This window comes from Pelecanus crispus, chromosome 4 (assembly GCF_030463565.1).
Source record: "Pelecanus crispus isolate bPelCri1 chromosome 4, bPelCri1.pri, whole genome shotgun sequence".
NCBI classification, from domain to species: Eukaryota; Metazoa; Chordata; class Aves; order Pelecaniformes; family Pelecanidae; genus Pelecanus; species Pelecanus crispus.
The window spans coordinates 58,339,183-58,483,361 of NC_134646.1; the positions used below are offsets into that span (position 1 = coordinate 58,339,183).

Sequence of the window (144,179 nt, forward strand, 5' to 3'; positions counted from 1 at the left end):
TATCAACATTCTTCTCCTACTAAATCCAAAACACAGCACTATGCCTGCTGTTAGGAAGAAAATTAACTCTATCCCAGCCGAAACCAGGACACAATGTCCTTATTGAGGCAGGAAAGTCTGGTTTTTTTTTTTTTAATCACAGTTTTTGCTTACTCTGTGTGTATCTGTGTGTGTGCATGACTCCTACAGCAAATCAAAATGCATAAGATTAAGAGGGTGATATGTCTCAGAGAGGCTATTTGAATTATTTTAAGATTATTAAGCAGCTGTTCACAGTGCATAGGCACTGGTGAAGCTATTCATGTGCATGGTTGTAAAATGATGTTCATCATCATAAAAAATGGATAACTTCTTGTTTTCTGCTTTCATTGCTTATGGCTAGCTTAAAATTGATATAAACACTCTGAAATAGTTCCTTGTTATTATGTCACTTTGACATAACAGAACTATTAAATGTAACTTATGAATTGAGTGACTTGCCCAATGGATTTCATTGTTCACAAAATTCATACTTTTTAACTCCCCCCCCCCCTTTGTTTTTTAAGTGTTCTCTAAGTTGCTCTCTATTCAGCCTAGAGTTTGAATGTTTTTTGCCTTCTTCAAAGGCCAATGCTTAGTGTTAAGACTGGCAGCTTTACATGCCATGTAAGTATCCTTTCAAAACCAGATGCCTGTTATGGAAAGACAATGCTAGGAAGATACAGATGTATGGGGGCTCTAAGGGAGTTATAACCATTAGCCCCAGGAACATGCATTCACTGTTACCTGATGCAATTTTAGCCGGGCAGTAGCGCAAAACAACTTGCCTCTCTCTCGCATGCTATGGCTTTGCAACACACTTATGCCACAGAATGAAGTACTTCCTTACACACCTTAAACTGAGGTGTTTTTCTATGTGGTAATACTTCCTCTCATTGCTGTTTTACCCTAGAAAAATAAAAGTAAGGTGACATACAAAGATTGAATACAGCAATTTTAGACAGCCAAATAATCTACTACTGAACTTTAATATGAAGGTTTTTTCTTCTGTTACAGCTATTTATGCTGATAGAGTTGCCTTGGTAGAATATCATCCTTTTATACATGAATGTCAGATCTGTCTCAGTAATTTCAAAGTTAGTATGTCTACCAGACAGGAACCATTAAGCACTCTAGAAGTCTGAGAGCAAACTAAGAGAAATGTTCATTATATCCTTTCTGATTATAAGGATTAACTGTATGCATCCTTTCCTTTATCTCCTACAGTAATACTGCCTTGATGTGTGTTGTATGGATTAGCAAAACAGCAGAGTCTCAGAGGAACTGTGCTTTGCTGGTAAGTTTTAGGTGAAACATGTACTGTGGTCTTTGCTGTTGGTATCCTTCTTCTCATTTGTATTGAGGTGAAATGAAGCACCCAAGTGGTCTCTGACTGCCTGATGCTGGAAGAGGCCACTCCTGCTTTGTGCCAGGTGACACCACTGCTTTGGGGAAGTTTTTTCTTTTTTTTGATCTGCCTCTGGGAAAGATGGGGAAAACCCAAGGTGCAAAACTGCATGCAGCTTCCTTGTAGACACTAGTCCAAAGCAGTCCAAAGAGCTATGAGCACATCTGTGGTGAAACACACCACCCTGAGACACTCCTAAACTCTTAAAGAGTCAGGGAATGGGAAGTTACACTGGATAACAATCTATTCTACTTAAAGGAAATCTAGTTATTTATATTGCATAAATAATGGAAAGCAAATGATAAATGCAATATATTATATAGTAACTGTTAATCATATAGATGGCTGATGAGATTGTTTAAAGGAATAATCAAATATCAATGGTTACTTTGGTTAAAAAAATGCAAAGATTCTCTGAGATATCTGAGGAATAAAAGAGCTTCAGCCAGAGGCATAGCTATTATTAAAAGTTGATCATAAATAATAATGCACAGAGGCAATCCTATTTGGAAGCAGGGTGATAGCTCCATCATGTAAGGTATGGTAGGTAGATTACCAGCTGTAGCAAAGGGAGCTGTGAGGCATTATCTACTAAAATCAAGCATTTTCAAATCTACAGGTTCTGACAGTATATACTTAGACCTTTTAAAGGGATTCAGTAAGCTTTTTTTTTTTTTTTAAATTTTTATTTTGTGGTTACATTCTTCAGCCACAAACCCATGAGGATGTTAAAACAATATAGTTGGGTAATATTAAAAAAAACCTCCACCAACCAACCAACAAAACCCCCCTAACCCAACATTCAGTGAAGCCTGTGAGCTGACCAAGAAGAAAGGAAAACATGCAATTGCTGAGAATATTATCCCAATCTCCACCAATGGGCCTCCAAGCCAGAAAGCAGTCCCTTCTTCTCCGCATCTATCTCCATCAAAATCCAGGAGACACAGGCTGAAGTTAGAAACCTCCAGTTTCAAAGAGGCAAGCTCCCTCATATGAGGATAATTCAGTGTTTCAAGAGTAGCACTGGAGGTACAATACTGCTCCACTTTCTGAAACCTTAAAAAAGAGGCAAAGTACTTCCTAAAAGCATTTTGTTCATACTGGCCTAGATAATGACAGCATTTTTTTACTTTGAAATCTGTGGGTTTATGAACTCTATTTCTCTCTCTCTCTGTGTCTCTAATTTTTTTTCTTTTTTTTTTTTTTTTGAGGATCCACAGGTAAAATGTGTTTTGCACTCAGCATGTTTTTAACATTTGCAGCTACATAACAAAACAGTAAGCAGAACTGAATCTCCTGCTTCTGCTGAATCTCCAATGACAGCTCATTGCTTAGGAGGGTCTGGAGGAATTTGCACATTTCATTTATTTATTTGTTCATCTGAACCTTCAAAATTTGGTGAGATGATAGGGTGAGTTAGGGAGGTTATATTCATGTTGTTAAATAATACTGAAAATCCACTGCTTGGTGTCCTTATATGCTCAGGGTCGCAGCAACCATCAGAAGCATCTGGGAAGCTGACTTCCCTAGGTTTGGCTGGCAGGAGCTTTGTCTTGAATCTGAAGGTAGAGGGGCTTTTGTAGATGACTTTTGGATGTCTTGTTACTTCCTTGCCTTAGGCATTGGTCTCTCTCTTCTGTTGCCTGTGAAAAATCTGTTTGTTTATTAATCTGAGAAGTGAAAAATTTCTGCATAAGTCAAGTGACAGGACTCAGTATAGGTGCGTCTGCAGGAAATTATGATGATCCATGACAGTGGTTACCCAAGTTTTGCACACATGCATCACTGTGAAGCTTTAGATTTACTTGTACTCTACCATGAAAGACATAAAGAAATGAAGAATTTGTGCATTTCATTCTTTAGTAAGCTGTAGATCAGCAGTGATCTGAAGGGCAGACTCTAGATGTAGATAACGTAGTGGCTTCCTCTTTGTTTAAACTCCATGAATGTGGTTTGAAATCGGAGTTTTCTTTCTGTCTTTTGTTTAGTCACTTGCATTTTTATTAGTTGGCTGCTTTCTACTCCTATTTCAGTCGTCTTTGTTACCCTCCTTGCCATTGTGACAGACTTCTGCGTAGATAACTGGACCAAAATTGCTATTGATAAGAAAATTTGCTGCTCAAGGATGTTCTTCAAATACTCCTGTTAATATTCTTAGAGAGCAAAGAAAAGTGACTTCCTGAAACAAATTCATTTAATATCTTGACATTTTGTAGAAAAAAAAGTACTGAACTATCTTTGATCCGAAGGGCTCAGTTTTTAACTTAGCTGTAGTGTGAAGGAAGGTATTGAGAAATATTTATTGCCTGAGACACAAGAAAATATAGGAAAAGCGGTGATCCAGTGCAAAGGCAGAGAATATGAATCATGGTGGCTCCCCCCATCCCCCCCAATCTAGTATGAAATAAGAGAAACCAGGCAGTCTTATTATTAGAGTCTTTGGATAAACAACTTCAGAGTGCCAGGATTCCAGGTAGTTCTTTAAAAATTACTATGGCTTGAAGAATGTGTGGAAACATTCTATGAGTATTTATGTATCTCATTTGACACAGGGTAGAAAGCTATCTTAGAATGACCTCACATCAGTTACTGTTTATTGAGACATTGTTCCAGTTAAGAAAGGTGCATATAAAAATTGGGCTTGTTGTTATAACAAAATAATGTCCTTTCTCATTACTTTCACTGTTCACTGAAGTATGTTAGTTATGAATTTTTTTCTGTTGAAGGTGGTATTTGACATGCTAAATTATGGAACTGATCTTTAGATGGTGTGATTAAATGTTTTGTAAAAATAATCTGCCGACTGTATACAAGCTACTTTGCCTTCTGTGTTTGGTTTGGATATATTTTAATTTAGGTACAGCTAAGGGTAAATGCTTGACTATATAAACTCTAATTGACTGATGCATGTATTTATATTCCTGGATTGCTGATCAAGGGCAGTTAATTACTAAAACCAAAGTCCTGTCTAATTTGAGTCTGAGAGTCTAAAATGTATTGTGACAGCAAGCCCTGCCCTCTGCTGTGCCTCAGTGTGTGGCTGGAGCTGTCAGGTTTACATCTGGTGTGCAGGGGGTTGGAGACCCTCAATGAATATATGTACTCTAACCAGAAAAGAAACAAAATTTTCAGCCATTTTGGAAGAAACCTAACAAAGGAGGGAAGCTAGGACTTGCCTGAAGAATTCTTTTTTTTTTTTTTTTTTTTTTTTTAATTTGTCTGTGAAATATAAAACATACTTGGTGCTTCAGCGGCTTGGGTAGTAAATATCCTTTTTTTTTTTTTTTTTTTCCCCTTTAATACAAGATAAAGACATCTTTTATGACACCAATACTACTGCCTGTGAGGCTGATGGGAAGTGTACCATCGTGGTATCATAGTACAAGAACTGTTTTGGTAATGTTTGATTCAGGAACCTGTATGATTATAGTCCTGATACAATGTTGTTAGTGGTAGGAACTTGGTTTGGGGCTCTGTCATGGTTTAGCCCCATCCAGCAACTAAGCACCACGCAGCCGCTCACTCACTCCCCCTGTCCTGGTGGGATGGGGGAGAGAATTGTAGGATTAAGAGTGAGAAAACCTCTGGGTTCAGATAAGAACAGTTTAATAATTGAAATAAAGTAAAATAATAATAATAATAACAACAATATAATAATAACAGTAATAATAATATACAAAGTAAGTGATGCACAATGCAGTTGCTCACCACCCACTGACCGATACCCAGACAGTTCCTGAGCAGCAATCACTGCCCCCTGGCCAACCCCCCCGCAGCTTATATACTGAGCATGACATCATATGGTATGGAAGAAAATTAACTCTATCTTAGCCAAAACCAGGACAGGCTCATAGATGAGTGGAGCCCATTCTGCAAAGTGGTTTTCTTCATGAGGAGACCTCATCTTTGGCAAAATGGTTGCTCCTGTGAAATTCTGCTGAACTCAGGGGGAAAACCAGAGCTTTGCTGTACTGAGCTCCATCAGGAGGTTGCCTTGTACTCTTCACCAGCACATTTAATTTTAAAGAAAATGTCTATTATAAATGTTTATTCATATTCTCTACTTTTAAGCACCAAAAAGGGAATCCAGAGGAAAAATACGCTAAACTGACATTAAGTGTCTAATTAAACTTGGGAAATGCAGGGGTAAGACTCAACCAAACAATTCTCATTTTTGTGCTGGAGTATTGTACCTCATATAGTGCAAGATTTCCTTCCTGATAGACCGTAACAGCTGCAATAGCAAACCTTTAATGAGGTAAGGACTGGTTTAGCCTTGACTGTAAATGATTCTTACTTTATGCTCCCCTGCATCAGCTATATCTTGAGATGCATCTTTTCATGTAAAAGAGGTTTAGAGAGTAGACTGAAAAAAGACAAACTATAAAACGTACATATTAACAGGGCCTTAAATTTCAGCCTCAACTGTTTTCCTAGTATTACAGTTGATGGAAAATTACACTTGAGCACTGTTACTGCAAAAGTGCTTTTTGACTAAACAGAATTTTTGCATGAAAATAGGTGCTTTCCCCAGGAGGAGAGACTGACCTACAAAGGCAAGCTAAAGAGTAAGGCACACAACTGTTGTGCTACAGCAGTGTTTCCAAACTTTGACCAAAATATTTGGATTTTTATATCCTCTTAATCCATGTGTATAATCCAACATTTTGGTTAAGGCCATCACCTACAAACTAAATTAATAGATTCATGGGAAAACTTAAGATTGAAATACAAGAATGCATATATATCATCAGAAACTAGGAAGAAATTAATTTCATCAGAAGCGACTGCTGTGCACTGTACTTTGTGCATTGCTCAGAGAGGCTGTTGGAGGGCAGATCAGATTTGATAGTGAAAGGCTGGAAATGTGCCAAGTGATGAAGCTATCCATCATGAGGATAGAGTTCTGGGTATGTGTATTGGTCTGACTTAATAAATGGTGCCAGACTATGAAACTTGCTCCTGCAGGAGCTGTGATTTGTCGCAGACTTCATTTTGCTTCGGTACAAATGTATGGGGAAATTGGCTCAAACTTTCCTGATAACTCAGGGCTTGTTCATCTTGTTAGATGAGTAAGAAAAGTTAGCATCTCCCTGGTGTTGAATGGGCTTTGACCCAGCAAATCAGCTTTGATCCAAAGGCCATTTGAACATTGAGATGGGGCTATGCTTAAGCTCACAGTCTGTTATTTTTGTCTTATCTGCTTTCCCATCAGAGATGTTTCTGGGAAGGGTTTTTACTCTTCTTGAAGACAGCCCTATCCTCTGGCCTTCTTTTGTACAAAAGCCAGCAAAAATTTTCTGGGTGTGTCCACAAATGGCAGGAGTTTGTCCCTCAGTAAGAGTTGTAGTAACAGCTTTAAAGATATCACAATCAGGAGCTGATGTTATGCTTAATGACAGTCAGGAATCATGGAGCAGCACTGTTGATGTTGTAAAGGTAAGTGATATTGGCCATTTACTATAATGGTCCACTTTTGCAATAATAATCTTAATAAGCAATATTTAATGTTTACTGAATTAAAGAAAATATTTCAATTTTTTTCAGAAAAATATTTTTTTAGTGAGTGGTGTCTGTTCACTATACATAACAACTTAAAACTCAAAAGTCACAGACTACAGAGTAGTTCTAGCGGAAATAAGTGATATTTATGCTGACGTGGACCTCTGAGAGGTAGATTAATCTAGATTATTTCATGGCGTCCCTTCTACTCCTTCATGTTCACAGTTCCTAGATGCTGACAACAAGAGAGCTTTCAGTCAGTTGAACATGAAGCTGAATAAAAAAATATATGTTTTTTTGCAATGGATAATTAACCTCTATCATGCATTGCCCCAAGATATCATTGCAGACAGATGGTAAACAAGAGTCCAAAAAGTCTTAAACTTTTATATGCCTCTTCACAATATTTACAGTTGCATTAGAAGTCAGAATTGTAGAAGGAATATAAACATTCATACTTCCACTTGTTTACAAGATGGGAATTGGTTAGCTTCAAATTTTTCTTTTTTTAGAAAACCACGTCGTTCTATGAGACAAATGCTCAAGGTTTGTGTGCCAAATTCTGCGCTCCTTAATTGAGTCATGGCTTTTGCCTGACAAAGGCCTATGGAATTCAGCCCAGTTACGTGGTTTGGGGTTTTTTTTTTTGTTTTTTTCATGCAGTGCCATGTACAGTAAATTAGGATGCAGTAGCAGGACAATGTAAGTCCTAAAAAATTCATCTGTTTTCATGGGTAGGAAATTATATCTCTTGCCTGTCATTAACCAGCAAACAGCCACTCACGTTCAGTGTTCTAACCACCACTGAACAGTTCAACGCATCTTTAAACAGCCGTTTTAGCATGTTGGGTTTAAAAGACTCTGTGTTGCTGATGGAGCAATTGCACAGCTGGCTGGCTGTACTTTGAGCATTAATGTAGTTGGAGCACAGCTGTGGTGAAGCAAATCATGCAAAAATACTGACTTTTAAGGTTAGTCTTGTTTGTGATAGAATGAAGAACATGTTACCATAAGTTTACGAAGACAGAGATTTGTATTGCTGAGATAGTAAAACAGTACTAGAGTTCACGGAATATCCACAGAAATTTTCTGTGATGAATGCTTTCAGACAATCTGTTCTGAATGTTGCTGATTTACAGTACTGAAATGAGCAAATTTAGGTGTCTTGTACGTACACTATCCATAGCGCTTCAGAGTACTGCATATGCTGAGTACCAAATTCCACCAAAGACATCAGTGTATTGCTTCTCAGTGAGATGCTTCGCATTAAGGTTAAAGCACACTGCTGAGAGAAGGATTATTGTTGTGAGGAAACAGTGGGGACAAATTGGATGGGGGAAGAATAGATTTTTAGCCCAGGGCTTATCATAAAGGGCGGGGGGGGGGGGAAGTCAACTGTTTCTTAATGTACTATTTTGTAATAGAATATATAATTTTCCTCAGGCTTAAATAATTTTATATTTTCCAAAGTATGTAATAGTTTTGATGATTTTAATGTGTTCCCAGTGTTTTAGCTAACTACATTGGTATAATCTTTTTAAATCCCTCAGGGCTATTCCATCAACTTAGTGACTACCCCATGAATCAGTCAGGGAATGTGTGAAAATATACCCAGATTTTGGAACAGAGAGAAGCTCCCACTGTAATTTCAGAAACATCCTTCAGATCTGGGTAACTGTTCTTGGGTCTAAACAAAGTCCTTTTGCTTTTTGCATTCTCATATCATATTTAGATTTTTTTTTTTTTATTGTGTTGTAGATGACCTAAAAGGAATAGAAACACAAGGAAGTCTGTTACAAGGATGACATATGCCTCATCGTGCTGAGGATGGCATGCCACTGAAATATGGTTAGAAAACAGAAAAGTGCCCCGGAGGGCTCTAAACAGGTAACAAAATAAATATTTTTAAAGTGGAGAAAAAGCAAAAGTTTGTGTTTCACTTTTAAGGTTCTGTAGGAGTACTTCAGCTGTAAAAAAAAAAAAAAAAAAGGCTCAGCTTCTGTGGTTATTAGCCCAGAGAGAGCTGTCAATCAGCTTGACTCCCTAGAACTACTCACTGCAGACCCAGTTACAGTAGTTGCAGTGTTGTTGCCTATACTTTGGGGACACAAAAGGGTTTTGGCTTAAAATTAATTTAGAGACTTTCACATTTTTTTTTTTCAGAAACATTCCCTTCTGATTTGGGGTTGGTTGAGAAGAAAGAGGAAAACACTGTGTGCATACAAATCTGGGGTGCAAAGGCCTCCGCAAAACTGTGCCCAGTAAATTCATCTGTAGCTTTCTGTCTGGGGCATCGTCTCTCGTAACTGTACCAATATGAAATGAAATTATCTTTCACAAATAGAGCAACTGTTTACCATGAGAGGTGTAGTGAGAACAGAATAAGCCAGACAGCAGAGGAGAAAGGCAAGTCTCAGGTGGGTCAGGAAAGAGGTTCAAAGTAAGGAGAAAACAAAGAGTACCTCCAGGGCTGGAATACATTTTAGCTATTCAATTAAACATTTGGCTTCCTGCGGCTTGATTTCTCACCAATAACACAAAACCCCATGCTCTTGTTGAAGACTGGAGACTCAGCAAGAGCTTCTTTTCCTTAGCACCCATCCTTCTACCTGTGGCTCCTGAGCCAGCAGGCTTGGAAATGGTCCCTCTTACCATGGGGGTGCCAAACACGTGGCTCGGGATCCTGCTTTCCTGCTTTTTCTGCTTGAAGAGAAATACAAGTAAGAGACAGGAGACTTGTTTTACTAACTGGCAGTGCAGAAGGAATGAAGGAGTGGTCATTTATTATTAGCTATTGTAATTATAAAAATTAACTATAACGGTCATCAAAACTCTGGTCTTCTGGCTAGAAGAGAAGAAAGCCCTCCTTGGTCTTTCATAAGAGAACTCCTGTGTGAGATATTGATAGATTTGGTGCATTTGTCCATACCTCCATGCCCTAAAAAGCACTGTGCTATGTTCAGTAGTATTTATAAAGCACGGGAATCCTGGGATGAATGTAGCCAGATAAATATTAAAGGTATATCTGAAAGAGCCAAGTATTTCCATTTGAAATTAATGGCATTCAGTGCTTTGCAGTCCTTTGAAAACATGACTGAGATGAATATCAGCATCATTAGGGTGCGAGGCACCTTTGACAAGTGTGGCAAGGAACCACCCTAAACATAACAAAGGTTTTCTAAGCTCACGTGGCGAACATAGAATCATAGAATCGTTTAGGTTGGAAAAGACCTTTAAGATCATCCAGTCCAACCATTAACCTACACTACCACGTCTACTCTAAGCCAATCAAGGGTAGACTAGACTAAACCATTCTATGTCCCGAAGTGCCACATCTACCTGTTTTTTGAACACTTCCAGGGATGGTGAATCCACCACCTCTCTGGGCAGCCTGTTCCAATTCTTGACCACCCTTTCCGTAAAGAAATTTTTCCTAATTTCCAACCTAAACCTCCCCTGGCGCATATCAAAAGGTGGGATGACATTAACAGTACAGCACATCTCTGCTGAGAGATGGCAACGAAAGTGGAGCCAGTGCCTGTATTTATATTCAAATATAAATATTTTCCCTTTATATGTCTGTCTTACTAGTACTTACTAAAAAAGATGTATATATTTAATGAACTTTGTTTTGTTTCTGTTGTTCATCTGTAGCCAAATAAGTCTTTTTGTAGATGTATGCAGATTAAATAATAAAATTCACAGCATTGAACAGTACCTGATGCCAGATAGTTTCATTGTTGGAGTTGTATGGGTATATTTGTACTGATAATTCAGTGCTATTAGCTCTACTTGCATAAAGAATCATTAGCACTAAGAAGTAATAATTAAAGTACTCAATGCCTGAATTAGTTTTATTAGGAGAGGAGTAGGAAAATGTATCACCACTGTAGACGCTGAGAAGTTAATACTTGTAGTAGTGCAACTCTGCACATCTTGCTGGAAAGAGAGGGAAAATTTGTCCCTAGAGACAGAAAATCCCTACTAAATCCATTCTTTAAATTTGCCAATGACTATGCAAAGTAAATGAAGTTAAATCAGTAAGAATTTTCCTGCTATTCAGATGAAATATGGGTCATAACAAAATAAGTGCTTGACACATGGCTGGCTGAAAAATGTCCATTACAGAATTTAATAATTTTTCCAGCAATATGAGAATCTCTTTACAAACAAATGCTTAAGATCCTTAGTTAATTATATACACTTGAGTTTTATAATATAAACCCAGCTAAAATGGGTTGGACTGGATGATCTCAAAGGTCTTTTCCAACCTAAATGATTCTATGATTTTATGATTAAAATCATATGCCTTTTTCTAGTTTGAAATTCATCAATGTATCTAAGTGGGCATCTATTTTAAACTAAGGCAACTTGTGCTTTAATACTTTCAGAAACCTTATTAGTTGACTATGTCAAACTATTGAAAGAATTGGCAGAATAAGTGGAGGTAATGATCCCTGTAAATGACCTTGAATTTTGAAGCCATAAATAGACTATAAATGCCATTTTCAAAATATGGCATGAGTTTTATTCTCATTATACAGCATGCATGTAACTCCCAGAAGTGGTTCAAGCAGAGAATGATACATTCCCAGCCTATACCAGCCTTACCATGAGAACAGGATGGGATACAAATTATAGTTTCTTCAGCTATAATGCCTTAATTAGGTATAAGTGATGAACTGATTTATATGTGGAAAACTTAAAATGCTGACTTGTTCCAGTTATCACTTGAACTGCCAGCACTTCATATTTTCACATTTAATGTTTTCATATAAACTAGTAACATTTTCAGTAATCCCTACTGACTTTTTAATTGCTATATGGAAGAAAAATAAAAATGTTACATCAGAAAGAACTGATAAAGCGCTACTGTTCAGTTTGGGTTTGAAACTTTCCATCTAGGAAAATTGTTTGAAAATTTGTTTAACAACCACGTACTTGGACTTTGTTCTGGTAACAAACAGTACTTGGCAGGAAAATGCTGCCATTACCCTAGCAATGTGTGGTGCACAAAGGTTGTCCCTTCTTGGCTGCTTTTTGAACCCCTCAGAAAAGCCATAAGTAGTAATGTTTCCTTTTGGTTTGGATGCTAGGTCTATGCAATCTCAGGCTAGTGAATATTTCCATGCCCTTTTTTTGGCTTATCCTAAAATATTAGATGAAATAGAGGCACTGAATTAGTTGCAATGACTGCACGAAACCCGAGGGACCTCAACAGAAGGCTACAAGGAAGGCTGCATGCAAGTATCACATGAACAAAACAAGAGGAAGGGGAATTTCACTTGTTTTCTTTCACAGACGGCAAATGTGGAAAGGCGGCCTGCTCATGAGATATTTCAAGTGCAGCCTAGAGTGGTAATTTCATGGAAACCAACAAAAAAATGCTGGGTTTTGGTGTCTCAATTCCTCAAAAATTACCAAAAGTTGTGGGAAGCACGGTATTGCAATTTTAAGTACTTGATTTTCTACAGGAATGCGCTAACATTCCTCAGCAATTTATTTCTTATATCCTTTCTTGACTTCAACACTGATGAAATAATTGTTTCCTTTAAATACACTAGCACAATTAATGATTTCCTAGGTAGGTACAAATAAAGACTCATTGACAATTGTAAGTATGAATTGCCTCAAATCTTAATATAATTGTAATTTCAATGTGCATTTCAGGGTCCCATAACTTGTTTCCTTACCAATACTCCAGTCTGAACATAGCTGCAGCAGTCTGCTCTTACGCAGCAGGCTTTGATTATAACTGATTCCATCTTCACAGTCTCCCTCCTATATTAATGTGTCAATTCAAGTACTCTCTACTCTTGTCCTACATTTGATTAAAAAAGAAAAGAAAAAAAAGAACCATCTGGGCTACATAATTTTAGAATAGGCTCCATTAGTAATGACGACCTTGGTTGACCTTATTTTTTGGTTTAGAAATGTGCATGCCACATAGTTGAGTGAGCTAAAGACCTATTTTCTAAGACACTATAGAAAGGAGAATGTAATGTTAGTGAAAAGAGAGTAAGTGTAATCTGAAATCAGTGTGTAACATGCAGTCACAGAAGAGGGCAGGGAGAACAGGAAGCATGTGTAATCCAGCAAGTGTGCCTAGTAATGTGCAACATTCAAAAATTTCTCTGCAAGTTGTATGGATAGATTATCTTCACCTACCCACATTTCCCCTCACCTTGCAATATGTTGCCCATAGGAAGCGACGTGTAGCTCAGTGTAATGATGACACTTTACAGGGGAGAATTCAGATATGTAAAGTGTGAGCCAAACCTGTACAACCGTGCTGCTCCAACATCGGAAAAGTTGCATTGGGACATACAGTCTGTTTTGTCTTATAATTCTTGAATTAGACCCCTGAAATCCTGAGCTCCGCATTCCAGGATGCTAACAATCATAATAGGTATTTTGTATTCAAATGCAAATGATTGTTTTCCTGGCCCTCAGAAAATAAATGCTATCCCCATATGTGAAAGTGGGAGGCACATCTTCAGAAGCTGTGAAAAAGATTTTCTCTGAGGATTATTATAGAGGAACAGTTGAGGGTTTTGTTTTTGTTTTCCTCTTCGAAAGGGTCTAATCAGACTTACAGAGCTTAGAAATAACGGCAAACACAAAATCCAAAACAAATGTCAGGTCCCAACTTCCCTAAACAAGCAGCTTCTGTTATTCATTGCTATGCTTTGTGGACTCTTCTGGCAGCAGGCTATGGCTACCAAAACACACTTCTCTACTGATGTGTAGGAGACCTTCATGCGCTGAAGAAGTTCTGCCTTCTTCCTTTTTGAGTAACTTTAACCTTAGCAAGAAATTAGTTCATTAATAAATGGAGTGATTTAATTATGAACTGAAAATGGCAAAGATTGAGATTCCTTGCAAAATTTCTTTGTCATATGTGCACACACAAATTAGAAAGAAGGTAAGGTCATACAGAAATTATTTCAGGAGAGAGCAAGGGAGCAAGTGAGGAAACACTTGAAGTAGCAGAGCGTGGGGGGAGTTGCCTGTGCATGGCATTGGGATTCCAGTGCAAGGCAGTGGAAGTGGCTCTGCAGCCAGAAGGAGTAGCAGTCCCTGTCACCTGGTTAAAAATGGGAGAAAACACATCTAGCTAAACTGATTTGTGAGTTGGCAGAAAAGAGGAAGGGGGGGGGGGAAAGATAGTCATAAGACTTATACACTTCTGCTTCTAGAAGAATAGTAGTATAGTATGGAAAAATGTCTCTCTAAACATATAAAAACACTTTGAGCAGGAAGTACCATGATTCTTATAAAAGTTATATTTTATCAAGCATGTTTTTAACTGTTCTTTTATATTGAAAGTACAATAGAAAATCAGTGGCTGTAGAGACTGCAGCAGATGAAATGTCTCTGGATTTAATTTCAGAGTTTTATCTCATCCTATGAAATCACCTGACAAAAATTAATTCACATTTACTTGAACAAAAGTAGTACCACATTTTTGAAAACAAAGGGCTGAAAGACTACCAGATGTATTAAAAATAACAGTATGTCAAACAAGGTAGGAGATGTTTAATGAGCTGTCTTAAGGACTAATAATTTAGCAGCTAAAGTAACATATTTCTTATGGAAAAGGTAAAGTATATCCATGCATTTCAAACAGGCAAAGTAAATGGTAGAGAAAACATTGATTTAGAGTCAAAAGACTGGATGTACAGGTAAAACAATATGAGAACGCCTATGTGGAAAGTTGTCTGTTAAAATGGGTGAAATAATTCTGTAATTACTGTAGACATAATAAAATATAACCTACCCCTCTCAAGACTGTCTTTAAAAAGGAATAAAGTGCACGGGGGAATATTGCATGAAAGAAAGCCTGTCCTGAAACAGGCTTCCCTATATGCAGTTTTGGCCTTAGGAACTGTGTTATTTATTATGTTAACTCCACAGGATTTAGTGAGCTTTCTCCTAGAAGTGGAATGTTTTGGAAAAACATCTTTAGGGGAAACTGTGAAGTTTTCCTCCTCTGAACCATCTCGCCCAAAGATTTCTTCATGGAATCTGTCCTTACGTGGTTACAGATGAATCAGACTTTACTGGAAATCGAATTACCAGATATATAATTGGCTTACAGGTGAAGAAGAGCAACAGAAATAGGAGGAGTGACATATGGAAAAAGATAAAATGGCGTTAAAAAATGCATAGCTTGGCTTCAGAAATGACTTTGGCTGTGATGGGCTTTGATGATAGTTTGCAGCTATTGAGAAAGTGTGAAATAAAAAGGAGGAAAAGAAATTGTGCGATCTTAGAGTATTTTTGTTTACACCAAGATTGAATTCAGCCATATGTTTTCTGTAGAGGTGGCTGTACATTCCTTTCAGCCTATATCCTCTAGATTTTTAACCAAACAGCTTGCACTCTGTGAATAAAGAGGATATACAGACCTAATATTTCACTAGCTCTTTGCCATCCGTATCTCTGTGCAGATCACATCTTTATAGGACAGGAAAGATCGTTATCTTCGTTTCACAGATAGGAAGGCTTCTGATGTGACTGCAGGAGCACGTACGTACCCCAGTGCAGGCTCATGCATCACCTGCAGAGCCCAGTGGAAAGCCATGCCAAGGCTCTCTGAACCATGGTCTGCTCGAAGGAGCAGTCTTGCCTAAAGTAGCTGATAAAAATTTACTCCAGAAATGTGTGGTAGGGCAGGGAATTAAACCTGCTTGGCTTTTCATGTCCCATGCTAATGATATTATTTCATCCTTCCTTCCTTCTCCTCTTTGGACATGTGGTTGTATTTGGGCCTTGGTATGACAGGAAATACTGCCATGGTGTGAAAGGAATCCTACCCTGTGAAGAGAAATATCGCTCAATTAAGCATTTGTAAAACAGAAATGGGTAAACAGTCAGAGTAATCCTGTTCCTATGATTCCTCATTTTCTCCAGTAGGAACACACATTTTCCAGCACCTGGAAATCAGTCCATTTCACTGTGAAAGTTGCATTGCAACTACACGAGGCTGTAGTCAAAATTGAATTACTTTCAGATAATGTCTGCAGTGTGGCCAAGGTCTTCCTGCACCTTTACCTTCAGGCTTCCTCTCCTGCTGTTTTTTCCACTCAATAATTCTAGTAATTTTTTTGGTATGTGCAACTGGCTGTTGTTTTCTTTTCAGTGGTGCCAGGTGGTCATCTTTCCTTTGTGGTAGCTTTATTCTAAGCAGTTGGCTTCCTGATAGCTGGATGTCCTTTCCCATTAACTGGCTGTTGCTTCTTAATGATTGAGCTGCTGCTTCTTGTTTACCATTTTCTTTTCACAGCTCTCAGCTTGTTGCTTCAGTTGACATGTCAGTAGACTCCCTGACAACATCAAGTATCTCCTTCTGTTACCTCTCTTCTTCCTGCTGCTTCTGCTTTTTGCTATGCCTGGCATTCTTGTTCCTGTTCATCGAGGCTATTGTTTGGAATAAAAATCAGCATTTCCTTGCTGATTTTATTTCTGAGTTTTTACTGATCTATTACTTTATTTCCCATTGTATTGTTGGCCTCAAGTTCTAGGATTTTACTCAAGACAGTTGGGCTATTTTGAATTTGTGTACTGCATATTCATTGTATGTACTAAGGCAACAGATAACTCTGGACAGGCCACAGTGGTTAAGTTCTGCATGTTTCATTTGTGCAAATGCTTTGGACATCTTCAGAGTTTCTGTTCCTGACGAGCTCTCTGTGAATCATATTGGTTAGTGGTGTTAACAAAGACTTAAATTTGAGACTGGACTTTATCACCTATTTCAGAAATGCAATATAGGTAACATAATTAAGCTTCTTGTTAAGGAACGAAGATCTGTTTTTAATTGAAAGATATAGGTTAATTAGCATGGAATGTGGATCAGACACTGAAGAGCAAGACTTTTGTTTTCAAACTCTGATCTTCAGAAGTCAACGTGTGCTTTTCTATTTGCTATACCAATGAATGCATGGATGGGGTGTTTTTCAAAACCAGACTTTAAAGTAGCCTGCTAGCAGTGTTGAACCATTTAGAAAAAAACTGAGCCCAGAGTATTTACCTCAGTGTAGAGCATTAGTTATGCATTATTGGACTTCTCTAAATTTTGTATCTGTGTCACGTTCCATTTTTGTCAAAAAGGGCTCAGACTGAGAACTCTGCCTACCCTGTCTTTGTGAGAAAGGTGTCACAAAACTATGACTGCTTCATACTTGCTTATAATTATTTCTGTTTAAAGAGGCACATAATGAACATTCTTAGGCCACTAAACAGTTTTTGTCTTTACATGCTTTGATCATGTTTGTAAGAAGAAATAATTTACAAAGAGTAGCACAAGAGAAAATGCTCTGGGATATAGTGAATTTTTTTTTTTAATTTGAATTTAATTAATATTGTATGTGTACTTCATTGTATTGCCACTATTTATAGTAATAATATGCCAGCAATGGCTTATACCAAATGATTACAAAACTCAGGTTTACAAAGTGATCTGCAGTAGCAGGTTTATATGGAAGATAGCACAGTCTCCATTGCCCATTGCTTTCCTGATCACCACGTATGTGACTAAAAGGTTTAAGAGCATAAATCATGTGACATGCAACACCCATAACCAGTGCAGCTGGTGGGACCTGCACGACAAAGCCGTCTCTAAAAGGCTGAGCCTCAGTTTTGAATCAGCCACTAAGCCAGAAGGAGTCTTGTGACTTATGCTAGAAGCCAGAATGTTTTTTATCTTGAGTCGGTGGGTACCAGCCCACGACTTGGGCATTAGATGGTTGTGTCCCTCTCACCTTTTTGTGTCTCTTCTTATGCTTCAGACTGCTTGGCTCTTCCCATCCTATGAAAAATAAAATCTCAGCTACTGTTTTGTGCTGTTCCAGAGCTTTACCAGGATGCAGGAGCTGTCAGAGCTGTCTGCACTCATTTGTGTGGGAGGTGTGTGAGGGGACTTATGCATTAACTGTGCTGAAATAATTACTGTATTTGACTTGACTAATAATCAAGTGGTATTTGTTGCCAAAAATAAAAAAAATTCTGGACATGGGATAGAGGAGTATTTTACTCATTAAACTCTGTACTCAATAATTCCACAAAGATGAAAATATAAAATGCTTTGATGAAAAGAAGCAATTACTTCTAAAAGGTGTAGGAAGTACTATTAATGAAATAGGCACTGTTTGTTATGATTTTTCATTCAAAGTTTAAACTCAGAATACTGAATTCTTCAGGGAATAAAATGTTAAGTAATTCTGCGGTCTTAATTTTTTTTTTAGATGCTGCAGTTTCCCTGTGTTGCCATGGTAACATACTTTCTGTATAATTGCCAGGCTGCCTTACAGTGATGCAAATAAGTAAAGAAGTTGTCATAGAGCATGACCCAGGCTTATATTTGAGTGGAGATTTATTACCCACAGAGCAGCAAAAACACCAAAGATATCTGTCACCTGTAGGATAAGGAATTACACGTCGCTGAAGTGCTGCAGAAACAAATGGCAGCAAATGTGAAGCGCTGGGCCTAGATGTTATGCAGGAGGACTAGAAGCCCTCCCCCAGACCTGCTCCTGCTGAGCTTATTTTTACTCATGCTTCACATGAGTGGAGAATCAGAACTTGTAAAGCTAACATCAGCCCTAAGCATGTTATTTAGGAATTTCATTTGTCTTGCAGGTACAGGATGTCTGGAGGAAAGAGATTTGCAAAGAAAGAGTCATAGCTCTGACACTCACCAGCAAAATCTGGCCCCTTCTCCAAGAGGAATTAGTGCTGGGATCCAAAGAACCCCTTCAAAAAAAAAAAAAAGCAAAAAGAAGGGGGGTTAAAAGGGGAAAAAAAGGAAGAGACACATTAAAGTTTTCCTTAGTTTCTCTTTGACAAAGGCAGCTCTTACCTCTTGCACACTTCTTCAGGATATTTTTGATGTAACCACAAATCCCAGTGGTTTCTGGGAATACCCACTTGCAGGAACCCATCTCTTGGCCATGCTTTCTCCCCTCAGTCCTCACGGTACTTTGATGTGTTGCCTCATAAGGAAGAAAGCACCTGTGGTAATTTCTTAGTGACGAGCCCTCAGTATTTGTGATGAGCAACCTGAGAGTGTTCATCACCACATAGAATCATAGAATGCTTTGGGTTGGAAGGGACCTTGAGAGATCATCGAGCCCAACCCCCCTGCAGTGAGCAGGGATTGAACCTGTGAACTTGGCGTTATTAGCACCATGCTCTAACCAACTGAGCTAACCCGGCTGGTCAACCACATTCACTTTAGGCTGAAAATGAGATAAGTTTCTTGAAATATAAATTTTAAAATGTAAAAGTCAGAAAAGGGGAAAAACAAACACCCAAACCAACGTTTCTCCCCCTGCCCCGCCAATGCAGTTCTGCATCAGTCTTGGCACTGCAAGAATTTCCTGGTTGCTCCAAATTACCTAGTGGGGAGACACACCAACTAGCTCAGCTGTAGTATATACCACTTGCTGTGAGGTCTTCCTCTCTTATAGGTCCTCTTTGTTCCTTTGTTAAGGATGGATTCTGCTAAAGCTCCATTTGACTGCCTCAACATCTCAGGTAGGATGGGTCTGGGGGATTACCCCATTCTTCTACATACAACTGTGGTGTGGTGGGGTTTTTTTGTTGTTTTTTAGTAGCTCTTTCTATAAGACTTTTTTGGTCTTCGTTAAAACCATAGTGTCCCTGGAGTGAGTTTCTCTCTTGGCTCTCAGTAAACTTTCCTTCTTGGTTTTCTTAAATATAGCTGTGAAGTTACTTCTTCCCTTGTGAGGCTACTTTGACACTTGTAGTAAGCAGCATGGTTTCTCATCCCCTTGCTACCAGGGGTTAGGCTTCTTTTCCCCTTCCCTCCAAATTCGCCTCTAAGTAATTAGCATTGAAGTAACCTCACACAGATATTTCCACTGTGTTCCTTAATAAGTCTTTCTGGCTTCTGGCTCTTTCTGCAAATTATTTTAAGGCTATAACAGCACTTTTTCTTCCTAGATTAGGAGGAGGATTCATTGCCCATGCACAAAGGAGGGCTTATGACTTCCAGCTTACCATTAGCTGCTTTCTCAGAGACCATATGTGAGAAAATAGTAAAAATAAAAAAATCTGACATTCAGAGTCTTGTTTTTCTAAAGTTACTCTCTCCTGCTTTCTGTCTGTCTGGGAAAGATCTTGTCATTGCAATATGTAGCATTGCAAATTGTGAGTTAGTATGGACAAATCATGACTGTTTTCTCTGTATGAGAGGCATTGTAGAATAAAATAACAAAAGCACAAACTAGGGGAGCTTCTATGCATAAAACTACAGAATAGATTCAAAGTACTTACAGCCCACAGCCTCACAGAACCATAATAACTTTTTTTTTTTTTTTTTAAAGAGGAAAAAAGTGTGGCAAGGGAGTGGCCATACTTCAATTCATGATTTGATTTCACAAGTCACTTTTTGTCTTCACAGTATGGTTGGTCTTTGTTCTGCCCTTCTTGCAGGAATGGACTATCAGCTGGAATAGCAGATTACATAAACCAATGTCTGAGCATATCTGATAGAGAATATTACCCAAGAAAAAATGTTATCCATCACTCTTGTGCAGGAACATTGAAATCATCACTCGTAAACATCCTGAGCATGCAAGCTGAAGTCCATAGACTTATGCCACTGACACTCATGGCAGGATAATTTATTTTTTAATATTCAGGACACTCAGCTGTATCAAAATCAGATTCTTCCTTTTCACTTGTCCTAGAACTCTCATGCTTAAAAAAATATTACTAATTGTCACTGAATAAAAATTACTATGTCCATATTAATTCTTTACTAAGCTTGCTTTAAAATTCTAGTTATTTTAGATGTAAGAATTAGAAGAAAAAAATTGTCTTTGTAGGTTCTGTACATGCCACCATTCAATCAGGAAAATCACTGCAATTCAGAATGGTTCTCATTATAACATTTTACACATCCCATTAGAAAGAACATGTAAGTTGTTTGAAGGAGGAATGATTTTGTTTTTGTCTTTATAATGGCATGTTGGTCTATTACTCCTACCCAATGATAGTAATAAAAATAATAGTCTATAATAGAAATGTCCAATAAAATGCTTTTAAATGGGAGCACATAAAATTATTGTGTGAAGGCAATAACCTTGGTAAGGTAGATGAATGCTTGCTTATATGAGTCTGTTGGGAAAAAAGGAGAGTAGTTTGAATATATATGATACAGAAATTTTAAATTACAAGCTAAGTTCCCTTTCTCTCCTTTCTGATTATATTCTGTTTTGTCCTTTTTCACATTCTCTCTATTTTGTTTTCCATCCTCTGTTGCTCAAATGAACCACTGATACTTAAAAGCCCAAGGGAAAATATGAGACATTTTCAACTCATGCCAACTCTTGTCTCATCCTCAAAACATAAGCAAACAAATAGTTTTCTCTCCTACTATTTCTGAAAATAAAATAATTTGTTACTTATTTTTTTACTTTGTGAAATCAACCTAAATTTCTGTTGGCTATATAATTGAAAATCATGAAGGAAAACTATGGATTTCCAGCCTGACAATGACACCGGTATTTTTTTAGATATCTTTCCATGGGACTTCAGTGTATGAGATCAACCCTGTTAGACAACAGAACACATACAAAATAAGTGTGCATGCTTATCTCCCATGTCAGTCTGGTTCTGCCACTCTTGATGATGTGAATGCAGAACAGAGATCCAGAACCTCAGGAGTTCTTGCCCTATAGTTCCTATCAAAGTGCTATTTAGTCTTGGGCATATTACAATGACAGCTTGTTTCCACACTTGTAACCCCTTCTGTAAACTCAGAGGGAGACTATTTCTTACCAAGTCGTCTCCCTGGGGTGTCATAAGGATTAACTGCTTAAGTGCAGTTCCTGGAACACATGAAGTTCCCTATAAGTATCCATTATTAAATGTTATATCTCCTCAAGTACTTATTCACATCAGTTTTTCTTACTTAAGTAGTCCCAGTGACATCTGTTTCTATTAATTATTTTTACTATTTGCCACTCTTCTTAAATACAAGCTAAATGGCTTTGGCTGTGGGAAAGCAAATTCACGAGACAGCTGCTTTCTTCTGTATTTAAAGTATACATAGCACAGTCTTTCTCCATTACTTTATTCACTTATGTTTATCTTTGTCAATGATTTTTTTACCCCAGTGGTTTTCTGACTTTTATTTTCTTTATTAGGGGAAGTACTTAAAAATATTTGAAGTAAAAAAAAAAAAAAAAAAAAAGCACAATCCAATAGCAGAGGAATAAAGTGGAAGAGAATCAAGAATTGTCATCCATCCTTGCAACTTGCAGAGGTCTCACGATTTCCATTAACAGTCTGAAGAATGAGAAAAGAGGAGAAGGCAATGAAGATTTCAGAAAGCTGTGACTTGAGCTGGCATGAAAAAATAGGTATGTTTTTAAAACCAATTCCATTAACTTCTAATTAGCTAGGCATCCAGTTAAAAAATTGCTCAGAAGGCTGTTCTTAAAACTCACATTCCTTATCTGCCATTTATATGCTCCTTCCATTCACTGAAGCTGCCTCCTCTCTCATGTAGTCTTACATAGGCAGACATAAAAGTTCTCTCTCCTGGAGTCCCTCTATTTCCTGCATTTTCCTGATTTCATATTAGCATCCCTAGTGTATTTACAAAGGTGTCTAAACATAATTAATAAAGTTGACAAAAGCAAGTCAACTCATCCTCTTCTCTCCACCACCTTTCCACTAAACAAATGTAATGACTCCCTTCATTAAGTAAATAGAATTTAAACTACTCATTCAGTTTAATCTGCAAGAACAAATAGGTCGAGAGACTTAATGTGATGACCTAAATGAAATCCTCACCAACAGGGAAGTTGCTTCATTCTTTCTGCTGATATGGTTGCATTCCTGTTGTAGGGGTTTTCTTTGTTTCATTTTCCTTAAAAATTTATTTTGTAGCATTAGCAATGTCAGGGTAACTCCAAATTTAGAAGTCTTGTCCCTCTCCTTATTTAAAATAAATAAATACATAAATAAGTATTATCCTGAAACTGGTTAATTACTTAGGACGTTCATGGTTAGGCCAAGATAACTCTGGTTCCTGCTGGGTTTGAAACTTTCCAACCAAAGTGCACTCAATATCTTCCTTGTCTTAAAAAGTGCTTAGCAGTATTAGAAACTAATTTAGGCTGAATTCACCATTTTGCCTAAGCATGTTCCTTAGCTGGGGGACACAAGCAGTTCTACTGACTCCATGTTCTTATTTGTAGGCTTAAATTTGACTACCTTGCTGAATCAGAACAAATGACAAAGACAGTAAATGGGGAAAAAAAGTTCATTTGCTCTAAATGAAAGAATATACAACACATATTTTGATTTCAGAAAAAAAAATGCAGTCCTCTCCCACTCTGCTGAAAAAACCCAACGTATTACACTTGCCAAGTACCAAAGTGATATTAAGGACTTATAAGTTTGAAATTTAAAATCTACCTTTGATCTATCTTAGTTCAAAGCCTTGGAGCTGTAATAAATTGTTGAATGCTCTTATCTGGCCTCTGATATGTCCTTGGCAAGGACATATATACCAGGGAAATTAAAATCTTGGACTTTTTGTAGAAGAACTCTTATCCTGGGATTCTGTAAATAAGAATCTCGTCTAGGAATTTAAACTAGTCTATACTCATGTATCACATGTTCATGTATACATGTATACATGTATACACATGTTCATGTGCCAGATCTGACAAAATGCTGCGCATATGAAATGCCTAGAAACTAACTGAAGTTATGGGTGTTTGGTACACTAGGGATCACATACCACATTGTTCTGGACAAGCAATGACACATAACTATGCAGCCAATGCCCAAGGTTCAATATTATAAAGCAGAAGCAGAGCCTCCCCACACAATAAAATCACACAAAATAAGCACATTATTTCAGCAGTTTTCCAGACACTCCACCTGCTGCATAATACTAGTCTTTACCTGCATTCCCTCCCTTTTTTCCATTCAAGAGTACCCTGTATTGTAGCAAGGGCAGTCATCATCTGGCTCGCAGCAGTAAAGAATGAAAAGCAGATGGAAGCCAGCAAGTTACCAAGGCCAGCAAGCATTGGCCTGGGTGAAAATAGGCATGCTGTCTCATTTACTACATGCAAAGATGGCTGTGCCAAGAAAGCACTAATTACAGATGTACAAGATGGAAAAATCTGTGTCCTTTGTGCCTTTTGGAAATCTTATGCTTTGCCTTGATCTGACCAATCTCCTCCCAGACCTACAGTCTTAATGACTCACACAAGATCCTGAAATTAATCTTCCAAATTCATCTATAAGTCTTCCATGAAATCTTTAAAATTGCCTTATATGTACAATTTTATTGCTTTTAGTCACCTTGTTTAAGTGCGGATGTGGCAGGCCAGAGGTCAATCAAAAGAGCATGTAATTCACAGTTTTTCAACAAAAAAGCTACAGGTTTAGTGGAAACTCTGGGATCTCTGGTGAAATTAGGTTTTCCAATAGGAACCTCTATGGATTACAAACTTCTTCATATATATTAGCAGAGGTGAAAGATGTTTGATAGAGATTTTAGCATCATGAATTAAAATTGCTACATTATTCTTGAGTTTACAGTTTAAGCCTGTGCCCTTATGTGAATTTATTAAAGAGTATTCCATTGATTTTGAAGGGCACTGTAATAGAGTGATCTGTTCTCTGTACATCTAATGGCATCTGGGACCAGCCAAACTGTTCAAGACCTGCCATTTCTAAGAAAACAAATTCTGGGAAGGATCACCAGTCTAGACTGGGATGGTGGAAGAAAGGGAATATGGGTTTCTTAATGGTGTGATTATCTGTCCTTGAAAAGGCATGTTTTTACAACAGAAGGTAGTTTAAGAACAGGAGAAAACTTGTGATGACTTTCCCTTTAACCTACTTCATGTATAAGGCACAGCAAAGTTGGGGTCATAGATGTGAATTACCCAGATTCTGCCTAATGGACTCTTTTTTTTTAAAGTTTTATATGTTTTGCTATTAGAAACTTCTTTTCCTCTCAGTCTTTATGACTTACTCATCTCAGTCGTTCACTAACTGATCACAATGATTGTATGTCACCCTTCAGGCACCAAGCCACTCTGGAAATGTGGGTTTCCTGGTTTCTTCTCAAGAGAAGAACAATATATTGAAAAGGCCAAATAGAGAAGATGAGGTAATGGCTCTTAACAGTATATTCCTTAGGATATCAGTAGGAGAGAAATTATGATTGTGAAACTTGGGGTTGGCATCCCAAATAACTTCATCCTTACAAAGTATTAACTCAGTCTCTGAACATTTCCCTCTGAGGCAGTAATGACTTGCATTAGGAGTCTGAGATACTTCCATCAACAGCCTGATAGCCTTAACAAGCCTAGTGAACTGAATTGTTGGCATCAACATGGAAGTGCAGACAGATTACGTGTGATTGCCCATTAGGCTAAAAATTCCTAAAAGCAAGCAAAAAACCCCTGGTGGCTGATGCTTTTGAATAAAGAATAAAGACAGACTGTGGACTGTGGTGGTTAGGCTATGGTCCAACTATTTACTAAGTCTACAAAAAGTGATGTCATGGTACGTTTGGGGCACACAATCCCTTCTGGAAAATGGATATTTTTGCTCTCGGGTACACTGGAAGGATTTGGCTGTGGCTTTTCTTGTGGCAATAGATAAAATGAGACCTTGCTATTAATGTTTTTTTTCCTGGCTATTGTGCAAGAATGTGTTTGCTGTATCTTGATATACAGCTTTCCTCAGTCTTGGACTCCATTCACAAATGCATTCCCTGGGCCCAATAAATTAAACATAGGATAAAGAGCCAACAATTCACACATTCAGATTATGAATGAATCCTCTTTCTGCAAGGTATGGAGTGCTTTCCTCAAGCTGCCGTAAGTATGTGAGGCAGTGGAAATGTAGGATCTTCCTAGGCGAGATTCTGTCCTGATACCAGGCTCTTATTTATCCTTCTCAAGAGAAAGTTCACTGTGGCTATCAATCAGTTAATGAGAAACAAATTCTCCAGATAAAAAGTAAAAAATATGACTTGGTAGTTATGTTCCTTTTTACACAACAGTTTGTGAACACATAATTAAACACTTATTCGACTGTGGGCTTGATTTATGGCAGACCAACTCAGGGATATATAATCAAGTTCCAGTCTTGCCTGTTTAATTGATTGATGGGAAAGTAAGTTGCTGTAATTTAATAAAACTGAAAGCATCAAAGGTTTTCAGGGTGGTGTTATTTGTCTTGGGAGATTGATCATAAAATATGCAATACGACCCTCAGGCCTGCAGTCTTATATATTGTGAGGATTCAAACTGCTTTATTTTTTTTTCCCCCAAGATTCCCATCATTTTCTCCCTTTCCCCAGAAAAAAAAAATATGGCTGCTAATGTCATCTACCTGCTCTGTCTCTGAATCTTTTACTATTACTCTTTCTTGGAATCTCCATATCCACTGATCTCCATATCACCATCCATAGAAACTTTTTAATGGAAAAAACAGTAAGGAGAAAAATCATTACTGTTCTTCATTTCCTAAGACATTTGTAAATGTTTTTTTGTGCAAACATTTTATTATTTGTGTATGTAAGTAAGACTATGACTAATGAAGAAGCCATTCAGTCAAAAGCATCCTCAGAGCAGAAACAGAATATCCTCTGGTGACACAAAACTCACTGTGTTTTTTAAGTGAACATAGCACAATATCATTAGGGCTTTATTGCAAAATGTTGCTGTATATTGTTCAGTTATAGAGAAGCAATATAAATATTGAATCTCGAGAGAAATAGCTGAAGGACATGCTCTATTTATTCTTGCTCTTAGAGAAAGGTACAGAGAAACACATTTACCACTGTCATTGCCTTCTGAAAGGGATTTGGTGCTGAGGTATTATTTTTACTTTGCAAATTTCCTCCTTAGAACAAATTTTATTGTTAAAACCCCATGGTGATAGAGGAAAGCCCTCATGCTGACAGCTTTTTCAAATCAGAATGGCTGAGTGTGCCTCATATATATTGCAGGGTATCCTCACCGCCAAGATATGCTAGTGCTTAATGGAAAATTAGCAGCAGCAGCATCTATGGTGGGAGGTGGTAGAAGTGGGAAGGCATGACTAAGGAAATGCAACAACCCAATTTCCAGATGAACTTAAAAGCCTTTTTAGGGAAAGATCCAAACAAGGGTGACAATAAAATCTCCACCATGACGGTAGCAAGGATTAGCATTGCCTAGCAGCTATTTGTTTTGGTATCATAGAGATACAGGAATTATAGCTGTGTGGCAAACCATGCACAGAGAGCAATTAGTGCTAAACCATAAAAATAACATAAATCCAAGAAAGGTGGTTGGAATCCAATCTTACTTTAGAAAGCATTCTTCTTCTAACTAGCTAAATTGAATCAGCTATTAATAATGCAGTGACCTTCTGAGAGATTCAGCCCATAGATGTGATTTACTCTCGATATGCCCAGAAAGCAATGTTCTAAAAGGATAAGCAAAAGTTTCAGACTACAGGTTACTTTGCTACTTATGTACTTATGGATCCTTTACTGGAAGGGGAGAGCAGGTATATTCTGGGATCTTACTTTGATATAAGATTCAAGGTTAGCCTGGATATACATCAGATCCTGGGAAATAGAAAGTGCTCCAGTTTCAAATTGACTCACATGTGTAAGTCTGTTAATCGTATTTTGAGGTCTTAAGGAATTAATACTGCTCCCCCTAACAGGAAAAAAACCAAATTTATCTCTTCCTGCTTGTATCATGATGTCTGTAATAGTAGACATTGTTAGGTCCAACAAAACTGTTGAATAAAAATCATCTTTGCTGGGAGCATGGCTGGAAATACAGCTGGGCCTGTCAGATAGCTGCCAGCTGATACAAAGGTCAGTCCTGCTCCTCTTTCTGCCTCCCAGTTAAGCACTTTCCTTGGTTTTGGACCATCTCATCTCACTTTCTAAGGCTATGTCTTTGTCCTTAGTCATGTGGACACATGCCTGTCTGGCTTTTATTTAGCAATATAGGTGTAGCTTGTGTGATTTAAAGAAAAATCTCCAGGAAAAATTGCTCTTCTTATCCCACAGCAGTAATTTAATCCCAGCCCTTTTAAGCAATAACCACTCTTTGTACTCCCTCTGATGAGTCAACTGCTTAGTTCAGTGTGCAGGACTATGGTGAAGTAGGTCCTGCCCCTGCAGGCATGAGGTCTCACTTTGTCCATCCATGAAGAAGCAGGATTCTTGGGTGAGGACCCAAGTCACAGCCAAGCCCAATTTATGTATGCAGAGAAAGACTGTTGCTCAGCAATTAGTTAATACTCCAGATCTTGGCATTCAAATTACATTTACTATCAAGTCTGTGAATCTGGCTGAAGTTTGGGATCACATCATGGAGTGTGTTTCCATGCTTATTTTTATTCAGTCAAATCAGCTACTGAAGGAAAAAGGAATTTGAGTCATTGCTGAATAAACCCCCAGGTCACGTTCTGGCATTCCTGCATACCTCTGTGCTGGTCCAGCAATCCTACTACAGTTAGATTAGTAATGAGGACATGACCCCAGGAAAACTAAATACATCTGGGTCCTCATGAGTCTTTGGAAGGGCAGTTCTCTGAGATAAAGTTACCACTAAATAGTGAAAGTGCTAAAAACTTTGAAACAGTATTAAAGTTAGTATATTGTTTCTTGTTCCTTTTGTAAATCTCCTGGATAGGATTGCATGAAGAAGCTGACTTTGGTTTAATTGAGACATAGCAGAAGGCAGTGTTCCTCTGATGTTACCTTAATTACAGCAGAAGGAAAAATAGCAGTAGCAGAAAGTACTTGAGTAGTAATTTCAGCAGGTGCATCGGCAGTAATAAGAAATCTCATTCTTGCTTATCATTGTCAACAGGGGGGAAATTGTTCCTTCAGCCCTTTGCAGTGAATCACCAGATTATCACAAATCAGTCCCTAAGTGCTATTTCAATAGCATGAATTTGGGAGACCAGCAATTTTCTGGTGTACTCTCTAACTGTTCATTTTAAAATGGCCCTTTCCAGTGGATGATACGGGAAATTAACTTCCTACGTCCTCCTGGTGCCACCATAGACACATTATTTGTGAGCAACAATATCTCCCTGGTGTACACAGTGCAGTGATATTCAACCACTACATGTCACTATGAAGAGTATAATGCTAGCCATGCTAATTTCTGGGGGAACAAGAAACTTGAGATGAATGTAAAGGTCAGAAATGTTTATTAATTGTCCCATTAAAAGGATATTAATTCAGAATGGATAATAATTGTAGCTGATTGATAGATATATGATAGGACAGTATTTCTATAAAAGTAATTTCTTTATTCATTTTCTTTAAGATGGCAAAGCACATATCCCTGATGAGAGGGAGCTTAGACTGGTCACCAGAGCTGAGCATTAAATAATGAGGGCATGTTCCAGGCTGGTACAGGCTTTATCAGCAACTAGGCACAACAAAGGTACAGGCTCAAAATATCTTAGGTGGTTCTTCAGATTCTTTTAAGAGCTGAAATTAAAATTGCAAAGGATTGAAGTAATTGTTTTTTAAGCTCTAAAAACATGATAAATGTTCTCGTGTGAGGAAAAGAAAAGCTTTGCTATCCTTAAGAGTATCCTTGCAAAGCATACAGGGTGGAAACTACTTCAGCCATACACTTACACCTCTGCATAACACTGCCTATGTCAGAGCTGTCTGAAATACTTTGAAGAAACAGTATTATCAGTTAGAGAGCCTTTTTTTTTTTTTTTTAAACAACTACAGCATCTAGTAGGATCTCTGAGCACTGGGATCCACTGAAATGAAATGTTTTATCAGAAGTTTCTTTCTTTTTGAAATAAAGCGGTTTCAAGGCAAAAAAAAATATATATATAGCTATTGTCAATAATTCAACATTCCTATGTTCCCATCTCTTATCTGGTGTTGAAGCTAAAACCATGTTTTACAGAAAAGGTAGTGCCTTTGAGTAGGACAAGAACAGTGAGCAAGCTATTGATGTATTTCATAGAGCAGTTGATATTGCTGAAAAAGTCAAACTCTTGCTCATTCAAATGAATTCCCTTTCCTCCCCTGTCCTGGTACCCAAACATTTAAGTGACTTAGCTGTAGTTATTGTGAAATAGCAATCAACAATGTTAAAATAAGATTATTGGAAATGTTCTTTTAAATCTCTTGAATAACAGCAGGCAAAATAACCCAGGCTATGCTTTTTATAACACAGCATAGCGTTAAAATTGGTTTACATGTAACTCAGATTTCTCTAACCTGTGTAACTAGTGTGATCTCTGCACAAAAAGCAGTGATTTATTTGTTCACTGGTGCCTGTGGGATGGAAGTATATATTACATACCAGGGCTGAAATGTGCAGTCTGTATCACAAGCGCTGACTGGCAAAGATACCCATGAGATGGTATAGCTGTCATTTCTCTTGAAATCAAAGAGAGAAAAGATTACTGTTGGGATGGCTGAATTTACTAAATGACTTTTCAGTCTACTTAAATAAATTAATACTAAAGTGACCTTTAAATAGTGAGAAACGCCCCGAATGAACACAATTTACTAATGTAGCTGGCTTCAAATAAAAACTGACATATTTGTGTCCCTGGCTTGATGAAATTTAAGAGTTGCTTAAACTCGAGTTGTCTGTTCAAGCCTTTATTTGGATTGGAATACTTATTAAAAAAAGTTCTTATTTCTTTTTCCTTGCCTTAAAAATTCTATATCACAAATGCACCATAAAAAACCTAGAGGTTAATGGCAGAACTATATATATAAATTCAGAGCAAGAGGAACACAGCAATTGCTTAATTTGTCTCTTCCCACACTTATTTTAAAGACTGATTATTTAATGCACTAGTTCAACCTTATTAGGCATATTAAACCCTTACATAAAATCATATGCACAGCATCTTAATGTATTAAAATAACAAGGGACTAAGTCTGTTTGAAATGGCTAGGGAGACATTTGCTTTATATTCTAAAATGAGTTTTTATGAAACTCCTACATGGGAATGAGAAGTTGGGTTAACAGCTCTTTTAAGTACTCTAGTGAACTAGTTTTAAAAACTAGTGCTTACTTTGCAATCATCTCTTCATAGCACAGCATGCATTTTCATGCAACACTTTCCTGTGTCATGCCATATAAACCATTGGATTTTGCACTATTTCTCCAAAAAATGTTTTCTGTGACTTGGGTATTAGACACCTTTGGCAATAGGAAGAGAATACTATTTCCCTGCAGCACAAGACATTCAAGCAGAAAGGCCTTTATTTTATGGTGTATATTAATTTGAGGCAATGCATTGATTAAAAATATTTACATCAATGGGGAATGGAGTCTGTCACCTATAGGCAGAAGCTTGGAGGTTAAATTCAAGTAAGCATTTACAGATTTTGATGTTTCTACTTTGCTAGCTACTTACACACTTTCTGCTCTGCCAAAAATGGAATAGGTGCTGAGCTTTTACGTGCAATTGGAGCAACTGTCCTTGAATATCCACAAAAAAACACCCACCACTCTTCATCCAGATTACACAATTCTGAAGCATATGGGGAAAAAGAAACAGTAACAACTTTTCTCACAATCTTTTTTTAAAGCAATTTCTTCATGAATGTGGGTGAGAATTACAGAGAATAATTTTCTTTTTCCTCCAGAACACATAGCTTCTGGAAATAACCATACAAAGTTTCTGCAGGCTGACTTTCCAACTTGTCTTGATCGCAGTACTCAAGAACCTTCTCATGATCTCCATCCCTGTTTGGTCATTCCTTTTGTTTTTACATAACAACATGGGGTCCCATAGTTGAGATGGGATTCATTCTGTTGTTTTATGGTGATAGGCAAGTTTCCCTAGTGTCACACAGAAATAGGACAGTGTCTGGGGTGCCATCATGGGAGAGGTGGGTCAGAATGTCTTTGGCAGATAAATAGCTGCCTAGAGTGTAAGAACTGTGTGCCTTGGTATTTTCTAAAAATAGATCTGCTTGATTTTTAACATAGTTGTAATCTCAGGAGAAGATGTAAGTGTGTAACTACCAGGTGGCTGTTCTGGACCTTGTTTGAGTTCTCTCTTTCTGCATGCCCTATGTATTGAGGTATCTAACATGGGGTCTAGATTATGCTTAAGTTCTAGTTTGGATGGAGCCTCAACTGCCTGTCTTGTCACAGTGTGCCTAGGACCTGGTGACTGCACACACCAACAACAGGAATAATGAGGGACAGGCTGGACCATGAACAGGTCCATTTTCCTCCCGGGTGCCATATCTGAGGTGACAACTGCACATACAGAGGGGGAATTTGGTCTCCAGAATACTACTCCTTTGGCCCTAAAGAACGTGCATTGAGTTAAATTGATTTCTTGAGATTGTCAATATGTTTTTCCTTTCCTGATAGGAGTAAGGAGACTGTAGCTGACTGAAGGAAGAATTTCTAATAGGTATATGCTTTTAAAATGAATCATCATTGGCAAAGCTCTGATGATGAAATACACAATTCTGTTCAATATATGCAAGCCAACTCTCACCAATTTAACGTTGTTTAAATGGGAATTATATCCTTCTGCCTCCAGGCAGACCTGTAAAATCTAATGGCACAATTAGAGCTACAGGACACATTCACTGGTTGGTTGCAATCAAGATAAGGCTTGGACACTATGGTGGTTTTTAATTTGTAAAGTCTATGGATTCCTCCCCTAAGGGTCTGAGAAATCGAACCATGAAAAGTATTTTGTTAGTAGGTTTAAATTCACTATATATCTCCACTGGGAGGTTTTTAGAGGTCTGCAAATTGAAAAAGGTTGAAACCAAACTGTATTAGGTCATTATATAAAAGGAGGGACAGAAGGATGATAAAAATATGTATTTCAAAGCTTTATTTGGAAATCTGAGCCCTTTATTGGAGACATAAAAGCGTACAAGTTAGAAAGATGATCATTGTGTTTTCATAGGTATCAGAAGAACTAGTGGTCCAGTCTGCACTTGTTAAATGAAACAGATAATGCTTAGAGAGGGCCAGTGTCTTGCCTGGTGGGTAGGGATGGTAGAGGAAGGGAAAGGAAGGCTGGCTACTGGCTGGCTACTGGTGTCAGCCTACCTACAAGCAACCTGAATACTGCTGAGATTTAATTGTATTGTCATTGCTGTATAATTAATTCATTTAAGCTCTGGAGAAGTGCCTTTGTCATTTTAAATCTAAATAAATCCCTTCATCCATTAGAGGGAAAAAGCAGTATTTGGGGGGGGGTGTGTGTGTGCATTTATTGAAAACTTGGGCACTTAACCAATCTCCAGGTGGACAGCTTTCATGCTGCAGTTTAGTATCAAAAGCAAAACTCTAACTGGCAGCAGGACTGCCCTGGAGGTGCCTTTTCTGCATATCCAAGGCAGCTTCTGCTGGGCAGAGCATGACTCAGCCTTCAGCGGTCCCTCTCCTGGCCGAGTGTGTGAACAACTATTCCTTGAGCTGCAGGAGACACCTCATTTATTGTATCCTGATACTTAATTGCTTTTTGCTGCAGAAAGGCATATATTCTAGCTCCAAGCTTTATGAACGCCCTCCTACATTTATCATTGCATTTTCTGCTTTAAAATAAGGGTACAGTGTTTTGTAAAATCGGAGAACAACATTTTGCAGAAAGTTTTCTGTATTTCTGGTACTTAATTCTGGATAAAGAACTGGAAGTCAGTTGATAGGGGTTGCAAGCTGCTCTGTTAACTGCATCCCATATAAATAACAGCCCAAAGTCATTGCAAACTGTTTTGCTTTCTGTGTTTAGTTTTACCTTTTAATCTTATTTTAACTAATCAAGGTTGAAAAGAAGGCTCTAGATATAATATTGGGGAATACTTCTCCTTGTAAGAAAGGAAGAGAAGGGGGATTCCTGACCATTGAAAATGGCTTTGCCAGATGATCACATTGTAGGAAATCTGTAAATGTTAAATCCAGCTTTAATATAGCAAAACAACAATATCCAGCCCAGCTAGTAAAGAAGCTTTTTCAATGGAGTAAATACTTCTGTCCTTCTCCCACCTCTGTAAAACTGTAAAAACTGTAAAAACCCTGTAAAACTGTAAAAATTTCTGCTAAAACGCATTTGTGTTCTACATTTTCTTGTTTCAATGACATACAACTCTATGTCCAGGTATCTCTGAACCTCTGGTTTCTACTTTTAGCCTTAGATATCAAAGTTCCTAATTGAATTAGTGAGATAATTTTCTGTCCTTATTATGGTCTTCCATTAACCTTTCTCATTTCTCTGAGATTTATTATCTGTTCTTTGCTTGCCAGTGGCTGCAATATACTTGCCATTTGCTCTTGAAAGATCTGGGTATGGTAAGAGGGGTATGGATTCTAATCACATTAATTCTTAAATGACTTTGCTAACCTTTTTCATTAATTTTTTTACTTTCTTGATCCCTTTTGGGATGGAGATGAACAAGCATATCTGCTTAATCAAAATCAGGTCTAATCAATCACAGTTTTGTAGTGTGTGTATATATATAAATATATACATGAAAATCATGGCTCACTGATGGAGAAAGAATGAATTTGAGGGAGTAGCATTTTTGCGTTGTTACAAAACAAATTACAGTGATGTTGTAGGACCAGTAATTCTTACTATACAGTAAAATTATAGTAAGATGCTGTGTTATTAAAAATATTGTTTTAAAAATACTTTGTCACTTTCATAAAAATACTCTCCCATTCAGTAGAAAATCTCCACGCTTGACCTTCACCCATGCATATATTTTCATGAAACTTGAGAAACCCCACTTATATCTGATTTATGTAAGCACTTATTTTACCCTTCTGAGGCATTCAGAATGTATATTTTTAGAAAATATACAACTGTGATGAATCCATATTCAGCATTAAGGGGAAAATCCTAAGCTTATGAAACAAGGGAATGAGCTGTACCCTGTTCCCTATGTCTTTTGGAAGAAGATAGAGTTTGTCTCAACCAGCTAACAAATCTTAAAACAAAACAAAACACTCTATGTTTAAAAGCTCTAGAGTACATATGATAAACATTTAGCCTAATAAAAATGCTTACCCAACATATTTTAATATTATATCTTTTCCCTAACAGTAACCAGCTGACAGAGTGAGGTTGCTTGGAAAAGGGCAGGCTTCATGTGTATGTATGAGATGGAATCAATATACATTGCTAAAATATAATTGTCTGCCAAGACAGCTCTGTCCAAGAACTGCACAGGTGGTATTTAAATACCTGTGCTATATAAATTATCATTGTTGGCAGATTGACATTCATCAAAAGTGTCTGTATGTTAACTTATGATAAAATGCGCTCCTCAGTTTTCTTTTGTGTTTATTATAATGTTATACCTATCATTAGTTAGCATTTGTCTGTCTTCTATCACTAAGCAATAATGCTGAAACATAAAGGATGTATAGAGAGTAAACACTTTACTCTGTTGCTGCCTAAAGCTTTCCCAGTCAATGCTCTCTTTCAGCAGACCATATTGTTGAAGATGATGAAAAAGGGGTATCCAGTCAATACTTTCAAAGTTTAAATGGAGAATGAGAAACATGTCCTAAAATAGCAAACACCCAGGAAAGGGACATCTCGGTTCAAGCTGCTGCTTCACTCCCTTTTGCTGTTGTGTTCGTCCCTCTCACAGTCTCCTGTTGCAGCTGTTCCGTTTTGCTAGGAACCTTCTTATTTCTTGGCTACATCTACTCAGGACCTGTGGACACCCACTCCTTTTGTCCTTCAGTGACAATATTTCCTTTTCACTTTGGTGTTTTCTAGAGATAGTTTATCACAGCTTTGTTTCTCTCTTTGCCCCTCTTTTTTCAACTTCATTATAGTAGGCACAAAATGACAAGTTTTGACTTTTTTCTGCAGTAAAAGTAGGCCCACCATTTCAGCAGCACTTTTGGACACTCATTCCAAGTTTTAATTCCTCCTTCTCAAGCACCAGTTTAAAAACTCATTATTCCTGACAGAGTCAACCAAGCATATTATACAGAGGTACTAAAGCTTTATTTCTCCTGCAAAAAACTTCCTGGTGTGTCCTAGGATCACATTTGCTTTATGGTGCCACTTTACATCAGTGGTTCGGAGCCATCTTTCTTTTCTGTTTCTGATTAATGAACACTGAATTTAGCAACACTATAAAGGAGCTACTTACAGACATGGGACATGCTGTACACTGAAGACCCTACCACAGTGGAGCAGCCAGCAGGCACACCACCTAAGGGGAAAGTGGCATGCCTGGACCCCTGCATATGCTCCTTTGACAACCTCACTGCATCCATGGTCCTATTCATAGTGCAGTAGTAGTGGTCGCTATCTGCTGAGTAGACTTAGAGGATCTTAGGGAATCTTGCCTTTCTACGAATACAATGAGAACTCTTCCTTTCTCTTTCCTATCACTTTGTACACAGATTTATTCTTATTCCTCTTGCTTTTGATGTTTCATGCCTTCTGAAAAGAATATAGTCATTCACAAGGTCTTAACTACTCAAGGCCATAAATGCTGCATTTTAAACTGTTACCCCTGGAGTCTTTGAACTACCTCCAATTCAACATTAATTTTCCTGGGTTACTCGCCTTAAGTTAATTAGTTCTCTGTACTGTCTGCCCACATCTTTGATTTGTTTTAGAGGTTTCCTTACTTGCACAGAAAAAGATTTCTTCTTTCTGCATGTGAGTGAAGTGAAATAATGGTCTTCAGTGTTCTGCAAGATTATTAATTCAGGAAGTTGAAAATCATATTGTCATTCCCTATGGGGAAACCTATTATTATATCACCATTAAGTACTGATTAAATATACATTGTCCTTGTATAAATATATTATGCTAATAGTCCTTCCATGATCTTATAATACTTCAGGATTATTCCAAAACCAATATATGTAGAAAATCCCATTTTTCTGAATTGATAATGTAGTAATTTTCCTCTACATAGTCCATCAGATAACAGGTATAGGAGAGAGATTGTGGAGCACAGGCCTAACTTTGGATTCACAGTATGTTTCATAAAATCTGTATCAACATCATAAAGTTTTTAGAAGGACTCATCTTGATACAGCCAGTATAGAGTAATCTGCAGACATACCTGAATTCCTAGCACTAAAACCATGGCAAGCTGAAGCTACCTCCCATCATGTGTTCACCCTGCCATCTGAAAAGTGCCAGTTTTATTGAGCAACTTTTGTAACTCATACTGCCAAATTCTACACTGTTAACAGAATCTGAGCTACTTCAAAACTTCCTCACATTTCTCTGTACCTCCCAAATAACTGCAGTATAGGGATGCTCTCACTCAAGCATAAAACTTCATTCAAATATGGAAAAGGTATTTGGGTGGAATAATGTGATAGTCCCTGCTATTCTTCTGTGAAAGCTATCCAGAGCACTCACCTTCAAATTAGTCTCTGAAGTGGTAAGAGTCTTGGAAAGAATTGGGGGTTCTGTGGAAGTCAAGAGCATTGATTTCAATGTGACTGGGATTTTCACATTACAGCTTGGTTTGCTGGATGACTGGAATGCAGTGATACATAAGAATTTGAGGAGATGTAGTAACAATGTGCAATTGGATGCATGTGATTAAGATTAATATTTAAAAAAGAGCAAGAAGTGTTGTACATTTATGAGAGTGTTGAAATACAAAACATATAAAGCCATGAAAATTGCAAGTGAGCAGAGATTATTTAAATAATGTGTGGGAACAGTATCCAGGATGAACTTACATTTACTCTTTCATTTTCAGTCAAATAAAAGCATATTGTGTCATTTGAGGAGAGTTACATGGCTTTACAATTACTGTTCATGCCTTTTGAGACATATGTTTTCAGCACTGTTGGTGTATTAGTGAAGTACAAAATTTTTCATTGCAAGAATATTTTTTCAGTTTCTTTTAAGTGGTGGAACATCAAAGACTCATTTTTCCACTTAAAATAACATACACAAAATGAAATTAAAAGTATTGGATAACATTTAACTTTGAAATATTCATTTTCCCAAAGTATTTATGACGTAACAGAGGAAAAACTTGAAGCCTGTGATTTCTTTCTTAAGGCTGGTAGAAAATGCAGGAAGATGAGAAAAAAGTCACCCTGAATAACGAAGGCAGTTGGGTAAGAGAGACATATTTAAAGAAAAAATTCTTTATGGTCTCTTTGGATAGCTTGATCCATTTGAGCTTTGTTTGGAGGGGGTGGTGTTTGAGTTTTTTTTAAGCAGGATAAGAATGAATTTGAGGAAACACTGTGTTTATACCTGAATTAAAGATAGACCCGCTGCTGTGCAGAAAAAATGAATTTAATATCCCACATTTCCTAAATGTGCTCATGAGGGCCTGGATTAAGTGACACAAAACCAGGGAAGCAAGCTGTTCTCTGCAATCCAAACTACTCCAGTGAAAATATGTCAAAGCTACAAGTGTGCCAAATTGGACTGCAGGTACATGTCTAACAGAGTCATATAAACAGTGCACAAAGACTACTTTGCATATTTTCTACAATTTTTTTACATGTAAGCTGTTGGTGGTTTTTGGCAGACTGGTCTCTTAGTTGAATACTTATTATAATGTAGTCTTTAGACTCAGAGCAATAGAAAGGTCCTTATGCAAACAGAGCCCCCTGCTAGTCCTTTAAAATTTCAAAAATTAAATAAGACTCCATTCAGCTACTATTTTTTCCTTGAAGAGGAGCTGTGATCAGGAATCATAACAGCCATCTACGCTTCTCTGTGGAAGTAATCCTGCTGGGCAAATACATAAAACAAAACCCCCACAAATAGTCAAGAATATGTGGTTCCTGTTAAACCATTGCCTGTAATAAATGGGAAGAAAATGAGAGGAGTGGGGATTCTGTGAAGAGTGTGGAGTTGGAAGTTGGAGTTACATGACTTGCCAAATGAGATAAAATACTTTTTTTTCCTCTGTGTCTCTCCAGTCTCTTGCATCCCAGATCACTGCCCCTCTCCCTCTGGTGTTTGTGAGAACAGATTCAGGCTCTTAGGGAGAGCCGGGACTGGGGAGGATCTTGCTCTGGCTAATGGGCATTCGTGACTTGTGGTTGTGCTCATGCCTGCTTTTTGATACAGTGGCAATTCGGGGTTAGCTAAAAGTGTCCTTCATGAGATGCAGTGCTGCATTCCCCAGGAAGTGGGGGAAGGAGCTTCTGGAGCCATCCTTGTGGCCCCACAGCATCCCTCAGGGCTTCCCAGCCAAAAAAGGGGACTTGCAATGCACCAGATCAAGCCTTTGAAGCCAGACCGTGCAGTGAGAAAACTGCATGGCGGGCCACCAGGGAAGAGGGGAGAGCCTGTCGCCATGTTCCCAAAATGTGGCATGCAAATTTATCCACTGATGCCAGGGACTGGCCAGGCCAAAGTGAGGACTTGTCCAAGTTCTTAGTTAGATAGTAGGGACCATCAGCAAAAGCTCAGAACACAAAGCCAGGTACCACAGAACCAATTAGAAAGGACATAACAAGTTCTCTCTTCTCAAATAATCTTGGTGTTGTTTAATAAACTCTTGCCCTGGGCACCCCTTTTCGTGTGGCAGATTTGAATAGCACTGTCCAGAGCTTTTGGGTAACACAGCGTTTATTTTGTAGACAGCAGCATAATATTTTGCTAGCAGCCACTCAGTTGCTCTCTCGTGTCAAGCAGTTGCTACCCAGATGCTCGCAAGTACAATACTGTGTTGACACAAACTATCTGCCATGTGCAACTATTTATACATTCTCACTACGTTAGTGAGATATGAGGGCAGCTCTGTTTTTCCTTAAAAATCCCTTTGCACTTACAGGCAGTTTTGACTCAGTGTTGTCGAAATGAATATTAAAATGCAGCCTAGCTTTCTCCCCCTTTAGAGCATGGACAGATACTGCAGACTCACCTGTGAAAGAAAGCATGCTTTGGATTCCCTTAGTGAGTGACCTCTATTTCACTGGTGATTCATTGCTTGAAAGGAGAGGAAGGCAAAACAGGCTTGTTTACACCAAGTGTCATCCATTTATCTGGTTAGTTATTTATTTTAGCCCAGGGCATTCTCAAAGCAATGGAATGCGGCTCGACTGACAACTGCCAACATCTGATGCTTTTTCTCGGGCCCTGGGCTGTGCTTGGCACCTGCATGTATGGAAGCGAGTAGAGATGAAATAAAGAACCTTCATTCATGTAAAGATGTCTTGCATTGAAGCATGGATAGTGAGGGAAGGATTCGTACTGCCAGCTTAGGTGTGTGCTAGGAGCATTCTGGATTTGTGCATCCTTGGGTAGTTCAGCCTCCTCCAGCAGGGCTGGCTGAGAATCCATCTAACCAGCTCCTCAGGTGCTGGGGTAGATCTCATCTGCCCAGCTAGGGAGCTTCCTGAGCTCTCTATCTGTTGGTGTAGCAAGGGGGAATTTGGGAATCTGCAATACCTGGAGCAGGTACTGAAATCTAGCAGTTTGTTTATGCAAATGTCTTTACTATCATTTAATTTTCATCCTGCATAATATGTCATCTGCAGCGTGCATAAAAGCTAAATTCCTCTTTTAAATGTATAAAAATACTATAATGGCAATTACTTAACCCAGATATGTTTATAAATAGCTCAGTGTTTTTGCAAAATGGGAGCAAACTGTCACAGGCTACAGCTACATCCATAAACAATTATGTGGCTTATGTTTTTTTCTAACAAACATGGGACATAGCACAACACTCTTGCTCCTAAATCTTACTATCTAGGCTCCATAGACAAAGAAGCTACATTTGTGTCGACTCTGTAGGGAGCAATGTGATTTTTTTGTTGTTCTTGTTGAATCTAGGCAAGACATTTCATGTTAGAACTGTCTTTGGATTATTTGTTGTTAGTGATAGAAGAACACCTTCGCGTGTGTTTTAGCTAACATTAGTCACAGACAGGAAGAGACTCTTTGAAGTCCCGGGAGGCAGAATCATTTTTAAAATGCAGACTTTTTGCCACCCAAGATAAGGTAATCTTGGATCAGCAACAAAAGCTTTCCTGACTAGGAGCAGTTATTGGACAGCCTGCTAAATGAATTCTGGCCATTCTTTTAAGCAGCACTGAAATTAGGGCAAATGCTGAAATTTTTTATCAGGACTTCAGAAAAGCATCCATTTTTTAAAATATTCAAAATTTCAATGCCTTCTTAGTAGGAATAAAAAAAAACCCAATGTGATTTTTTCTGCTCAAAAACTGTCACTGCCAGAAATGCCTATTCCAGCACTTTTCAGGAATTCTGAAGGTCTGTATTGTGCTTTTTGTTCTAGAGTGACTTGTACTTGTTCACAAAAGACAGTACCTTTTAAAGCAGTTTGTCTAGAAAACTCATCCCCTTTGTTTGTCATGCTACATTCCATTTAACTTTCTGCTTGTTTTTACTACTCTTTCAAGCTACTGACTCTCCAAAAGCAGAAAGTAACTAATTAACTAAATATTTTAGACATATCCCTGCTCAGTTGAGTCATCTGCCTACAGACTTCATTATGATGGGGGAAAAAGACGTGCAGAAGCACATCCTTTCACAATTTGTCTGAGGCTTTGAGGCTTAGGCAAGTCCATTGGTCATTGATAAGTTTGTGTGCATTGAACATCATTTAGGATGGCCAATATTAGCTAGTGGAAAGGGGAGGTGAGTCCTTTGCAGAAGCAAAGACAGCCATTGGCAAATGATTCCTGGTATTTCCAGATTGCAGTCACCACATGGCAATTTCATGGGCAACACAAGGTGGCAGAAGTCTGGTGTCTCTCCTTTCTTTGTATTCCTGGAAAAAAAGTTGATCATAACTGGCCTTATGTCTGTAAAATTTTCTCTGAATATCAACCTCATTGTAGCAATAGAAGAGCATTTGTCTTTGAACTTCAAAATATATTCAAACAAAATGAACCTCAAAGTAGTTCCATATTGTCATGTTGATTTTTAGAAATGCTGAATATTTCTATCCCTCTAATAAGCAACCTCTACTTGCCCCTAGCTGGACACCTGGAACATGAAACATCACAAATCTGTGTTGCTTTACATGAAAAACATCTTCAGAGTCCAAGGAATACTTGAGTGAACAGCTGAAAGATAAAATATACTGTATTTGTACAAGTAACACAAATGTAAAGACATTTATGAAATTATTTAACATATATTTGCATTTTCTGCATTCTGTCTTGTCTACCCAGAGCAAACATCTCATTTTGCTGTAAACTTACTTTCAACCTGCTGTGATATGTGAGTATAGATATGAAAAGAAAACAGGAATTTGCAGCTGAAGAAAACTATCACTCTTTATAAAAGCTGATCTCCACTTCCTCTCACTCAAACCAAGAGTTATGAGCCAGTTCTATTTATCTGAGCTTTCCTGTCCTAGCCAGTCCATGGGTTGTGTTGCCCTCTGCTGCTTGCCTTACATTTGTCCCATCAAGGAAGACATACTCTAGTAGGATGATGCAAGTCTCACTACTCCTGATAGACAGCAAAGTCTCTCCACTCATTCCTTCTGTAGATCTTGGTGTATTTGGAGAAGACAAAATCCTGATGTGGGTTTTAAGTTAAAATTTGGGGGAAGTATAACCCTGGGAAAGAAAAAAACACTCATCAATACATAGTATGGAAAAGCTAATTTCAGTTTCCTGTTCTGCTGAACTTCCCAGTGCACTTCAGAAAGTGACTTAAAGCTGATTACACACAGTTGAAATAAAGTTGGCACTGGCCATTTACTTCTGCTCTTCAGTCAGGAAGTCTGTATGATAGATCTTTTGAATGAGCACAACTCTTCCTAATCCTGTAGTGTCACAGTTAGATGGAAAACCCTAAAGATTAAAAGTTACTCAGGCACTTAGAACAGTGGGTACCACATCAGGCCGTAGTATTTTTCTTGCTTCCTTGTTTATTATACTAGCATCTGCTGTTGAACAGTGCATTTCAAAATAACTTCACCTCTGACAGATTTGAGGTGCTATCTTGCAGGAAGTCAGTGACTAGAAGGGTTTTGGAGACCCGAGTCGCCTTTTCTTACAGAAATCTTACTTCCATCATCAGTTCAACAGGGCATGACATGGAGCTGCTCCTGAAAGGAGCCAGCTAGACATTTCTTTTTGCTTAGATTAGCATTCATGTAGCTGCATGATAAACCAGTCTAGGGACTAACTTGGCCAAAACCTGATTCCTCCTTCAACTTTTTATTTTGTCATTATTCACATGAATAAAATAAAATAAAAAATACATGTTTAAAATTACCTAGGCACTGTATCTTCGTTATGTATCTCAGACACTTGCATTTATACACAAATGGTTAACTGTTTAATTCTTATAAATCTAAATTTTAAAAGGATAAATAAAATAGTCTTTCCAATAATGAATACCATATTGATTGAGAAATGTGGTTTATGCCTTTTTAGAGATTAAAGCATTTATAAAAAGCATACTTTATAGTAAAAAAAAAAGTCCACTGCTATATCACGTATAAAAATTTCTGAAATATCACTTCAATTTTCACATATATACATCACTTTACTGAACCCCAATGATTATTGGTTTTATTCTTACAGCTAAGAGTGTTGCTGGCCTAGATATAAAGATGAGGATTAACTCTCAAGCAGCACGAAGTCTGTAATGGTTACCTCAATCTGCCAAAATTTTTGTCTGGAACTAGTATACTGCAGAATGTACCCCGGATCAGCATACTGTGTTAAATTATGTTTGGCATTACTTGATAATGTCCATGATAGAAAATGTTTACTGCTATCTACCTAATGGCTACAAATTGGAGGTACTGTTTTTGACGAATTTACTCTGCCTGAAGGATGGAGCAACTTTGTCATCTAAATTATTCTTTTAAGAAAAATGGTAAAAGAACCATTGGGTTTAGTATTTTGCAATATGGAGAATGACTTGCCTGGGCTTAAACTCTTCTGTGATTCTGTTACCGCTAAACTGGAAGAAGGGCTTACGAAATGTCACATACCTGCCCTGCTATTCAATTTGTCCTCACAGAGGAAGTCTTTCCAATCTCACAAAGGTATTGTGAAACACCATTTGTAAGTGTGTACAGAGCTTTGAGATCTTTGGCAAGGGGGAATAATAGGATTGTAAGGTCCTTTTTTTAAAGATATTTTAAAATATCAAAATAAGGACTGAATTCTAGTTATATATTTCAGCAAATATAGCAGAAAAGAAATAAAACCTTTTAAGTAAAATCATTTGTTTATACTTTGAAAATATCAATTTGTAGACCTGCTGCCTTCCAGGGGACTTTTTCAAGTCCTATTCAAACCAGTGGCATGACTCCCTACCTCCTAGGGCACTTGCATCAGGACTCAGGATGTACACAAACCAGGTGATGTGTTGGACGCTGCACATGACTCAGAGCTAACTGAAATTCAATAATGAGTGACAGCATTCAATACCGCTCTGCAAATAATAGCACAGAAAGGAAGAGAGAGTTCCCTGTTGACCACGCACCTGAGGGGGCTCAAGTGTGCGGTTTCTAACCAACAAGAGCTAACACACCCAGCGTTTGCAAGCCGTGTGTGCGTGTAACCCAACAAAACAATAAAACCCCAGCAATACCACACTTTTCTCCTCAAATGCCTTCCAGCTCAGCAGCAGCGTGGGTTATAAGGGTGTGGGACTATCACAAAGAACCTTCTCTCTGGTAGCAATTATATTGCCTCTGATCTCTCACACACTGCCTCAGTAATCTGTCCCTGTACTCAGCTTCCCTGTGATTTGGGATGCCCCTCAGGGCTCTCCAACTTCTCTGAGAATGGGAATGAGGAGTTATTTTCAAGTTTCTGCTACTTTTAAGGTATGTGGTTTATCTGAAGTGTGACTTCAATGCATGAAGCTATGGTAAATCTCAGAGAACATCACAGGTAATAATCGTGATTAGAGCTTAAAACCCAGCACATTTTTCTGGGGGAAGGCTTTGAGCACAAGCTCATTATAAATACATACCTACCCCATGTGGCTTTTGAAGAATGACAATGTGCTATCACAGCAACAAGAAGCCACTGTGGCTGCTTTCCTTAACGAATGTGGTTTTCTACGTTTTGAAGGCAACTCACGTACAAAGATTAGATTCTAGTTTTGGTATTACAGTTACTTGAAGTGTCTTTTGGGAAGGAATGCCACGAATACCCGTGGAAAAAAAATATTCTGGTTCTATTATGTAATGAATTTCACATAAGAATAAATCACGAAGGCTCTTTGTCTTTAATGATTTTTTTTCTGCTTATTGATATCTGTGAAGTCACCCTTTCTTAGGACAAGTAGTTAAAACTAGCTGTCTTTACTGTGAGGGCTGGTCCTGCCTTTGGTATCAGTTGTTAATTTGTAATATGTGGGGACTTAGAGGCAGATCCAAAGAAGACTTTAGATTGACCATAGATGTTTAAGTGATCAGACAATAAAGAATTGTGAGCAGAGCACTTTTTCACATCTGGACAGGGGAAGACGAGGGCCTTGTACCTTAGACATGGCCAGGGTTAGATGGCTGCTGAATGAGTGTTCTTCAGATTTCAGTCTTTGCACTCATGTCCTTATCTTTGTAATTTCCCACAGTTTGGGCAGTCATTTTACTGGTTATTTAAAAACAAAGAAATCCAGCTTGTTCCCTCTCTCCTCCCAGTCTTACTGGAAGTTATGAAATCTCTCAAAGTAGGAAGTAACAGATTGTCTTGAACAGTGCAAGCACTTTTCTGCCTTTTTTTGTCTCTCATGCTCTGCTGTGGAATCATTAAGCCACTAGAGGAGAAGGAAAACAAGGGGACCTCCAGTTGCAAGCAACAACGCTTAGGAAGTGGGAAACAAAGGAAAAACAGCAGAAAGGAAAGTCAGCAAAAGAATGCCCCAGTTTCTGTAGTTGATTCTGTAGTTAACTGAATAAAATAATTTCTTTCTTTTTTTTTTCCCCTTCTTTTTTTTGCCCTCATGTCTGTGCGTGCAACTTCACATGTTCATTCTGGAACCTGTAATGATTCAGAAGCAAACTTCAGCAAAACAACTTCAGACAAAATGCATTAAGCAGGTAGGCCAGTGATGTTAAGAGGATAATTGAGAGCTGTGTTTTCTGCAATTAACAGATTGAAAGGAAAGGAGATGGATGGAGATTGGTTTTTTTTTTTAAAAAAAAAAAGGCTGCAATGTTATGGCCGGTGTTATTTTATTATTTCTGAGTTAACAATGCAAAAGGAGGGTACATTAAATATAAACCATTATCTTTAATTGTCAAGCCTGTCCTGATCTACTTGCGCTGGAACACCTAGAATCAATGGGAATGAATCCTAGCAGCGGTCCAGTTACTCCCAAAGCAGGACCGGCTATAAGAAAGGAGGGCAACGTGCTTTAAAAGACAATATAACAGAAAGTAATGCGATCTGAGCAAAAAAAAAAAAAAACCGCAAGGCTTGTTTTCTTGGCCGCCTGCATCCTGAGCTCACTTTAAATGACAGCCTTTTCTTCTCCCTGCATTTCAATTAGGCTGTGCCAATGGGCAAGTGGGGAAAGGAATAGTAATGAGCCAGCCTCAGAGGGCGGGGGTGTTGGGGGGGGGGGGGGTCGGGGGCGATTATTCCCGGACCCAAAAGGGGCGCGGGGAGGTTGGTTGGGTTTCGCCCCTACGGAACGCGTACTTCACGGCAGGTGATCAAAAGGTTGAGAAGGGCCGCGGAAAATGTGCTTAAGCCTTCCGGGGGATGGTTTTTCCCTCGCTTTATCGGTAGCGCACAGGCGAAGCTACCGCGCCTCCGCGCAGGCTGGAAGGCCGCGGAAGCCCCCCGCGGGGGGCTTCCGCGGCCTTCCAGCCTGCGCGGAGGCGGTGGGCCGCGAAGTCACCCCCGCCGAACAGCGGCTCCCGTCGTCGCACCTCGGGGCCCACCCCACCCCTCCCACGCCCCGCGGGGCAGCCCCGCGTCCGCGGAGCCTCCGCCCCCCCCCCCCCCCCCGCTCCATCCTGGCCGCTCACTCCGCCGCCTCCTGCCCCGCTCCGCCGCCGGCGCCCACCCTTCCTCCCCTCCCTCCTTCCCTCCCTCCCTCCCGCCGTCCCCGCCCCGGCTGCCCGCCCGCTGCTCCCAGGTAGGGTCCCCGGGGGGTGTCCCCCCACCCCCTCCCCGGCTGCGGGCAGCGCCTGCCCGCGGCGGGGCTCTGCCGCCGTCCCCAAATTGTCGCCCTGCGGGGGCTCCCCCCCCGCCGGTGCTGTGCCCAGCAGCTGTCGGACGCGTTGGGCGGCTGGGGGCGGCTCGCCCGCGGTCCCCGCACCGAGCCCCTGCGAATGGCATGACTCCCCCCCCCGCCCCCCCCGGCTGCGGTGTGCCGTAGTGAGGCGAGGGATGGTTAAACCCCGGTCTTTTCCTACGTACGGTTTTTATTTTTTGTTCCCTTTCGTCTTGGGGCTTTCACCTTACGGAGAAGGAAAGCATCTGATGCGTCTGCTCGCATGCCACTTCTGATCATACGGTGCCTCTTTGCACAGAGCAGGATCGCTGGGAAAGATGGAGATACAATAAGTTGCTAGTAGTGAAAAGTGCTGCAGAAATCCGGTGGTTTTCCTTTCTCCACTGAAGTGGCATATTTTTCCTCGGGTTAAGTTGAAAGCACTGCTTGGCGGAGACTGACCGTAGCTGAGAGTGGGTCTGTGATTTTTCTTGCACGGTTAGGTTTTGCAAAGAGCGGCGATGAAGAGGAAGCTGGCACTCTCCGAGATGCAGTTGGTTCTTCTTGTTTTATTGGTGTGGCTACCAACAAGGTGAGAGGATGTTTAATTTTGTTGTTCGGTACAAACATGTATGTTACAATCTGCTGAGGCTAAGCTGGTGTGAGAGGTTATAAAAGTATAGTATGTAGTAATGTAATTAAAAAACCCCATCTTTCTTAGCTCTTTGAATACAGTATTACATAGTTTCCAGAGCAAATGCAGTAGAAGGTAGTCTAGGAACCATATAAGCCTAATCTCTTGTCCTTAGACAGTTTATGAATGGATGCTTTATTTCACCACTAAAAAAATAATTCCTTTAAATGCCTTATTGTATCTTAAAGATTTATTGGAGTTACTGTATCACTGTGATTCTGTACCATACAGAACAGTTAAGATGGAGAAATAGATTACCGTGAAGTCAAATAGCAAATCACAGTCTCTAAAATGATGCTTGCATATTTTTTAATACGGGCATGCCTTTTTTCTTTTTGGTCTTTATGGTCAACATAACAGCATTCAAAATGATACTTGAGCTTTAAACCTCTAGGTGGAGATAGCATACAACTTCACAATCACGTATAATAAAACAATAGCCTCATTTATTAATCAACTTTTCTTATGTTGTTTAAAGTTCTCCATTTCTAAAGTGACACCATAAGAGAAAGCAATTTTAATCACGTAATAATTTTGTGTTGCCCACAGTCCCTAAACATGCAACTAATTGTAGTTTGCAACTTTGGTTTACTTGCTTTGGTTCTGACTGCAGTAGGTCTTGTCTTAATATCCTAAGGGTCGTAAGCTAAATAATGCCAGTTTCCTGAGTCAAAAAGCCTGCATTTATTTTTGTCTATTTCCTAGTGAACAAAACATTTCCTGAAACTATGTTTCCTGTTTCACTTTATGCCTAACTATGGTGCAATATTAGTTGAGTCACAGTGGGCCAGATCCTGCAAACCCTACTCAAGTGAGTAATCTCACTGACGTCAAAGAGACTACATGCATAATTAAGGAGTTTATGCCTGAGTAAAGTTTGCGGGATTCAACCCTAATTTGATATAGTTGTATGATCTAATTTTTTAGTGGTATCTTGAGTTCAAAAAAGTGTTGTATCTCAAAAAGAACCTTAAAAAATGGCAGAGACTTGCAGAACAGAAATACATTTTAAAAACAAAAAATGAGCTATCCAGTAATTAAAATCAAGAGAAAACTCACACATTAGTAAAATCACACATGACATTTTGGTATGTTCTTTATAAGTTATCTGATTTTGGTCGATCCTATGGTTTATGTGATGGAAAGCACAGACTGCAATGATTTACATTTAAATACTTCCTCCATGCTGTTGAATTGGGGACCAACATAAAGCCCTGTCTTTAATCATTTGTAGCTTGCTTCAGAGCAAATGTCATCCAAACCTACTTTTGGTTTGGAGGAGGAAGAAAACATGCTTGTTTTTATGGCATTCAGAATGCCTTGATCACTAGTTCATTTAGAGATGATAAATAAACATTTCAGGGTAAAAATTTAGATGGCTGAAACAGGTATAAATGATAATGTGTGTAGCATATGATGCTTTACTTCCTTGATACTAATATTCCGGTATTAAGTAGGTAAGACTGATGAGCTCATGCATTGCACATGCATGGTGCTTAAAATTGTTGGCACACTAACATTTGCATGTGTAAAGCTTTCTGCACGGGAGTGTTTCCCTAGTACACAAGACCCTTGGTCTGGGTGTCCACGTCCGGGAGGAGTGTTCAGCACCACAGCTGGCTGGGCAGCGGATTCATGTTCCAGCCCCTAGTGTTTTCCAGAGAGATATGACCCATGGAGGCTGTAACATCTCTTTCTTTATTGAGGGAGTTTGAAACAATCGATGATCTATAGATTCTTCTTGACACTTCATTTATGATTTTTTTTCTATCCAACTTTTATACGCTTTGTCTGCATCCAGTGGAACATCAGATAGTGCTTTTTATAACAAAATAACATTTTAGAAACATGAACGCTATCCACATCTATCCTGCAGCTTGACAGTCAGCATCGTTGTTCCCACCCACCAAATACTGACATCAGAGGACTCCCTGAGCATGATCACTGGAGTTTTCCCTCATGTTAGTTCTTCTGGTCGTGTACGTTACATGACCATTGGGTGGAAGCATATCCACAGGATTTATCCAGAGATAGAGTATACTTAGGTGAGGACAGATAGGATAGAGCTGGAAGGAGAGAGTTTTGCATGTGGGAACCCGGGTTATCAGTCTGGGAGTGACATGCCACCGAGGCATGGGAAGCTCTTTTAGGCTTTTGCACCTGCACAGCCAAAAGTGTTAGTGGAGCTTGAAGTAGCACTCATGGCGATGCAATGTTGACTAGAGGTAGAGGCTACTGGAAAATGACTTCCTGGAAATTTTAAATATTATATTGTTGACTCTTATGTTTCTGAACATGTTATGTATAAATTGTGTATTCATATACTCTTAACTACACCCTTCCTCTTAGAGGGCAGCAAGTTAAATATTCAAGGACAGCCTGCAAAAACTGCATGTTGAGTGTACATTAAAACATATCTAGCACTTTCTAAAATGTAAAATGTCCCTTTAGATCAGTGCTGGCTGACTCCCTGGAAGACGAAGCTAAGAATAACATCACCATCTTTACAAGAATTCTAGACAGACTTCTGGATGGTTATGATAATCGTCTCAGACCTGGATTAGGAGGTAATAAAAACAATTAAAGACTGATTTTAAAAAAATCAGATTTAATGTTCAGATTTTATGCAGTGATATTCTTCCTTTAGGGTTTTTTTTTTTTTTTTCCTAACAACTGGTATGTGTCTTGGTAAATTATTTATAACTATATTCACCCAGCTGAATCATTTGAAGTTTGAGGAAGATAACATCTATGAATGGAAAGGAGGCACTTTCACACATTTATCTTAAGTAAAAAGAAAAAAAAAATCTGGTGATTTAACATAGTAAAACGGAATGAGAACAAAAATAACATCTAAAGCTGTTATTCCAGTCAGGGAATTTTGGTTGAGCAAGGAATGCAGGCTTGATTCCCTGCAATGCGATGAGTGTATATTTTCAGAAATCTGCACAAGTGTTTTGTGTGGTATGTGTAAAATCCACATTTTAGATTCATTCCTTGTCCCAGTAAATTCAATGGGAATGTTGTATTTTTGACTTCCTTGGAATTAGGGTTTCACTGGTAATTAGCATTTTGTTTCTGGGTACCTTGCATGTCTTTGGGCATTTGAAAAAAAAAAAGAAAAAAGGGAATATTGGAGGACAGAGGTCACTGCACTCTTGTGCCATGACTGTCAGTTATTTTTCAAATAAGTTTGCATTTTCATTTTAAAGCTGTGTGCCAGCTCATGTCAGTATATAAGCAAGAAATTTAAATAATTTGGTTGGTGTTGGAAGTATTACTGTGCAAAAAGATCTCCATGGTATGGGGAGGGGCAGAATATCTTGGTTTTGATAATATTTTAACTACTATTATTGTTTATCTGCTATTTATACTATCTAACATAAATATTTATGTATAGAATATAACACTGTTACTATGGTTATTACTTGGAACAGTTTTGGTAACCGTTATTTTCAACCTGGAGACTGTTTCAGCTTGCTAAAATTAATTCTAGTGCAAAATCCCTGGGAGCCATTCCTGTTCCTGTTGATTTCAGTAAGATCAGGCCTAAAGCTAGAGATCTGCTCTAACTTCCATGGAAATTACTCTAACAGCTCTGTTTGATCAAATTAGGAATTAGTTAAAGCTTACAGTTTTTAGCCAACACTCTTCCATCCTGACCTGTGGCTCTGCTGCTGTTCTGGTTCTGGAGAATCTTGGCTTGCATCTGACACAGCATAAAGTGGGAGCTGGCGCTGGCTGGAAACAGCTTTCTCATTATACATTAATCTTAACCTAGGATATCTTTTCATTTCTATTTCTGGCCTCTGTACAGTAGAAACTTGTGAAATGTTTTATATCTAAGTGCTTTTTAATTTAGATGATCCATAAAATAAGACATACAGCACTGCTGATGTGAGAGTTTGTATAGTGATGTTTTACATGGAGATTTGATTTCTTTGCAAAATGCCCAAATTTAAGAATTTAGACATAGTATAAACATACAATGCCTTGCAGGTGACTTGCAGAAACATTTCATATCACAAAGCTTGTGTTTAATTGGCAGGGCTTTTAAAATCATGTTTTTTTATTAGAAAAATAATGAAAAATTATTTTCTTGTTTACAAAAAGGAATGTGCCATTTAATGAGAGCAGTCTGCAGTTCCTTTGCATATCATGTATTCTTTTTAATATTAAAATTTATATTGTTGAAAACATGAATTGTAAAAATTATTTTTCTAATGGATTTTTATTTTAGATTTTCCATTAAATCTATTTCAAAATACCTCCCTCTTTTTGTTTGCCAAGCCTCCTAGGTAATTAAAATATACTTTGGGAGCATAAAAATTAAAGAATTAACATCTGTTTGATATTGGCATACATGGCAATCAACCCATGCAGAACATGTGTGAAATGAAACTGTCTCATGCATATTAAACTGTGATGGTTCATGATACATTAATCTTAATCTACAAGAATACTTCAGTTGTGGATGGACAGATTCTTATAGTTTAAAAGGACACTTGTAAAAGCCGGTTGTGACAATCCATGACATGAAATATACAAAACAATGCTTTTGCACATAATGCTTAGTAATTATGAAGTTTCATATTTCAGGATTTTTTTAGCACTTTATTCCTTTTTCTCTGTTAACCTGTGCTCTGAAAATAAAAATGGAAATCATTCATATTTTTTTAAGACGCTGTGTGCCTAGTGAGTCTTGATAGTTTCTACAAGTGTTTTTGCATAGACTACTGCATTTTGACCATGCCACATGTCATTAATTTAATATATTTAGTCTCAGTTCTGTTCCACTTGCATCTATATGAATCTGAAATAATTCAATTGAAACCAGTAGAGCATTTACTTTGGCATGGCAGCTTGCATTATCCTGCTACACTACTATGACTGAGATCACAATCTGGCCTAACATGTGCTACAACAGAAATAGTCCAGGGCCTGAGATGGATTCTTTTAAAGTCTTCTGAAAGCAAGAGTTGTTCACCAGCCCACTTTCACCTGTTGTGAAATACATTTTCAGAGATGTCTTACAGAAAAAAAATCAGCTTATTGTAAAGAATTATTAATCTCAAAAATGTTTTTAATAATGAAAAACCTTATCTTACCACTGGCATTTTAATTATTCACCAACAAAATGGAAACGTATAGGCTCCTTCAAAGGCTGTATATGAATTCAACTAAGTAATTGTGTGTTTGGGAATTTATTCTTGAATTTAGGCATAGATTTAGAATTAATTTTACTGGGAGGCTTGGTGTGAGTACTTACAGTATGTAACTTGATGCTTTACTGATACATCGATACACTTCAGAGCTGTTTTCTATGGTGATGCAGCTCTGTCATATAAACAGGTTTTGGCTGTTGGCTATTGGCTGTCCTAGCAGCTGGGATCCTTGAATGATGCATGAACACTATAGTGATGAAATAGCCTGCAAAATGGGTGTGGGCAGGGAAATATAGACACTGCACTGTCCCCTGAAGCCAGAGACATCTCACATGACTTAGATAAGACCCCGGCCTACTGTGTTGATATGGATAGGCATGAGGGCATTCAAGGGGAGATAAATTTTTCTCTGTACTCACTGTACACTAATCACAGGGTTGCAGCTGGAACACTCTTGACTGCACTTTCAGTTCTGAGATGAACTATTTTACCCAAACATTCCATGCCATTTCTGTTTAGACATCAAAAGAAATTACAAGTTTGGTTTCAAAACAAATTCCCTATCTCATTAGCACTAATTTGTGTGAAATACAGCCACGCAAATGACAAGTCATGAAGAGTTTGATTGTTTATGATTTTCTTCAAAATCATGAAGGTATTTTCTTCTATTTATTTGCCGTAATGTTTGCAAGGCACTTATGGTAGCACTTTTCCATAAATCCTTTGATTTTTATTAGCATATAGAAAAAGAAATCCACAAAACAATGGACACTAAAACTAAGCAAGGGACCAAAAGAGAATTTAGATCTTCAAATGAGACAACTGAATGTTGAAGTTGAGATACAGCTGCATTCAAATCTGGAAGTGATTGAAGTATCTGTCTGCTCTGTCTGCTTTCCTCTGCCCCATGGACAGACATGATTAAAGGAAAAAGGGACATAGATTAAGGCAATCCTGTCTTTTAATATGTTGATGTTCTTGTGTATTAGGTGTATCAGCAAATCATACATATTTTTTAAAATGGTAGCTTCTTTTTAAAGATTAAAATGAGGAAGGGAGGGAGAAGGAATGGAGATGGTGCTAGAATTTTGATATCATGTTGGATACTAAAGTAATCTTGCCATCTCCATAAGCTATTCAGCCTGCTTTGCTTTCTCACATTTGAAATTGGTCATTTCCAGCAGCTACAGAACTTCTGTCTGTTCTACTCTCCAAAATTTAGGAAATATAATTGAATACAAGACTTAGAAAATATAAAATTTAATTCTTGAATAGAACCACAAAGGGAATTTACAAGGGCAGAGGACTGGAATCCATAGCCTGAAGGCCAGATTTTCAACTGCCATATTGACATTGAAAAGAGCTATGCAAATTTATACTATTTGAGGATCTTTCTACAAACTGTGGTCAGCCTCACCAGCTTCAGGAATGGCATTCTCATTGTAACCGAAGAGGTGAATGTTGGTTATTAAAAAAAACGAGGAAGACCAGACAGTATGTAGGTGAAAACTAAAAGCCACTGTGGTTCCATTTTGAAGGATCCATCTCTGCTGCAAGGTGACTTTCAGATGTTCTGATTGCTTTAAACAAGAATCCCCACCACATTTCACTTAGAGACATACCAAAACCTTTTTTTCCACAACATTTTGTAAATAAATTGAGCAGGAAAACTGAAGAGAACCGAGATGGATTATTGCTGATTATTGCTATCAGAGAGATGGTGAGCAGTAAGCACTTGTGGGTATGATCATTCATCTTTGCAGCACTGGATATATTATTGCATAAAATTGGTGTAGTAGCATAGAGTATCAGACTCGGTGATTAAAAGTTGTATGATGTGCTCATCAATATGAGCTAACAGCGAAAACCAACATTTTTTTCACAGAAAACTCTTCCCCGCGCCCCCCCCCAGATCAGGAGAAATATATACATATATATATATATATATATATATGTATGTGTGTGTGTGTATGTGTTTATCAAAGAGTTGTGTCTTCAGTTTCCAGGAAACAAGGCCATGATCATATGCTCATAATCTGGAATATATTAAATTTGGGGCAGTATGTTTATATATGTCTGTGATTCAGAGTTTTTAATCAGCTTTAGAAGAGTTTGTAGCTGTAGCAATCCCGTAGCTGGGCATTCAGAACTTAGTGGTGTTTGTCAGCCTCGTCATGCTTAGTACACGTTCAGAGTATCCTAAAAGAAGGTCCTTTGATGATTTTTGCTGCAGAACACTACAGAAAAGCTTTCACTACTGTTTTTAAAGGGGAAAGAGCAGTTCTCCTGCACAGTTCTGGTTCCTTAGCTCTTAATTGCTCCAGTTTAGTCTTTTGGAAATGGTAATGTCTCTCTGCCAGTGCTAGTGCAGAGCAATTCAGAGCAGCACTTACATTTTCTGAAAGTCCACTATCAATGTAGTTATGCCAGGATACAAAGGTGTAAACTACTGTATGCTCTTTCTTGGGCATACCTGGAAGGGTCACATGGAGTCTGGCCATAATAGTGCTTTCAGAGGACTCACCGAGAAACTCAGATTAATTATGTTATAGTTGTGGATAATGTATATTGACAAAAAACATTCCTTGTAAAAAATGGAAAAGCAATAGAGAACAGGATATTAAAATATCATTTAATTAGTCATCCAGGGCATGCAGGTGGTGTTAAAATCCAAGAACAGGACTAACTCAGTAGCTATAAGCATTCTAGGGAATGAATCATTAAGAAAGTGAAAGGATAAAAAACCCTCAGAAACTGTGATGCTGAAGAACAAACCAGCAAAAATAATGTAGGATAGGATAGTGGCTGAGGAGCTCAACAAAGCTTATTTATTTATTTATTTATTTATTGAAAGTCTGTGGATAAATCAACAATGAAGATATCAAAATAAAATTAATGTTACAACTGTGTAGAGTATTGCAATCGGAGAAAGTGTTGCACTGTGCAAAGTGGCAAAATGCTATGCTTCACAAGAGTTAACAAAAATCTAGGTACGTTACAGTAAGGTTTATATGCCTATAAAGGAGCTTGTCTGGGAGGATCTCCCAGTTCACTGAAACTTGTATATTCAGTACTTTCCTTTTTTTTTTTTTTGTCCCTGGCAAAGCATCAGCATTTGCTTCTAATACTGGCAATACTGCTGATGACACCAAGGCTGAATTAAGGCTTTGCTTACTTTTATCTCAGCTACAAGGAAGACATGAAAGCAGATACTGCAGATTTCTGTGGAGCTCATTGGAGTCATTGTAAATCAGACTGATGGGATGGTTTAATTTTTCAGCCAGATTTGATGGGCTAAGCCAAACATCACCTTTTTTCAGCGATATTTTTATTCTGGGTTATTTAGAAACTGGTTGAAAAGCAGTGGCCTTGCTGATATCCAAGGTATTCTACTGTTGACTGCTTCCCACTAAGGCGTCTTGTCATGTTACATAAATCTTGCAATGAGTTTGCTATCCAAATATGAAGCTGCTTCTCACTCAGGCTGAGTAGTTTTAATAGTCGAGTACCAAAGGATTGCAATATTATAGTTCCAAAATTTTTATTACCCTTGTGAAATGATACAATTTGTGTAATGCCACCTGAATTGGAAATATAATTATTATTTAAATAATCTAACTGAAACATTTTCAGAAATATTTAAGCACATTAGAAATTCATGCAGGATATCTTTGGGGGGTTTTAATGGATTTCATCGATTTTTAGTAGTGGATTTTAAGCAAGCAAAAAGTGAATTTAAAATGTAGCAATCAATGTATATGTTGCTTACAATGAAAAAAGTGTTAGTCATTCTGTAGCAACAAAGACCCATTTTGTAATACAAAATTAATAGTATTCTGGGTTACACTAAAGGGTGTACTTATAAACAATATCAGGGAAGTCCTTGAATGTTTACTGCTGTAACGTAGCCATGGAGTACTCAGTTTCATAAATTCTTTGTATAGGAGACACATAGAAAGTTACATTTAAAATCTTTTCTTTAAAAAGGCATACCAAAAAAAAAGAGTGCTAACTAAAGAATGTAAGAAGGAAGCTATCAAGATTTCTTATTCAATTGTATAATCACCTAAAGGTATTAAGAAAGTTTTGGTGAAGAACTATTAAACCAGCAGTTAATAAAAGCATTGACGCTCTTTGAATTTTTGATTTTAGATTTTAGGACACAGACAATGTTTGGAATACGCTGTTCTTCACAGAGCTGGAACAATGGACCTTAGGAGTATGTTTGATTTAAGGAAAAATGGTAGTTACATCATACTGTGATATGAGTAGACATCACTGTTTTGGTGATGTTGATTTCTGCTAATGTGACAACAACTAATATTTAAGCAAATAGTGATGCGTAACTTTCTTTCAAGACAATTCATTGGCAAGTTTTCATATTTTATTTTCAATGGAAACTAAAAACTTGAGATTAAATGGACATGCAGAACTCCTTCAGCTTCTTTGTGTAGAAAAGTTTGGGGTTTTTAACCTTAGTTCTTGCAGCCTCTAATGGCAAATATATATTTAAGTATATTTCCTGTATTTTAGCACCCCATAAATAAAAACTGCCATGAGACACACCTCTTACTATGTATTTATATTCTGAATAGCACAACAGGTTTCTACTCCATTCAAGGCCTGATTGTGGTGAAAACAGTGTAACAATACTATCCTTATTTATGAGACATAATCTAAAATGATACAAAAATGAAGAAATATTACTTTTTTTTGTCCTCCTTAGCTTTATTAGGCAAGCTCATAACTATTAGACCAATGATGGTGATTTTCAACACAGTCGCAGAGGTAATGGTTGCTCAGAGAAGTGGTGGAGTCTCCATCTTTGTGGAGACACGCAAAATTTGATGGAATGTGACCTGGGCAACTTGATCTGTCTTCAGAACTGGCTCTGCTTTGGACATTCCAAAGGTGCTTTTTAAAATGAATTATTCTAAGATTCTGTGACTTACAACCAGCAAGACATTGAAATAATGGCTGAAGTTTTCCATCCTAATTGGCAACTGTGAAAAAATTAAATTTAGAATGTCAGTTCTGGAAGATACAGCTGAATAAAAATACCTGTGTAGACGAGAGGTTTAGACTGTCTGTGGACAGCAGAATGCACAGTGTGGTACAACTCTTGAGCTTATTATTCATAAACAGTCCACTGTGAAGAACAGAAGATTTGGGGTAAACGGGAAAGGTCTGGAAAAATGCAGATTTGCCTTGTATTTTCTGACATTCAGCAGAAGCTGGGACTTGACTAATAGACTAAAAGTGATCCTAGCCACATTTTTCCCACTATCACCATAACCTGGAGTCCTGAAAAGCATTAAATATGGGAAAAGACAGTATTTTAAAGGAGAGGCACTGTATTTCATTGAATCATTCCCAGTTTACTTTGTCATCATTAGATGGGTAGCATACAGGGAACTGAAAAGCTATACAACACTGTGTATCTTAGAGCTCAACACCTTCTCAGGAAGCACCCAGGAACCTCTAAACCCTGCCCCTCTGAAGTATCCTGATGGAGGTTTTCCTTTTTTTGTTCTTCTGTTTTCATAGTTGCCTTTTCCCTTTCTAAATACCTATCTATTTAACACATTCTTTCAGAAAATGCCCAGCTCTCTTCTTTGACCAAAATTCCATGAATTTATGTCACTCCATCTAAATATAGCTTTCCCCAAATCCAGGCCAGACATGCCAAGTAGATACATCTGTCTGATTTTGTCTTTTTTTTTTTTTTTTTTTTTTTTTTTTTTTTTGTGGTATGAAACTCAGACTTGCCTTGCCCTCCTCCCAGGGACAGTCGCTTACATCCAGCTGCCTGAAAAATTCTATATCTAATGAAACTGGATTGGGGTTGTTGAAATGATGCGAAGGCAGATTCCTGGGTTGGTAGAAAGCAAAGATCCCTTACCCACAGACTGTATGGCCTTCCTTTTGTGCCAGTACAATTTTGTTGGTGGTGTTCAGTGGTCTGAGATAGATCTCTTGCTTCTGGCAGTATTCCTGACTAGATATTCCTGCTTCTGTTTTCTTGGAGTGCCACCATTTCATGAACATTTTTAACAATAACCTTTTCAATGCACAATCTAGTGCATACGATTTTTAGAACTAGTAATATGTAGAGAGAGAGGTATTTAATCAACAAGGATCATGCAGAAGGACATTGTAATTGCCTGTACATTAAAACTGCATCTGCTTTGTTTTTTACAGTATTTTGGTCTGTATTAATTGTTGGTATTAGTAGCTCTGATTAATGGCTACTATTAGTATCTCACAGTAGCTTCTAAAGACTCCAAGAAACAGATATGAAATAGAACATAACACTGTTTTTCAACAACCTAGCATTAGGATAATACAAGCCAAGGTGAAAAACTACTATGAGCCAAGGAACAGGGCAGGAGGGCAGGACAAAAGAGATGGAGAGTAAAGGAGGGAGGTAAAATGGTGATACTAAATATGGGCCACTTTTAAACAACTAGCAGATTAAGACAGATGAATGATAGTTTTTTTGAATATCCCTTGGAAACTTGAAAGTAGAATAACATAAGCAGCTTTATCATTATGGTATATGCATGTATTTAAATTTCTGGCATTAATGTTTTTCAATGAGTCATCTGTCTCAAAAAGCAGCTATAAAGGATATATCGGATAAAGTTTTGTGTTGCTGTACAATTCACCAGCCTGCTAAATTAAAACATCAGCAGAAGATTTTGAATTCATATTGTCAAAATTCTAATAAATTTTAATGACAAGAATCAAAGCACTTTAATATGCCAAGATTAATCTTTAAACACATTTTTATGTCTTTTTTTTCAGGTTAATGCTTGAATTAAATTAATCACAAGCTAAAGGAACTTTTGTTTACCACTGTCATCCTAATAATAGTTTGCTTTATAACGCAGAGTATGTCAGCGCTAGTTTTCTGAAATTGTCTGTACATCAGGAAGACATGATTTTGCTAACCTTCTGGAAGCGGTGTTGCTATTTGGGAACCATTTGCATGATTACTTTGTAGCACATGCCTCTTGATTTACATTCCATAATTCCTTGCCATATGTTGAGGGCTATTTAATAATTAGAGCAGTTAACTCTGTGAAAGCAGTGTAAATCAATTTCGCTCTTACCTGGGATTATTGTGCACATCAGAGGACATGAAACATTTTAGCAAAGTTGTGTAGCTGCAATCAGAGATTGGATTTAGTTGCATCCAAATTGCATCCAAATTACATTTCTTTTTTATGTCCTTGCATATATATTGGGTCTTGCACGTGCATTTTTTTGTTGAACCAGTAGAGATCATGCATCCTAATCTGCAGTTTGTTTGGGAAAAACATGGATGCCCCATGTTCCATCTGCTTAATCTGTGTTTTTTACAAGCTGAAGTTAAGTATGTTGTAATCTTGTAGTGTTATGATTAACGGAGCTGATCGCAATCCAAATTCAGTGCCTTGAACCACTGACCTTCACTATGTTCTGACACATATAGTTCAATAAGAATCAGTTAAAAACTGATATACGCTGTAAAACCCACATATCCATTATATGTACATTGTGGCTTTTCTCACAGCAGTGACATTGAAAATGTATCCGAGAACTCAGACTACTTTGCAAAAGGGGTGACTTTTATATCTGAGTAAATACAAAAGGGACATGAGGGTGAAGTAACTGGGAGGTATGATCCAGCACCAGTAATGGAACAGATTCATGTCTCCAGGCCCCAGTACAGTGCTCTGGTTTACAGGTCACATAATTTCTAACACAGATTTGACCTGAGTGGAGTGATTTATACAGAAGATATGTTCCACCTGGAAAGATGACTTCTAAATAAGCTGTTTTTTGAAATGCCTATTTTTTCTTTCTTGAAGTGTTTATAGACTGCTCGCATTTGTGATCTTTCATGCGAATGTAGTTTCCTGGAGTTACCTATCTGCCTGCAACACCTTCTTCTTCTATTTTAATTTAAAAAAAATGCATCCTCTTGATCCCTTAAATACCTGAATGTCAGAAAAGCAATGTATCTTCTGACTAAGAGGTTGCCCTGTTGTTAGGAGTTCTTTTTTTCTTTGTTGGTCTCCATTTCTTGGTGCTGATTCTCTGATCCAAGAGAGGTAGTTGTCTTTCAACACATTCCCCATTTTTTCTTTCTTGTATCCATTCTCACTTGTCCTAAGATAATAGGTTCTTCAGACCACTTCTATCAGGAGATTGGGAGTTATTAGAGCCATCCTTTTCCATTCCCTCAAGTGTGTGAGCCTTTCAGCACACCACCAGAGAGCAGAAAGGGAATGGAGGGAGAAGGAGAGTCTGTGTTTCTCTTTAAGAATTTGGAGGTGGATTGAAGGGACAGTTCCTGCCCTGAATACACCAGCCTAATGTTCTAGATATTTCCTTCTGACTGGCAGTCTAAAGGCTACTGTAGATGCCTTTTTATTCTCATTATTTGAAGTAATTAATGCTTTTCACAATATATAGGCTCACTGAATGAAGAATGAAGTCCCTCTGTATGAGAAGCGGCTGAGGAGTTGTAGTGTGGAGTATATAAATGAGGAAAGCCAGAAGTTTGAGCCTTAGATTCAGTGCTGTGTTGATAAAACCTCTCTGCCGTCCTGAGGGCGTGCCATGGCATTTCATGGACTGCCCTTATCAGTGTGCATACTGTTAATTGAGTACCAGACAATGAACTTCTTTCTACTAGATCTTTATATGTGAACTTCGTACTGCATTGCCTCATGCAGTTTCTGAACAAAAGGGAAGATATTTTCCCCTGGAAAAATAAATAAATAAATAAACATGAGAAGGGAGAAATATAAATGCCTGTTGTCTGAGATAAGGGAATGGTCACATCCTTAATAATCCCTTTCCATCTGCTGGGTGCTAAAAGCTGTCAGAGAATTCTTTATTATTTTTGCCAGGTATTTTGTCTTTAGTTGACCATAAAAAAATGAACAGATAATCTTGTTTGCTACTGCATAATATGCTATTTTTAAAATAACCAATTGTTTTAAAATAATATTCTGTGGTAGATGCTGTCTGCATTATCACAAAGCCATAGTATCTGCTTAGAAGAGTATGCACTTTAAGAAACTGGATTCTAATTAAACTCATATGAGGCATTGTTTCAAAGAAAAAAAACCCTGTTTTGTATTTTCTGACTGTTAAAAAACCCCAAACTGTTAATTTAGTTTTAAAACCAGATTTTTGTCCCAAATATATAGCTTTTCCACATATAGAAGCCTGATGGGTTCTGAAAGTCCCATGGACAGCCAGAGGGGAATTCTCTTGTCACAGGCAACCATAAAAGGCAAATTTGAGGCTGCTTAATCTAAGCTCTGGGAGTATCCTGGGAGTATGTTTTAGAGGAGATTCTGGGAAACGCTGCTATCTGTAAAGTGGCTTGGAGACATTCAAGTGACTCAGCTGTGGGACTTCGGAGTACTACAGTACACTTCTTATAGGCACATTACACAGCCTTAATCTAAGACCTTTTATTATTATTATTAACCAGATAACAGAAGAGTAACTGACAACTCTGTAACATGTTAAAATGGGATTTGAAAAAAGATTGCCCTGTTACTGTCCATATTACTGTTTTTTTCTCATTTGGGGGATACTTGTTCGATTTAAGTATTAATATGATTCTCTGTTGGGTCAAGCGATGAACTTGTCATTTGTCAGGACTCCTGTTTAGCGAGAGGCTTATTATCCATGACCATCCCATGGGTTGTCCTGCCAAACAAAAAAAAATTTAAGAATAAAAAAAGGCAGCTTAGCAGACAGTCTGATTTGCGCTGTGTCTCAAAACCCATACTTCTATTCCTCCTTCCTCTGCATTTCAGCAACAGTGGGGATCAGGGAAGTGTAAAGAAAAAGTGTGCCTACCTGTTCTTTTGCACCCTGGGTATTTAAGGTGTTAACATACACACAACCTCCAGCTGACTTTAGTAAGTCCATGCTAGCTTTTTTGAGAATATTAGTCTGGATAAACATTAATTTCCTGTACTTCATAGTTATTTCACCTGGCTTAAAATAGCAACTGCTGGCTTGTTGATAGAAGGATTAGAATGCTGTCTGGTTTTTTTGACAGTGTGTCACAATCTTCTAAAATGCTATTACAGAATTTTGTACAGTGTTACCTCTTAAAAATATATCTGAAGCTCCTGCTGCAAAAAATGCATTAAGAATGCCCACTAATACATAGCTCTATTAAATAAAGGCACTACCTTTTTCTACCATTGGTTCCTGTCATGCTTGAATGCAAAGTACAAGGCTAGCAGAAGATAAGAGAACTGTAGCTCCATTTTTAATGACTGTACGATCCAGGACTGTAGTAACCAGGCACTATACATGGAGAGTAAAATTAATCTGTCTGAAAGGATCGTCTTCTTCAATGCTTTCTTAAGTCTGTTGATCTCTAGAGGAGTTCTGTCAGCCTTTGGGACTTCAGAACACATGAATTTCACACTTTGCTCTGGTAACAGCAAGCCTTGGGAAGATGCTGACCTCTGGTGACAACGAGTGTTTGCCACAGAACAAGCAAGACTGTTCTTCCCAGAGCTTCATTCTGGTTTCTGTCAGCTCCAGGGTGCCAACTCTTTTTGCCATGCCTGACCACAGATACAGGCATTCTCCAAAGGCTTCCTCTGAAATAGGCCATCACCAGGGGAAGCCTTTTTCACTGACTTCAGTGGGTTCTGGCATGCTACCCAAATCTTCATTAAATAATTAACAAGGGTAATAAGCACTGTGACAGTGTGTTTTAGCTTAGAAAAAGTAGTGTGTAGCCAAAGGGTGAAATACTGTATGTATTATGTATGCATTATCGCAGTTTCTTGGTAACTGGAGTGTGAGTTCTGCAGCCATTTCACATGTCCTTGATGTGGAAGGACTTTGACTTCTGATGTTCTTCCAGGGAATTATGAGAATTTGGGGTTTTTTTAATGTTTGGAATGTGGGAAGGTACTGAAGAAGAGCAGCCTCTCGTAACTTGTACTTTCCCTGGCAAGTTGACATGTTACCAGCATAAGCCAAAATGGCTCGTGAAATCTAACCTGGCGAAAATCTAGGCTGAGTGATCTTGGTTAGAAAAGCACCTGGACCTGTGTAAGAGGAGATGAACAAGCAAATAAGCTAGCAATTAAAATCAAGTGAGTCAGGAGCTACTGTGCAATAAAGGCATATCTTAAGAAGCCCAGACTTGGCCACTTCATGGCTGTAAGAAGAAACCTGAAGCTGCTGCTTTTTTAAAATGATACTCCTGTTATGGGGAGATGTGTTTTGGAGTACAGGAGGGGCTGGCAGGGTGAGTGTATCAAATGGGATGATTTATAAATGCTGTGACTTGGAATAAAGCACAGAGATTAAACCTGAAATTAGCCTAGAAGGATAATGCAGCAGAATTTGACAGGGTGTTCCATGACTCTAAGTGCCGAGGTCATAAAATTCAAACATTTAAAAAAAAAAAAAAGAGAGAAAGACTTCTGAATATCAGTTTCTAAAATCTGAAATAATTTGGGGCATTGTTCTGCCTTACCTGCATGTTATGGTTTCCTTTCTAATAGCACAAGCGTCTAAGCAGAGTAGATGGAAATATGGTTGCATGGGAGTAATAATTTTGCCATCCCTACTTGTGTAATGAGACCAATTCAGGTTGGTCCAAATAATTACTGGTCCACTTTATTAAAGTCTGCTCCTTCCCATTTCCCGACTTGTTTGAGTGCTCTTGTTCTCTTTGTCTTCCTCTGTCTCATTCTTTAGACAGTGTGGGGGCAGTCTGGTTCATTTGAGCTTTATCATGCTCATCCAGTTGATCTAAACAATGCAGTAGTCCCATTTGTTACTCGGCCTGGTTATTATATACAATCTCTTTGCATCCTGATGGAAGCTGTAGTGTCTAAAGGGATAAGGTTTAGTGCTGATGTTTTATTTTTCATTTGAATGCCAAGTAGTTTTGGTTTGCTGCCAAATATGTTGTGTGTTAGCTAAGTTAATTTTACTTCAACCTTCTAAGTAACCCATCTCAGTAAGATCATGTTTCTTCCTGCCATACTCAACTACGTTTTCACTTTTGGTGTTTCTATTGAACATTTTGTGCAATTCCAACTAAAAATTACTCACATTTGTTGTTTATTTTAGAGCTGAATACTTTTTAATTCTTTTTCCTTTTCTTCTTGGTGTGTGAGGATGTAATGAAAAGGGAACAATTGAGATTTGGTGGATTCCATGGTAGTCTGGCTTTATGGGAACAGATTTCACCTCCCCCATGTGTTTAGATTGCCCTGCCCAATGTTTTCATTCACTCCTTCTTGTTCCTATTTTCAACATTTTTTTCCTGCCTTTGTTAATTGTACCATAGTCAAGACTGCTATTTATAATTACTCAGTTGTCTCAAATGTTTATACAACCAAAGCATCCATATTGTATTAATATCTTTACAATGAACCTGTAAATTGGAGGAATACTCTGTTTAAAAGGTAGGGAAAAAATTCCAGAAAGATGTCTAGATAGTTAATTGCTGTCTTAATCACTTGGAAGTTGATACATCTGAGATTGTCAAAATGTTGCTTAAGGTGCCAGAAGTCTATGAAGTCCAACAGTAATGACTGAGAGTATCTACATTTCTTCTTTTCCCCATGCAAAGAACCAATTAAGTTATGCACTTCTGGGTTGCTTCAAACTCTCTTCCATGTTTAAGTATTGGCAGGATTCAAGCTAGACACTGGCTTATTTGTTGGCCTGATGTGATATAGGCTGCACCAGTCAGTACAGTAGCCTTCTCATCAGGGATGAAGTATGTTCTAGCTTAAACACCTTATTTATTCTCTACCAGATTTGGAAAAGAGATCTAAAGCCATGTCTCCCACTTTCCAACTCTGTTAACTGACACAGGGTGTTTGATCATTCTGGGAGAGTGGTTTCTTCCTCTGGAGATGTTTTACTTTATATAAAATATCTACATATGTGTCAGAACATGAACTGAGACCTATGTTTTGTACTGCTGGACTGTAGAGCCATTCACGATCTTTGGCCAATCAGCCCCATACAGATTGAGACCTTAGGTTTTTCAATGCCTACATCTCCTGGACCCCATGTATAGTGGAATTCATTGCTTCAAACAGCGAGGTCTCCTTTGTGGAACATGGGGAAAACTAGCCATGTTGGCACACCTCAGAAATGGTGTAGGCATAGCCTTAACTGTCTACAAAAGTGCTTCATAAAGTCAATAAACTGAGTGGGGATCTGTCAAGCTAACCAATTAAAAAATGCTGAAGAGAGGCCTGCAGCTGAAGCCTTTTCTTACCAACAGAGGTGAAACATCCAAGTTTGGGTGGGAAAACATTACCAGCCTCCGCTTCATCTGTTCACAGTGGTGTGCCCCCTCTAGAGCTCATGCCGTTCCTCTTTACCTGAAAAGAGCCATGAGACTAGCTGACAGCCTGGGACGATGGAAACTTGTGTGTGTGAGAGAGTACCTCTTTGTCAAGTGCATGCCCTGACTTAAAGCGGAAAGATGAACTCAAGTTACTGTGTGTCAGGGTCTGTCTTGACCACAAAGGTGAATTTTCTAAGATAGGGCATGCTTCCTCAGTCTTTGAAGGGAGTTGTTCTGCTTTGTGTAAATAATTAGATATTGAGCAGAGACTTCAATTTATGTCTGCTACGTCCCATGAGTACTGCTAGGCTGTGGAATCAGCCTCTTGCTTGTTTTCCTGCTTTCTCTCTCAAAGTGTGTCTGGCCCAGTAAATTTGTAATTATTTATAGTTTGAGGAACTCGTTGGGACTTGGTTGAGAGCCAGTTCTTTAAGCTGCTTGGCAGCGTCAGGATATTTTTGCCTTGAGGTGGAAATATAAGCAGCCAGGGAATTTGAGGTACTGACAATGTTAGGCAGGAATTTGGGACTAAAGGGGATTCAGACAAATATAAGTGCAAAATTTAGTCATTATGTTCTGGACCACAGAGACATTCAGATTAACTTTTGTTGATTTAAGTGGAAACTTGGAGCTTAAATAACTTTGTGGAGCTTGCCCAATATACTTAAAGAGATAACTGGGCACCAAAATCAGTCGTTAGCCCTACCCTTGAGTGACTTTCTCAAACTTGCAGAGGAAGCCTATAATGAAGTTAAAACTGCACTTCAAATGTCACTTGTATCCAAGGCTCTTCATTCATAGGACCCTTTGGAAATGTGTTTAATTTTGTTACCTGAAGCAATAAGGTTTGCAAATTGAAAATCTCCTGGTAGTGAGAGAGAAAGAAGAAAACATAGTAACGATGATGTTTGTGTATGTGATCTGCACTCTTCTCTTCTTTTTGAGTGAGAGTTAAACCCTGAATCTGTCATATGCATGTGAAAATTATCTTAGTAACATGTAAATGTATCACTCGGCAGAGAGAGAACTTTTTAATTTTCCATTTGCTAGCTGGAAACAGTGCTCTTACAGTTTGCACCAGTGTCTTTTACATACAGGACAAATCTGAGTGATTACCGAACTGGAGATATATCACATTGGAGTTGCAGATATGCCTACATTTCATTCTGTGCACATTTTGTGAGTAATCTACACCTAAAAAAGACATTAGATCTGCTAAAAACGTATCTGAAAATGTTTTCCAAGTCATATTTTTTGCTACAGAAGAGAAGGATGTTGACAGTTAAGCTAAACATATTTTTCCAGGTTAATGTGTGGGTTTTTTAATGGTCAAAAAGTCTCACTCATCTCTAAAAATACACCCACTTTTAAGGGAAGTTTTGTATTTGAATAAATTATCCCTCAGGTTTATATTTTCTTGCTATTTTAGACCAGCTATATTCAATTTCAGAATAATAAATACTACTTTTCTGAAATAAAAAATCCAACTGAAGAATGAGCTTATACGTAGGACCAGGTATTCATTTAGTCTAAATGACATAATGATATTTATTTCAAGAGTATGGTATTGCTTTACAGGGTTGCCCAGCTTCATGAGTTCTGTGTAGGCTTTTGGAGGGTCTCTGATAGTCCTTACATGGAGCTATTTAGTATATGATGTAATGTCTGTTAATAGATATCGGTTCTTCAGAGGGAAATCAGTTGGGGTCTGTTAGCCTAGTGGCTTTCAATTTCTGCATCTTTCTCCATAATATTTTTTCCAGAATATATTCCTGTTTCAGTCAGCTCCAAGAGAAATCAAGTACAGTGCCTGATTCATTAGTCAAGAGAGCAACTGTTAACAGTAACTTTTACTAGGTCTTACTGGTAAGCTTGGTCTACATATGCTTTGTTAAAGGTGGAGATTTCAAAGAGACATTTACTTATGGCTCATATTAAGAAATTGTCTTGCCGATAGATCAAGGATAGAGTGAGGCTATTGGAAGTGAAGCGCTGAAGTCAAGGAGGGAAGTGAATTTGTTGGCTTCAATTTACAAATTGGAAGTGTATTTATGTAGGCACATGTGGCTTTGAAACTGTTGTAATTTAACAGTGGGTAATGAATGAAGATGATGAGTAGTTGGATAGATAAAACTGTCACATAAAGCACCAAAACCAAATATAAAGGAGAACTGGCAGAACAGTGTTTTGAAACATCTGCATTCCTATGGATTTTGCTGCTCTTACGGCTCCATGTTGCATGACCTCTTCTGACCCCCATTCCCTGCCAGCCACAGAGTGTCTTGAGCTGTCAACAGACACACTAAGGAGCTTGTCAGATAAGGGCAGCATGTTGAGTTGGAACAGTGTTTGATGGATTAAGACCCTGGCTGTTTCACCTGTGCAATTTCAGACTTATATTATGAATGACAATTTCAAAGCCTTTGGGCAACATTGCCAAGCATGCCCTTGGAGACCATATTACAATGTCAGAACAATGTCAATTCCAGTTAAATAATTTTTTATAGCAAAATAATTAAACTAACATCAAGCTTTTGACAGCACTTCCACAAAAACTCAGAAATCCTCAGTTAAGGCTCCCACAGCACTGCAACTTGACTTCCTTTTTTTTATTTTTTGTTGACATAATTAAAGAGCAGTATTTTATTTTCACATTTTTTTTTTGCATGCTGTAGCAGCCCTTCAGTTACAGCCCTGCAGTGTTCTCCTGGGCAGTATTTACTCTACATTTAAAATAATGTTTGTAAGAAATTGTTTCATGCTATGCATTAGAACTGTGTATGTGTATTTTAAAAGCTCTGTCCCACCAAGAATACTTTTGATGGTTTTGGATTACCTCAAACAGATTGCCTTTTATTTTAGCTGCCCAAACCCTGGATTTACAGTTTTATTGACTGAAAATTCAAATAATAACAAAAAAAAGTCCAACCTAATCTACTAGCCTGTTTTCTTGTCAAGATAGCCTTGACACATTGATGGATGCTATAGCCAGCTTCATGCAAACGAACATCTGGAACATTGTTATTGGTCCACTCTGAAGACTTCACAATGATCACACTCCTTTCTTCTCTTCTTTTAAACATACCTAGAATGAACCATGCATGCTTTGTCCCTACTCTCTGCTAAGAAATCATTATACATTATTTTGGTGAGAGGGGAGAAAGAAGGAGCAAAACACAGATCATTCTCAAATTTGAGAAATATTCAGAAAATTTATTTCAAGAAAGATAATCCTGCCTCAGAGTTCTACAGGAAAAGGAGAGCTCTCAGGTGTGGCCAACCTTGTATGTCTAGCTACCCCATGTTGCAGACACTGGAACCCTGTGTACCTCTTCAGAGATGCAGGCAGCTGAGAAGGGACATTTGAAAGAAAGCAGAGAAGTTTTGAAAACTGTCTGGCAGGCGGAAGTCCAAAGAAACTCATTCAAAATTGAATTGCCTCTGTGGAAATTTCCAGTTTTGACAAGTTGGTAAATGCTGATGAGGAATCTTTTCATCTGACTTTTCTGCCCATCTCCATTACTCAACCTGTGACTGATTTAGACTTCAGCCACTGCAAATTCTCTGCCAAGCAGCCTACTTCAGCTGAGCCAGCACTTCTTCTGAGGAACAAGTCAGCAGGACTTCAGACCATCAGAAAGGGTATCCCAGCAGCAGGAGAGTTAGCATAATGGAATGGACAAAGGCACTGATACCAACTCTAATTAAGCTCTGAACACCTCTTCTAATTTTTGATGAGTCAATGATGTTAACATTTTCTGGTGTGGATACTTAATGTTGGACAGCTGAAGCCAGATTTGGTAAACACATGTACTTGACATTACTTACACTTCATTTACTCCTTCTGCCTCGGCTTCCCAAGTATGGAAAAATGAAGATAATAAAATTATTATCTTCAGAGAGAGGTTATTATAATTAATGTTTATAAAATCCTAAAACTAATTAAAGCCCACAGTAAACCTTCCGGCTAAGGATAGATAAGGAACTATAAATCTTCTGCAATTTGGTACTTTTATTGCTTTTTCTTACTTTTTGATTTTTTTTTTTCAGTATTGACATCATGACAGTTCAAGTACAGAAAGGGAATCAGAAGAAACCAGTGCTTGAGAACCATGTGAATCATGATCTTAATAGTTATTGCCTTTACTATTTCCATAGGATGTGTTTTTCTTACTCTCTTTATTCTTAACTGTCTTGAATCTTTTTTTGTCAGTTTACCTTTGGATTCCATCTTCTGATGGCCGAAGCTAAGTTAGATAAGTCTTCTCTTTTAACATTTATGACCAAGGCAAGTTAGAAATGATACTATAATAGCATTTGCTGAATTTCAGAGCACTTCATGTGATGATGGCACCTACCTGCTATATTCTTTGCCTGAGATTTTTTTTCCCCTAAAAGAAACATCAGAAATAGAAACTATATCCTTACCCTTTCCTGTTCCTGTTTCTTTGTTTAACCTTCAAAGGCAGTGATTCAGAATAACTTAAGATCTCAAAAGTATAAATGAGTCAGCTACCCCTCCTCCCAACAGAGGTTCTTTGAAAACTAGGCTGTTTTTCAAAAGCACTAGGCCTCCATTGATTTAAGCACTTTTGAAAATCAGGCCTTTTAGTTATGTGCTTACATGCCAATTGAAGAAAAAGATTCTATAATTCTAGTGGAAAAAACTTGTCCTTAATTTTTCTCAGAAAAATAGACTAGATTTCTACACCAACACGTTGCATTGAACATTTTTTAGCCGAGTACATTCCATTGGCTTTCCCACAAGCTCTGATGATCCAGAACTATTTGAATCTCCAGTGTGCTAAGTGTGATGACTTGTGCTGTTCTTGACAGAACATGAGTTATAAAAAGCCTGTAACTGTGGTGCCTTCTGGATGAATTCTGATTAGAGAGTCTGTCTGAAACTGTGCTTTGGGCCTCTGAATTGTTTTCAGTAAGTTACTAGCAGGACAAAGTGGTATGTTTTAATACAGACTTTATTTGACAGCATGTATTCTTTCAAAGCAATGCAATATTTGTGGTAAAAAAGGAAGATTCATTTTTTCGTTTCATAGACACTGATTCTGAAATCCTGTGTTCAAATTTGTAATTCAGAGGAATCTTTACTGTAACACCATGTAAAGTAACAAAGAAGAAACAGACACAAGGCCCAGGCTGCTGACACTAACAGATGGTAACAGGAATAATTCAAGATTTATTACATTTCAGCTTCTTTTGTCTTTAAGGACCATTTCCTTGTATGTAGTGTATGAATGGAAACTTACAAAATATGCAGAATTTTGAGGGAAAATAAGAGGCAGAAATTAAAATCTGCCAGTTCCTCTTTTGTGTACTTTCCTCTTCTCTTTTTCCCTGTCTTTCTTTCTTCTGTTTTCTTATCCTTCCTTTTCTCTCAGTCTTCTCATCTCTTGTAACTTTTCAGCTCCCCTTGTCCCTTTCACACCCTGTTTCAAGACTTGCTACCTACTCCCTTCACTCTCTGCTGCAGCGTGGCTCTTGCATGAGGAGAAGCAGCCTGGTGGAGTGCCTGCCGTCAGGATGAACCCTCACTTTGGGAGAGAGCAACTGGTTGCGTTGAAGCTCACTTGTCGCCGTTGCCTGGGGCTATGCTGGTTTAAGGCTGTTTTGGCAAAAGAGAAATAAAGGTGCATGATTAATTTGCATCCATTCCCATTCCTGAGGCTATCAGGGATGAATTTGCCCCAGGACTTTTTATATACATTGAAGTGCTTATCTTAATTATGACAACCTGAAATGAAGGTCTTACAGTGGCGGATCTGTGGATAGCAAGCCTCTCCTTCCCATCCATCGCCCCTTCACTCCCCAAGTCTTGATCCTTTGCTCCAGAGATCTGAAGTGATTTGAAGGGAGTAGTGCACACCAACAAGGGGAATCTGCAGGCTGTTGTAATAGCATTCAATGATACGCTGCGGTCAATTTGTTTGTTCTCAGCTCTGTCTTCTCTGCTCATTTCTGATGGGAGGATGTATCCAGAAGTATGTAGAAATAATATGATAGAGTATGGGACTTTTTTTTTTTATTAAAACTTAAAATACAAGGCAAGCCTGAAGATGCCATGTCCTGTAGCTTACTATATGCAAATTATGAAGTCATTCCCCTGTGTCAAGTAACATGTCAGATGCAAACAACTGATAGCAATGGGGTGATGTTACAAGAGGACCATGCTTCCAACCATTTTGAGGGGGGGACGACGTGTGTGTACAGGTTAAGATTTGCCAAGTGACTTTTTTGCCTATAGTAGTGTTCCTTCAGATTATACCAGTATAATGGAAATTGTTCTCTGCTGTTGGGATAATTGTTTTTCAGTCAGTTTTTTCTAACACCAATGTTTTTCATGGAATTGTAATTAAGATTTTGTGTTGTCATTATAGTAACAGGCCAAATTTCACGGTACAGGCCAAATTTCAGTTAGTCCCTGCAGCACTGTTTTACCCCCTGAAGAGTAGGTCTCTTGTCACTTTTCCATTTCATTTCTGCCTGTGCCAGGTAACCATTTGGAGAGTATAATCTTTTTTTCTGGAGAGTGTCCCACAGGCAACATGCAGTCACTAGTCGTCTGAACGGTACCTGTGTTTTCCATATGATATTTCATCCAGACCCATACTTTATCCTTGTTGCATGCTAAAAACAGCGCAGACTCAGCACCTCTTGTTGTCCACTGACTTGAACTTAGTTTGTAAGATGTTTGGAGCAGAAATCAACTCAGCCTGTGTACGGATGCTGCATATGGGATTACAGAAGTCTCTATCGCACAAATAAACATCTCTCAGGACGTGCGGGGAAGTGTGCTTTTGAACTGACACATAGTAAAAGTCAGCCTTTATTTATCTGCTTAAAAAGGAGAGATGATCCTGGAAAGAAAATTCTTTTGGGTAGGAAAGGCTTTACAAAGTCCTGTGTTCTAATAAGCACGTCTCGTGTTCAGCTGGAGATGGAAATTCAAGTTTCCTTAAAGATGAGAGTGCAGGAATGTGCCTCCTCCACGCTCCGGAAGTTTTCTGAAAGTGCTGTATCACCACATACCTGCTTTGGGTGCAGCTACATCCCTTTGAAAATACGCTGCTCCCCATGCAGGTGCTCACAGAACAGTCCTGCCTTTGCCTGGGGGCTGGTAGAGCATCTGCCGTCATGGGTGAGCACTGCTGATTGCTCCCAGTAGAGGGCAGTGATTATACCGTTGGCCTCTACAATTAAAAGTAAAATTTGCCTATGCCAGCTATTTGTCAAAAGGCAGCTTTTAGGAATACAGAAACTATTAACTAGCCGTATTAAATGATTATTAAATATGGAAATCATAACATAACAGCAGGATCACTCATATTACAGGCAGATGTATTGTTTTTTAGGAATGGGAAATTCTGGGGTGAGTCAAATTGCAGCTAGTTGTATTCAAATATTTCTTTTGCAGCCAGCAATTGGCTTTAAGGCAGACAACTCCTCGTGTTGACTGTCTTGAATGCAGACAGTAGTTGGCAACTGCTGTACAAAATTTCCTGTAAGTGTGTGTTATCCCTCTTAGTGAGTATCATTCTATTTTGAGCCTAATTGAAAACTGAAGATAGAAAACTCAGCAATTATTTTTCCCTGCAGTACAATATTTAATATTCTGATTTCATGGCTGTCTGACTACAATGATTAGGAAGAACATTTTCTTATAGTATTTACAGTACCACAACAATGTATCAGGAACATTGTGTATCAAGGGAAGGAACTATTATGTTAAAATATGTGCCACTTAAAAACATACCCAATTAAAAAGTAGGATGCTGTTCAGTGTTACATTTGGTGTAGTCAATAATTGCTTTGTAAGCTTTTTCTTGCTTTTGGCTTTGAAAAAGCTATTCAGGTTGAAGAAAACAGCCTTGATCTAGAAAGGCTTTAATAGGAATGATGTGCAACAACGGAGATAACACCTCTGCAACAAAGGCCTTTTGTGTTTGGAACTGTACTACCATGTTAAGTCCAAGACTGTGGTTATTTTTGCTGGTGGAGAAATGGGAAATATGTGTGTAGTTGCTGATGGTTGTATAATCCTTTAACAGAAACAAACTGCTCAGTGGGACAAACTCTCATCTGATAACCTCTGTATTAAGTGGGGTAGAGACCCCCAGTATTTACAACAGGACACTGGTTAGGAGAAGTAAATAGGGACAGAAACTTGTTCAAAATGTCCTGTAATTTTGTATAGAGGATTTGAAGATGTACTATAAATTTAAAATGTTTGCTTGTTTTTTTCTTTTTATACCAGATAGCATTACTGAAGTCTTCACTAACATCTATGTGACCAGTTTTGGACCTGTTTCAGATACTGATATGGTAAGTTTCTGAATCTTTTGCCTATATGGTAGATAGTGTAAGATATATACTATTAATTTCCTTTAAACTTGTATTCTGCTTTTACTTATTGTGGACAAATTGGGAATAATTTCACTGAAGTCAGGAAGTGCCAAATCCCAGTAGTTCTAAAAATGGAAATTGGTTTGTAGATCTTACATGATAAGTACACTTGTATTAGCTGTTTAGTTTGGAATCTGTGAATCTTCTGATTGTCCCCACTGACTGTACTTTGGTTCATATTCTGGAGCAGTCTTGAGATGGGTGAACTGGATTCCTCTTGGATGAAACTAGAGTGAAAGGTGCATTGTAGGAGCACACTTAATGTTGGCAACAATCCGAGGGACCTGACTGGAGTCAGTCTACGCTAAACTTCTTGAAAGCTGTAGCTTGGAATTTGGGTCGTCAGCACCATAGTGTTGTTCTACAGGTCTGTGCATAATTTGCACTGTTTAGTAACCATTTAAAGGAAGTCAGTGACATTAAAAAGAAAGAAACTGTCAGCATATTGCTCTGGATTACAGTTTTTCATGAAACAGCAGTGGAAAAAACTCTGAGGCAAGGGGTCCTTTGTAGGCTCACTGCAAATCATACACAGATTAGGCAGAATGTGTCATACCAGGGAGAAAGATCTTCATGGATATAACATCTCTAAAAGGAAAGAAGGGAAGGACAACCTGAAAGTTACTTTAACTGCTCTTGCCGTTCCTGCAAGAAATTATTTCCTGCATGAAATTATTTTTGGAAGTGTTTTGAACATTCATGGTTATATATGAGATATAAAATACTACCTATGTCTATCTATAGGTATTAAAAAATGAATATTTTTAAAAACAGGCAATATTTACTTTTTCTATGAAAAATTTCAGGTTATGCATCATACAAAACAGGAAGCATCTTGATGTTACAAGCTAGATTGCAATGAAACTAAATATTTTATGGTATGCTGTACATTCTAGAAGTTAGTTGCTCACTGACTAACAGGTAGTCATAGCTTTGGAGAATATAGTATCTTTTTTTCCTGTTTGCTTTTTGTGTGTGATAGTTTCAGTTTCCAAGCTTTGTTTCGATTGTGATGAATACATTACTGAGGCTGCACATGAAAAGTCGTTTCATAGGAAAAATAGACATTTATTTTCTTTTTGTCACTGTATATGTTACTGATTCTCTTGAGGTGTTTTTTCCCAATGATTTTAAGTTTCTGCAATGATTCTTATTTTATTACTAATTATAACAAACAAGTATCCACAGCTATATACAAAGGTGATGTGAACATCGTGATCTTGTTAGTCTAGTACCTCATGACTTCACAGTGTTTACACTTACAGTATTCCTGTGAAATGGGGAGATGACATTAACCCAGCTTTAAAGATGTGGTACCGAGGCACAAGCAGACTTAGCCAAGGCTGTGCAAGTCATCTGTGCTTAAATGGGAATTTAATGAAAAGCTCCCTGGGCCTAATCCCTAGCTCCTGAAACACTTTTGACATCAGTGTGTAAATGTGTGGAGACCTCTGTGTGTCCATTTGCACAGACAGGTATGATGGCACAGTAAGGGGTCAGGGCATTTGATGCTACAGCTCTAAGCTCTGTGCAGAGGTGTTAATCAAAACAGAGTGCAGTGCATCAGAACGGCAGCCGTTACTGTAATGGGCAGGTCTATTTACAGATAGGTAGATACATAAGTAAGAGCAGTTTAATACTTACTACTACCAGTTTCAGGGTTAATTTACCTTGTTCCGTTGATAATTACAAAATCATTTTGAAACGTGTGAGCAGTCAATTAGAAAATTTCAACATGTGAGTTTTGAAATAATAGCTTCCAAACTATCACATAGTCTGTCGAACATGAAGGTGACATTAGAGTTTTTGCCATGAGTACTCTTTCATTTAGGTATTGCATTACTGAATTGATAATGTAAACTACTATACAGAGGGTTTGCTGATATTTTCTTCTGTAAATGTTGGAAGCTCTGGAATATTCTCATTTTATAAGCTTCCTCCTTAAAAGGCTTCATTGGAAGAATAAGTTTGACTCTTGCTCATGTCCTGCTAAGTCTCCAGAGGATCCGAAACTGAATCTCAGATCCTTTCAGGAAGGTTGGGTCCCAGCGCCTGATGTCCTCTGCTTTCACAGTGTGAGTGATGAGGTCCTCAGTCACATCAAGGTTTTTAGGCTGGACACTGCTGTTGGCCAGAACTCTTATAGTCATTGATGCCAGTAGGATTCCTTCCTCTGGGATTTTTCATAGCAACAAAAGTCAGCAGATGTAAGACTGCACCCCTTTGCATTACCTATTTGCCAGTTTTGGGGTTTTTTTTCCCCCTTGGTTAGCATCTTGTGAAGAATAACAGTGCTCAGGAGAAAAACCTGTTGAAAACAGGAAGAGGACTCAGTGCCATGGGAGATGATTAATATGTGTTTAATAGTGTGGAAGAGGAAGGTGGCACACTGAAAATTATGGGTGGATCAGAGGTAAGGACACAGTTGTTGCATAGCAGTGTTGATTCACAAAGTTGATAAAATGTCATTCTAACATTTGTTGTTGTTGAATTGATAGCAATTTGTGAGGTTTCTGTTTTCCTCACTAAGTATAGTAGTTCCCGCTAATGATAATTTAGTATCATGTGCAATCTGTGACTCAATATGATTGCTAGAATATGGGTTTTTATTCATATTCCCTGTATTTTTCTGGTATCACAATTCTGCAAAAAAATAATTAAGTCCAGGGGAATTTGATCTTTGACTGATTTTAGGCTAGCTGAAGTTGTCATTGATAAATTTAGGAGGTAAAATCTGAGGCTGAGATTTTTCCTCAAATGTGTAAAGAGTCAAAAACTTGTGATCCTTGTTGTGGATTAACATTTTGACTGAGTTAAAAAGAAGTTACTTTCTGTTCTGCCCAAAATAGTCAGCTACCAAATGTGTTGACTCTTGGCCAGAACTCTGTTGCAAACTGCACTTCAAGTAAACTGCTGTGACTAAAATATTGGTGTATCTATATTAGCTGTGTCATAAAAATACTATTGTATGTCAACCACAGTATTTAATGTCAAAGGAAATGCCAATATACAACAGGAATCTTCAGCTTCATTTTGCAAACTAATGAGAATCAAAGATGGCAAACCAAAACATGGGATTAAACAGATTTTACTTTCACTGTTCTGTCATTGAGCTGTTATTTCTCTGAAATGTTTAAGTTCAGTATTATTAAGTTCAGCCTTATAGAATTCCAACCAGATCAGTGATACAAATTTATTTTGACATTAGCCTGAGAGGAGAAAAGCTGCATTGTTTAGAAAAACAAACAAACCATAAATTGAACAGAACAATTGAAAACCAAAGCATATGTGAATTTTCTAAAGAGTTATAAGGCTAAATTATGATTAAAGAGGCTAGTTAAAGCATTTTTAATTAAATTAAAATATTTAATATTTGAAAATTCTGATATGAAGGATACTTTTCATTGGATTATGTTTTGTAGGATAACAAAATGGAAATAATTTAATTTAAACATTGAAACTGATTATTTCTCTCTTTTTTCAATTATTTGAATTCAGGTAGATTGATGTATCTTTATAAATATATATGCTGCTAACTGTGATTTTAGTACTGCAAGCAAGGTACTTTTACAGCTTTTTCTGACTTATTTTCTTTCCAGGCTCTCCTGACACTTTGGCTTCTAAAATTTCCCAGATAGCCATAAGTGTTGATGATGAAAAAAAAAAACCCAAAACCAAAAAAACCCTCAAACATATTTACTCCTCAAGCAATAGTTATTGTATGTAAGACAGAGCATATAGGTGCTGAGAGTCTTTATATGCGGTCTGCTCTGAAGAAATCTTTGCCAAGATTTTGCCAAATTTTGCCTCAGAGCAGGTCTTTCTAATTGCCACTGGGAACAGTCTTTTCTGCTTTCCTACAACACACAGTTAGTAGGTGGCAGGACCTGAATCGGTTTTGCTTGAACATAAAAACTAAAAAGTTTTGTGAAAGTTCTGTGTTTCAATTTTCAACCTTAGCTTTTCATTGTCTCTGGGGAGTTTTGTTTACTGTGGTTACATCTTTGTTTTTCCCTATTTGCTTGTACACAACAATTTTTCCTAGTTTCTTGATGATAGACCTCTATTTTTTCACTCTAGAGTCAAGAAACATGAACATTTCTTGGTAGAGATGGTCATACACAGCTAGTTCATTGCTACACACACTTCCATCTTGTCAGTTTTCAATTAAACTTTCCATAAGCATTTCTGATTTTTCAAATATATCCAGAACAGAAATTTTCAATGGATGCTGAAGGTCAAATCGAGAAATGACCAAAAGGATTGTTACAGCACCTCTCATTAGAACTGAGGATGGTTCTTTAGAGAGAGTGGCTGAACTGGGAACTGTGTTTCTTTTTTTGTGACCGTTTATTCACATTTCCTCATTCCATTTTTTAATTTCAGATTTTGTCTTTCCCTATGGAACCTATTTTCTAGCTGTTTCAAAGTCCAATAAAAAATAATCTGAGGGCTGGATCACCTCTCCTATGAGGCCAGGCTGAGAGAGTTGGGGTTGTTCAGTCTGGAGAAGAGGAGGCTGCAAGGAGACCTTATTGCAGCCTTTCAGTACTTAAAAGGGGCCTGTAGGAAGGATGGGGGCAATCTTTTTAGCAAGGCCTGTTGTGACAGGACAAGGAATAATGGATTTAAACTAAAGAAGAATAGATTTAGGCTGGATATAAGGAAGAAATTTTTTACAATGGAGGTGGTGAAGCACTGGAACAGGTTGCCCAGAGAGGCAGCAGAGGCCCCATCCCTAGAAACATTCCAGGTCAGGTTGGGTGGGGCTGTGAGCAACCTGATCTGGTTAAAGCTGTCCCTGCTCACTGCAGGGGGGTTGGGCTAGATGACCTCTAAAGGTCCCTCCCAACCCAAAGCATTCTATGATTCTATGATTCTAATTATTAGCTATGATCCCTTAAATGGAGAGAAGATTTACAGGGGTTGTATGATATGTGAATCAGGATAGAAGAAGGGAACGCACCAAGATGATTTCTTTTTCACAAAGATTAAAAAAAATGGCTGCAATTATTTTACTGTAGCTTTTATTTTAACTCAGTAACAGAAGACTAAAGAGCAAAAGGCAAACAGAAATTATAAATATACTTGGCTTTCTTGGGTGTTAGGGAGCATCTAGGTTGTCTTTTTATCATTGATATATTTCTGAAAAGTCAATAAATTAGTTGCTCTATTCCCTTTTATTATAGGCTCAGGTCATTGCCTTTGCAAGTTAAATCCATAGGCTGAAATTTGGAGGAGGATATCTCACATGATCTCTTGCAGAATTTCTGTCCTTTTATTCTGTTGGGAAGTCTTGTTCCCCTGTACAGCATCCTGCCAAGTGGATCAATATTGGAGATTGATTTGTCGGGGGCTGTGTCCAAGCCCTTCACTGACATTAGCTCTCAGTGTACCTCTTGTTTGGATTCCTGTCCCTGGCACCAGGCATCCATTGTGTTTCAGGGTTGCTCTTTCTCCATGTCTGAATAAAAAAGGGTAATGAGAAGAGTTTGCATTTTCAGTGACAGTGTGAATAATATTCTGTAGTCTCTTTTCTAAGTAATTCCTATTTGTATTTTTCACATTCCTGTCTTATCCTACCTCAGTGCTTATTTTAGACTCAGAGTTCATTCTACATCAGGTCTATGGAAAGAAAGAGACAGAAAATAATTCAGAGAAGGTCCTTTTCATAAATGGTAAGAATAAGAAGACTTTCTCTTCCTTAGACACTATCATTCAAACTGGTTAAACACATTTTTTTCACATTTTTTTCAAATACTTCATGTTTAGATTAAATGCTTAGACAATGACTGGAGTTGGCAGATGAAGCAGAAATAAAAGGCTTTAAATGAGTTCTTCAAACAGAGGAAAATCATGCTACAATTCCCTAGAAATATACCACATATTCTTTATAGTATTAAAGGTCATACATATCTGGGAGACATTACTTAAGTATTTAAAAATGAATACATGTTCCTTTGAAATGCAGTGATGGGATAGTGTTTAAGTTTTTAACAGGGCTGTTAAGAGTTTTGATTAAAAATAACCAACAGTGCAGTTTGAAATCACAACCCTCCTTCATAAGGGAGTTTATTCAGAATATTTTCAAGAATTCTATTCACTGGTGTATAAGATCCACATCTCCCAAAGACCTGAAAGGAATTTCTGGCCGTCTGCTATTTCCCTCTATGTTCTGTGTTTTGTACACATCAGAAGGTAAGTTTTGGAAAAGAAAAAATGGACTCAGTTCATACATCTGTGCAATAAGGTTTAATGTTAGATACACAGCTGGTGAAGTACTTTTACAGAGCCTGAGTAGTCAGTGTTTGTGATTGGAGCGTTGCGGGGTTTGGGGGGCGAGGAGAATTGCATCCTGAACTCTTTCAGTCCTGATATTGTTAGACAATTATATTTTTTTAGAGAAGAGATAAGTAGAAAGTGAGATGGAGATGGTAGAAACATTGTTTGTCCGATCTGGTAGATAGGCCTAGGTAAAGCCAAGCCATACAACGGTGTACTTCAAGAACTATGGGGTTTTGCAGACTGTTCTAGTGTGTTAGTCCTTGTGTATGCCATTTGCACCATACATAAATCTATCCCACAGAGAATGAAATGGCCAAGACAACAAACTAATGATTTGATCCTCCCACTGCAAAGCTAATTTCAGCATTCACTCAAAAGCTAGATCCAAATGCTTAGTGAGGAAGTTTGGTAAATTAATTTGCAGAAGTTCCATCACAAACTCGCGCTCATCAAACCCCCAAATAGCAGATTATAGCAAGAATGCATATACCGGGCAGATTATTTTGCTTTGAATAATTGCTTTTTTTTTTTTTTTTTTTTTTTTTTGAGTTGCCTGTCTGAAAGCCCTTCTTGGATTTCCTGGAAGTGGTTTTGATACTTAGGTGCATACTAACCACATTAGTATTCAACAGTACTAGTTGCATATTAATATTGTTAATGTTTTCAAGGTAAACTGAAAGAAAAGTTACACATTGCCTTAAGGTAGATATGACACCAAGAATGAGCTTTTTAAGAACTAAAATTAAGAAAATATACTAATCTAAAAATAAATATTAATATGAAGCCCCTATATTAGCTAGGTGAGATATAGGTCCATAAATCTTATGTGATTATCTTGTCAATGTATCAACCACAGTATTTCTGACTGTCTTTAAGGAATCAATAAAAAGCTTTATGTGCCATTTTCCCTTTCCTTGTTTTTAATTTTTTGTATTTGTCTTTTAAAAGTTTTATATTTTACAGTACTTAAAATTTGCTTTCATGGTTATGTATGTGTGTTAATGGCTTTAACAGTGGTCAAGAAAAAGCCAAACTTTCTTTACAGAATTGACTGAGAAAAATCTTTACAAGTAGGGAATGAGGAACTCTGGCCTGAACTATTCACTAAACAAAATGCTGTGTTCCAGAGGGTGATTAATAAAATGTTCAGTCTGCTCCATAACAATACTGCTTGCTAATGGACACTTGCAATTTTTGAGATGTTTGGAACACTTCCATCTTTACTCCAGATGCAAAGACTGCCAAAATCTGCCAACTGTTAGCTGAGAGGATGAAAGTACATTTTTTGTTGTTTGAACTTGTCCCATACAAATCTGGCCTTAGCAAAAAAGAAGACTTCCATGCAGTGAGGAGGGTTTGCTTATACTCAGGTCAGTTAAAGCTTCTCCCAGAGATACTAATGTCTTTTTTTTTACTGTGCATACTGTTATGCACAACTGCATATTAAAAGAAGAATGAAATTCCTTCACCAGTTTATTCTTCTGACTATTGAACTGGCAGAGGCTCAAGTGCTTCTTAACACTGTAGTAAGAATTTCATCATCTGTAGCTAAAATTTAATGTAAACTGGTGTAATAGGAATTTGAAAGATTATGTTTAATTATACTGTGTTAGAGTCCAGCTGTGAAAGCACCATTTCAGATACAAATCAGTAGGAAGCATTTGCTTGTCTAGAAATGATCACAGGAGTCCTTTGCAGTCCTGGAAGTATACTCTTGTGATTTTATGGAGATACTGCACTATATACTGGAGAGTGGTTTGGTAATGTCCAGAGACAGCATGGATTTTTTCATATAGGAGAATATCTGCAGACTGTATGACATGAGTATCAGGTATTAATTTGAGTCTTTTTTCCTAGAGTCTAGATTTGTGTTTCTAACAGAATGTTAGCCTTGCTTGGAAAGTAAACATTACACAACATTTACCAAAATGGTACATATATGGAATAAGAAATAGTTACAAAATCTTTATGTAGCATTGTTTGATAAATGCTGTCTTTTTATCACATTGATTATATTAAAAATACTTTAATAGTTTCCTGTTTTTTCATTTGTTTTGTATGGTAATCATCATAAGGATATTAATGACCATGAGTAGAATAGACTTGGCTCAGGAGGGAACATGGGATCCATGAATATAGCACTGGGGTGGCAAAAGGCATGGATTGTATTTTACTTTTCATAATCACTCTGTAAATGGAATGGGACAAATTAATTTAATCTCTGTGCCTTGGTTTCCCTTCATACAAAATTGAGATACCAATACTTCCTTTGAAAAATTCCCTGAGGTCTATAGAAAGATAAGTTATTTAAGAACTAAGTAAGATTTTATTGCTGTTGTGGTAAATGGAAGGAGAAGGTGTTCATGATCGTTCACACCAAACGTTGGTTTATTCCCTGTTTCCATCTTCTAAATGGTATGTTCTGCAAATAAAGATTTCCAGCATGGATTGGATGCAGAGATTAGAGTTACCTGTGGCTCAGTCAGAGATTTATCAGTGGGATCTTTCAAGGCTGCAGCTCAGATTCTCTCCTGCTTATTCTGCTTCCTAAGCAGTTGCCATGCATCAGATCTGGGTTTTTTTGAAATGTTGCTGTTTTGATTTAGTGGTATTTCATGTCTGCTTGTTTTCTATTTTATATCTCTTGTAATTCTTTTTGTATATGTTGGAAGACTGAAAAAGCAGGACCTTTGAAATTCTTTATTGATGGAAACATTACAAAAACTTAAGATTTATATTCAAATCATTTATGTGCAGGGATATTTGTCAAAGGAACCTGTAGGACTTATCACTCACTTTGGTTGAGTTTCAGTGGGATTTCAAAGTCTTACTCCCTCAGGCTCATCGTTCCACTTCTTTATACCTCAAACATCTATCTTATCATACATAGCAAAGATTTATTGGCAAAGCCACTCAGACAGAAACCACAAGGAGGTTTTTAGGGCAATTGTTTCCCTTGAATTACCTGATATTTATAGCCAGATTTCATATATTCCCCATGCTTCAAGCACAATGCTCCTGCTGCTCCTGATCCGCCATGATCTTCTGTGTTCTGTGACTTTCCTTGGCCTGGAACTGAACTGATAGATAACTTGGAATTTGTAAATGGGATTTTAATTCATGCATATTTAGGAAATAAACCAACATATAAATCAGCAAATAAAACAGGACAATTGAATGTGATCTATCATAGAGCAATGGGCAAATTACTTGTCATGAGGCAGTGTCTCTGGCAGTGATGAGAGACAGGGAAAGAACAGGTATAATGTCAAAGAAATACAAGTTTTAGAAGTGTATAATTTTGTATTTCACAGATATATTTACAAAATATTATTAGAGATAATAGCAACTGGCATTAAAGAAACACAAGCAAATTAATTTTCAGTGTACTGTAGCGTTAATTTTATTTAATATTTGTTTGAGTAGCTATAATTTTAATTACAAAAATGACAAAATTGTATTGTGGTAATGTAAGACCTCTTGATATAGCTAAAAATTGTGCTTGTGTTTTTTGTCAGGTTAGTTTATAAGTATCCCATTACATCATTCCAAACAGATCTCCCCAAGCACCTGTCACAGTTCCTAATGACAACTGCTTTCTCTCTTGCCCCTGCCATGCTCCTTCAGGTAACAGAATTCTCTTTCCTTTATTCCACATGCTCGTCTTAGCCTCTGGCCCTGACTCGGAAAAGGTCCTCACAGCTCCTTGGCTCACAGACCAAAGGAACTTAAAAGGGCTGTGGCTTCTCACTGTCTACTCAGCACTCCTTTTGTACCACTGCATGACTGATTGAGAAAAAACTTAAGCCTTGTTAATCAGCATGTAAGGGAGCCAGCAGAAAGTGATGAGGACTGATAAGTTCCTTGAAATTACTTTTATATTGAAATCACTTGAATACTTTATATTAGTTGAATTTTATCAGGACTTGTCCATTCAAAGATAATTTACTTGAAAATGGCTTATGTAAACTGTAACATTTGCAGAGTAATGGCAATAGTACAGACTGTTGTAACATACTAATATTTTGAAATCATGGGTTCGTTTTGCACCTCTCCAACAAAACTGAAATTGCACCAAGGTAGCATCTGCTAATACACTGAATATAGTTTGCTTCCAACAAAGTTTTTAAGCTCTTCCATTTCCAATTTATATGCTGTGCTGACAGTAGCAAACCACTAAATCCATTTACAGATCCAATTTGAAGTTAGTTGATGAATTTCCATTGCCATTGTTAATCAGTATCTTTTTTGTTTGTTTCTTTAGAACAGCAACAAAACCTAGCAGATGGGATACCCCACGCTGGGTGACACAGGCATCTAGTCTAGGTCATCAGTCTGTTTTCACTTGCATCCTTTTCTCCAGACTGTACTTCCTGCCCAAGATTAAGCATCAAATTTCAGCATACAGTGTGTGTCACCTGTTAATCATCAGCTTTTGTTCCCTACCTATGTACTTTTGTTAATAAAATCCATACCACCGCAGAGCCTTACTTTCCCCTGTGGAAAAAATCTTCCTTATATCAGTCTGTCTGGAAATATTGTACCCTTTATGGGTAGCCTTGTTTCCTTCCTTCCGGTCTCAGCCATTCTCTGTGCTCTTGAAATTTTGGGTTACTCTCCTTCAGGTGCGTTTGCTGCAGGAGCTATTTAATATCCTTCTGTGTATTTTTTTTCTTACTTCTTAATGTAAAATAGTGGTGTTTATTGAGATTACTCTTGTCACACATACTATGTGTATCAGGTGCAGAAATCTATATATTGGAAGGGGTTGATATACAAACAATAGCTAGCAATCATGAAGGAGAATGTCATACCATTAATAAATTGACTTCCTCTTTATTATTCTCAGTATTATACAATTTTGTGTGGTGGTTATTCTCCCTTGACAGTTTTACCAAGGGAATATTTGCAACCAGAGCTTTTCTGTTTTGGCCCTCAAAAAGCAGATTAATGTTTCATTGTGTCAAAAAAAGCATATCTTTATTCCATTACAGGAATACACAATAGATGTTTTCTTCCGTCAGAGGTGGAAGGATGAGAGATTAAAGTTTAAGGGCCCAATGAACATTCTTCGATTGAACAACTTAATGGCCAGCAAAATCTGGACCCCAGATACATTTTTTCACAATGGGAAGAAGTCAGTGGCTCATAACATGACAATGCCAAACAAGCTTCTACGAATCCAAGATGATGGGACTCTCTTGTACACCATGAGGTAAGTCTTTTCATCCATTCTCTACTCAAGATATTTCTCGATGTGATTTTTCCAGATAATAATTAACTAAGGTTCCAGGAGGACTCTCCTTTGTTTAATTTCTGTCCCAGCAGAAAGAAAGCTAGGAAAACATATGTTTTATTTCCAGTTCTGTTACAAGTCTGTTGGCTGATTATGAGTTAGATCAGTTTTCCTACATGTTCCTCAGTTTTCATACCTCTATAATGTATTAAAAGATAGGGACCACCTGCATAAAGTGCTTTGAGACCTTCAGATGGGAATCACTGTGTAAGAATTGTTAAGAATACTCAAAGTTTACCAGTTCCATCTTAGAAAGATTAAAATAGTATATGACTTTTACCTGTTACTGCACCCATTGTACTGACCATGTGAGCCCTTAAACAAATTTATTAAGATCAGTGGCAATAAAAAATAAAGAGGAAGAAGAAAGGCTTAATAAGGCCTCCAATTCTTTCCAGCAAGAACTACAGGGAAAATATATCTTACTCATTACTGTTTCTTTATATGCAATTACAATATTTTACTTTGAGTTTTAATTTTTGCATGCTATGCATGATTAGCAGCTAAGATAAACATTAAGCTCGTAAAATGTATTAAATTTCTTAGAAAATAATCGATGAAAAATTATAAATATCATGTATGTGTAAGCATAAGCGGTGTTTTTATAAGACTGATTTCTTCTTTGATTAATCTTTTTGAAAAAATGTTACCTATATGAGTTTTTTGGAAGTTTTTTATCCAAAATTCCAAACCCCCCTGACTTAGGTTCATTCTTTTTCTTTGAGAATATTTAATAAATTAAATTTGTTGTGAGTGTAGTCTTAAAATCCCCAGCCTAAGTAAGATGTAAAACGTGAGCTGTAAAACAAACGTGTACTGTGCAATTTTTCCATGCAGCTGTACAAGCATCCCTTAAGCCTGATTTACTATACAACACCCTAACCCTTATAGGATTGAGTATTGATGGGTAGACTGCTGATGATGTTGAATGATGTGGTGCTTGGAGAGGTTCAGAAAAGTTTGCTGGAAATAAATCAAGACCCCCATTTAAAGTATTTTAGCGTGGGCTCAAATCAATATTTGAACTTATATCTCTATAAACTGACTGAAATTCTCTCCCTCCAGAAGGTATTACATGCATATGCTATAAATAATAAGAAATACTGTTTGAAACCATTTTGAAGAATTTTTTTTTTTTAAAACATAAGATGGGTCATGTCAGCTAGAGTTAACTAAGCATTTTCATGGCTTGTAAGTATGAGATTAATGTGTAAACTGCTTTCATTGTCTAGATTTTAAACAGCCATTTTTTTCTGTGTCTATTTAAAATGATAGTGTGTTTTATATCAGAGCTCATGCAGTTCTTTCCTTTGCCTTCAGCTGTTTGCTGACTTGTCTCTCTCTCTGCCCCTTGACTTCAGAAGAACTTTCCTGGGGAGTGGGGGAATAGAAATATGGAATATTTTTGGGTGGAAGGGTGGGAGAACATAGTAGGGAATATGATGACTATGAACCAGTGGGAGTACAGGAAGATGTAGCTGATGTTTGAGGCTCAGTGAAGAGGAATGAAGACATCCAGAAAATGATCTCTACCCAGAGGACATTTACAGGGTAGGAAGGAGAAACAGAGCTGCTTTTTTTTTTTTTTTTTTTTTTTTTTTAAATAATTAAAAATAATGGGAAAGAAAAGTCTGTCAAAAACTTTCTTCAAACTTTTAAAAATTATTTTTATCGTATTATTCCCAATATTTGATACTGGGATATTCTTGGGATTTTTTCACAAAATGAGCAAAAGTGAATGCATTGTTAACATACTGTCATTATAATCACAAATAACATGGAGAATGAGTTGCAGCAATCTTTTCGAAGAATACAAATGGGTTTTTTTCTACATCTTCCATTCAAACTCTAAAAAAAAATAAATTCAGAAAACTATGGAGCACAGTCCTTTGGCAAATTAACTGTAGTTTATGTGCTTTTGTAATGAGCCTTTGAGAGCCATATAATCACACATGTACCTCAGAATATTATGAGAAGAAAATGACTGTTCTTAACAACCTGCAGTTACATAATTTATATTTTCATTTAAATGGCCTTTTCTCATAGCTTTGAGGTCAGCTTTTTCAGGTTTTTGATGTGATAAGTCAATGTCTTCCAAAGGAACACATAAAAGGGAAGAAGCAAGAGCTGATTTAAATTTTAATTAGTTTAATATAACAGTTCAGTTTCATCTCCTAAATCAGCATGAACTCTGTTCATTTCTGTGGAATTGATTTTCTTGTCCTGCTAACTGACTTAAATGCATAACGGTCTTTTGTCTTTTAGGCTTACAGTCCAAGCTGAATGTCCAATGCACTTGGAGGACTTCCCTATGGATGCTCACTCATGCCCCCTGAAATTTGGCAGCTGTAAGTATGTAATGAGAAGTTAGTGAATACCTAACATTGCTCAGCATCACTTTTTTTTCAGTAAGTTGTTACATTAGACGTTTAAAACACAAGATGGTACTTTTAAAAAGATTTGTAACCTGACACATCAAAATTTCTTTTCTCTACTCAGTGTTGTGTCTTCTAATGTATTTTAAAGCTTTCTTGACTCCAGTTGACAATAAACACTATGCACCTAATTGAGTACTGCACTGATCTACTTTTAGTCCAGCATGCAAACCATACCGATGAATGCAGACCTGGGTGCACGTAGCCTGTGCAGTATTAATGAAGAGTAGATTAAAGACGTCAGAGAATGTTTGTTTTCATTTATTGAAACATTTTTTTTCTCCTTATTGTTAATGATATTTGTCTTTACACTATTAGTCAATGAAGGCAACAACAAATGGCTTTTTGTGCTAAAAAAATTCACTCATTAGTGCATTTGCATGTTATAGACAGATGGACTTTGATCTCACCAGTAGTATTTTAACAACAGCATAACTTCATTTACCTACATTACAACCTTTATTCTCCTTCATGAATTAGGATCACATTATATATATTTCCTGGATTTCATACACTAAAAAGTTTTCTTGTTTTCTTTTTTTCTTTGGCTGCAGTCTACGTTCTCTGCTGGGCCCAGGAAAGGAAATGTTTTTTTGAGGAAACTGGTTAATATCTTTAAATTCTGGCTGGTTTTACATTAATTGCAGCCACCACACATTACAAAACAGGTGATATGCTGCCACTAAGGACATCATTAACCAGATGAACATTGTCAGAGCACCGTGCACACTCTCCATAACCCTAACATATCCCTTTTCCTTGGAGTTTGGGACAAATTAAACCAAGCTTGTGTTTCTGATGATGTTTCCCCACTAGAGAGAAATCTTAGCCATGGAGATAAAAGATCGTTAGAATTAATATTTGTATCATGGAGCCTCTTTTGCCCCCTAAATATTGTATTTATAATACATAATGCAGCTTAACTAACTAGTATCAGAGATGTTATCCAAAATCGGCTACTGACTAATATTATTTACATATATGTGCGCAGCAAGGTATGTTTGATTTATAACTTGTGGGAGGAAAGAAGACTCATATGTAGCCTCAAAACAACTCAAAAAACCCTGTAATAATCAAACTGATACTCAGGCCAAGAGGCTACTTTATAGCACATCTTCATTCACATTCCTAAGCTGGAAACCCTTCTGACTAGGTATACTAGAGTTTGTGTGAACAGTTTCTTTTTTTTTTTTTTTTGTCTAGGTTGTTTGGTTGTGATTTTTTGCTTACTAATTTGTTCTTTGTTCTCTGCCCATGGTTTCTGGTTTTCTAGTAAACAGGAGAATTCAAACTGTGAGGAATGTGATTTTAGAAAAGCGGTCTTTCATTTCTCCCATAGTCACCTGTGCTCCAGCCTGTTGGCGCGTCCAGGGGACTCTTATTTCTGTTCATTTTGAATGGCTTCGCACTCATTTTATTCCTTTACCTAGAACTCATTTCTAGACTACTGTGCATTTTTCAGCTTTTATTCTGGGATAGAATTTGAATGATGAATAGTGGTGAAAATAAAAAGGAATCCTGAGGATTTTGGTTTAGCTGAGGCAAGTCTGCCAGTGGTATATATTTGTCACAGATCTGTATATGCTGCTAATCTTACATTGCTAGGGGGATCGTCGTCCTGTATGAATGTCCCAGGGTTTTTTTTATACATAAGGGAAAAGCCAAACTAAGTGTATTGGAGAAGTTGTAGCGTAACAGATTGCCTTTCTTTATCCTTATCAAAAAGTCTAGCCAACAGTGGCGAGGATGGGGACAAACCAGCAATCGGCAATACTGCTGGTTTGCATTAAAGCAGAGGTCTTGTGGGAAGCTGGAAAGATACAAGGGAAGTGTTAAAAATCTCTGCATGCTACCCACCTGCTAGATTTTGTTAGTCATGCAATTTATGGCTAGTTGCATGAAGAAGCTTCTTTCTGGGACTCCAGAGAATTCTCAAGTGAAAATGTTTGCAGCCCAACAGAAATGTTGCTTTTCTTTTTCGCTTCACTACAGTTATGGTAAAACTTAAAATGTACTTGTCTCGGTCAATCAAAATGAACACACAATTTCTTCCATCAGTGGTTTACCCTTTTCCTTTCATACTCCATTTGTTAGGAGGGTATTAGACTGAAAAACTTGTAGGACATACTCATTTTTTTTTTCTTACTCACTGGAGAGGCATTAATGTTGTTTAAAATACAGTGCTGATTTGCTTTCATTCCAGTTTATTTTGACAGACCTTAGGCTAAATGTATGTTTAATCATGAACGCACTGAGAGAGCAGCCTGCTTAATGTCAGCGTGTCCACAAAAAGATGCCAAGGAGTAAAATTTAAGAGGGTATGCAGGGCAAAGCACAGAGCCACTACAAGTTTGTTAAGGGTATTGTCACTGAACCTGGCTTCCCATATTTAGGTATGAATTTCAGCTAATAATAAAATGTTTGTGATACACTCCCGAAGTGGAGACTGGGGACAATGGGAAGTCAGAACTATATAGGAACGAATTTTCAAAAATGTTGCGTGTCCTAAATCTTGTAAATTGTTGTTCTTTTCGTCTGGCTTACCACAACTTTTAGGATACGTATAGTATCTAATCTCTGACAAGTTTTTTAACAGTGTAGAAGAGATGTTGTTTGTAATTTAATAGCAATAAATTGTGGTTAATAAGATCACAAATGAGTGCCCCATTCCCATGCTGCAATAGGCATTTACCCTACAGTAAAGCTATTTTAAATGGCCAAACATATTCTTTACGATGTCATTTTAAGTTTTTGGGTTTTTTGTTTGTTTGTTTTTTTTTTTTTTTTTTTAAATAAGTAGCTCTTCTAATTCTATGAGTTTTGATGGAAGCTGTCTAATTTAAGTTGATGACAAAATATTTTATCTTATTTCCCACAGATGCATACACAACTTCAGAAGTGACATACATTTGGACTTATAATGCTTCAGATTCAGTGCAGGTGGCACCAGATGGCTCAAGATTGAATCAGTATGATCTTTTAGGCCAAACAATTGGAAAAGAGACAGTTAAATCAAGTACAGGTTAGTAAAAGATATTTTGAAGAAAAATGGCACTCACTCGGCTAAGAAGAACATAAGCATTGCTGGTGGTGTTAGAAGGCTACTGAAAAAGACTTGCAAAATGTGAGATATTAGGCATAGTCTATTAATGTATGGTACAAGTAACACATAGCAGCACTTTACAGATTCTTTCAAGTTAGTAAGTAACTGCTGATAGCAGAGATGAACTTGTCCCCAGTGACTGTTTTTTAATGCTGTCTGGAGCTCAGTCTGGAATCCTAATGTTTGTAACCCAAGACTGGGATAATTGTTTAATTTCATATGGTAAATGACATTTTTTTTTTCTACTAAATGGTGAAGCATGCAGGTTTCAATCATTTTTTCCTTCCATTGTGTTTTTGGCATTAAACACTGGATTATTCTACCAGACTCTAGACTGTGTTCCTACATGTGCCAGGCTGTGATGGACCCCCATGATTGCCTTCTGACTGTAGATTAAGTTCTCAGGGTGCCTTTGTGTGAACCCAGGAAACTGCCTATGTGCAGAAGCCTTCAAGTTCTTGTCGGGGCATACAAGAGTTCTTTTAAGTTCCTGAACACTGATCTTTCCTGGAGCTCAGTGGGAATAAGATGTAGTTGCACTCAAAAACTGTCTTATATTCTGTAGGATGCTTTCTACTACAAAATGCATTCTGTGCAATTTAACCCTAGCACATTTGGTTCACATAAACGTATCAACCTTTCTTTTACCAAATAAATAGACCTTCTTAAGATTATAACCTTTTGTTTCATTGTATTTTGTTTGTTTGTGGCACCTAGGTGAATATACAGTAATGACGGCTCATTTTCACTTGAAGAGAAAAATTGGTTATTTTGTCATTCAGACTTACCTCCCCTGTATCATGACTGTCATTCTCTCTCAAGTGTCATTCTGGCTGAACAGAGAATCTGTACCTGCCAGGACAGTCTTTGGTGAGTATGCTGGGTAGCATTAGCTTTGTTTGCAACAGCTGAAGCTGTTAGGAAGCATTTCTGAAGTCTGCTTGGTAAATGCCTTTTTCATTCAAGTTAGTGTGTTTGTAGAATGTGATACTATTCCTAGTCCAAACAGCTTTCAACTGCAGCTTAGAGATACCCTGAGAATCCCAAAGTTTTTGGAAATTAGCACATATGAGAAAACTGCCTATATATCCTTGACTCTTTTAAGAGGAAAACGTTTTCACAGAATGGAAAAAGATGGTAATGTTTCTATTTAAAAAGTAAATTCAGATTATTTTCAGAACTGTCTTTCTTACCTTGATATTATCCAGATATGTTGGTACTTGGTAGGTAAGCACATTTCTAAACATATTTGTAAATTAAGCAAATTAAATTTGAATTTGTTGAATTATTTGAATGTGTTAATCTTTGCAAGCTGCAGTTCTTTTAAAAGAAACCCTATTCTGGGGGCCTGGGCAAAACTTTCTCACTAATTCAAATTAGAGTGCACTATAAGGCAGCAAACAGCTTCAGCAGCACAAAATAATGGTGTTTCTCTTACAATAAGGTTTTGCTCTCTTCTTTATTAAAGCAAAGTAACAACTGTCTTCTTTGCATAACAAAGTTCTTTTAATTTGTTTGCTTTTAAAAAAAAAGAGACTAGCACAACAAAAAGAAAATAATGTCTCTGTGGAATCAGCTATCAGAAATGCTGCATAAATTCATATGATTAGTCATCAGTAAACACCATGCCCTCTGCAAAAAATAGGCCAAACTCAAATGCATATTAAGTATGATGCACAACAAAGCACTTACTGTCTCTCCTGGTAGAGAAAATGCCACAGAAAGCATTGTGAAAATTGCAGGTTTGAGTATGAGCCTTACTGAAGTCAGATGAAATGGGTCAGTGCTTTTAGTGGGACCAGAATTCTACCATGTTTTCCCAGGCGGTTATCAGGCAGATTTGTTTTTCTTTCTTCAGAATCTTCTGTGAATCTGTCCATTTCTGCTTATCAAAATGCACATTCCTGTTTTCCAGCCTTGCAAGTACACTGTCAAATCCTTCTATATCTCTGTCTTTGCCCTTTTCTGTACCCCCTCTTATACATTTAGGACAGCGTAACTTGTTTGTCCAAAAGAAATCTCACATCTTCTCTTCCTAAAATGCACTTTCTGTTTCTGTGTTATTGGTAACAAGACACTACCTCAGTAACAAGGCACTAGGATAATTTTTCTGGAATGATTTGTCCCTTCCTGCATACCTCTTTCTTGTTCTTGATTTATTTTTTGTTTAATTTATGGATAAATAAGAACAGAACCACACAACCCTGTGACATAAAATCTAAAATTTGTTTACTAAGCATAATGCATATATTGAGGACATAGCAATTTCTATGCTAGTATTTTATTTCTGCCACACAGACATGCACCTCACACACCAGTCAGGGCTCCGTCATTCCAGGCCAGCTTAGACTGGCACCCTGGAATCAGGGGAGCAAGACACTTCCAGGCTCTGCCTGATGGAGCAGCTTAGCCCCCTGTCCTGGTTTCAGCTGGGATAAAGTTAATTTTCTTCTCAGTAGCTGGTGTAGTGCTGTGGTTTGGATTTAGGATGAGAAGAATGCCGACAACACACTGATGTTGTAGTTGTTGCTGAGTACTGCTTATGCTAGTCAAGGACTTTGCAGCTTCCCATGCTCTGCCAGGTGCACAAGAAACTGGGAAGGGGGCACAGCCAGAATAGTTGATCCAAACTGCCCAAAGGGCTATTCCATACCATATGATGTCATGCTCAGTATATAAACTGGGGGGGACTGTCTGGGTATCAGTCAGCAGGTGGTGAGCAATTGCATTGTGCATCACTTGTTTTGTATATTCTTTTATAATTTTTTTTTCTTCTTCCTCTGCTTCCTTCCTATTAAACTGCCTTTATCTCAACCCATGTGGGTTTTTTTGGGTTTTGTTTTTTTTTTTTTTTTCTTTTTTTTTTTCTGATTCTCTCCCCTACCCCTCTGGCCGGGGGGAGGGTGAGTGAGCCGCTGTGTAGAGCTTAGTTGCCGACTGGGGTTAAACCACGACACCCCCGCATGCAGCATTTGCACCTCAGGCTTAGCCTTCTGCATTGGGTTGGATGTCCCCTGAGGAGCTATTTCTTAACATTCGTTTACACTCTAGATGAGGTTGTCAGCATAAGCTGCCAATGGCCTCTCTCATCACAAGCCCCAGGCGAATCTCCCAGTCTTTCTCCATACCTACTGGCAGCAGCTGTCACTGGGATTTCTGATACCCTCTGGTCTCCTGCCTAAATGTGTTATAAAAACATGAAGTTAGCCACGGTTTCATAACAAAGTTCATCTATTGCTTCTTACTGTTTCCTGGTTCATACCGAATTATTCTTGACAGAGCTGGGCAGGTACGCTCAAGGTCTCATTTGGGTGGTACTTTCAGTAGACTCCACGCAGTGACACATGAAGCCCATACTACAGCAAAGGTAATAAAACTAGCTATTTCCAGCAGGGAATATAAAAATTGCAGGAGATTTTATTTTACATTTTTATTGATCATACTTAAGTTTTGGTTTTTATATGGAGTAGTCACTTGCTAGATACCCATCTTTGCACTGTATAATAAATATATTGGTATTAAAATATGATTAAGTAGAAAGGATTAGTTTTGATAAAGTGTTTTTCAGAATTAATGAGAAATTTATTTCAAGTGGCTTCTTGAGAGCTACCAAGTCCTGGAAAGTTCCTTTCAAAGAAACATAACTCCCAGTTATTCAAAGTACCACTTAGCATTTATTATTTCATGTTTGAAATAAGTTACTTTTCTTTCCCCTTTCTATTCTCTTGCAATGTAGTTTCAAGTTCTAGGTTAACATTAAGGACTTGGTATAATGAGGCTTCTTTTATAGTTGAGCTCTTTAATCCCTTTCCTTTATGGCATCTATTTAATATTGTTGACCTAAGTTATCCCACATGAATTATAGTCTAATGTTATATTGTTTCAACTTTCCTTTAAATTATTGGAAGAAGAAAGTTTATCATCATTAATTAAATAAGTCTTGAATGTGTTTTCTCTAGCAGATAAATTTGAAAAGCATTTGATTGCATTTTTAACGAAAGGGAATAAGCCTAGTTCATAATGCCTTCATTTAGTGCAAGATTACAATCTGTTTCATTTAGTAATGTGTTTATTGTTACGCATTTAGTGTCAACAATATTAGCAAAACTAATCTTGTGCAGCTTATTGAATTCTCGCTTCCTTTTTAATGGGTCATAACATTTAGAAACATCACGTATATTTGAATAGCAGCATTAGATGCAGGTGACAGAAAAATCAGAAATTAGTTTTCTTAGTGCTATAGTTATCTATGTGTTTTAATTCACACAGAGTAGGAATGAGAATGTTAAAAGGAATGTAGTTAGATATATATTCTTTGATACCCAAAGCAGGCAGGAACAAAAATTAATAGTCGTATTATTTTTTAGTACATTGTCCAAGATGCAGAATTTTAAATTCACATAGCTATGTTCCTCTGTCAGGACTCTGTTCTCTGTGATCATTTTATTCTTATGCTGCATTCCCATCCCTGAGTTTTGCTTGGTGTTGGTTTATTTGTTCTGAACCTATATTAATTTATGCATATTTTTAAGCAAAAAGCCATTTAGACCTGAAATATACAGACTTTTAAATTGTGCAGCTACAGAAAGGGGAACCTAAGAAAAGTTCAGGTTTGTTCTCTGGTTATTTTTGCATGGGAATTGAATAATGTAGACCCTTCCTTTTGAACAATTCTGTATATACTAAGTACCTTTTCCCATTTTGTTGAAAAAAATCTCAACTGTCTTTATTTACTTCTTTCATGCTGCAGGTTATCTTTTGTGCCTTTAGACATATCCCACCACTCACAACTTTCAGTCTATAACTTCTTAATTGCGAATAACTGCCTACTGTAGACATAACACTCTAGGAGTGTCAGTGGGCAAGCATACCTGGAAAACTGTAGCCCTTAGTTAGAGACTGAGCTGGCTGCAAATGAACTATGTCTTCTCGGCTCAGTGGTGTGCCAAGACACTAGCTCATGTTCCAATAGTGGCATAATGACATGTAACTTTTACTGGAGCTGGGGTAAATAGCACTTGCCGTTCAGCTTTGGGAATTAGCTTGGCTGTCAATTGGTGGGGAACTCTGTTCTGTTGCTCGGTGTTGGTACAGTGTAGCAACATGAGCACCGACTTCATGATATGTATATGTAGCTTAACCAACTGACCAAAGGCAACTTTTCTGGAAATAGATTATATTATGGTCCTTGGCCTACCATGCTATTTAAAAAGGCTTCTGGCCTTTTGTGTTTTTCTTTTACTAAAAAGGGTAGGACAGAGCACTTTAGCTATTTTCTACAGTCTTTCTCTCAACGGTTGTTCAGACTTACGTCCCAGTGTCTAAGCAGAATCAATGTACACTCCTTTTGTATTGTATTCTCAAGTAATACACATACATTGCGCAAGTGAAAAAGAAACAGTATGGTGGGTAGCTAAATGTTATGGTATACTTTAAAATTGCACTATGTCCAGAATTTCTAAGCTTTTGTTTAGATCTCCAACCGTTTACTCTTGGAGTGATAAAATGAAGTAACAATCTGTATCTCTGTAAAAGGGACAACAGTCTTTTCTTTCTGCTATGTTATTTGTATTTGTAAATCTATTCAGGTTTTGGGCCAGGTTGAGTGATCTAATTACCTAAAAACATTTGCAATTACTCTTAAGAAAAAAAGAAAGAGTGAAATAGAGCAATGGAATTAGCTTCCTAATAAAGAAAAAAGTAATTTATCAATCCTTTTGTGATATGTTCTTCAACCATTATGTGTATCTTTGCAGAGTGCTGTGATGAAAAGATAAAATTGTGGGAGGAGTAGCATGACATTGTAAGAAATGGAGCACATTTTAAGCATTTTGTGCAAATTATTTGCAAAGCTGAAGTACCTCTTTTGTTACAGAAATGTCCTTTGGTAACTCATTATTTAGGCTTTTACTTTCATTTTGAAAGCAGATGTCCACATTCTAACATGAAAAGGCTAGAACATTATTTAGTTGATTTAAATCTGTCCAAATTAGAAAAATCAGTTGATACACAAGAGGTGATATTAGAGTCCAAAACAAATTGTCCCCGTCAAGGCGTAGCCTGACTTTTGCACACAAATGTAGACATAAAGTAGTCATCACAACAGATTTTAACTTTAATGTTTATGCACTAGCTCATCCAATTTCCACTGTACGTTTTTAGTTAGGCATGTCTAGTTTTTCAGTTTACCTCTTCCCCTGTTGCATGGCAGTGCCCTATACCACTGAGTGACAGAAATTGTTTGCCCAAAGGTGGCTGTCTAACTTTAAACATAACTTGAACGGTATCCATCTGTCCTGGAATCCAAAATATGACAGAGCTGGTATTTTCTACATATATAAGTTTAGTGCCAGTGAAAAGTGTTGAACTGACAGCCCTGGAGATGGATATCCTCTCTCCAGTGAGCAGATGCCATTTCAAAAGCAGCACAATAAAAAAAAAAAATCCTAGGCAATCAAATAGCTCCAGTCTTGGCCTGAATGGATAAACCTGTAGTCATAGAAGATATTTAGCTTTCATAGGCATGCACTACTGAGAACAAAAGTGTAATGAAGTTGGGGTATATTTACTGTCAAGTATAAAATGCTTGGTCCTCTTTGGAGATGATAAATGTCAACAGTTTATTTTTTGGATCCTTTTTAAGGACAAACTGATGACTGCTTGTGGTCATGATATAAGATGATACCTGTACATGTCCTTCTGGCACCCGTTCAGTGCCACATCTGCTGGGTGCTGGGCTATAGAAGATAGTTCTTTACCTGTATATAAACTGTGGTCTTTCTACATCATATTGAGATATCATGCAGTCTTTACGTAGCCTGTTAAATTACTTCGGCTGTTCAAAGTAATATATGATTTAAGGGAGAAGATTGTTTTCCTCTAATTTTTTGACTACCTCATTATAGGGGGACCATCTACTCACTGTTTTTGATACAAATTTTAGTTCACTAGTGTTATGAATTAGATAAGACATGAGGAATGTTTTTGATCTGGTCAGTGTATGGGTTTTCTGGCATTTTAAGTTAAATGTGTTTTGTTTTACAAGTTGACCGTATGACTCCACATTAATAATTTTTCAGTCCTTTAGCAGTGACAAGGAGGCAGATTATTTCCATTCGGTCCTTTTTTGTAAAGACAACTTGATAATACTGATTTTTCAAATTAACTATAGTATGCAAAATGATCTGTGTTTTGACTGAAGAAGAATAGCAAGTATAAAAATATTAGAGATTCCTAAACTGACAGGTGTCACAGATTAAATTTGCTGTCCAATTTTTTCCCATTGAGTTCAGGTTACATGACTGTGGTAGCTCGAACATCATTGAATTTATAGATTGAAGGAATAAATGAAAGTGTGTTGGCAATTGTCTGACAGTGTGCTGTTTGATTAGCATGTGGGTCACAAAGTGGCGTGGCTTGCTGAACTTTGTGAAGAAATTGTCAACTGGTAGCAAGATACAAGATGTAAATTCATGATGTTTTAATTGAGACTAGAAAAGGTCAGCAGTTAATCTTAAATTAGATTTCTGAAGAAGCCAATGGGGCTTCCAGAAGATTAGTTTAAAGGTAGGACTTAAACAGAACAGTGCCTTAGCAACTGTATATGTTTACATGTGGATAAGGTCACCTTATCTCTGAGAAACAATCACTTTACTGATACTTCTGTGTAATTAAAATGATTTATCTGCAGCTCAGGACCAGTGTCAAAATTTGCATGTGATAATTTTAAATGTAAGATAGACTGCCTTCTCCCTGAGGTGCTGAAAATAATTAAGCCATATGTTGTGTAAGTGTTAGGAAAAAATAAGTTCATTACAAAATATATTGTCTACATATTTTCATGCAGTATAGTATGATACCTGCTTCCTTTTCATTCTATAGGCTAGTAGATCCCAACAGTGTCATGGCTGAGTCCAGGCCAAATCTACTTCTTTACTTCACAGAGGCTGAAAAATAGCAATTAGAGAATTATGTTTGCTAAGGTGTCTGGATACTGTGTGACTCAGCAGGATGTTTCTGTGCCTTGTTTTCCCTGCTGCACGGGCCTTTGGAAGCGCATCAAGGGAGAGTAGCGCTGAGGCTGAGTCCACTTAGCTTTGCTCTGTCATCCTTTGTAGCACCCTCAGAGATGGAGATTCTTTACAGGAAAGATGGAAATTGCAAAGCCTGAAGAGGTCTGAGTAGGTGTGATTGCTGCCTCTCTTCCCCCTCACACAGTGGTTAAAAATGCTCCTCTTGTAGCAGAAGGAAAAATAGAGCTAGGTCGATCCTGCAGAAGCCAGGTGACAGATTGCTGACAGTGGAGGATCTGACTTAGAGAGAGCAGCTTTACTTTCTCTTGGGAATCGTCTTACAACAATGTTATGAGTGTATAGTTGTTGAAGCTATGATGTTCTGTTACTAGTATTTCTGCCATGGCATCTCCTTTGCCTGTCTTAACGGAGTGTACGTTTGCTGATCTGTGCTAAGTATATCACTTTGCATTGCTTTTCATTCTGGAGACATATTTAATGATGTGCCACAAAGGGAATAGTTTGGTTTGTCTAAGTGTGATTCAGCCTGAGGTGGGAGAACTGATTTACTTAAGGAATGGAGACTGCGTTTGTGGCTGTGGGTTTCTTGCTTGCTAAAACTGATTCAGAAGAATGTTCTTCCTTTCCTCCCATGTATTTTTTTGAGTATAATTCCTGGCTTCCTACTGGGTCTTCATTACGAACAAAGTACTGTAAAGTGCTTTTCATATCTGCCACAGTGAAAGAACAATCTTCCTGGATCATCAAGTCTTGTTTTCTGACACATAATACAGTTATAATAATCTGGCATTTCAAATCAATATGCTGTTCTAGAAAAAAGCCATGTTACCTGAATGAAAACTTAACCTGTTTATGTCTTCAACTATACAACTACATGGTTAGTGAGACAGCTACTGGCAAAAAAATCACCATTATTTCTAATAACAAAGGTCAATTTTTGTGGTACTGTCGGTAAAGATGGGTGCCAGACCTGCAGCTACTGCAGTGAAGCCAGTCACCAAACCTTAACATATTAATCATTATTACTGTAATGCTGCAAAATATTATGATTCCATTAAGGAACTGTTAATTTTGTCCATTGCCTGTCCTGATAGCAAAAAAAAAAAAACCCAAAACCCAAAAAACTCTCTATCTCCTGTAAGTAAAATCTTCAGCTGATTAAAGAAGGGAAGTTTAGATAACAAAATTGAACTAAAATACTTCATAAATGAAACTCCAGATGCAGCCTTTAATATGGTTCTGGCAGTTTGTCACCAACTTGAATAAGCAAATTTTCCATTGTGTTTCACAAACATACCATAATAATTTTTGGTTTGTATTTTTGTTAACATTCAAAATCCAGGTAAAATTGTTGATGTTCTGTTTTTTTGTCCCCTTGCAGGAGTAACAACTGTGTTGACAATGACAACACTAAGCATCAGTGCTCGAAATTCACTCCCCAAAGTAGCATATGCAACAGCTATGGATTGGTTTATTGCTGTTTGTTATGCGTTTGTATTCTCTGCATTAATTGAATTTGCAACTGTAAATTATTTCACAAAACGAGGATGGGCCTGGGATGGAAAAAGTGTAGTGAATGATAAGGTAAGTCCTAACGAAAGAGCCCTATTTCCAGTCAATTGCACTAAAACAGCTGTAATATGTTGTTCTGGTAAAATTTGCTATATAAAAAAACCCCAACATGATGCTTTAAATCAAAAGACTGTAGGTGTGTTTTCTGTCCTGAACAAAAATGTATCTGCCCTGATGTAGCTGACCTCACCTGGTGTCAGTAATCCAGATTTAGTTATCCAGCACATTGTTTTTTTTATGTTGGGAACTGTCTGACTTGTTTCTTGACTCCTCAGATGCAACAGTTTATCTGGTTATTCAGAAAATTTAATCCAGATTATATTGGTTGACCACTTTTTTATTATTTAGTCCAATTCAGTTGGAAATAAGAAAAAGATTACAGAAAGATATAATGTATATTAATTTTCCTGGTAACTAAGGATCAGAAAAACAACTGAATGCCCATATATGTAAAAACTATTAATAACAAAATCTAGAAGTTTTGAACATTTTCAGTATTCTGAAACATATCCCTAATGATATGTAGACATTAATTTTTAAACTAATTTAACTAGCAGTTGTACAAAATTCTGAGTACTTCTTCACCTATGATGTATCAATGCTCTGAGTGCACAGAAACACAGTCATGCCTTAATTTTCTGGTATTGGTAGTAGTGTAGGTGTGATAGCATGAAGAAATTTTAACCTGATAGAACTTCTTATTTTGTGAACAGAATGAACTGGTGATACACCTAGATTTGTGTCAAGCTTTACAGTTTATAATTTTAATAACACAGAACAAATTTTAAAGCTGACTTGTTTTGACTGACTTATGTTATATAATTTTGTCCTATCACAGTCCCTGATTCTATCAATGGAAAAAGATTTCTTCTGACAAAGAATACTCTGATTTTTGTGGTTCCCCTTAAAATAGGGTAGAATATTATTTGCTTCCTAGATGATAATAGTAGATGTGAAGCAAATTTTAATTAACTGATGGTTTCTCAGCATAAAGCTCAATGCATAAAGAAGCAAAATGTTCAGTTAATGGTAAAGGAGAATTAGAGGAAATGAGAACACTGTTTATAATTCCCTGTGGCTTCTGGAAGGGCTTGAACTATTCATAGCTTCAGGATCTGTTTCCTCATGCTAGAAGTAGATACTGAATCACTACAAGTTTATCAGCATGTCATGAGTGAAGCTTTTCAGACTGGGACATTGCCCTGGCATTGTAATAATGTAGGGAACCCTTATAAAGTCTCTGATCATCCTTTGGCTGTTCCTTTAAATTAATACAACAGTGTTGTCTCATGATCGTAGGAGTGTCAGGTGTTTAACAGCTAGGTAGTATTCCTTCCCTAGGAATGACAAAATTAGCCATTCCATTTTAAGATTTATATACCATTCACATGTCCAGTTCTCTATTTTCTTTAAACTGACTTAACAAAAAGCTAAACTTTTAACATATTCATAGTTTCTCATACAAAAACATGGTTCATCTTTATTATGCATGTCTCATTAATGGTATTACAGATACCTTTTAAAAACACACTAAGTGTGTCTGAAAGGAAGGAATTATAGATCAATAAGAGTGTTCCTCTCATATTTTGATTTGGTAATTTGCTCTTATTTTTGCCAAGTGCATCTGTGCACCTAAAGCCAGGCTTACTCTTCACCAGATAAAGAGAAATACGTTTTCTCAGTGACAGTCATCTGTGTTCACATTATATGGAAATTCCCATATAAGTGCTGTCAACATGGCATTTTCACAGGAAAGCAGGTGCAGGGACAAGCTACATATTTGATCAGCCCTTTTTCACACTCTAGTCAATAAGGAACAATGCTGAATTCCCACCCGATCCTAGATTTTCTTTTTATGTGACACCATCTCCTGAGACAAGGTATTTGGGGCACAACATCTAACCATGAAGATCTTATCAAGATTTGTAGATAGCTGATAAATATAAAATTGGACCTAATTTAAAACTAAAATTGGAAATTAGGTAGATGTGTCCCTTAAAGTAATAAATTGCAATGCACATCGACGAGAAATGTCACAAGTATTCCCTCACTTGTGCCACTTCCATCAGATTAAAAATCAAACCAAACCAATATGACAACTGATGATTTCTTATATGAGCCAGAAGTTAACTATTTCTTCATCTGTTTAGTTCTGTATTTTGTGGAAGAGATGGACTGAATCTAATATCTATTTGCCTGCTTCTAAATCATATATAGAGAGCCTTGCTTCCTGAGACACTGAAATCTTTCCATCCTTTCCTGTAGGTTATTAGAAGCTCCTTAGTTTGGGATTGCTGCAAAACAGCGGATCAATTTATAGCATTACAGTCTTATTGCAGAGCTAGTCTGTGTACCTATATATATGTCTAAAAACTCAAACCTAAACTCATTATCTATACATCCCCGTACCTATCTATAGACGTAGTCTCTCCATTGGAGTGCCACTGGCTGAACTGTAGCCATTTGAAAACATACACAATCCCATAAAAACACATAATTGCCGAGGTTGGAAGGGACCTCTGGAGATGGTCGAATTTAACTCTCCTACTCCAGGCAGGGTCAGCTAGGGACAGTTGCTCAGGGTCATGTCCAGACTGTTTTTTAATATCTCCAAGGATGGAGACTCCATAACCTTTCTGGGCAACCTGTTCCAGTGCTCAGTCACTCTCACAGTAAAACATGTTTTTTTGTATGTTTAAGTGGAAAATTCTGTGTGTGAATTTGTGCCCATTGCCTCTTGTCCTTCCACTGGATACCACTGAGAAGAGCCTGGTCTGGTCTTCTTTATTCTCTCCCACCAGATATTTATATACATTTATAAGATTCCCCCCTGAGCCTTCTTTTCTCCAGGCTGAACAGTCCCAGCTCTCTCAGCCTTTCATATTTCAGATGCTTCAGGCCTTACATCACCTTTGTGGTCCTTCACTGACTCGCTCCATTATGTCCATGTTTCTCTTGAACTAGGGAGCCCAGAACTGGATCCAGCATTCCAGACGTGTCTCACCAGGGCTGAGTTGAGGGGAACGATCACCTTCCTTGGCCTGCTGGCAGTGGTCTTTGTAGTGCAGCCCAGGAGGCTGTTGGCCTTTGCTGCTGTGAGGGCACATTGCTAGCTTGTGTTGAACTTGGTGTCCAGCAGGACCCCCTGGGCTTTTTCTGCAGAGCTGCTTTCCAGCCCATTAGCCCCAGCCTGGTACTGGTGCATGGGGTTATACCTCCCCAGGTGCAGGACTTAAATTTCCCTTTACTGGACTTCATTAAATTCTTGTCATTCCATCCCACTTTTCTTACCTTCTGTTATTTTTTAATTTCTAATTCCCGTTTTCATCACTGTTATGCATTTTTTTAAACAATAATTTCTGAAAAACAGAAATAGTTCTTGAGCTAGTTCTCAGCTCACTTCTGCCACTACCAGACTGGAGTCCTTCTTTCCCTTAATTGCAATCTCTTTCTGACCTCTGTGTGTGTGTGTCTATGTATTTATACATGTAAACACCACATATTTCTCCAGAATCTCTTAAAAATGTAGACCATTACTGAAATTCCTTTATTTATTCGTGGTATGTTATGAGATGTTCAAATAATAGTGATGCTAGATTTATGTGGGAAAGATGGCCTAATTTTCATTCTGTTACAATGCCGGGTAATCTTTTTTTTTCCAGTCTACCCATTCACTCCTTCTAGTTCCCTTAACAGAGAACATTTAAAAGATCTTGCAATTCTGTTGTAAGGAGCTGGATACAATGCAGCTAGAGAAAGACCAACTGTTTTCCAGTTGTCCTTACAATCACAGGAACAGACCCTTCCTCATATAACTTCAGTAGGGCATTTGATAGTGCCCTATTTGATATAGACATAGAGTCCATGTTTTCAGAGCATTCTTATGTTGCCTGTACCTTCTTTTTGGAGAGACTGGATGGGTCTTTCTTTATGTTTGAATTTATCAGCATGGTATTCCCGGTATTTATTTTAACATACTCACACATACTAATTTGTTTCTTTTACATTTGAAATGTTGTTTTATTAAGTCTATTCCGGCAAATGCACATTAAATATTTAACTTCATGCTGTCTTCCAATAGAAAAAAGAAAAAGCATCTGTCATTAAGAAAAACAATGCCTATGCAGTGGCTGTTGCCAACTATGCTCCAAATATTACCAAGGACTCAGTGCTACCAACCATCTCCAAGAGTGCTACAACTGCAGAACCCAACAAGGCAAAGCCAGAAGCGAAGCCACAGGAAGCAAAGAAGACATTCAACAGTGTTAGCAAAATTGACAGAATGTCTAGAATAGTGTTTCCAGTCTTATTTGGTACTTTTAATTTAGTGTATTGGGCTACATATTTAAACAGGGAGCCTGTCTTACTTGGCTTTGCGCCATCAACCTAAAAGCTGAATTGCACTGAGGACTTAAAGCATCATTCTAATCAGATAGGTTGTTCGCTATGTACAGTACGACTAATAACTGCTAATCTGTGAACCATTGTGTACAGAGTGTATATAAATGTCTTATCTGTGTATCTCCAAAGGAGGGACACAGTGTTAATTCATGGGTCTGTAAACAGATAGCACCCATGGCAAATATAGCCAGCTCTTTAAAAGTTATACCCAGGGGAGTTCTGTTAAAATAGGATTCAAATATACATAATTATATTCTCTCCATACAATGAAATGAAGATATGATCCTACATAATTATTTAGGAACAGTATTTTTTTAATTTAAAGTTAAAATATTTTTCTATAAAGTAACTAATTCTTTAATGAATGAAACTGTCATTTAAAAAAGTGATTTTTTTAAAAAGGTGTAATTGTTTCATACAATAGCAGTACCCATGTACATAATAGAGTACAGAGGTCGTACAGTTCTGCTGATCAAAAACATTCTGGATACTACGTAGGCTGAAGAGGTAGTAAAGACTACTATATGGCAAAAGCCACAAGTTTCTTACTTCTGTCCTGTTTGAAGTTGTTAATAAACTCTTCTAATCGATTTCAGGGAAAAGCAAGTGTTAATCAAATTTCCAATATCAACCAACTTCCTCTAGTGAAACTCTTATTCTTTTCACTCTTTTATTTATATGATGTTGCTAAGCCAGGTTGTCTGGTTCAGCAAAGTTGGATTTTTTTGCTTTTTGATTTTGTTCTTAATTGGATTATTGTCAGGTTCATAAAAGCACTCAGAAATTTTTCAGGGTTAAGTATATCAGTAATATAATACACTCTTTTTCCTTGCTTAATGTTATCCTAAAACCTGCCATTAAAATATTTACCTGTGTTTGTCCCAGAAAGCATTGTTTTCAAGGGAAACAAGAACCATGATTTAAGTTCAGGAAATTATCCATATAATAAAATTTACTGCTGCTTTTGTAAATGGCAACTTTACATTTCGCTGACATAACTTTACAACAACTTTGTATACTAGAAATGGTTTTGCTAAGATTTGAATGTTATTTTTTTAATAAAGAGTCACGCATCATCAGTAGGCATCAACTGTATTTCATGTACACAAATATAACAAAATTGGAGCTGCCATTTGCAATTTTATATGAACATTTAATACTGATCAGTAAAATTGTTTTTCATCTGAGCCTTTTCAAAGATTCTTTATGCCCCTAAAGGCCTAGTAAATCATGACATAAGTAATAATTGTGTACTCTATTTAGACTTTAGTATACTTGGCCAATCAAAAATATTTTGATTCACACATACATTAGCAGTTATTAGTTGACCTTTAAAAAAGATACACCTTTATGATGATGTCTTCGAGTAGAGACATATGTAGTCGTATAGTGTCATTTATTGCAGTTTTGTACAGTACTTGAGTATAGTGCATAAAATAGATATGTTCAGAGTTTAACAAAGTTGTACAAATATTTCTAAAATCAAATAAAAGAGTATCTTAAGACATGGAAATGTGCTAAAAACAACAAAGAGAAACACTGCTTTCATTTGCTGTTTTATTTTCCTGCTTTTTCTTTGCTTTTAATGTGATTCTGTTTTGTACTTTGTGTGACAGTATAGATGCCAAGGTCACAAATGCATATTATGAATAGAATTAATAGTTAAGGCAGAGTTGACATCAGTAAAATAAAGACATTTTGTAAGTTATAAATGAAAGGGAGAAGCATGGACAAGGTGTGTATCCCTTGAAGTCCCTCTAATTAAGCTGTCAGATTAAACCTTTCTCATCAACAGTAGTTAAAAAATGAGCACTTTACTCAGAACATTAAAATAAAAGTATCCTTATTTTCATATATATTTATATATAAATGTAGATCTTCCATGTAACATGGAGATGTGTGCAATAGTGTGATTATGAGCATAAGGCTGGAAGGCAAGCAATAAAAAAAGGTTTTTTCATGGTATAATTATACATTTTTAAAATGTTTCATTTGTAAATTATAAATTATCCCTTTAATGTCACATTGTCTAGGTATGAATAAATATATAAATATGTACATATGTACAAATAATTGTAAATACTAGAACTGTAGAAAAATCCCTTCACTTTTAACTCTGTTTTTGGAAAAGGGCTCTGACTGTATAGTTTAATGGAGGCCCATGCTAAACTGCTGTTCAACTTGAGTAGCTCGATTATGTTTTCTGTAGCTGAGGTCTCCTTCCTGTGACCTAGTGGGAGTTCTTACCTTCTGTTCAGATCAGCAAGATCTAGGGACTCTCCAGTCCTCACTGGACTAGGATATGAGAAACAGAGGTTTGTGTTTCACCCTTGGCCACATCCAGGTTCTCCAAACCCTTCACAATGTTTAAATAATGTTGTGTATTGCTCCTGCACGACACTGTATAGTCAGAACTCTCCCCACTACAAACATGAGTGTGCTCAGAGGCATGTTGGATTACCTGACAGGGAAGGATTTTCTATCCTTATCCAAGAACGGGACCCCTTAAATGTTTTTAACAGTACAAGTCTTCAACAAGACATCTTCTCTGGAAGATAACATCTGTGTAATGCAGAGCTGCATGCAAAAAGCCTATCTTCAGTTTGCACGAGAAGCCTGATGCTGTCTCCTGTTAGTCAGCTCTGCTGCTACTGCTTTTATTGGGTACAATAATTTTTCCTTCACTGACCATTTAAATCTCTCTGCTTGTTATGCTTAGGGTCAGTCAGATGAAAAAACCCGAGGTATTTATCACATACTAAAGATACATTTATCACACACTAATATAGAAAAATAGGCATACTATATAAATTCATTCAGTGAAAGATAATACATTTTAAATATCCACATGCAGTTGTTGTGGGCATCAGCAAGGCTTTTGAGTGCGTGCACTCCAGAAAAGTTTCACTTTTACATTTAGTTCAGTTGGTCCATGTTAAAGCAAACTCCTTCTGTGGGAGGAAGGAGCCTGCTTTATTGTTTCACCACTGAAACATTTATAGTGAGTAAACTGACTACACATAAGTTGCAAATTTGTAAGACTAACAACTGGATAAGTGAATTTGAATGTAAAGATTTAAGTGAACGTAAGCATGGTGCAAGGAACACCGGAATGCAAGAGTTAGGCCTTCTTTCCATTTAGCAGTGTAGAATCTGTGTCTGGGATTTTTAAGCTGGTTTCACAAATTCATGTGCAAAATACCTAAAAATTTAATTTAATTTGAGTAAAACTTGCTGGTCTTAAGTACTTAAAGTGGGGAGAGAGAGCATGAGTGAGCAAACGCAAGTCACTTCGCTATCAAAGACTTGCACATGGAATCTACCAGTGAAATTTTTGGTTGACATGTTAATCTAATTTATTTTTCCCATTATTCTTGTGTCAGGGTGTCATATTTTATGTGACTTAAGAAATTAATACAATAAATACAATGATATAACACTGTGTTAAACTTGGATTGGAATTACTATAATTCTGGTCAAGGTGTATGAAGTAGGTTTCCAATGTAGTACTGGGGCCTGTACTTCTGGATGCATGTGGTCAGTAATTTAACAGTAATTTATAAATCAGCATGAAGAATATAGAGATCAGCAAGGTTTATCAGCCAGGGCTATCTGCTGGAGACTTCTTAACAGATTGCTTTTAAAAGAGTGGCTTCCAAACTTCTCAGTTATGTTGTAGCCAATGAAATCACCTTCCATATCTGGGTTAATTCAACTTGTAACTGCTGCATTGTTGAGCATCTTTAAAAAAATTATTATGCTAGATGTTGTGAGATATGAGCTTTAGCTTGGATGACTATTCATACCACTGAACATTATGCTAAATTAAGGAGCTAGTCTGCCTGTATAGTCACAGGAGAGAGCATGAAAGAGCTTCACTAGACATCAAACAGGAGCCTTACTGAATCACCTTCCCTTCCCAGTGATTATAGGTAACATATGGGGTGATGACACTTTTCAAAAGTGGGGTGACCATAAACTGTCTGCCTGAAAGCAACCAGAAGCAGCTAGGAGGAGGTAGGGATGTATGGGGAAGGAAAGGGGGAAAGAGAAGAAGCAAATGGCTTTGTTACTGTGTCATTGGATTGTGAGATGATTGAGGAAGAAGCCATTGAGGGAGGTAAGGTGTATTTTTGTTTCAGCTTCAGTTCTGAGCCTTCATTACCATATGTGAGTTGTGGGAAAGTAACTTTTAGAGCATAGGAAATTGAAATACTTCTTGTGTAATTCTGCTGAACTTGAGGGACATGAGTTGTGCCTTTGAAACTGAGAGGCTTCTGCTGACTGCTTTGTGAAAACCATGCAATGTTGTGTGCTTTCTGCCATATGGGACATCTAGGGCAGCGGGGGAAAAGAAGCTTCAGGTATTAAGTAGAATTAAGCAGGTTTTGTTTTCTTAAGAGGTGCAACTTTCACTTAAGCACAGATAGTCAGCATCCATCCTCCATACCTTTCATTCCTATTCTGGAAACTTAGTGGTGCACAAGTTTTTGCCTTGGCCTTTCACAAAATAGATGAAGTCTATGCTTCTGAACGTTTCTATTCCTATCAAATTTGCATGAAAGATGATTTCAGTATGGATATGAAGCCATCATCAGCCTATGCCTGATTATGTGTAGTCACATAATGCTAAAATTTAGAAAGCAATGCAATGGGTTTTAAAGCAGAGGAAGAAAACATTTTAAAAACGAGCCCAGAAAATTAAATAGCTTCATTTAAAAAACACAGAGCATGATAAATGTACAAATGTCTAAACACATCTAAATAGAATCTCTGAGTGTGGTATAATTTGATGTCATATATAAAGTTTTTGTCTTAAAGGCTTTGAAATGTTAAAGTAATTAAGTGAATTTATATGAAAGTCAGCTCACGCTTCAGCCTCCGGTATAGGGAGTTTTAGGATTTGTTCCACCTCTTCCCAGCGACAGTGTACCTTCTGCTAGAATGCTGTCAGTTTGCAATATAATTTGAAGTTATATCCCTTTAACATTACCGTCTCTTTATTTTTTTTTTTAGTCAAGAAGACCTCCTCCACCTTATTTTTGCAGATAACCCAAACTCCCTAGCAACCAAAACTTTTAATTCTATTCTGAATCCAATCATTAATTCCACCCATCTGAGAATCAGTGAGGGACTTCATCACTTTAGACCTTTAGTAGTAGAAGCTAAAGGCTCACAAGTTTGTTTCAATGAATGGCAGATGTTAATCACAGAAAAAGTTTGTTTTCCTCTACTTTAAACCATTAAATTTTCTAGATTCAGATCTCTCTAGGTGAATCCTTGAACTCACGTTTTAGAGTCTGTGATTATCTCTTACTGGAAGAGGCTAAACTTTGAGGGCTTGACGTCTCTGGCTGAGATCAGGGCAAAATTTGCACTGAATTTAAAACTTATTAGCATCCTCAGGATATTTGTCTATGTCACTGAAGTCAGTAAGGATTTTTTACAGAAGGGGAGTACACCTGAGAGTACACCTGGGGTCTCCTTTGGGTAGAGGTGCTTAGTTCTTTAATCCATGAAAACAAGCCTTTAAAAGAACAGCCAACCATACTGAAATACAGGATTTGATGTCTGTTTCATTCCTGGTATATGTTAATGCCTTTTAAGAATATTGTGAAAGTGCTGTGAGTTAGGAATAGGTGATAACACTCACAAAAAGGAATTTGGAGGATGTTTTAAAATATGCAAGATGATGTATACTCTTCCTCTAGTGTTGGTGTCTACATAAATATATATGAATATATTTTTATTGTTGGATGATTTAAAAGTTATATTTTGCTTTCAAATTTTAATTTCTTACATAATGTTGTGAATACTTCACTCGATCAGGTGGCCTAGAGCGTCTTTATGCATTCAAGGTTTTTAATGATTGCACTGAGTGCTTTCATTCATCTGATATTCAAAGAGGTGAGCTTCAACAGGTTGAAGTGTCATATTTGTTTTCCAGTACTTCATCCATCTATCTATGCTGTTGAGGATGGATGGATATAGAGAATGGAACAAGATATTGCTTTGATCAACTGCTTTTGATATTCTTTATTAGATGTTCATTTTGGCTGAATTTATCAGTTTATAGGCTACTGTAGCTTAGCATTAGCACGGAATGCAATGTAGTACTTTACATCTATTAGAATACATATGTACAATATGCACCGTATCTATAAACTGTTAAAAAATCAGTTCTTAAACAGCACCCCTTCACCCTCTCCCCTCCGAATAGTCACTTTATTAGGAACCATTTGAAGGCACTTTAATTTTAATGGAAGTGATTACACTAAATCATTATACTTGATTTAAAAAAAATAGTAAAAATAACGTGGAGTCTGATTCAGACATTGTTGGCAATTTCTCAGCTGAGTTGGAGTCAGAGAGCATTTATGCATTGTATGACAAATCTAATTTAGTGAGTCACTTAGGTGTGAAAATGTATAGGAGTTTGAAAACAGATGCTTCCAGTACATTAACAAGAAATAAGGAAACAGGAAGAATGGAACCAATAATTTTAAAGAGAATTAAACACCAATCAAATATGCACAGTAAGAAACTGCATGATAAATGTAAGTATACTTAACCTTGAACATCAACGTCATATAAAATCTTCTGGGTGACAGTTCACTTATTTAGTAGGTTTCATAGTTATAAATAATTAAAGAGGATGATAATATTCTGTAATTTGTGACCTTGTTTTAACTGGAAAAAGTTGTTACTTTTCTAAAATGTAAAAGAAATAACTGGATTTATGTTTGAATGTGTCACTGCTTGCTGTTGAAGAATATTTATTAACCACATGCAAAATATTGCTTAACATTATCTTTTTGTACTTCTTATTAAAGTTAATTTAAATATAGCACATTTTGTATTTTTTGTTTTTAATGCTTTGGCAGCACAAATGTTTAATTCCCCTCATGGCTTTTCTCTCAGGATTTGTGTGTGGGTTTTCTGTTTGTTTGGTTTTGTTTGCTTGTTTTTAAGCAACCCCTTACAGCCTCTATGAAGGTGCTTTTTTATTAAGGATAGAATTTCCCAAAGGAAGCAAAAAATATATTGGAAAGCTTACCTTGGTGAGAGTTTAACAGGGTTTTCTGTTTATATAATGATAATGTCCTCATATATTCATATTGCGCATGGCAATGTTTCATGTTTTCAGAAGATTATAAAACATATTGCTGCAGAGTATACACTAAGCACCAGTTGATGTGGAACCGTAAGAAACCTCCTACTAGACAGCTTGGTTCATCAATGGGAATAGATGGAGTAACAAAGCTTACTTGGAAACAACCCCAAGTTAGCAGGCTGTGGGTTTGTTTTTGGTTTGTTTTAAAATGAGTGTTCTGAATTCCAAGTCTTTCAGTGGAAATACATAAATATTTCAGGGATGGCCCTTTCTTTTCCTGTATAGCTGCAGGTTCTCATCACAAACACATAAATGTTCTTCATGGAAGATGGAAGGAACCTTGCTTATCAGAAGGGATTTGGGGCTCCTTGTATCTGGGCTGGGGCTATGTAATGCGCTTCCGGAATACCTGGGAATGCCAGGACAGAGTACAAGCAATCTGTGTCGTTAATAGATAAATGTAGTAGAGTTGTAGTAATTTACATTGGAAAGGATCTCTGGAGGTCATCCTGTCAAATGCCTTGCTAAAAGCACAGCCACATTACATGAAGTTGTGTGAGGCCTTGTCCAGTCAAATATCAACCATCTCCAAGGATTGTTCCTCTGTCACTACCCTCATGGCATAAAAACATTTCTTTGTATTTCATTAGAATTTCCCACATTGCAGATTGTGTCTGTTGCTACTTGCTTTATCACTTTGGACTTCTGAGACAAGTGTCCCTATATGTATAGTCCAAGATATAGCCCTAAGTTTGGCTTTACTGGTAATTTAGATTGAAAACACTAACATTTGGGCGCAGGCTTCAGCACAAGCCTGGTTTTCCTAGGAAGATCACTGCTTAGATCATACTTGTTTGTACCCCAAAAGAGATATCTGGGCTAGTGGATAACAAATTCTACCTGCCTCTGTGAATCAGGATAATATCTTTTGCATGTGTACCATGACTTCTGTCAATTAACAAGATGCCGTAGAAGAGCCTTGTTATTGCATATCCTCACATAATCAAACTGGGTGATTTTGCACTTGCTTTCCCACAGTAAGTTTTCAGGTACTGAAGTGATACAAAACACATACCATGTCAGGTGAGGAAAACCCTCCCTTTTACACATTGACTACCATCGATCATGAGGTAAGGGTTACAATGTGGCTGATGGACTTAATTTTTTAATTTCAAATGCATGTAGGTACTTGACTATAGAGTGCTATAGATCAGGTAGCTGCAACCCTCAGCTTGAAAAGTGGCATACCTCTGTGCTGGAACAAATGTGTGTTGCTTCATAGCCAAATCTCTGCCCTGTCAGCCCTGGAGCCTCTTGCATGAGAAGCCCTGTAGCAGCAGGATTCTTCCCTTAATCGGTGGTTAAAATGTATGGAAGATTTGCAGGCAGGCAATGCTCAGACAGTGCTCTCTTCCATTGGGGAAAGGGTCCTGTATTGGTCACACAGCCTTGTGGTCTGGAAAGCCCTGGGCTTCAGTGCCAGCACCTCCCTGCGGGAAGACGGGAACCTGTAAATGCAGAGCTGGGTAATTGCAGTTGTGGTCCCAAGGTAACATGTCACAGCTCGTGCTTGTGCTTTGTATTCTGGCAACTGCTGGCAGGACAGTCTACACCAGTTAGGTGCCTTGTGTATGCACCAGCGACAGCCTTCAGTTCCGAAACAAATCTGTAAAACCTATTGGTCCTTGTGGTCCTTGGCTGGGGCCTCTTTATGAGCCCTGTGGCATATCTCGTAGAGTTCAAGATATTGTGTTGCTTGTAGTTCAAATTATATCAGGTGGTTCATCTTGAAATTCAGGCTTGTAAACTCTGAGTGTTAAAGGTACCAACAAATAGCGACAAATATATTCCTTCGTGTTGGAATATTTGTCAGAGAACACAGCCTCCTCCCAACTATTGTTGCAGTCTCCTGGATTTGAAGGGAAAATAAAAATTTGAGGACAAAAAAAGTCAAAGCAAGTGCACTTATGTTCTTTAGGTCAAATTTCTATTTACAGCATGTCTCTAACTGTATCCTGCACTAGGATGTACACTATGTCTGCAGACTGGCGCAGGTTGAGTGAGGGCATTGCCTTTCTGTTAATGGACTAGCTTTTTTCTGGATTGCTTTGTGGTAGCTCAAAAGTGTAGTCCCTTTTCTTTTTTTTGGTAGCACACCTTACACAATTAATCTAGTCTTGATCCTGAAGTCCCAGAGAGCCTGCTTTACTGTGTTAGAGACTGATATTGAAGTACAACACTCTCAGTGAACTGCAGTCCTTCTACAACACCGTCACCAACACTGTTCACAGGGAAAAGCCTATGAACAGCACACACACTGCATATTGAACATTGGGCAATGTGTGGGCCTGATTCTTATTTGCCACTTCATAGCTTGCCATTTCTTTACCACTGCTCCAAAATAAACAGCCCTTGAAGTGGTGCTGAGAGTTTGGCTGACCCATGAAACATGGGATTCACACTAGGATGCTGCTGGTAAGAGGCTGGACATGGTTGTTCAAACACACTCATAGATATGTACTTGTGTTATTTGGGCGTTGCTCTCTGCTTTTCTCTAGAGCTGTAAATCAGTAGCTTTTGAGTGTGTGGCAACATGGTCCAATCTCAGTTGTATGACCAATACATTTCTTATGTATCTATTCAGGGTATTTGCTTATTAAGAGATTTACTGATTTATTAGGACACTGCAAAGAACATCTCCTGGAGCCACTGGATGAATTTGACTTCCATTTCATTTCTTCCCCTTCAGAGAGAATGTTGTAATATAAAGCAAAGCAACATCCTAATTCCAAGATAAAAAAAAAAAAAAAAAAAGTTATTGGTGAAGAAGCAGTCTGTTCTGCTTGTCTCTTTATACATTTCCTTCTTCATGGATACAGAAATGCATGCAAACAAAATATGCCTGGAGGGCAAAATATGCTTGTAATTCTTTCTTATTAGCAATTGTCCAAAGATAGCTATTGTTCCATTGGAAAGTGTTTTTCTTTAGTTAGATTTTTTTTCCTGAATATTTCACCAGTATCAAAGGCTTTTTATGCTCTTATGGAATGCTGATGCATTAATAGCAACGCAGAAAATGGTCTATAATATATTATATTTTTTCAGGAAACTTTTAATCCAAAAATCAGATTGTAATTAATGAGGATTGCTTTTCAACACTATGCTTTATATACAGATACAAAGTAAACAAGGGGCCTGAGTAATATTTGCAGAGTTGACAAATCATATGGGAGAGGAGAAGCATTTAACTAGATCCGGCATGGAAAACATTTTGAACAGTTTTCCTTTGCATTTGTGGTGGATAAGAACCACAGTAAAAGTGAAAGATGAATATTCATAACATTTTAAATATTGAAAAGCAACTCTGCTTTCAATTTCTTTGCAGATCTTTTGAGACCCTGGTATAAATTATTAAAGAGGAAGGAATCCAATGTCTCTTCCACTTTCCAAAGACTAGCATCATTTTTTACTAATACTGAACATGAGTGGCAAGTGCAAAGAATGTGACTGAGTTTTATGAAGATTAGTGTTTTGTGCAGAGCAACTTATTTAACTGCTGCACTCCTCTCCTTCCCCCCCAAGTCAATTGTTAATATTTTGAGATAGTCAGAACTGGCAATGAAAATTCCCCTAAGCTGTGGCTTGGCATATTGCTGTTAAACCTTTCTGATGGAACACATTTTCCTTCAAAACCCCTTTCGGTTCTTCCTTTCAATCATAACCACCTAACATTAAACAGATTAGTGTTTGCAGAAATGACAGTGATGGGAGTTTAGAGTCAAACCATGCTTTATGCTGCATTATAGGTAGAGTTCAGCTGCTTTTACTGTGGGCTGTGCATGGTGGTCAACATTTCTGTTTTTAAAAAAAAGAAATCTGACAGTATTAATACACTAGAACAAGTGTCCAGTAATGACCCAGTGACCAGGTGGTGCTGGGAATATCAAAGACTAGGTACATCTGATCACCCTGCCATTTACCAAGGTGAGAGTACATTCACACCTCACACTGAGAGACAGGTTTAAAAAAAAAAAAAGTGGAAAAACCCCAAAGCAATACAGGAAGCTTCTGAAGTGCATTGATAACAACTTCCTGGCACAGGTGATGGACCAGCCAACCAGGGGAGATGCATGCTGTAGCTCATACTTACAAACAAGGATGGACTCGTCGGGGATGTGCAAGCCTTGGGTGCACTGACCATGAGAGGGTGTTGTTCAAGATCCTGAGAGAAGGGAACACGGCAAAAGGTAGGATTTCAGCCCTGGACTTCAAGAGAGCAGACTGGTCCTGACTCTTATCTCTGCACAGTCCTGACTCCACACTCAGCCCCAGGCTGCTGAGGGATATGCTTGAAAGGAGTCCCTTGGTAGATGGTCCTGGAGAGAAAAAGGGGACCAGAGCATCTGATTGATTTTCAAGGATCTTCTCCTCCAAGCTCAGGAGAAGTCCAACTCAGGATGCAACAAGTCAAGTCAAGGTGGCAGGAGGCCTGCATGGATGAACAAGTTGGTCCTGGCTAAACTCAGATATAAAAAGAAAGCATACAGGAAGTGGAAGCAGGGCCAGATGACCTGGAAGGAATATAGAGACACTGTCTGAGTATGCAGAGACAGTCATGAGAAAAAAAAAAGTCCACCTCAAGTCCAATCTAATGACGGACATGAAAGGCAAAATGAAGGACTTCTACAGGTATCTCAGCAGCAAAGGGAAGACTAGAGAAAACATGGAATACTAATTCCATTAAAAAATGGAATATTCAAACATAAAATAACCCTGTCTTACTGTGAGAGTGACTGACCACTGGAACAGGTTGCCCAGAGATGTTGTGGAGTCTCCATCTTTGGAGATACTCAAAAGCTGTCTGGACATGATGCTGAGAAACCTGCTGTAGGTGACCTGCTTGGAGTACTGAGTTTAGACTAGATGATCTCCAGATGTTCCTCCTAACCTCAGTGATCCTGTGACTCTGTGCAAAAGCTGACAAAGATGGTGTTGGAAGGAAGAATGAACTTGTAGGTATTAAATTGCTTTCTAAGAATCCAAACAGATAACTGTCTCTCATGCACAAAATTAAACAAGCTCTACATACAATCTTATTTCCTCTTCTGAGAATGTGTTCTTGACTTTCCACCTTGGAATTTATCAAGTTCTGTGTTAAATCTGAACTGTACAGATCCCTGAGATGGGTCATTTCCAGCTCTGAAGATCTCTGCTTCTGGTCAGAGGAGATCATTTTGGCTTCTTGGATTATGCAGCTCCACCAAAGACTCCTTGCTGGGGTGGACTGTGGGGTAACCTGATACCAACAATGGCATTTCCTATAACACATGGCTGCAAATACATGCTCTTCCTCTCTTCACTTTCAAACCCAAAATCTAAGAATAGCAACCAGGTTTTATTCAGATCCCACTACCAACACAGGCTATATAAAGAAAGTGTGAATAAGTTCGAAGTCACAATGATAGTCCTTTAGCTCTAGAAATAGATTGACTTGAATATAAATCTATTACAAAAAGAAATTAATACCTACCTTTTTAAAAAGGAGTCTATACATACATTGAGAACTGAATTTATCAAATTCCCGAAGATATACCTAGCCTTACAATTGAGCCTGAGGCAGTATATGGCTGATCTTGCTTTCTGTTGCACTCCAAGTTAATCCACCTAGCTAAGTTAATCCACCTAGCTAATCTTAAAAGTTCAGATTTTGATTCTTGGTGAATTACATGGTAAGTTAAGAATAGTCTTGATTTAAGAAGAAAAAAACCCACCAAACCAAACAAACCCAAACAAACAAAAAAACCCAAAAAACAAAGGTAGGAAGGCTTATGTGGGTATATAGAAATGCAAGTATGCATGCATATATATTTCAGTCTTCAAATTCTAAAACACTGAAAGAAATGGTTGTACACAACAGAGGGAATATAGTCCATTTCTGTATGGGAACAAACACATATCATTATAGTCCAGCCAGTGATTTGCTTTCTCCTTTAGCAAATGAGGAGCCTGATATGAGGGGAGCATTGAGTATGACCAAAGAAAAGGGATTCAGCACAGCTTGAGTTAACACATGCACCTTGCTATTTTGCCAAACCTGACCAAATTGCTAGCCTTCCATAGCCTGTGGTTAGTATTTGCTTTCTGATCACACATCACACTGCAAACAAACAACAGGCAATGTCAATTGCCTCAGAAAACAAAATTTAATATACTCTGCTACAGCTGTAATTCAGTGTAGATCCATGTGAGTTCACTAGAAGCAACAGTCATACTTTGTAAATACGATACAGACTGGGTTTTGGTATGCAAGTTTGTGCTTTTATGCAAGTCATGAGTATTATATCATGGTAAAATGTATTCCAACAAAAAAATGATGCACACTGAACAGGGGATATGAGTTACACCTGATATTAATGAACCATGCATTATTAGAGATATGTTCTGCATAAGCTATCAGCCTAAGCCACAGCTTTATGGCAATTATATTTGTGTTATAATTAGTGAATGACTGAAAACTGTTGCTTGGATCACATTTTAAAACACTTACAGCAGAACAGCTAACGCTTCTTGAATGAAACTGTTACATCAATGAGGACGTTTCCTAATCTGGATAGATATCATAGTACAAAATGTTGAAACACTACTACTGATATTGATGCTAAATGCTGATTTTCTTTCTTTCTTTATCTTTGGCCAGATTAGCTCCTTAATTTGACCAGTTGAGCTAAAACAGAGAGCAAGTGCTAGCCAAAAGGAAGGAATGGGAATGAGCATCCAGAGGTGAGGGAAGGGCTTAGCATAGCTGTGAACCCCCATCTTCCAGCTTTGCCTGCTCTGTTGCAGTTTGAATACTTGGGTGAAATCCTGGCCCGATTCCTGCAAGTTGCGAAGCTCCTTTTGGCTCCAGGGATTTTCCCCCACCTTGTTACTAGCATATACTTTTGTTTGTAATTTAGCATTTTGGTAAATGTTAAACTTGCATGATATTTTTTATAGGAGGCATCTTTCCTGTCTATCAGCAGCTTCTTTATCAACAGAGTTCTTTTTATATCAGTGTCATGCTCCCATAGCCTGCTTGGTTAGCCAGCCAGAAAAGCAGAGTTGGCTGTCTAAACTCCATGGCCCATATCCTGCTAGAGAGAGGAACAACTTCATTTGTGTTAGCAGATTTGTTGAACTCCAGGGACAATTTGTGTGTGTGACTTTACATGTCAAAGTGAGGCATCAAGGACTGCATCTTTTCCAGCATTAGCTGCATGTAGTAGGACATTACTGTTAGCAGTGCTAGGATTTTTGCTAATTCTGCAGATTTCTTTTTCTTACATTAAGGGAATTTAGGAAAAATTAGATGTCTAAAAATTAGATAGCTAGATGTCTTGCATTCCCACAACAGTCAACACAGTATGCAACCCACCACTATTGCCCTGTTTCTTCCCTTGTATGCTGATGTCTCATTTTTCCTTAAAACAACAACTTCTATTCCTTGCAGTTGCAAAGAAAGCCTCTGAGTTGTACACCCATCATCAAAAGTCACAGCAGTCCCTGAATCTGCAGACAATCTGACTCAATAGATCACTTCTGAGAAGTGTCATTTTAGTGTACTGTGGACTAATCAATTAATCATTTAATTAGTACTCCAATTAAGATAATTGAAGTCATTTGAGCAAGGAAGAGGTTTGTTTCCTCTGCTAGGCTACAAATACATATTTTTAACTGTGTATAGTGCTTAGGACATGAGAAACAGAAAATCATAAAAGAAGAGCAGATTTATGCAGTGCTACACTATTATGAATCAAACAGGACTAAGTGTTGCAAGGTTGTAAGGCAAAGAAGTACTTGTTTAAAACTCCCTACAAAAGTTATTAGAAAGCTATAGATCTTACTAACAATACAAACACTTGCCCTCTACTAAGGACTGTTTTCCATGGTGGGACACAGACTAGAATTGCAACTACGCCTCATGTTGGTGGTGGTAGGGAGAATTCTTTTATCCACCACAGAAAAGCCAGTGTGTGAGAAGGCTTTTCACATGTTTCATGTTGTCAGCAGTTTCTTCTTTATTGCATGACAAGATCTCTTATTACACATTGATATCTTATGTTCATTAGTCTAAAGTTGCATGAAATAACATTTTTATGTTAAGATCCTGCAACTGAATCAATGTTTTGCCTGCTATTCCTTCTCCTTTTTCACAATGAAGATTTCTAAATTGTCCATTCACTCTTGTAGAGTATTAATGACAATCAGAAGATTTCCATTTATTCTGAGCTTATCAAAATGTCATAAAGAGCTGGCTACTTGAAATTATTTCCTTCCTCACTATTCAGACATTACACTTGTTGCTAAGGCCCGAGTATTTATGCCTGAAGTGTAGTTGCTTTGTTGCCAAGTTCTAATAATGGCAACATGTTAACTTTCAAGGCCAGTGAGTATAATGCACATATCACTATTGTTTTAATTATTTCACTCTTGATGAAATAGTGATCATCAATGTTAAAGGAATAATCACAATTAAATGAGAATTTACTATGAGCGATATTTTGTTAATTTTAGCAGTGTATTTGGGTTATGACAAGACATATGTCTCAACTATTACTTCCCCCACTAACTCCCATTGCAGACTTTGATCTTTTCTGTTCAGAGCTTCTACCTGGTTTTATTAACTGGATTTCTATATAAAGGTGGATAAACTATTCCCTTTCCACATATGAGAATTACTTCTGACATTTATTTTTTTATGGATGTTGGCATTTGATTTCTCATGGTAGTAATTATACCAGAATCCCTTGCACCTGCTCAAGCACCAATTGACTATTATATCCTTGCATCCAATTACATTTTCCAGTAACAATTAATTTTTTTTCATTGTGCTATGTGATGCAATCACAGATTGAATACTGCTGTTCAGAACATTTGTAAGTCTCCTTCACCAGAATTTATTTTGATCAATGGTGAAGGAATCTTATAAGTTTTGAATCTCTAATTAATCCATGATACATATATTATTCACATTGATTAATGGTTTAATTTGCAAGTTCACTTATTGATTACAATTTCTAAAATGTAGATCATATATAAAATCTGAAACAAAAGGTTCAGTTGACCTAAAGATTTCTTCAGTGGGGTAATGGGTCACTGCAGATCAGAATTACCTATCTGTATTAGCAGAAATTACCATTCAGATGACAAAGTTTGCTTTGTGTCTATTCCTTGAGGAAAAACACAGCATTTGATTTTGGAATTAAATACATTATACTGCAAACAAGCAAGGAGGCTGGAGTCGCACAGGCAAGTAGGCATTTTTGACTTGGTAAGCACTTGGCTTTATGATCTATGTGATGTTCTCATATGCAATTGTCTACATGTTAGATTTCACTTAAGAAAAAGATCAAATGAAACATTATTAAGTACCAGTTCTTCAACTCATGCCTCAACAACTCAGACTTCTGCTTGAATTGCAGAGCAAGCCCTCCTAGGTTGCAGCTGAAGAAGGCTGTTGTGGGTTGTATTCCCACCTTGCTGAACTTCAAATGCTCCTTGTCATGGATTCATTTCAGCCTCTGACAACAGTGACCAGAATACTCTCCGGAGGAAGGTACTAGGTAGGCCTACATTTAAGGGAAACTCATAGTGACCCAAACGTAGAGCAGGATTATGTTGGTACTCATTTCAGGTCTGATTTGCTCACTTGCTCATATGGTGGTTACTTTCCTCAAGTAATCCCATTTAAGTTAATGGAGCTCCTCACAAAGCACTTTCCTGTCCAGGTGGGCTGTGAGGGCAGGTCTGGTCTACGTGACTTTGGTTTTCTCCTGCAGGTTCTCTGGTTCCCTTCAGCACCTTGTGGGACCACTGTAGGACAGCAAAACTTAATGGCTTTCTGTCCTACATCTTATAGGGTCCTGGTGATCTGTGATACTTTATTTGGTTTGGTACATGGTAAGAGAACCACCGAAAACTGGGTGAGGAAGATAAGCGGTTTGCTGATCATCCTCTCATGTTGCAGGTATACAGCAGGAAGGTAAGGTCCATGGTTGTCTCCCTGCTATCTGACCTCCTCATTTGTAAGCTTAATTGGAGTCCCAAAGGCAGCAGGATGCCATGCAGTGAGGGTGAGGCCATTGCTCTGTCCTCCCATTGCGGTGGTCCATAGCGTGGTCTTGTTGCAAGAAAGACAAAGACTTTTTTCATAGGAATTGTACCCAGAATTGTCTTCAATCTACCTAATCAAGGAACGACTCTAACAGTTAAGCCTGAAGGCATTATCTAGCCTTCAGGGACTGTTATTGTTCATATTTTGCCATTTTGCATAACAGCTTTTAAAATATAATACAATGTTGAGGCTGTAAAATAACCTGGATGTCTGTTTAGCATCCGACTCAAATGATATCTCAGTGAATTCCCTACGAAAAAAAAAAAAAGGAAAATGGTTTAAATGAAAGAGCAAAAAGCTATGGAAATCACATCTGTTGTATGGTACAGTACCATAGGGAATCAAAGAAAAGGAAAATGCAAAGCAGCTAAGAAAAGAATTACTTTAATGGGGAAATAATTGGAAGGGGGGAAATCATCCAAGAAGAATACTTCAGAACATGACTCACACTTTTTTCATAGCAAGTTACAAACAAATTCCCTCAAAGTTTGGTATATTATTTGTATGTTTAAATATTTGGAATGGATTTGAGAGATAAAATCTTAGAAAATGTTCTTATTTCTAATCTGGACTGCCTTCCAGCCTGACTATCTTTAAAGAATTGATGCTTTTAATTTTCTTTTGCACTTCAGAAAATCTGACTACATAAAGGAAAATGATTTATTGATACATTTGTTTTAAAAAGTAATTCTCATTCATAGGAAGCACCTATAACCAAAGTAATTGAGAAGAGTCTTCTATGAGAGAGATCACTGATGCTTTAAGGATTATTTTTAAAGTAATCATCATTGATATTTAGAAAAATAAAAAAAACCTGTATAACTTTTCCATCCTCCCTGCTCATGCAACTGTATAATACTCTTTAAAGCATAAAAATATTTAATAGGCACCTGGATTTCAGTAAATTTAATGTGGGATGAGAGTTGTATTTTCATTTCATGGTATATTTCCCTCATTGTGAATCAGAAACTCAGTCTAGGGAATTGTCATTAGTTAGATAATTAGGGAGTAACTCGAAGTTATCTCACACCCAATGCAGCAGCACATGAATATCAGTAGCTGTATTATTTGTGAATAATTTAAAATAAGCATTTAAGTGGTTAGGAAAATGTATTGCTAACTTCTATAGCAGCTCACATCCTGTTGAAATCTCTGAATAAATGGACCCTTGATTTCATTTCTTCCCCCAGGCAGATGATGGTGCAGAGGTTTAGCTCTCACCTGGGCATGTTTCCATCCAATAGGGGCATATATGAGGAAAGAGAAATGAGGGGCATACATGAAGAAAGAGAAATGCGGATTCCTTAAAATTCATGCAAAAATGTTTCTCTGTTTTTGTGAGTTGCTCTTGCTTCTTCTATACCTTTTTCTTCCCCAAAATATTAATACTTAGATGTGCTTTTTATTCAGAAGCCACGCCACTGAGATTTTGGAAGAGGGGGCTGTACTGAATTGGACTTTATACTGAACAGGGAGCTCTTGTTGCAGTTGACTTGTAGAACACCTTCCCCTACTTAAAGTTGCCTCTCTTTTTGTTCTTGCAGCCTTCTATCAGGTTACAAGAGGCCATATAACAAAGGGGAGGTTATGTAATAATGTACTAAAATGTATTTCATATTCATTCTTCAGTACTATATATCCCTTTCATAGTCATACTTGATAGTCATCATAAATAAATTCAGGGTTAGACTGTGCCTCTCAAGGTGACTTGTGCAGGATAAAGGCAGTTGTTATTGTGTTTCAGCTCTTTGTAATGCATGTAGAAGGCAGGGAGAGTTTTATCAAAAGAAAAATATTTCTGTTTCATGTCTTTTCTTTCATAGCAGAAAGTCAGACGAACAGAAAACTATTGAACTTGCACTTTCTCAAAGAAAACTTGCTGAGCAATTGAGAGGGAATATCTTTTTCCAAAATCAGTTTGTTTAAATTCCATTTCATAAGGGGCTTTTTGTTTGGTTTTGTTTTTTCCTAGCACATTTCATCCTAGTGGATTTATTTTCTTAGATTAGTGAAAAGAATTCTAGCATCAGGCTTTTCCAGATCTTTTACAATCTTTTACAGCTTCAAGCTTTTCCAAAAACTGTTCAAATTCCATTTGTTTGGGGGTTTGGGGTTTGGATTTCTTTAGTTTGGGTTTTGGTTGTTTTCCTAACACGTTTCCTTCTAGTGAATTCCTTCTTAGCTTAGTGAGATGAATTTTCCCTTGGCTTCAATACTTAACATCATATTTCTTTCTATAAAATTGTGAGAGCTTATAAGAGCATTTCTGAGTCTCCTATCTCCCCCCAAACCTGAGGAAGATTAGATTCAATGCACCTTTTACTTCTGAGGCACAGAACTCTAAGGAAGAAACACTTTTATTTTCAGAAACTTCTGCATGCATCCGAGAGAAGTCAATAACAGGCAAACCTCAACCACATAACAGCCTTTGCAGTTAGTTTGAAGGTATGAAGGCGTAAGCATTTATAATGTATGTAAAGCCATAATCCTTTCCTTAGCTTTTCTGAGTCATCTGAGAAATTCTTCCTGGTTCCCCCACGCTGTCTCAGCCACCAGTTCAGGGAGGGGAAAAAGCAGGAGCTTTTGGAGCTGCAGGTGGGTGTGAAAGGCATGGCGAGCCCCCTGCTCCTGCAGGGCAGCACGGGCAGTCAGGAGACCACCACCGCTTCAGCTATGCCTGAGCAGCCAGGCTGTTTGCTGTCCCCTCTTTCTCCTTTGCAAACTGACTTCAGACTGTGCAAGACAGGATGCAGGTTAGTGTGTCCCATCCTTTTGCAGCAGAAAAGAGGGCTCGAGTAAGATGAAACAGCAGTAATGAAAGTTATTACAAAAGTCTGTGGTCGAGAATTACAGTGAGTTTCCTAGAGAGGGTGGGAGAACTTACCAAGACATAAAAGAGAACATGACTGGATGATCTTAAAGGTCTTTTCCAACCTAAACTATTCTATGATTCTATTCTATGATTCTATGAATTTAAGTCAATTAGAGGATCCATATCATTAGATGTTTTTTTCTACAGAAACCAAAATTTGCCCAGAAAGGGCCTAGAGATGATTCAAACCCTTATTAATTCCCATCAAATCCCATGCTAGTACGCTATAGTAAAAATGATTGAGTATATTTGTTCTGATAGCAAGATAGTAGGTGCCTTAGAAGTGTCTTTGAGAATAAAATTCCATCTATGTGTATCAGAAGTTAGCAATCATTTTACCTGATGTATTTTGGCAAAGTAGCTTGCCATATTTTTTCCATTTAGAAGCAGCTGGGATTGTTTAAGTATTGAAATAATGTGGGAGACAATTAGAAATTGTAACAAGTATTAAATAGCCCTAAAGGAGCTTCTTGGCTCATAAAACTCACAATATACTGACAAAGGATATTTAACTTAAGTTTATTTAAGGTATTGTCTACCTCCTCCAACTTGCCTGGTGTCTCAAATTATTTCTGAAATGTAGACTGAGAGAGTATATTAATTCTTGCACTTGAATGCCTTGGACTGATCTCCAGGGAATTCTGTTAAAGCAGATCACATTGCCACTTTTGATAACATACAGCTCAGACTTTTACAATTTCCTTTCCTTCAGCATTTCCATTCCCAATTCAGTTAGTCTGAATTACATGGAAAATAATTTTATATTGCTTGTCCTTTAACTTGCCTCACAAGAATTCTTCTCGCTTACTTTACATGCATAAAGCACCCATCTGTACTTTCTTTTTTTGCCTGGGCAGGAAGAGTGAAACGGCCCCGTCATTTCCTTCTCTGGAAATAATAACAAAGAAAGGTTATCTTCAAAATCTCATTCTCTCAGGTAACTCTTCTTAAGTTTGATTCTGAGGTTTATGAGGCTTTTGCTAACCCATGGGGCTCTTCCCTCCAACACTATAAAGCTCCTAGGAGTCTGCCCACAGGCAGTGCTCTACTGCTTGCACTTCAGCCCCAAAAAAGTAGTTGTTGGGGTAACATGTCACAAAATGTCATTCCTCAGTTCTGTTATGGATTTCTATTACTACTAAACTTATCTACACAACTTGCTTGCATTTTAATTGTGTTTTCATTGGCACAAACATTTTATGTTTATTGGCAAAAGAACATTTATAACTCATTGTAAACAGAGTTTTGTCAGGATGTTAGAGCTGCCACACAATATCCAGTCACAACAGCATCTTCAAGACACTGTGTTTAAAGCTCAGCTGGTAACTTTGCAATGAATTTTAAGCAGGAACAGTTTGTTTTCCATTAAAGCAGGATTTACACAGCAACAGGTACACTTGGGAGATGACTAAGTAGTAACCAAGTTCAGCACTGCGTAGTGTAAATGATGAGGGAGCACACGCAGCCTTTTCTTATCCCAGGCACTTCCATTTAGAGTGTATGACAAATGACTTGAGACACATATTAACACCCAGGTATTGACTGTGCTCTGCAAGAGCTGTCTTTTAAAAGACTTGTTTGTCTACTTTGGTATCCAACAGTTATTTTTTTTTTCCTAAGATGAGTTTCCACACTTAGATGTCATTTCAGTCTTGAAGAACTACAACTTTAATCTGCTGAATGCTGGATGGTCCCTAGGGGATTTTAGGACAATACTTAAAGCCAGCTTTTATAGCTCTTTTATGCTTCATGACTAACACAGATATTTTGAAGTGGAAAGAATGCCTACAAAGTAGATACAGGGGGAAAAAAAATGCCTAGGCGATTCAGAATAGGGAAAGGAACAAGCAAACACATTAATAATTTGCTCTATTTAATCACAAGCTACTGTGTTACTCCCTTAAAGGGAAATTTCCTGAAGATGTTCTCCTTAAAGGCTATTGACTTATGTTAGGATGACAGATTATTCAAGAACTTCTGTGCACTGAAGGAATCAGACACATCGGGGAGGTAAAAAGACACCGATTCCCTGGAAAGGACTTTTGGGGTGGTTGTGTTTTTAGGGGGCTGCTATACTTAAAGATACATTATAAAAAATGTGTTGTGGTATACAAAGTGATTTGCTCTTTTTCAGTAACTGTGTCTTGGTCTGACTGGCTGTGATTTTTATCAAGGATTCCAGCAGCTCATTTCATAAGTATTTACCACTATTTTATAAACACTTGTTTTCCCCGAACTGTCTCTACTAGTGAAAAACTATAATTATTCCCAAATAAATACTAAGATATAAGGAACCTTTTTGTCTGATTTTATCACTTATGTCTCAGAAACATTATAATTTTAGATAGAAGGCTTCTGCTGTCAGGAGGAAGTAGGGCTTTCTGTGCAAAGAGAAGAGTTTGACGTCCTCAGGTGCTCTACAGGAACATAAGAGGAACTGTGTCTGGACAAGATTTAGAAATACAAACCCTCCAGCTAGCCTGCATCAAGATGGGATTACCTGGCCTTCCACAACTGCAGCAACAAGAGCATGCAGGCATTTCAGAGATGACTAGGAGGTCTAATGATCTGCATGGATGAACTGAGGCTACAGTTAACTTGTTCATGTGTGACATGGGGCTCCTTATTTGTGTGATTTAGGAAGCACTGCTCAGTGAGTGCAGCTGTGAAGACTTGTGCTTTTAGCTCTTGCTATCCCCACTTGTTTCTAGAGCATCAGGGTCTGGGGGGCAACCATGATAGTCTTTTCACCAAATTGCCACTATCCTCATTTTGATTGTCATGGCGTAAAAGGTGATGAAACACACCTACTCATTGGGCCCTCACATATGCAGAGTACTTCATTAAAAGAAAAGCTATCCTATTAATTTGTCCATAATTACATTGGATATATGTGTTAAGAAGCAAAATAATAAGATACCTGAGATATGCTACATATCTTTAAGGAGCAAAGCATCCAAATTACAATCAAGGGTGGGGTACCAGACCAAATGCTCTGTGCAGTGTATGTGGGATAAAGAAACACACCCTATGTCAAGAATTTATTGTTAGTCCAATTAAAGTATTAGTAATCTAATCAAAGACTTATTACTAATCTAGTTACAATGATGCTAACATGTACAGTCAAAATTATCCAATTGCAGCTATTTTTCATTTATAACACAATTATTGAATACAGACTTCCTAGTATCTATCCTTGTCTCTTTTATGCTCACCTTTTTTATTCTGGGTCAGTAGATTGATGGTGTTACTGTTCCTTAAGCAGACTATAGTAGGGGAGTGGAGTTATATCAAGGATCCAGCATCTCCTGATCACATATTCTCACTCCTCACTCCAGCCGCAGTTTGTGTCCCGGTAGTATGGGGTTGTTTTCCCTTCTTAAATATGTTATCATAGATGTGTTACTACTGTTGCTGATTGGCTCGGCCTTGGCCAGCGGCAGGTCCATCTTAGAGCCAGATGACATTGGCTCTGTCGGACATAGGGGAAGATTCTAGCAGCTTCTTACAGAAGCCACCCCTGTAGCCCCCGCTGCTACCGAAAGCTGGCTATGCAAAACCAAGACATTGATGAAACCGGGAAAAGCTACCCATCTTCAGAGAAGTGATAGAGTTAGTAGGGCAAATTAATCTATGACTAGAAGATTTTCAGAGAAGTGAATGAGACAAGTATGGGGTTTCTTTTGGTTACCTGTAGTTGGAAAAATTCTCAATGATTACCATAGGTAGCATTAGCAGGATGAGATCTGCAAGATCCGGACAAGCAATGGGGTTTTTTTCTTTACTTTTACCACCTCAAAACTCCAAATAGTTGCACTGTGAAGGGAAGAGTGCAAGAGGCTGTACAGTGGGGCATAAGGCAGAAGGGAGACTGATCATATTGAGTTTCCAGGAACTGAGTGCACTCTACTAATTTGTCAGAAACAGTAATTACCAGTTGTGCCATCTACAGTGAACAACATCTGAAGGAATGGGAGGGAAGGAGTAGTCACACAGCTAAACTGTATGTTCTCTATGCAGCTGAGAAACTGAATCCTCTAAAAGATAATTATCTCCCTCTCCATGGACTACATAGGGATCCTGGGAAATAAATCTCTTAACCTAAGCACGTCAGTACAACAACAAAGTCAATTGTGTGTCGCATTTATCTATCCACTTGCTAAACTGGCATCTTAGTTGTTCACTTCCCAAGTGTTTAGCTGTTAAAATAGCTATAACATCATAAATATCTGCTTTTATGGACACAAATACAGAAAAAAACCTGAAATATTTTTATATTGGATGGACCAATGCAGAATTGCAAATCAGAGAGCTTGACATATTTATACAACACTGAGCTTTCTAACAGTGGTCACCTACTTAGTTGCTGGCAGAGTAAGACTAACAAGAAGTCCTTTCTGCTGGTGTGAGATGTCAGTTCTTCAGTATGAAGAATGACACTCATCGTTAATGTTAGTTGATCTATTTAACAGATTCAGAGACAGCATAAATATCTGGACCAAAAAAATGAGCTGGGCTTTCACTCTCTCACATCCCATAGGTAGGAAGATACTGTGCAATAGGATTACAGGTGTTGTACTTATTTTGCAGGTAAATAGAAGTCCACACGGCTGCCAATTCAGGTGCTACCATGATCTGTATGTCTGCACCAAAACCAAATATGTTGGCTCTATGTCTACAGCAGCATACTCACTGTTTCTTGCTTTTTCTTTCTTTCTTAAAGCCTTTACAAAGATAAACAAAAAAGCCACTGGATTAACAAGTTAATCTGTGTAAAACAGCAGGTATAAAATAGCAGGAGGTTCAGCAGCATGATTTTCTCTTACTCTGATAGGAAAATTACTATTAAAAGCCACCATCACAATTTACAATGTGAGAGTAGTGCTTGCATGTATAATAGCTACTTTACTTTTTCTGACCTGTTCATTCCAGAAGCACTATAGCATTGCAGTCATAATGCCATAGTTACAGCTGAGAGGACAGGACAACTGCAGTTACAGTATTCCTAAGGCATATGTGCTAATAAAGAAATGTGGTAGATTAAATAATTTGGGCTAATAAATCAGTTTAGTTGTAGCTTAGCACTTGGCTACTGACATAATTTTGCCTGTTCTAAGGAGCGTCTTTCCATTTGTAGACACCGATATTAATGATGTCAAGTTGTGCCTTCCTGACGATAAGCTATAACTTGGACTTAATCACCTTGCTTTCCAAACACACATACTAGTAAACCATACAGATGACTTTTAAAAACTCTACATTTTTTTCCTATGGATAGATAAAAGAAGTAAGATTGTTTCAGTATAGTGATTTTTTTTTACCTAGATTACTTCTCCAAGGAAAATTTGACAATATTTCGAGGAGCTTTCTTACAGGATAAAAGCTTATCCTTCTGTCTTGAAATGCCTCTAAACAAGAACAAAAGGCAATCACAACAACATATATGAGGTAAGATTACATTAGGTACATCTAGTAAGACATCCCACCACTTTATATTATCAAAACTCTATGCTGCAATTTAGTCTATGGATTTATTTTCAATACATTCTTAATCATCAAGGGCTTGAATAGGATTAATGAACTCATCTGTCCTTAACAGATGCAGCATATAAGGTCATCAGGTTATCACAAATCTTGAAGATGATATGCTTGTGAATAGGCAGCTTACTCTGACTCCAAACAAGAAATAGGTGCTCCTGGCTAGGACATTCACATAAGGCTCCAGCAAGAATACTTGCTGCTAGCAAGAATCTCCATCATCCCAAGAAGGCAAGTGTCTTTACTTTTTAAAGACAGTTTTTAATGTTTAGTCACCATGACAAAAATGTTTTGCAATATCTATTTGGCAGAGGACTACACTGCTTTTCAAAAGTATTTTGCAATTGTAGTAGGCTCCAGCAATCCCTGGTATTTGTGCAGCTATGACTCACTTTATCTGGGGCTTACACAGGGACTAGTGCTCGGCATAATGCAGCAGTGACTGAAGGCCAAGAGATAGCATGAATGTGTCTTTTCCATTGGTGCTACATTTATTCCAAGGAGCAGATCTCATTCTGTTATGGACCCAGTCTATGGAGCTACAACAAAGTCTGGGACTTGCGAAAAACCAAAGTCTCTCATTCTTGCCACGATTCACCTAGAGAGCACAGCTGGACTTCAGGTAATGCTCACAACTCAGGCTACAAATGTCAAAACGTGGAGGCAGGACTTTATCAGAAGACAACATAACAATTTACTGGAAGAAATCTGTAGAATGAGCAAAGGCAAGCAAGGTTGATGATGGATGCAAGCAAGGTTGATGATGGACACAAGGCTCTGCAGAAAGACAACACTGAAAAGAGTGACCGCCTTTATATATTTGTCTTTTTTTTTTTTTTTTTTTTGTCTTTCCATAAGATTTTCCACTCAAACACTATACTTTTGACTAAGTGGAGCATGTGCGACCACCACTGAAATTTAATGAGGTAGTTTAAGGAATTATACAAAGTCATTAATATTATAGTAGATACTTTGAAGAAATTCTGGGGTGTTGGAAAAATGAAGTGGGGGTACGGTCCTCTTAAAATAATATTTTCTTAGCAGGAATGGTGTGATCAAGGAGGAGCTGCAAACTCTCTTGTAAATAGATATCCAGTCCTGGCATTGATCTGGAAGGAAGTGGGGACTGTGATAAAGAGCTGTGGAAGATGAATGGTGGAAATTCCTCAACTATGGGACACACTGTCAAATTCTGCACAAATGGCAGCTTCTACTTGACACCTGTCATAAGCCTATGACACACTGAGACTGGCAGCTATTAACATACTGCAGTGTTTGCAATACTTCCTAAAGAGGAAAGCTAGCCTTTGGGTGGACAACATTTTGCCAGGAGCTAATGAGTATTTAATGGTGAAAATGGATTGGTAGTTTAGAAGAAATATTTTAAAGTAAAGGAATTATGAAATAAAATAGATTAGAAAACTAGTTTTAAATTACATTTTATTTTATTAAATAAGATTAAATTATAATGATGTTTTTCAGACTAAATAAAGAATCTGTTTTAGATGGCTAATACAGCATGGTAACTGAGGTGAAGCTTCACAAAAAACATGCAATGCTTTTAACAGCTATTAGGGAAATCAAAGACTCTAACATCTAGAGTATCATTTGCAACACAGCTGAAGCAGAAGACAATATAAGTATCACCAATCTTGTCAGTGGAGTTATTTTAGGAGATACTTTCAAGAGAATGGTTGAATTACCAGGGAAGGATCATACTCAAGAATAATAGAGTCATCAATGATACAAACTGAAGCAGCTGTTCCACTAGACTCCAATAAAAAGGGTGAATTCGTATTGATAATCATAACTAATATTGACCTTCCTGAGAGCATATGTGTTGCAGTATGGAATATCCCTTTGGCCAGTTTGGGTCAGCTGTCCTGGCTGTGTCCCCTCCCAGCTTCTTCTGCACCTCCAGCCTCCTCGCTGGCAGGGCAGTATGAGAAGCTGAAAAGTCCTTGACTTAGTGTAAGCACTGCTCGGCAACAACTAAAACATCAGTGTGTTATCAACAGTATTCTCATACTAAATCCTAAACACAGTACTATACCAGCTACTAGGAAGAAAATTAACTCTGTCCCAGCTGAAACTGGGACAATATGATAAACCATAATTCTCCCACTTTTGAAAATGGTTGATTTTTATGTCATTCAGTGCAATTATCTCTGCACAGCAACAATTTTTTCTCATGCTAGAATGATAAATTTTCATCATATGCAGGTGCTAGAATATGCAAGTCAGTGACTAAAGACAACTGCAGAAACAAGAGTTTGTCTAGGAGCAAAAGACCTAAGACTAAGGGTCTTCTAGTCCTACTTTCTGGTACTGAGAGAAAAATACTCTTCTCTGGGACATGTTAAAAAACAAAATCAAAGCACTTTTATACTGATGATGTAATGAAGTAGTTTTGAAAACTTACATTGAAATACGTCTTTAAAAGATTAGCAGACTTCTGCATTTTGGCACAGTGGAATATGCATTTATTCTTTAAACTCCATGCTATCTCAATGATGCTTAATGTTGACGTGTTTGATATCAGCGGCAAATGATTGCTGGTAATTAACAGCATTTTCTTTACACAATCCAGTGAAGACCTGTCATGACACACTGCCTAGGAAGGTGTTTTTTTTTCTTTTTCTCTCAGTAATTAAGCTTGGAAGCAATGCTGGTTTTACATGATGTATTTGTCCTATTCCTACCACTGCAAATAAATCTATTGACCTGACAGCTGACTTTACACCAAGCTATATTGTAGGACAGTTCTGTTTGATTATCTAGTGAATACTTAATAATAATTAAAATAATCTGAATCTCAGATAGATCTCTGCTTATTTTCCTAGTAAGCACAGGAGATACTGGTGGTTGTGATGTATTCAAAATGGAAATTAAACATTTGGTTTTTAAAGTGTCCTACAGTAACCAATGATGGGAAGATGGAAAAAGAACCTTAAGAAGAAAGATGGAGATGCAAAAGAAAAGGATAAAATTAGTGCAACTTCGGAGAATGTACAGTCTCTGTAAAAGGCAGCAAAATACAATCTAATACACCAAAAAGCATTCTCTAAATATCTCAGGCTTATGTTACAATTGAGAGGTCTAGAGGTCAATTAATAACAATTATAGAAGTTCAGCAAGTGACATAATATATTGCAGAGAGAGTGTTAATGTTCTGGACAGCAATTACATCACCCTTCATTTAGATTTGCTATGGGATTCTGTTACCAAGAATTAAATCGGCATTCTGGAGAGAATGTTTTTCAATTATCAGACAGACCACTCTTATGAAGAGACCTTTTTATGTCTTGTGCTTTGCAGATTAAAAAACTTATTATACTCTAAGGAGGATTGGTCAGGATAGGGTATACTGAAAAGCCACTTTCAACTTTCAACAAAGGCTGAGCCAAGTATCAACCGAATCTTTTTGAAACTGAAAAAAGTACAGACAGCAGTCTTTTGCCTACCCCATTATTTTTCATTTTCACATGTCTTTGTCCTCCTGATCTGGCTGGAACAGTAAGTGCTCGTAGTAGTCAGGTAGAACAGCTGCCCTGTTAGCCTCTAACAAAATAAGACCAGACAGATAATCAAATATTAGTCTCTTGAGAGCATCTTATAAGCTGTGAAACAATTCTTATTCTTACTATTTGCAGGGAATTTCCATCCCACCTAGAGACAAGAGGAATAGGCAAAAAGAAAAGAGTTCTTTGCTGTATGACTTCAAAGTATGGGAGGCAGGCTGATTTGCCATGATACATGCTAGGGTCCTAGTCCTCTAAGAATTCACTGTGGCTTTGGCTACATTGGCAAATACTGTGGTGAAATAAAAGCAGGTCTTCAGCTAAAATCAGTTGGCACTGAGAACCCAACACCCAGAGTAAGTGTGTTTTGCATGGGGGTACTTTAGCAGTTATCTAGTCCCATAGATGGAAGACCCATTAGTGCTGGAACACAGTAGGTCCCAGCACTCCTGGGAAGCACCTCCAAAAAGATGCTGCAAGCATCTTCATGTGATCCAGGGCCTCTCTGTTATGCCAGCTAAAGCTCAGTAGGTGGAGGTGATTGGGAGGCTCACTTTGAAAGTGTGCTTCTCATTTGAACTGAAGTGCCAATGTATGTAATGTACTCACTGTACATTTGCACCACTGTGATTCACTGGGTTGAACTATGTCACTTCCTTGCCAGGGAAAATAGAGCATAGACTGGAGAAGACTTTAAACCAGTGCTCAACTCCTGCCCATGACATTGAAGTAGTCCAAGCTGCACTTAACTTCCTAAAAGAACTAGAGTGCATCTTGGTGCCCCAGTTCCCTGTAAGACTCCTTGTCTTGTCTGCAGCATACACATGCCTCACACTTGCCAGTATCCCTCTTCCCATTGGTCACCATATTCCCTAGAAAAGTCTGCTCTCTTCGAAGACGTGTCTTGGCACATGGGAAGTCCTGAGGAATCCAGGGTCCTGACCTCCGTTTTCTGGGAAATTGTCTGAAAGGTGAGGGAGAGGCAAAGATAAAACTGTGCTTCTAGGGAGAAAAGAGGGAGGGATTGTGGATTTATGCCCTGTAGAACAGGAAGGGTCAACATGTATTTATTTGCTGTTTTCTGAATCATGTTGAAAATTCTTGGAGGTCTAGTGAAAGGCAATGACAATAGTCATAGACCAAGGGCATACTTGTGCTTTGAAGTTATCTTTCTGTACGTAAGCACTTCAGCCTAGTTACCATAGACCTGCCTACACTTCAATTTGGTTTTCATTTCATCATATCTTAAATGGAGAAGAAGGGTAACATGGTAAAATGTAAAGGAATATCATTTCATAGGCTTTAACCCTTCCCCTCTCCATTGGATGCAAAGATGGGTGCAGACTTCTCCTTTCCTACATCTGTCATTCTCTACTTGAGACTACTTCTCTCATTTAATTTTTAAGTGCTGCTAAAGTCATACTGTTAGTAATAATTTTAATGAATAACATAAGTGAGTGAGCAGTTAAATCAATGTATTGGAAATGAAATCTTAATTAAAATGATATTTAGCTATGGGAAGTGAGAGTTTTATAATTTATTTTCTATTAAGATGTTGACTGTTTCACTGAACGCAATTATTTTGTGGTTTTAATCACAATATGAAAGCTGCACTGAAGTGATGTTTCTGCATCTTTCTGTTCTTCCATGGATATCCACCATCCTCATATTTAAAGGCCCATTTTAAAAGACCAGTGCCAAAAGGTTTGCATTCATTTTCTTTGTTCTTTAGATGTTTTTTACATCTATTGCAACAGTAGGCTACTGTGCTGTTTAGGATACCTTTCTTGAATTTTATTAGAGAGTAAACACTCAAGTAGGATTAAGCATGATTATGGATATTTAAAACCACTTTTTCTGAATTGCCCTAAGAAGAATGGAACTGGTTTCATTTGGGCTGCAGGTTTTAAATACAGTGCATGTGACTGCACTTACATTTGTGTTTATTCAAATGCAAGCACATAAATCACATTTTTGAAGATGACCCTGATCATTGCAGGGAGGTTGGACTAGATGACCTTTAAAAGTCCTTTCCAACCCAAACTATTCTGTGGTTCTATGAATCCAGAGGGTGAGGTACACACAGGAAATTGCTTTGTGCATCCACAGTTAAGGTCTACATATGTAAACACCAAAAAAGTGTTATGTAAACTTGAATCTACCCTTTTGAAGAAATGGCTGCAATGGTCCTTGAGCTCTTGCTATTGTATGTACTTTTTTTTTTTTTTTTTTTTTTTTTGTGGTGGAGGACAGAACACTGATAATTTTCTCTTCCCTCTCCACGCACTGGATGACTTTGCTCTCAGCAGGGTAAGTGCTCCTTACAGAACTACGTGTGTGAGGACCATCAACTTCCCTCAAGCACAGTGAATGAAGATGGGCCACCCACTAGGGCTAGATTTTCAAAGCTCTTTATGTACTCAAAGTGGTATGCAGGCACACAAACCTGTCATCAAGTTTCACATGTTCCTGTCAGGAAAATAATTATGTCCAAGAGAAATACAGCAGATGTATGATGTCAACTGTGGCAAATTACTTAGTAGTGTTTTTAGGTTCCTCTGTGGTCTTGAACGATTAAATTTGAAGAATCAAAATGCTTTTTAATACTAGGCGTGAAGACTCCCAGTTGAAAAATATAGTGATGTTAGCCAGTTTTGGGGTTTTTTTCCTCCTCCTTCTATTTGGACTTCAGCTTTAAGCATGAAGATTCTTTCTCATGTCATTTTAGATGCATTACAGATTGTAGGTTCCTTGAAGTTGAATAGGTGGCTTCCAGACTGGAAATCACAAGCTTGTGCTAAGTGCCTTTGCTCCTTTTACAGTGCCTGAGGATTAGGTGTATTTGTATGGAATCCAAATAAATTCTTACACTTTTAAAAATTTAGGAAAGGGGTGATCTACCCTGGCTGTGTTTTAGAGGACTTTTATATTGCATTTGATTATCCAATTATCTTGCACTCCTCAAACCTGGAGGGTAGAGAAAGACTTCAGATGAGCTTGGGCAGAACTTAGGTGCTGAGCTGCTCAAACTAGTGCTCTTCTGGATGTTCGTATGGGTGCTACTCTACAGTCCTGGAGAAATTTCACAGTTAAATATAGATTCTTTCTCTGGATCTTCCACTATTAGGTAGCAGCAGAGCTGAGAGTTGAGATGTGATTTTACATTTAGGTACTTAAAATCTTTAACAAATTCAACCCTTGAATTATTTTTCTTTTTCTGTTTGCCAACTTACCATCACTTCCCATTTTATAATTAATTTTATATACTTTGATGAATTAATCAGTATTCTCTATTATTTTTTCTATAGACTTAACCAAACTGAAACTTTAACCTGTAAATTTTTCTATTTCTTATCTTTAGAACTGTTACTTCATTGAGGAACTGGTTAAATAAAATAATCTCATGAGCAGATTCATAAGAACTCATGATTCATCTTTTAACATGGAAAGTTAACCATTCTGACTGTACTCTCAAGCAGTTCCTGAAGGATGTCATTCCTGTCCTACTCACCCTATAAGTATGCAGCTCCTTTAACAAATAACGGATAGACTTAAAAAGGTTTTGAAAGACAGTGAATTATGTAGCCCTGTTCTTCTATTCACAGACTAATTAAATATGACTGAAGAAGTTAGAGACAGTGGTTTTCCTTTGCAGAAGCCATTCTGGTTTGTGCCTCTTAATAATAGCAATTTGAATCTTACAGTTTTGCTTGTACGTTAACATTGTTCAATTTGCTGTTTCTGAAGTGGTGCCTAGCAGGTCTGAAACACCACTGTTGACCCCTTTGTTCACCTCCATGCTTTTTTTTTAGTCAGCCCTCCTACTCTCAGCAGGAGAAGATGATTTTAACTGAGAATTTAAATACTGTTGTTAGGTTGGCTGCTCCAATACCAAGTGGCCTCGGTAACTCACTGTCCTTTAGTTTATTATCCTGCATCAGCATCTCCTTCTTTTGACACTCATCTAGGTAATTTCCCCAGCTTTTCTTCAATATCCTCTTTTCCATTTTGCAGTTTTCCTTTATTGCTTCTTTTGTTCCTTAGGAATACAGGCAACTTGAGATGATTTCTTTTCCCTCAAGTTTTCTTCTGGCAGTTAAAGATTTTTTATTATTTTTGTTTCCTGTTTGCGTTTCAAAATGTTTATACCTATTTTTCATCTAGTATTTTACCTACTTATAGAATAATTTCTTCTCTAGTTTTGAGAAGGATGGATTTCTATTGTTTACATTAAAGTGCAAGGAAAATTCAGATTTGGGACTGTGTGAAACCAGCTTGTCCTAATATCAGCCTTAGTCTTGAGTCATTTGAGAAATCTCATTGGCACTGATTTTATTTTAAATTATTTTTAATGGCACTTTTATGTACCTTAGCATTCTAAACCCAGAAATCAAATGAAAAATTTTATTTTCTCACTATTAATGCTACATGTTATTTCATCTGTAATCCTCCACCTCTTTCAGTGCTCGCAAGCTGCTGGACCTACACAGGGGTGAAATTAAGTGCTTTTAAGTAGATGCTCCAAACTGCTTATGTAGAAGACATCTTGAAATCCTGTAAGTACCCTTAAACTTCTTATGTCAAACTTTCTCAGTAGTCGCATTATTTACATAATATATTTTAGTGACAGGATGAAACTTTATAGACTAGTAAAGAGTTTTAATGGCTCCATAAACATCAGAATGCAAAGGCATAAGAAGAGTTCATTGCATATTTTGCAAAATGCAGCGAATTTGACAGATCAATCCATAATAAACCTAAGGACCATGGCTATTGTCAGGGCAAAATGACTTCCCAGAGAGAAAGGGACTTGGGGACGGGCTGTGCTTATTTTCTTGCTGAGGGGGACAGCAGTCCTGCTCCTTGGAGCCAGTGCCACCAGCTGCAAGCAGGGGAGCTGCTTCTGCACTTGCTCTGTAATAAATGCATGTTCTCTCCTCTGAGCTCATGCCTCTGCCATCACGCTAGGACGCTTCCTGCTGTGTTAATCCACCAATAAAGAGACCTCAGGTCATAGAATAATATGTGCCATTACCTTCGGCCAGTACCCCCAGGACTGGCTATTAATTTTCAAGTCATTGAATTTTCACTTAATGTACTGCAGCTCTCTGAAGCGTGGTGAGTTTCTTTAACCATTAAAACAGCTGTAAGCTGTATATATAAAATAATAATCAGATGATGACGTGTAAAGAAGCAGGAGAACCTGGAACAAAACACTGCCTTTCCTCGGAGTAACCACTCAGTGGAGGATTATCTACATTTCTGTGCAGTTACATCTTGACTCAAAGGATGATGATGATGATGATGACTATAAAACGGTTTGCTCCTTACGCTGAGAATCGTGCAGAGCAGGTTACTGTGGGAGCGCCCCATGGAGGGCTGCAAGCGGGGACATCTCCGGGGCCAGGGAACTGGGCTGGGGAGAGGTTCGGGGGCATTCCGATCCTGAAGCCGTGCAAAGAAATACGTTTATTTAAACGCTAGCCCCGCCGGGACGTAACTGCCTGTCCCCACCGGCGGGGAGAGGGCTGCAAGCGCGGACCCTCCCGCGCGTCTCGGCCACCGCGGTTGGCTTTTCCTGCCTCGGGGTTGGTTTTGGTGGGGGTTATACTAGAGGTTTTTGTTTAGTGGGGGTTTTTTTTGCTACTTTCCCCTGTAGGTCTCCCGAGATAGGCAGGAGGAGGGAGCAGCAGAGGGGAGACAAGAAGCGGGGGAGGGTGGGGGGGTTGGAAGGCGCGTTTTGCCTGTTGTAGCAAGCCCCGGCCCATTTTATAGCGCAGCACCGCGCATCGCCCGCTTTCCTCCCCCTTCCCCCCCGGGGGCGCTCCGCGGCCGCGCAGAGCCGCCCGCAGCCTCCGGGCTTGCGCGACTTTCGTTTCGTGGGTACGCGGAGTTCCCGCGGTTGCACTTGCGCGCCGAGCACGCCGCCTGCCTCCAGCACGGCTTTAGGGACCGCAGTTGGAGCGGTGGGTCCCTTCTCCTGGGGACGGGCGAGGGGCTGGAGGGCACCCCCTTCCCCGCGGCTGGTGCCGCCCTCCCCAAAATCTCGGTCGTGCCGGACGCGGGGCCGCGCAGTCCCCGCGGGTGTCCGCGCACATCTCCCCGCTGCTTCTCCTCCCGGCTGCGGGTCTCCGCTTGGCAGGGCCGAGGGTCTGCTTCTCAGATGGCAAACCGCCCGCTGAGTAGCTTTCAAACATAAATGAAAAGATTTATATATATATATATATATATATGTAGCTTAAAATGTATATTTAACATTTTATATATTATGTGTATATATATACATATAAGATCTATTTTATTTCCCTCTTTGGAGAAAATAGCAAATCAGTGCCACCCTTTCTCCCAAGCATGTTTCCCTGCTAGTAAAGGAGGCTCCACCTCTGCTAGGGATTGATTCGCCCAGCAGTTTTTAGGATAATTTATGGAACAACCTGATGAGCCTATTGGGCGAGTTGCTCGGTCCTTGTAGAGTGGGTTCCTACCTGTTTGGGTGTTTTATTTTATTTTTTTTCCCCCCCTCTCCCTTCCCCTCCCCTCCCTCTGCCTGCCGTGTGCCGGGCGGGGGGGGGACGGTGGGATCGGCAGGGTCGCTATTCCCCAGCCTCTCCGGAGAAAAGTCGGGGAAGGGAGAGCGCCTTGACGCCCATGGATGCGTGGGGGGGGGCCCGCGCCCCGCTGGAGCCGCCGCCGCGGGGCCCGGCTGCTGCTGCTGCTGCTGACCGTGCGGCTGGGGAGCGGGTGAGTACGGCGGGGACCCCCGCGCCGGCCCCGGCAGCCGCAGCCTCCCGCCCGCTCTCCGCTCCCTGCGCACCGCGCCCCGGGCTCAGCTCGGCGGGCGCCGGACGGGCTTGGGGAGGGGGAAGGGAAGGGGGAAGGGGGCGTGCTACGCGCCGCCAAACTTAAAAAAAAAAAAAAAAAAAAAAAAAAGTCCCGGTGCGGCGGGTCCCGCGGGCGGCTGCGGGGGAAGCCGGCACCGGCAAAGTAAAACTTCTGCCGCATTCCACTTGTTCGCTGAGCAAGTTGATGAGTGCGGGCTCGGCTCGGTGCTGCGAAAAGCGCGTTCCCCCCGCCGGGGCCGCGCCGGGGCGGCGGGCAGGGGAGCCCCGAGCCCCGGGAGGGGCGGCGGTGCGGGATGCCGCCCGGCGCTCCCAGCTCCCCGCAGCGCCGGCACCTCCCCGCCGCGGTGCCCGCCCGGCCCCGCTCCCTCCCCCGGTGCTGCTGGGAGAGGCGGCTGGAGTTTCGCTGGCGAGCGGCTGCGGCGCTGATGGCTTCTTCGGCAGAGCCCGGCCCGGCAGTCGGTGCTGGAGGGGGGCACTGCTCGTGGTGCCGGTACTTTGGCACCGGGCTGGTCCCGCAGCGGGGCATCCCGCACGGCACCGGCTTGTGCCGCTGCAGCCCTTGGGAGTGGGGCTGGGCCCACGCGTGGGGTGGTGCCGGGCAGCGGCTCGAGTCCCAGAAGTTGGAAACGTGCGCTTCAAGAGGGAGTTGCAAAATTGATCTGAAAGGCTCTGAAGAAGCAAGAGTCTGATACTGCTGCGTAAATGTGTTATTAGTACCCATAACAACTTCATGAGAAGCAATCTGATCATTCAACTCCATTAATAATTCAGAACTAATGTGAATCATTCCACAGGTTATACTCTCATAAAAATCACAAGGCAGCACTGAAAGGGTTTTTGACTTGCCCAGTGTGTCTTTCTTTTTAATGTTAGACCAAATTATCATTGTAAGAGGATATACCAAATGTGTAGTGTAGCAGCTCGGAAAAAAAAAAAACAAACACAAAAAAAATCTATTAAACATTATTTCAAGTTCATCAGACTCTAGACCCCTTCCCCATACTGAATGGTGATTTATCCATCTGTGTGAAGTGTGTTGATCTCAGCTCATCTCTCATCTTCAGAAGGCTGCTGTGTTATCCTAGTTAGAAACAGCGCTGATTATACTTTTCTTAATCTGTGTCTTTTAAAACCTTGGCATATTATGGAAATATTTTTCAAAAGCATTGATGGAAATTATACCAGTGCAGCTGTGCATCTTCAGAATGTTTCTTAATGAACATATTGTACCTCAGGTATGAAAGAAATTATCAAGTGGTTTCAGAGAAAAGAATATGCATACTAATTTATCAGTTCAAAGACTTAGTTACAAAGGAGGAGGACTAGCTAAAAAAAGTTACAATTTTTTTTGTTTGTCAAAGTGTGGTTGTGATTAAAGGACTAGGCATAGATTATTATGCATACATCTCATTAACAGTAGCATTTATAAATAAGTTGATAAGAAGTCTTCACTGAGAAAAAGAGGTAACTTGCATGCATTATTTTATTTTGTGTTCCAGAACACCTCAGATAAAATGGAACCTTTGGTATAAATATCCATGCATCTGAATCAACTATTTTCAGGCTTGCCTTTCATTCACAGGCTACATGGGAAAATGGTGGTTGAGAGATTTTTCTTTTTTCCTTTTTTTTTTTTTTTTTATGTGACCACGAATGGACATGTTTTTCAGATCCTCATTCTCTGGTATGTAGTGCATTACAACTCAGGGGTGTTTGCAGAGAGCTCAGGAGATCTAGAGCCCTTTAGCAGCCTGCCACAAAGTAGGATGGAGATACTATTTTTCTGCTGCTTTGGATGTCTTTCTGGAGTTTCAGCCCAAGCTTTTCCTTGAAGTTCAACCTAAAACACAGAAGTAATGCTTTTCTTAAGAATAGACCAGGCTGCACCAATTCTCGCTGTTTTTCTAAAAACATCTTGCAGGAGCAAACCCATCTTTTCAACACATACTTTTAAAAGGTTGCAAATCACATCACTTCTAGTATGCATTCATACACAAAGTACTTTGTCCTGAGTGTGAATAAAGTTACTTCAGGTGTAACAAATGGAGCTGAAGCCTAAGCAAGGACATTGGAATTTGAGTCCAACCAAGAGTTTATCCTTTTAATGTATTGCCCCAAAAGCTGTAGAGTGACATTAGACTGGATTTCCTTCACCAAAGGGATTCATTGCAGTTGAACTCTGTCCCGGTTATTTTCAGGTATTTTCCCCCAGTTCTGCACATGCACCACAAACAGACGAGAATGGCTAATGCACTTGATGTAACCTCATGAGTCAGTATTTTGAAGGACTGTTCTTGTCA

The 144,179-nt window shown here is 38.0% G+C and overlaps 1 protein-coding gene across 1 annotated transcript; it reads left to right on the plus strand.

Moving 5' to 3' along the window:
- Window positions 1-47,595: 47,595 nt before the first annotated feature.
- GABRA2 (gamma-aminobutyric acid type A receptor subunit alpha2) lies at window positions 47,596-105,828 on the plus strand. The gene is made up of 9 exons (XM_075709314.1): window positions 47,596-47,666; window positions 50,220-50,335; window positions 74,566-74,633; window positions 85,994-86,214; window positions 88,561-88,643; window positions 91,609-91,752; window positions 92,551-92,703; window positions 101,248-101,450; window positions 105,520-105,828. The coding sequence occupies exons 1-9, from the start codon at window positions 47,596-47,598 to the stop codon at window positions 105,826-105,828; spliced, it is 1,368 nt and encodes a 455-aa protein (XP_075565429.1).
- Window positions 105,829-144,179: the final 38,351 nt, after the last annotated feature.

Excerpts from the sequence above, each read along its gene's own strand:
- GABRA2 (XM_075709314.1), top strand. The coding sequence starts at position 47,596 with ATGAAGAGGAAGCTGGCACTCTCCGAGATGCAGTTGGTTCTTCTTGTT. Across the intron at positions 47,667-50,219 it reads TTGGTGTGGCTACCAACAAG|ATCAGTGCTGGCTGACTCCC; the intron begins GTGAGAGGATGT and ends ATGTCCCTTTAG. Across the intron at positions 91,753-92,550 it reads GACAGTTAAATCAAGTACAG|GTGAATATACAGTAATGACG; the intron begins GTTAGTAAAAGA and ends TGTGGCACCTAG.